The sequence below is a fragment of the Lonchura striata genome, chromosome 9 (genome assembly GCF_046129695.1).
Source record: "Lonchura striata isolate bLonStr1 chromosome 9, bLonStr1.mat, whole genome shotgun sequence".
Lineage (NCBI taxonomy): Eukaryota > Metazoa > Chordata > Aves > Passeriformes > Estrildidae > Lonchura > Lonchura striata.
This window is the reverse complement of record NC_134611.1, coordinates 23,215,362-23,359,540: the sequence shown is the minus strand read 5'-3', so window position 1 is coordinate 23,359,540 and position 144,179 is coordinate 23,215,362. Positions and strand designations below refer to the sequence as shown.

General features: G+C 36.6%; 1 protein-coding gene across 3 annotated transcripts; it reads left to right on the top strand.

The window, feature by feature from the left end:
• The first annotated feature begins 73,027 nt into the window (after positions 1-73,027).
• OLFM3 (olfactomedin 3) lies at positions 73,028-123,011 on the top strand. Of its 3 annotated transcripts, XM_021543293.3 has the most exons (7): positions 104,864-105,009; positions 106,398-106,404; positions 108,104-108,244; positions 110,650-110,805; positions 113,638-113,857; positions 120,271-120,377; positions 121,667-123,011. In XM_021543293.3, the coding sequence occupies exons 1-7, from the start codon at positions 104,864-104,866 to the stop codon at positions 122,342-122,344; spliced, it is 1,455 nt and encodes a 484-aa protein (XP_021398968.1). In that variant the 3' UTR covers positions 122,345-123,011. The 3 variants fall into 3 exon arrangements, with proteins under 3 accessions (XP_021398967.1, XP_021398968.1, XP_077641600.1); XM_021543292.3 differs by lacking the exons at positions 104,864-105,009; positions 106,398-106,404 and adding an exon at positions 73,028-73,264 and having other exon boundaries at positions 108,098-108,244; XM_077785474.1 differs by lacking the exon at positions 106,398-106,404 and having other exon boundaries at positions 104,864-104,999; positions 108,066-108,244.
• Positions 123,012-144,179: the final 21,168 nt, after the last annotated feature.

Genomic DNA, 144,179 nt, shown 5'->3' with positions numbered 1-144,179 from the left:
GAATGCTTATCACCACCATGGTGTTCTGTGTGTTATTTCATTTGGATTTCGACACACAGCATTAGAGTATAACTGGGTGAAAACGCATAAATATGTTACCACCTGCCTACCTTTATTTTACTTTTTGCAGATTCATGCACGTCTCTAACTTTACACAGGTGAATACACTTAAATCAAATGGACTATTCAGGTGGTAAAGGTTAAACAGATGATTTACAAAATTTGAGCCCTAAAACACAAATGGTTTCAAATAGGAAGGAGTAAACCCAGTCATCTCTGATTTCTATCTCCTCTGGTTTCTTTAAATTTTCTTTATTTTCACCATCTCCTTTTTGTGGCAGCACCCAGCTCTACAGCCTTTTGGCTTATTTTCTTTTTACAAATATATTGATTTTAAAAGGGGTTAACTTAATATTACATGTAGGGAATCACAGTTGAATGTGTTTAATTTCTATACCTGCCAAAACAGCTGCTATGTATGGTGCGTATGTCTGAGCAGTCATATCTTCACTTGACAAAGAATACACAGCTATACACTTGACAAAGAATAAGACAGCTATTCACCACCTTGAAGTGAAGCACCTTGTGGCCTCTCAGTGCCCACCACCCGTAACCTGCCTCATCAGCAGTCTGTAGTCAGTGCTATACCAGCAATCAAGCTGGGCAAGCTGGACATGTCATCCTTCCCCTGTACAAGTCTCCAGTCCCCAAGTGACCCCTCACCAGCAATATCAAGTCATTTTCAGGTAAACTTTTCTCCAACTCAATGACTCTGCTACCTGAATCTTAACAAAAACCCAGCTCTAATCAATTATCCACAGTCCAGTAATACTTCCCCATCTCAACCTAAAAGGCTGTTTGCACATGTCAAACTTCAGGTCTGAGTGTTAACAGCCTCTTTCTGAATTCACACCTTATTCTACCTCATTTGTATTTGTAGTTCATGTGTTATGATTTATATATATATATATGTAATGTTTATACATTAAATCTACTCCAGACACTATTTCTAGTAATAAAAATTAGCCTTTACCAGCACTTTTGGAACTGCAGAAATAGCCTGCATCTCCCTTTCCCTTTACTGTGTCTCCCTCAGCTACTGCCCTAAGTACTGGGGCTTTCTGACAGCATCAGTCCTTTGCTGAGCCTGGCAGCACCTTTGGAATCTATGGCTCACTCTGAATTACATCCCTATCCCATGCACTGCCCTGAACTGCTTTGCATCAGAATTTCCTTACTTCATCTGTCAGTACCATGAATTAAAAGATGCATCTCAGCATTTTAATCTCTGCTGATGCAGTTTCAACCTTTCAACTAGAGTTAGAACATTTTGACCCACCCCCTAAAAGCAGTGTAGAAAATTCAAAAACTAATCTAAATTATTTTCTAACTTAAGCAAACTGTGTTTTATTATGGAAGATGGGGAAAATTAAACTCTCTTTTACTTTCATTTTAGAGACAGCATCCTACAGAACACTGACATACTGCTTTGCCACTTCCAAAAAGAACACCATTTCAACCTGCTCTGTTCTGCTGCTTTTCTAGGCATCAAATAAAATTATTTCACTAAGAGAGGGAGCATATGCTGTCACAGTACATCTGAAAACAGTGTGTACATTGGCCAGCACTGAAAAGAGAGTTGAAATGCAGTAAAGGTGTTTTCACTGCAAAACTCCTTTGAAGGCATTTCCCAAGGGTAAATTATGAAAGCCTTTCCTTGACTTCCTGGAAGATTCTTACAATGGCATCAAGCAGGCATACTGCTCCTGAAGTTTGCAGTCACAGGCTGGCCTTGCTTTTGGAACTATTCAATACCTTATCACAGTTCTCAGTGCAAGTGCCTATTCTTAGTGGGAGTCAGCCCTGGAAACACAAAGGATGAATTTTCTTCCTCATAACGGCCCTCCCCAGTAGCCTTAGGGTACAGATGAGTACTCTGGTATGTACTGTCACCACTTTCTCAGTTTGAGGGTGATCTCTCCTGTTCCCAAACCAAACTCTAATTCTCTACACATCTGAAGAAGAGGGACAGGCTGAGCCTCTAGTAACAAACACATGACTAAAAATTATGTGGAGGTTTTATGGTTCAAGTCTAATATAAAAACATGCTAGATTTGGACTTACTTTACAGAATAGGCAAGAATCTTATAAATATCCATGACTACATGGACATTGGTCCATCCTACTATGTCATCTTAGCACCTGCCACTATGGATGACTATAAAATTCATTATTTTTTAAAATTATGTCTTTACACTTTCATTCAGTATATAATTTAATTATTATATCCGTATGAAAATATCTAGGTAGCTGCAGAATAAACAAAGCATAATATGAAACCTGAATTAAAGTAAAACTCTCTTGTGGAGTAATACATGTCTTTTTAATATGATGGAGAAAAAAATGGGGTTGATATGATGGTGTTTTAAAATCAGAAACATCAACACTGCATTATAAATTATTCTATCTCTTTCTGTACTTTATATTCATGTAGTCTTAAGCACTTGTGATTTCTCATCTCCAGGCATCACAACTATACTTGAGAAGCAGAATAAATGCAAACTCTGAAGCCTTCTTAACCTTAAGATGAAGGAAATTCCATTAAATTCCTCATGACATTCTCTATTGTCATTTCAGCACATTTATGATAAGAATATGGAACTGTCTGTTTTCAATGACTCTTCAACCTGCTATCTACTGGCTTGCCTATCTCTTTAATAGTGTTTTGGATTTCAGAGGATAATACTGATCGTCTCTGAAATGAAACTATCTCAGATTTAAAAAAATATCCTCAGACATTAATTTTAAATATGAAGTAGAACTATCTGTGATTAGATTAACATTGATTTATGGGATTGGATTTAATGTGCTAATTTATCACATTACAGTGATTTTATAAGCTGTGAATCTTCAGAACACCTTGTTTCTATTTCTTCATGAAAATATTCCCTTTCATTTATATGGATGTGAACATTGTGTGACAGTAAATCACACACCACAAGTTCCTACACACCATCGCACCCCTCACCTTCTGATACAGAAAGCTCTCTTACATTAAATTAACAGAAACACATATTAACAAATAAGGCAGGAAGTTGGTATTATGGGATTATGCTGAGCAGTATGACAAATCAGAGGATTCCAAGTATTTTGAGTATGCATTTCATACTCAACAGATAATCAAATACTTTTCAGAAAAGGAAGTCTACTTTTTATTATTTAGGGTAGATATCTTAAAGCACTTCCTTGATTTTGTGTCATAAAACCCTAATAAAAATCAGTATGATTTAACATTATTTAATTGGTTCGTTTCCAAGGTAATCATTAACTAAGGGATACAGACAAGCATCCAGCAGGATCTCCTAAATACCTAACTGTCCCTGTTTTCTACCTGTAAATATCTTCTCTCCATGCAGAATACAAAAGGAGGGAAAAGAATAGTAGGTCAGTTATATCTCAAAAATGTCACCCTATCTCAGCATAATTAAACTTGCTAAAATAAAGGAGTATAACATGAAAATAAAGCAATATGTGATATTAAAAGAGAAAAGTAAATTAACGCCTGCAATGACTTCTACATGATCTAGATTTGTGCATAGGATCAGGATATATGACATGATACTGAATCATGTCACATCACACAAAATGCGGTCCAAGAAGCCAGCACAGGTATTAGTCCTTTGAACTTATTCCTAACACATTTTTTTTAGGGCAAAACAAATATAACTCTTAAAGATACAGGTATATAAGGCTGAAAGTTATGCAACTAACACTCAAAGTGTACACTGAAGAATTCTAGTTTAAAATTTAAAATAACCCGGTCAACCCGATTAGACTATGCTCCACCATGTGCGTAAACCCAGAGCATCTAACATGTATTTTTGATTTAAAAATGCTGTCTCTAACCATTTCACACCAATATTTCATAAAGCTTCTTGGCTGGCAGCAATCACATCCATCTGTTATGCTGGCAGTGTGCTCAATCACAAGGTATGTTGAATCTCTTCATTTTAGGCACCATTGCCAGAGAAATAGAAAACCCTTTGAACTGAGTGCAAATGCATTCAGAACATACCAGCAAAAGGCTTTTTGGATGGGGCAACAAACTTTGTGCAGAAAATAAAGAACAAAAGAAGGAAAGTAATTGATCTAAAGAATGCAATAGCTCTAACAGCAGTCTTACCTTTGTTTGGAGAACTGAGCAAACACTGAAAAGAGTCATTACCAACCAACAATTATCATGCCAAGTGATACTTCCCATGAGAAACATCTTGAAGTATTATCACTATCTTCTATTTCTTCCACAGAGCTTAAAAACCACTTTCTGACTTCTTTTTCACATATGTGCATATATATGCTATACATACACATAAATACACATGCATTTACTAAACATATACATACATATAGCAAATATAAATATCATACACACACAACACCAAAGACATGCCTATTATATATACATATGTATATACACATACATAATTTTCACTGACAAGCTCTCGGTGGTTCATTACAACTACTAAGGAGCAAAATCTACTTTTCTGTAAAGTATTTTGTTTTTCCCTGGGGAAGGAGGTAGTCACTCAATGCTTCTACATAGCAAGTACATTTTCCTACACAGTTACAAGGGAGAAAAGCCACACAAGAGTGTGTGGCTAATCCATTAAGACAAGTTCTCTATATTCTAGAAAACCACTGCAGCTCCAGCCTTGTTCCTTCTGAAGGAGAATTAGGAAAATGTCTTCACTTCAGCAACAGTTTTTCCAGCCATCATTTTCTTGCTACTGACTAGTATATTGGTTCAGAAAGATTTAAGCATGGCAATCTCACTGGAATTTGTGGGGGTTTTTTTCTCTGCAAATGCCAAGAAACCCTTAAAATAACTTCTCAGCTATAAAATGTGGTCTCTGCATGTCAAATAATTTTCAGATTATTTCCATTTATTCCACTAAACAAACTCAACTGTGTCACTCCTTAAGGCCTCAGTAAAATAGTCTAAGAGACAATTTTGAAAAAAATGTCCTTAAATTTTAGTTTCCTCTTTATTTATACCTCTGAACAGTCAGCCCCCCAAAAAGAGTAAATTCACAGGAAGAAAGTTCAGTATTTTTACCATCACTTACAGATACTTGGACTTTGCTTTCAGAAAAGTGGTTACTGTGCATATCAAGACAGCAAAGGAGCAGTGCTAGAACCCCTACACTCAGCTCAGGAAGTGCTTTGCATTACCAGCTGTCATCAAGGGCTCAGCCCTGTGGGAAGAATCCTGTCCTGCCTGCTGCAATTCTCTCTCAGCTGTTTGGCCAAGGAGCATCCTCATGCCAGCAACATTACAGTCTCCAGTGAGAACTGATCCAATTTGGCAAAAATGGGCTCTATCTTTTAGCTGACTGTGACCAGAACAGATGAAAACCTCGAGGTCCCTACACAGTCAATGCCTAAAGTGCCACTCCACAGTACTTAACTGCAACCACAGCACCAATGGGATGTTCTGATACCAGCTTGTCAAAGATTAGGAGATACTTTAGCAAGGATAAGTGCTTCATGGTATCAGCTACAGGAATTATTGAAGGAAACTACAATATATAGTATTAGATGTCAAAAAATAACAGTAAAATGTGAGAATATTGATTAAACCAGAAGAAAAATAAAGGTCTGCAGTAGAACAGAATACTTCTGCTAAAGTAGTAAAACAGTAATAAATATTTCATTTTTAGTACTATTTTTGTAAGAGCAATTCCTTGAGGTTTCAATCAATTACTGATACTTCATCATTTGTACTTATTTGAGAGTATGTGCCACACAATCTTCACTCAAGAAGCCCAAAGTATGAAAGCTTCTGTTTACTCACCACAGAACAGTTCTTCATCTATAATTCTGCTGTTCTGTTGATTGCTTTGTGAACTTCAAATTACATGAGTCTCTTCTTAGGCTGGAGGAAGACAAAACAATTCACTTGTTGCAAATATATTCCTGATTTTTGAACACAAAAGTATGTATACAGCTTGCAATTGCTCTAAGAAATAATACAGCATATCAAAATTAAATTCAGAACATGACTCCATCACTTTGACTACTGAAGCAATGTTTTCCAGCAACGAGATTGTTTTACAAACATTGTACATTAATGCCAATGTGAAATGATGTCAGAATCAAATCAAATTTCAAATCAAATTATGTGAAATGTATGGCTGTACAGTAAGACTGTAACTCAGAAAAAAATAACAGCTTTTCTCCAGTGTGACAGTGAGCAATGAGGATTGATAGTAACTGAGTGATAACAAATTTTCTCAAATTTTAGACCTTCCACCTGTCACATGCAGGGACGCCAAGTTCTTTTTACTTTTTGTGTTTATCTTCTTAAATATTGCTTTTCTTCACTAATTATGAAAGACCAGTTTTCCACAAAAATTTATATAAATTTCAAGTTCAACTTCAATTCAGTTATCAGATTATTACAATACTGCAAAATTATAAATATTTGACAAATTCATAAAATAATATAATTGCTAAACTGAGATTGTTTTTTTTAAATTTTTTAAGCTGCTTTCACCTGTGGAGATGAATCTATATCTGAACCACAGATTGGCAGCTAAATATATAGAATTTGATGTGGAAAAACTGATTGAGTTGTCCCAGTTTCAATTTCATGCTTTTGGCTTCAGATCTTAAAACAGTAAATATAATAGTACAGGTTAAAAATATCATAACCTGAACTAGTATATTTTCAAGGCTTTCATCACAGAAATGGGAAGAAAATAGCCTTGTAAGTCAGTCAGACCATTACATCCCACAATTATTTGCCTTCTTTTTTATTACATGAACAGTTCATTGAGAACTAAAAATCTCTCTTCTTCCCAATTTCTATTTTTTCCAGTAGACCTTTCAAAAGTTACCTGTAGCATTATCAAGCAAAAGTTACCTGTAGCATTATCAAGCACATGAAGTTATGCCCATCTCTAGTGATATTTGTGGAGCTGATATAGCTCTGGTTCTGAGAGAACACCAACATTTCATATTGATAAAAAATCAACCAGAGAACTATTTCTCCCAGAGCTTTTCATACTATTCCTGCTACACCCCAGGCAAATTATATTCTTTGCAAAAGTCACTCACAGAATAATTTTCCAAAAAAGCAATCAATAAAAGCTCCTCTCTCTGCTTTCCTGAGAAATAAAATCACTAGGTGCACTGGCACCTTTGATAGAGGATTTAAGTGAATTTTTCTGAACATATTCCCTCTCTCTTAAGCATATAAGTTGCAAAACTGTTATTCTGTAGACCCTATATGTCACTGAAGTAGCTTCAACCTTTCAGTAATCCTGGAAATACAGCAACTGACTTCAATCCTGAATGAAAACAAACCAACCCAGCTGGAAACCTAAAAATGTATGACAAAGTCACACTGAATGTTCAAAAAGAGAAAATAACTTTCACCTAAGTTCAACAATATTTTCTCTAAATGAATAATAAGAATTGCATTATTGCTACACAGCAAATATAAATGCAACAAATCCCCTTCAAGCTTTAGGAGATTACATGCATTTTTCTTAATTAGTTTACTAACTGTAGTATGTATTTTTAAAATATTCTACATTCACATTAAATTATAAACCTATCAAACCTATTCAACTACAAGAAAAGCTAGTCTGGTTATGTAAGCCTTGGGATGAAACTTCACCTCAAATGAAACACTTGAAATGAAAATCAGCCCCTTATACTTGCCTTTTTACTGGGCCTAGAAGTAATACAGTTGGAGCTCATCCACTCAATCACTTCGGATTTCCAGAGCTTTTTTTCCAGAGGGATGTTTAAATGAGATACCTAAATGTATTTTATGCCAAACAGTCCAAGTATTAACAGAACTGACTTTGGGTCTTATACCTAAGAATAATTACAGAAATCATTTCATCTGTCATGTGAAGAACCCAGAATAAAATGAGCTGTCACAAAGCATTGTGTCATGTCACCATACACATGCACACACACATTTTATATATGAAATATTGCAGCTGTTCACTCTCCCTCCTACAGGGACACTGAGATGGCAGCTCTCCTTGAGGAATACGCTATCATTAGATTTCCCATTTGGGTCTTTTCCATGAAGAAAGATCTTTCCTGTACTAGATTAAATCGTGCTAATTTGAAACTGGAGCAGTCACATCACATTGATTTTTAGAAGCTGAAGAGAGGGAAGAGATGTTTGGTACATGGTGTGAGAGGAAGCAGGAATGTAATACACATTCTCAAAATTGTCCTTGCATGTTCTGTATTTCAAAAGCCCTTGAGATTTGCATTGCTCTATTTACCTCATTGAACATTTCAGCTCTAGTAATTCCCAGTCTCACATCCACTGTCAAAGCAGCACTGGCAGCACTGGATTTTTGTGTTGTAAGCAGGACTACGGCTCCTCTTTGAACTTATGCAGTAATTTCTTCAAACAGAACAAAGTCTGCTCCAGCAAAAAGCATAAATATTAATAAAATAATAATAAAATATTTCTGACAATAGCAAAAAATCATCTTAAGAGTTCCACTTCACTTATGGGAAAATGAAAAGGTCATCAGATGTCAGAAGACTGTGTCTGAATAAAGATTTGGGAATTTCACCCAGGAAAAGACAGAACTGTGTTTAGAAGTGTCGGATTCTGAGGTAAGAAACCATCGTGGATGCCGTCATTACTGGGAAGACACAGAGTGAGCTTCTCCTTGTCATGGATAGACAACTGTACATTCCTAGGAAAGGAAGTGATGGGGGAAGCAAGTCTCTGAGACTTTTAGATGTTGCTGTTTCAGATAGTATGGCTTTGCTCACATAAAACATGAAAAAGTCTGTCATTATTCTGAATAGTTTAAAATTACCATCTCTTAACTGAGCTTATACAAACATGTGAATCATGCATTTGTGTGTTGATATGCATAAAGATTATATATTAGGTCTCACCTTGTAGCTCGAAAAGCTACCATGTAAAATTTATTTTTCAGAAAATTTCAGACTAGTTGTTATTGCTATTATGCAACCTTCCATTGCTGTCTATCTACAGCAGTTTTAGGTGGGCTAAAAAGTTAAAAAAATAATTTTTTAATTCTTCAGGAGAAAATATATAGCAATTTAATTATTTTTTTTTCTTTCAATAACATTCAAAATTTAAACATGAAAAATGACAAATTAATTCAAAAAGCTAAAGCTCACAATGTACCACCTTCCACATTACATGGTATACAAGATGGATAAAGGCTATTTCTCAAGCCTACAAACATATTTAACTATTAACCTCTCCAAAACGATTCCCAACAAAATAATCTTTTTTTTTTTTTTTTTTTTCAATTTTTTGAAAAGCTATTCCTCCCTTAGGAGGGCTGGAAAACTCCTGTTATCTATTCCCACTGACAAAGAGGTCTTGCTTTAGAGATGGGATCATAAGACTTATAAACTTTTCCTGTTATTTGAGCATCTCTATAGCCATGAAAATGCTTCACAAATTCTACTAACTCCATTCCATTACACAGAGAAGCGGAAAGCTATGAGAATTATGTTGGTGGGAAGGGACAGTTAGGCATTGATATTTAGGACAACATGTTCCTACAAATACAACAGCAATACTGATTAACATGTCAGGATATATAATTGGTCCCAGCAAATAAATCTCTGATAAATTTCTGGAATTTCCGAGTACACCAGTAAAAGATAGCTAGCTAGCTAGCTAGCTAGATGGATAGATAGATAGATAGACAGATAGGTAGATAGATTCCTGAAGTGTCTACTTAAGTATATTTCATGCCTGAAAATCATTTTCAGGTATAAAGAGCACTTATAAACAACGGTGATTAAAGACTTCACTTTAACTCCTGAGATAAATTTAATCTCATCTAACATCAGGCATCAAGCAATCAGGTAGCTCTGAAGGTTCCCACCACAAGCAGTGCTGAGAGCTCCCTCCAGGCAGTGACACATTCTGCTTGTGACTGGCACCTCAGAGTGGCAGAGTAGCACCTAGAGCAACTTAAAGTCTCAGAGATTGTCCTAAGCACTTAGTTCTGACTAGATGCCCTGCTGGTAGTAAACTAGGTGATAAACTCTAAATTAATTTGAAGTCCTGGGTTAATGTACTAAAATCCTTTAAACCCCTCCTTTTGTATAGCTTGTTATTTCAGACTGAAAAAGGAGAACAAAAATATTTGAGATTTTTTTGTACTTTTATCTCACAGTTCCATAATGTTCTTTTCCATCATGGAAGTGATATTGATGCCCTAGGTTTTAGCTTTTATATTTTTCAGATTCTGTACTGTTTTCGTGTGTAGCTCTGAGCTTCATATTAAGGGATGCTAAGTTCTCTTCACAGAGTAGCTAGACAAAGCAATTACTTTTCTAGACTGGGACCAAGGACAACTGATCCAAATTTCAGGCCCAAGAGCATAAAAAATACAGACTGAAGAGAGGAAAACAAGGTGGGTGGGACTTCATAACCTAAAGCTATAACAGGACAATTAACTCCAATATGCTAAAGGACCAGAATTTACAAAAGTGAGAGACCCTGTGACCAGTCATCCATTTTTGTGGCTATTTTGGGTTCATCTTGTGCGTAGCCCTGGCTGGGCTCTTGTGCTGCCCAAGGTGTATCCATTGAGGCCTTTTTAAAAATACCTACTTTATTCTTTAACTCTGTCTAGCCTCTATTCTAGGTCAGCCTTGACAAGGCATCAGTTCTGGCTACCCAGGTGGTTTTAGTAAGTATATTTTACTAAAATATAAAAGTTATGGTAATTTATTCAAGTTGATATGGAAGCTGTGGCAATCACAGACATCTGAGCTTCATGAAAGTGTCAGCTAAGAATTTATCTCCTGATCTGCTAGGCTGAGCACAGGTTATTGCTTACTTTCAATATCTTAGTTTCATGATAAGAACTATTACACATACAGATATTCTTCCTGTTATCATTCATATTGTATTTAATACCACTTGTATTTACATTTTCATGCAACACACTGCATCTTTTGCAATACATGCACTTACTAAGTTGCAGTAAAACATTTGTCATTTTACCAACTCTAATATATTTGTATTCAGTACAAACAGCAAGTCCACATCACAGTGATGTTAATATAACTGGGCATTAATCAGGAAATTACATTTTGAAAACCACTGTATTTTTAAATTGCATTCATGCAAAGAAAAGTCAACTAACCTACCTCCCTGCTTTACTGGCTGGTTTAATCCACAGACCTGTCACAGAGAGAACTCAACTGCCAGAAACTCTCTGTGTTCACATCACTGCTAAGATTAAAATCAAAGAGAATGTCACCATTCTTCTGGAAACAGGAAGAAGCAAGGTAGATTTTTTTTGTTGTAACAAAATCCTGTAAAATACACATGCAATTTGTATTTATAGAAATAGAATATATTTATTTCTGCATTTTTTTCTTTCTCCTTGTGGTTTTCAAATAATTTTTCCTACAAAAATTATTTTTAAAAACCTTAAAAAATAAAGAGTGGTGATGGTTCATTACACATTTCTTGGCAGGACAACACACCTTCTTTCTTGAAGGCCAGTAAATTCCTATTGAATTTTAGGCCAAGATTTTCTCAATATGGGTGCTTTAGTTACAAATAACCAGCTTGCAAAATAAAACACTGAGAATATCTAATGTTGCTGCTGAGGCAGGATGGGAACGAAGAGACTTTGACTAGAAGGCTGCATGAGAATGAAACTCCGATTTATTCAAAATACACAGTTCTTTTATACAGAGCTTCATAAGGATCAAATCCATTGGTTCTGAAGTGAAAACAACCCACAGCATTGGTGCAAAGTGCTTGACAGTGATAGAACTTAACTATATACAATGTGAAAAACAAGAGAGATAAAGAATTATTTATATTCTCTCCAGCTCTTTTCCAGGCGTCTCCCTGGCTAGAAACTCTCAGTTTCTTTCTTTGACTGAGTGTGGGACCCACAATCTAAAATACTATTTTTTTTTAATTTTACATAGAGTTAGAAGTTAATAAAATAAAACCCATGAAATTCTTTATTAGGACCTTTTAGATCTCTAGTTGTTATGAGTTGGAATGAAATTTGGAACTCTGGACTGACAATTTTGGGCAAAATGATTTGGAGTGGTTTAAGTTCCTGCTGTTATTGAGTTTACAAAATATAGGTTATCTCAGAAATGCTTGATTATTTTTGCATTTAAATGGAAAATCACTTCTACACCACTGTTGGGAGCAGAAAGCCTACCATTTCTATATGTATGCTAAATTGCCATGCTTTTCAGTAAATTCCAATTGCAAAGGTGCAATTAACCAAAACAGCTTTTGTTTTTCCCCCAGGTAGGTCAGTACTTTAAAATCTCATTTCTACCAAGCTTCATTAATTACTGGTGCACAGCAGATATCAGATATTAAGTGCTGTAGGACTTGCATAAGAAACATGTTTGTAACAGTTGTTCATTAAATTTCAATCTTGTTTTTCCTAGTATAATTTCTTTGACTTTTCTCCATGAAAAGTTTTTTACACAAATGATAATAGTTTTACTTAAATTCTACCTGAACTAGGAAACAGAAAGCTATGGCACATCTAAGAAGTATGGGTTTTTTTAAAAAAATAGAAGTCTAAAAGCATAAAATAGTATGTCAGCTATACTGAGATAATTCCTAAGTAAATCCTAGGCTTCACTAGTCATGCCAGGTTTCTTCTTGTGTGAAGTTTTTTGTGAGTAACATTTTTCCCATATACCCATAGTCCTCAGGATAAAATGTTACTACTGCAAGCTTCATCAAAGCTTTCCCAGCTGAAAACATTCAGAAAGTGTCACAAACAAACCATTTGTGATGGATAAACTGCCTCTGTATGGCAAACAACCAGAAATAAGGTTTCCTTCTGTCCGAGGAGCTGAGTTCCCAGACGTAATACCATTTATTGCTCAAATGTTAAAGACATGAGTTAGCTAATGACTAAGTCCCCACATTATAACAGAAGTCACACAGGAAAAAGCTTGGTTTTTTCAGGAAGTCTCCTTAATTTAGTCCAGCTGGCAGAAATGACGCTATTTACTTTATACTCAAGCAAAACAGCAATTTAATGTTTTCTATACATTTTAATTTTCCAATATGTTTCAAAATTCTGAACACAAACCTCATTATTGCCTTACAAAATCAATTAAAAGAAAGCACACGTTTGTAACAGCTGATTAATAGACATTAGGATTCCTGGAAAAAGCACTAATTCTTACTGTGCAATGGCAACTAAGAGACACACCACTGAGTACCAGTCTGTAGAAGTGAACTAACAGGATACTGAAATGCATAAAAATTTATTTTTGCAAAAATTGGAGGCAACTGTGCTTTAGTCTAGTTGCAGTTTACTCCATATGGTCAAAAAAGGTACAGCTGACAAAACACATTTGTTCCTCAGAATTCTTTAACAGTAATTCTTCCTCTTCCATACTCCTTTGAATATTTTTTATTAGTCCTCTGAAAATTCAATTTAATTAAGGCAGAAGCATTTAGAATTCCTAGTTCAGATATTATGTGCTGCTTTCAAAAAGCTACTTGCATATGCTAAGTGGAATGCTAATAATAGACAAGTACAATGCAAAGTTTGTTTCAAACTTTCTGAGAAATTACTTTCTGACAGTCTTGAGGAGAGCTATTAAATGTCAATTCAGTATTGCTTTTGATTTCCTTAGACCAGATTTAGCAGCTGAACTGAATGAAACGAGGCACAAGGGAAGACATCCTCAACATAAGCTTCCCAGGCTTTTATGTTTAGATCAAAGGGTATTGATTTACAATTCTGAGGATGAAAACAGTGGTGAAGAAACCCAGGCAGCTTTAAGTAAGGCGCTGACATCAGTGACAGATCTGATTTTAGCTATGAGTGCCATCAAATAAAAACAAGGCCAATGGCCTTGTCAGAAACATGCTTTCCTTTCCCTACCCTACTTGTAACAGTAGTAACCATGTGAATGCAAAGAAAAGTAAAATGAAGTTATGCAGAGAAAAAAAAAAAAAAAAAAACACAAAAATCAAACCATTTATATGTCCCAGTTCAATCACAGAATGAATGCAGGTGAGATGCTGGAGAAAGCATCACAGGAGAAACAGCAATAGGAATGAGTGCAAGAAAAGTAAGATCACTGTTGTACTGTATGGTGGGCTCTTACTCAAATCTAATCATAAACCCTTTGCTGCCTCAGCAATGAGGGGAACAGACACCCTTCCTGTTAAAGTCCATTGCCAGGGGTCATCCAGTACTAAAAGCTCTGCAGATCACATCTATGCCTGCTTTTGCTTCAGTGTGAGTTATTTTTTTAATCTTCTAGCCATTTTCAGTGTTAGCATTCATAAGGGTCATTTCAACATAAGGGAGAGAAAAAGCTTTTTGAAGTAATGTGGATCTTTTTTAATGGTGACTATTACTTCTAACATTCATATAGGTGCAAAGTCCTTTTTGTTAGTCAGCTGATTTTTTGATTTTCCTTTTTAAACCACATTAAGGCAGTAAAAAATGCATAACCCTAAATAAATTAATACTAAACAAGAAGAAAACATAGGATATTATGAGTTTTAAAAAGAGCTTCCATATGCTCAACCAGAATTCTCAAAGGAATGAAACAAGCTTGAGTTCTAAGATTCCTGTGGAAAATACCAGGAGAAAATTAAGCACATCTTTCATGAGGTTAATTCACTTTTCTCTCTGAGAAAAAACAGAGGAAAGAACAGCTCAGAAGCTATCAGCTCCAAGTAGTAACATGATTCATGACATACCAGCTCCCTTGCTATGTTTTATAGTGCTGTCAGCACCATCAGTCCTGGTACTTAGACAATAAATAGAAATTCATTTCATTCGCTGCACTCAGCGCAACCCCTAAACCTGGGTGTCAAACTCTGCTCCATGGAAGCAAGAAGAACTTCACATTTCTTCACAAAAGTAATACCAAATGGATATGGGAGTATATATAACTAAACTCTGGAGTTCTTGGATGACAGTATTTCAGCTGGATGATCATATAGTAGTATAGTTTTTCCTATTCCTCCTAAAGACAAAAAGAAAAGCATATTTTTCCTTGTCATCACTGTGTCTGAAAAAAGCAGGTCTTTATTCAGGAAGTGGGAATGCTGATGTTGTTATACAAACAGCAAGGCATAAAAAAAGATTATTTTTCATCCACAGGAATATTGCTTTTAGAGGTCAGAGTAATAGTAAGAGTAATGACTGAGAGTAACAAATGCATTAATGTCTTTGTTTCTAATCAATTCATATAAGCACATTTTCACTCCTTGAACTTAGTAGTCATTTGTTTGTCAGTTAGCCTTTATGGAGAACCAACTCATTGAAAATTAAAAATTTAACCTGACCAAGCACAGCTGGCAACACAGACACCAACAGCTTTCTTACCTTTTTACAAAAGGTTGTCTTTTTCTCAGTGGCATGGCTTCTTCAGCTTAAAAGAAAGAAGCAGCAGCCATAGAGATACTCTCTGGAACAAACCTCTTATCAAGTATTTTGCTGAACCTATCCAAAATAATAATGCATAATTTCGCAAGCTACAAAGCTCCACAGCAGTTTAACCCTCAGAGTACATGAAAGCATCTCGATAGCTATCTAAGGCTGAAATACACTATTGTCATAGACCACAAAAGTATCTCTACACAGATAACACTGGCAGAGGCAAGATATCTGATTTCCCCCAGAAAATCCAGGGCAACAGAGCTCCTTTAGTCACCAAGATCAATGCCAGGGTCACTGTGTCACATCACAGGGCCCCGACAGTGCTCCCAGACAGCTCTGTTGGCACTACATTTTCTTCCTTCATATAAAAGCAGTCTTCCTCATCAAGCCATAGTGTCTCTTTTCCCCCTATATCCAGGGAGCATAAAGACTTGTGATCAACCTTCTGTCTCAAGGTAAAACCACTCTGCACCTGTCCTGGGATAGGAGACAAAGAAATACAAAGAGCAATCTTAAGGAAAAAAAAAAAAAAACTATCACTAAAAATACATTAAATATATCATGAAATCCAAGCTTTTAGAATTATATGGTTCCCTATTCTATCTGAAGCATTTTAAGAAATGAAAAAGAAAACATAACAGGTCATAGACAGGGCTCAGAAGCTTTCAATTCAATCCCTCTCCTGTCACTGAATTTCCCCCAGCTTCTTTTTTGGCCTCAGAATGAATGCATCAGTTTAAACCAGAACTGTTTACGCATACACTAGCGAAGAAGGAAGGCATATAAAGTAAGAGCAATGCACAGATGAAAGGGACATCAATAAACAAATCAATTTTCTCTCAAAATATTGCAGCATCAGCAACTGTCCAACAAGATTTAATGCATTGCTTTGTAAAAATTAATTACTACACTATGCATTGTTAAAATATTTCATGTAATTACTTAGACTTATCTGAACATCACTCTGCACAAAAGACTTCAGAGCAAAGTAGAGCCCAGTCTGATTCATGTGCAGACATGGGCAACAGAATTAACCCCTTTTGGCAGGCAACAGGGAATGGACAGAAAAAGGAAAAAGTGGAATCAATAAAAAAGAGGAACCTTTCTGTTACAAACACAGTATCTGAGGTAAATTTTAAGCTATTTTTTTTCATGTATATATTCTTTTTCCTAATATGGAAGAAAATGGCCCTGGATTATGAAAATTATGTTAATCAAAGAGATTGCTTTTCTCAGTACTTGTGTATTGGAAGTGATATAAGAAGAGCAAAAAATATATAGAAAAGGATCTTTTCTTGTCTTTATCCATTGATTCTAATAAATTTCAGAGTAATTTTTGTAAATATGATTACACTGAACGATTTTTTCATGGCACAGTTTCCCTCTAGAAAAATCAGAAATAAGAAACGTGAGGTGTTTCAGTAAATTCCCAGGATTGGCTACAGCAGGAAGTGAGAAATGGGATTGATCAATGTTTTTAATCAGACCCTGTCGTGGTGCATTGTTACACTTGTTACAACATATATTAGGTAACTATGATTTAAAGCAGGCTTTGTTGCAATTTTATCATGTCAACATTATAGATTACAGATTATTCTTTTTGACAACATCACATAAAATGACACTTGTAATATCAAGTACAATCTATTTTTCCTCAGAAAAAAACTACTGTCCAAAAAGGGACATCTGAAGAGAAACTTGCTTTGACTACTAAAGGATGACTGAAGCTCAGAGAGGTGTACAGCTGCTGAAAGTTAAATACTTTATATATCACACTTGTATTGCAAGAATAACCTACTTCTTAAATGTATGCATTTATTTCACCGACTTAGGTCAATAAATAGGAAGTTTAAGCTCAGCATGATTAACAAAAAATAAGCTTACAACAAAGTACAGTCACAATCTGCATTCTCTTACAAACAATAAATATATACCTATTCTCTAATTTATAAAAAAGAAACACCAATGACTGGAAGATGCTGCAGAAAAGTCTTTTTCAAAGGCATATAGACATATAAATACTAATCATTCCATGGCAGGATAATACTAGCACCCATAAAATATTGAAATACACTAGTGTCTATTGTAGAATAACATCCATAAATAGGATTGGCACTAAAATGACAAAAGAAAATGTAATACAAAATAATTCATGCAAAGAATTTGAAATACTGTATTTGCCTAAAACTGCTACACTATGCAGATTACATGAAATAACTTCTTGATTAAGCTACAAATCTAATGCTTAAATTACCTATAAACCATTAGCCTGAATAATCTCAGGGGAATGTAATTATGTATACAAAGTCCTTCATGTCAATTATACTGAATGTAAAAACAGTAAGTAGTAAATAACTTTCCATAAACTAATTTTCTACCATTAAAGAGATCAAGACTTGTTATTGTTACACACTGGGGCAAAGAAATTATTACAATGTGAAGATTCAGCAGCACTCAGACTTTGAATGTTTAACTCACAATGGGTCTGCAGGCAACCCCTGCAGTGATGGAATCAGCAATGGATCAGAATGTCTCCAGAAATCACAAGCTGGTCCAGATTTCACTGAAGCAAATGTAAGTAGCTAAGAAACCAGCATGTACTTGAGAAGTGGAACCAGCTGTGATCTGGCTTCAGGGCTGCACAGGCACACAGCCACTTTCTCATCACACAGCCCTTGTCCTTACTGATAAACCCACCCCTGAATTTAACCACGTTACACCCCACAAGAGCTGTAAAGGAATATTGAGCCACCTTCATTGCACAGATACGAAAGCAACTTGCTGCAAAGTGAGACTAAAATAAAAACCAGAAGATCATTCCCTTTTAAACAGCGAATCAATCTACTCTTCTGAATAAATATTTTAGTATAAGTAGTGCCTAGCTCCTTTATACATAGAAACACTGAGGTCCTCTACATGAACATGCAGGAGGAGGCTAGGAGGCTCTGTAAAACTTTGAATCAAGGAGTTAACATTGCCTTTTAAAAAATATTTAACATTTTATACTCTTCCTATTTTTACAATAAAAAAGGCAAGAATCTTCATCCGCAGATGCTGCAATGTTTTTATTTGTATTAATATGTCCCCAGTGAAGCAGAAAAAAATTCCTAATCAATAATAAAGAGGGGAATTGCTAATGTATGAATGATATTAAACACTATGAATGTACTGCAAGACCTAGTTGCAAGGTAAGATAGGAGTAATCAACATAGTTTCTCTCCATTTCTACTTTTCTTTTGGAAAATAACATCCCCATTTGCTAACCCACTCTATTATGTTATGGCTATGACACTTTCATCCCGCAGCTTTGTTGTGCCTAAAACAAAATTTAATAGAAGACAAAAAACAGTTATAATCACAAGTCTGCAATATGGATTTCCCTTAATTATAGTTACAGAATGACAAGAAGTTGAAATACAAAAAAAGATTATTAAGCACATTTAAAAAAAAATAAATTCTCTCCTTATCCCAAAATGATTTTCAGCCTTTCTATTACCTTACATGCAAGTCTGACTTGATGGAAACTAATGATTCATGATAAAGCAATGAAACCCACTTTCAAACTTTGGAAAACTTTAGTGCTGGGTTCTGTTCCCAGAATTATTTTAATCTTTAGTTATATGGTCCCAGTAAAGCTGCACAGTTAGGCCACAAGCTCACAAACTACTAAAGCATGTGTTAAATGCATTTTTCAATCAATGCTTTATACCATACTCAATCACCCTGACTTCAGAGTGACTCTCATCAGAATTTTACCAATTTTACTTACAATTAACTTTCTGAAAGCATGACTGAGCCTTAAATTTTTCCTTATTCGTCCAGCATCTTCTCAGGCTCTCCACACATCAAAGGGATTCTGAATGATAACTGAAGCTTTTGTTCACCATATATCCAGTATTAAATTCTGCTTCAAAGACAACCAAAAATACTGCATGCTCAGTGACAATAAAATAATAAAACATCTTTTTTTTCTTCTCTAGCTGTTCTCTTACGTGAGCATATAAACTGTGAATGCTTTCTAAATTTCCAGAAGCATTTGAATACACTTAATTGGTGTTCCCCCAAAGTGTTTTCCTGTTTCGGGAAATATCTCAGACCTTTGTCAGAAAATTCAGTGAAACTCTAGAATTGGACAAAACTTAATTCTATTCATATGTAGATTACCTTTTAGTAGTTCAACAGCATATTCTATAGCTTATATTTAATTAAATTATTAATTACCTTACTTTCCTTTTTATCGGAAATGTAGGATCTTCTTCTCCCCATAACTACAATTCCCAGCCCCAGCCTGCATTTAGTCAGGTAATGGTTCCTCTTTCACACTCTTTGGAAAATAAAAAAAGGTCAAAATCCACAAACCCTATTTCTAATGTCTGTGCATTCATTACAACCTCTAGGAAAGAGTATTATCAAGTTGACATATAAAATTTCTTTGACTGTTTTTCAAGATCTTTGAAAGGGTTTTCTGTTATTGTATCATTAGATCATGGCTATGTGGAAAGAAATGTTATTAACTCAAACAATTAATATCTCTGTATGATCATTTGCTTCTAGCAGTGATTTTTATTTGATTCACTAAATATAAGATTGAATTTTGATACTATACAGAAAGATGTAATGACCAAGAAAAATTGAGGGGAAAATCAATCTAAAAATTAAATAAAATGTTTCAGTAGAGAAAGAAGTAAATGTGAAGAAAAGCAGTAAAAAAAGGAGGATGGTTAGCACTTCACTGCTAAGAAAAAATTTGTATCAGTGAAAAAAGCCCCAACAGTATAGTTTACAAACTCTAGAAACTCACAAAGAACACTTATACTGTAAGAGAAAACTCTTCCTCTAAAAGTTATCAGTTACTTGACTGGCCCAAGAGGACACAGGTCTGAATTCTGCACTTATCTCAGAAAGACAGAATTCATATATCATTATACTTTCCTATTAACTTGGTTTCTACACCTTATCACATATTAATCACTACAATAATAAAGTCAATTATCACTACTGTGTCTGCTATAAATAACTAAACAATGAGAAGCCCATCATTTGAAATACAGGAAAATCCCTTTTGAGTTTACTATGGACTCCTGGTAGAACACTTGTATTGTCAGGATTTATTTTAATGAGAAGTTCTTTGAAATACTAATTTTAAAGCATTTTTTATTAATTAATATTGTACATTAAAATGAAGTTCTAAGAAACCGAAGACAGAAGCTATAAAAGGTTCAGACTTTAATGAAAAACTCATCCTTACATAATTCTGATGTCCTATATACAGCTCTATTTGAATTCATTTCATAACTAATTTGCAGGTCAGTCTACCTGTTTCCTGTCACTTTGAACATCCACAGCTTCACACCATACCATGGCATTAACCCTGGCCCTTTGTTGTCTGGTGAACTAATTAGCTGCAATTATTAAATTTCCACTGTCTACACTGCAAGTATTTAAAAATCAATCCTTGCAGTCCTTTTGTGTAACACAGTATCTTCCAAAGAACAGAGTAGAGGCACAGGAAGTATAATTTCAGTTTTGAATATACTTCTGAAATTATTGTGATTCTTAGTTAAGACCTACTGATACATGTGTTCACATATATGGAACACAAAATATATATATCACTAAAGCAGCATGGTTTGTGGTTTTTTTCTTAAGGGCTCATTCAGGTGACTTGCATTTCTTAAGACACTGTTTTTTAGGAAGAGGTGGTGACTGTACATTCTGAAAGGTAGATAACTGACCCAGGTACTGATGTTTCTGTCTCAGGTCTCCCTAAATACGCTTTCCATTTCTGGCACTGCCAGTGGAACCCTACCCCCACAACATTCCTGCTTGACTGTGTCCTGAGTCATTGCAAAGATGCTGTTCTGTCCTTGAATACCAGAAGCTATGGCCCCACATAAAGCAGAAACCTGGCCATCATTCTCATGAGCACATCAAAGCTGTCCTCTTGCTCCCTCACTACATCAGCACAGACCAGTAGGAAAGCCCTGAGAGGAACTCAGCAGTGGATACTGTTCCATTTGTCTAAGGTTCAGATGGCAGAAAGAGCCTTGGGCAGTGTAGAGAACTCAGTGAATTAGTGCTGACCATTCCACTTCAGTGCAGATATTTGAAAACTGCAGTAGCCTAAGATTTCTGATGTTTACGTCCATTAACTGTGTATGTGAAAAAACTCTCTGTAAAGCTAAGCAAAGTCTCCCTCACTCTCTGAAGGCATCTGGAAGACAAAAGCTCCTACAACCTATTAACCTACTCACCATGACACTGAGTTTAGGTTTCCATGATCTGTGAGTGTCTTTGGACTACAAGCCTCAAGCACAAGAAAGTATAAAGGCTTTAACTGTCACACCATTCAATGTATCTTATTAAGTATAAAAGCCATTTGTGTCCCATGCTTGAGTAAAGAAGGAAGCCTAGTAATTTTTTGGAGCAGATATTACTGATCCTTTTATTAGATGGTAAAAGAAATTACTTATAAAATCTTACATGCCTGGGAAAAAACCAAGAGGTGGACATTTAAAGGAACTTGGTAATACTGAAATAGACCTGTCTCTATCTAGACACTGTATTCCAACTTGTACCTATCTAAAACTTGTATTTGTTCATTGTTGTCTGAGATAATTAAAATAACTCTCCCACCAAAACTGTATTCAGCTGACTGACTTCAGTGATTTCAAGGACCACTGGCTAAAGTCTGGGTTGCTCCTGTGTACAGTAAGAGATCCCATCAAGGAGGCTGCATTGTATTTCTTGTGGAGTGGTCCCTATGTCTAGAAAGTTCTAAGTGTTGCATAAACATCCACAAATTCAGAAATTCAGTGTTTTCTCATTTGTAAACTGAGGTATTGTGAAGGCCTATTCCCTTGATGTCATTGAAATTTCTGCTCCAGAAAGAAAATCACAACCCTAATCCTGTCTCCTCAGCTACAAAAATGAATGGCTTTGATCCAGCAATTATTTCTAAAATGACAAAGGACATGTAAGAAAACTTGGGTGTGGAAAATTGTGCCTAGGTTTCAGCAGTGCAAGTAAATTGAAATGCCTGATGTGCACAGAGACAGCAGCTGAGCTGCAGGGCAGACACAAGGCACGGTAAGGTCGTGCTGGTTTAGGTTCAATTCAGTGAATACAAGTGAACTTTAGTGTCCCCTGTCATCTTACTCCTCCTGCATCCCTGGAGTATTGCTGTGTCCAAGTATTTGGGGAGCTGACCTTAACAGAAAGTATGAACTGAGGCTGTCACGTGGATTAGCCATAGGGACAGAAATCCTTTTCTGACACATCTCAAAAAAAGCTCTTGCTGCTCCTGCACAACATTTCGTAAAGAATGCAGGGCACAGCTCTCCTAGAAGATCTCCAGTCTATCTTCCTGCTAACTCTGACCTCTTTATCAAATCCCCTCTTGCACTTCAGCAGACTTTCTCTCCCACACATCCCCTCCATTGCAACACCAAGTTCAGTAACTCTCAGAGACTCTGCTTCCTCTTACCCCACATCCCTCTGATCCTAAAGTCATGCTTAAAATCAGTTGATGAGATTCTAATCACACAAATAGCAAGAAAAGAGAAAGTTACAAAGTCACGTTTCTTTTCATTAAAGGAGCAATAATTAACACTTTAGCAAATGCAAAGATTTTTCTGTTTATAAAGGAAAAACACAAAGCACAGTGATACATTTTCATTTGTACATTTCTGTACTACCAAGTCAGCCCATTTGAAGTCACTCAGCTTTCCATCACTTTCCACAGAAAAAAACAAATTCTGGCTACATTAGTAAATATTGCTAATGTAGAAAATAATTTATTCTCAGCTGGTAAATAATGAATTAAGATTCAGACTAAGGCACATTTCTCATAGCAGAAATGCAGCATCTGGAAAACAGGGTGTTTATAATATCCAGATTCTCAGGTACAATAGCAAAAATGATGATGTTACAGTAACTTCAGGAGTAATTCTATTAATTGGATCTCAAAATTTCAAACTCAAGTAAGATGTATGAGTCATATACACACACTCACAGTATTGAGATGGTTCACATCTGCCATCCTGCCATGCTTCTGAAAAATTGCAGAAAGAAAATTCTAACTATCTTTATTCAGATTGAAATTACATAGAAGTAACCCCATGTTACCTAGCTCTTACCTCCTATTACTATGGTTTATATTAACCTTCCACATTCTCAAGAGAACTGAACTTTTATGAAGATTAATGCTACACTCACTTCACTGCACATTAATGTAGAAGACATTATTACTTTGAGCCCCAGGAATTCCCACTGGCAAACGATATTAAATCCATGCGTTGTCTCTCCAGGTATCCTGACATGTCAGCCTTAGACCTGATGTAAATTCAACCATAGCTGATAGCAGGACTTCAGCCAGAACTTTGATTAAAGTATGAACCCACTTAAAAAAAAAAATATCTTGGAAATACATAGCAATGTAAAACTACAATTGTTTCTTCCTATGTCATCCCTCTGGTTTGTACAGAAACACTAGAGAAGCTTTCAAGTTTCACTTTGAAATATTAATATTTTTATAGAATTACAAGACCTTCATATATTGGCATATTAATGATATTGTTTAATGTAAGTTATTCATCTGCAAAGATATGTCTTTCAGAGAACTAATATCTGTAGAGATTTACCTCTACATTTTTAAGGAAAATATCCTTGAAACTGCTCTAAGGAAAAATGTATGGGATAAGAAAAAGATATTTCTTATATATTCCCTATGTCTTCTTCCCCAAATAAATAAGGAAACACTGAGAAATTTCAACATTCTATGGTGTCACTATTCTTCAGAATGAAATGAATACAGTCTGTGCAGAGACTTAACAGGTCCTCTCCAACTGCAGATTTACTTATCAAACTTAACTTCCTCTTCAAGCCCTACAAGATTTTGGGTTAGGAAAAGAAAATAAGCACAATTGCTCACATCTGAAAACTGTTACAGATGCTTTCCTTCTCGGATGCATCCCTAACTGGTATTGCAGTAATTACACACACAGCTTGAAATTATATGTACCAATTTTGGTGCAGAAATTAAGAGAACAATGGAGAAAGGACAGTGCTCATGAAGACTGCCCAAAAATCTTTAAAATTCTTGGAAAGCAGGATTTCATTCAGCAGCCCATCACCCAGCAAAATGCCTGGCATGAAAAATCACTCACTCTGGATCTGAAGGTGAACTGATGATATTAAATCCCACAGCTCTGCATATTCCCATCTTAACACCTGAAGCAGCAAAGATAGAAATTATGAAATAGGGCAAGGAGAATCTACAATCTAAAGGTCCTGTTCAACTATACATTTAATATGTGGAGCAAGAAGAAAGAATTGATATATTTACTATTTCTGTGTGGCTTTAATATTGGTAGCAACAATTTAATGGTATTAATCTTCTGGTCCCATATTATTGATTTCCACTCTTAGAGTGATGGTTCCTTTCCTGAGAATTCCCAAGGGAACAGAGCCAGGCAACATGCAAACACAGGAAAGGGGATGAGAGTGATCAGTGATGCAACTGAACACAGACACTTACCACATATATTAAGTGGAGCATCATTTTTTAATTTTTTTTTATTTTAAATAAAGACCATGAGGGCTTTACTTACCACAACCCTCTTCTTCAAAAATGTGCTTTTATCATATTTTTAATGCGGTGAAACTCTTTCTGTTACAGGAAAACAGAACCCTGCAGAGTTTTATGCAGGTAAAAAAGTTGCAGGTAAAGCAGCCCTTTGGGAAAAACATGTCCTGTTTATCATATGCTTGTCATAGTCATACCCTTCATACTGAGAAGATCTACTTCTACCAAGTCATGCCAGTTTCAAGCTGCCTGTTTGATGGATGCACTCAACATGGACTAAAGAAGTCTGATTTGTGAAATCTGGGTTTGGATCCCAAAGATTTCTCCTAAGATTTTAGGATTCTAAACTAAATGTCAAATGAGGATTCTAAACTAAATGTCAAATGAGAAGTGTCCGTTATCCTGATAATTTTCACATTTTAAGTCAATTCAAGTGTAATAAAAAATAGCACTATAGGGCAAGGAGCTACCTTTTTATTCTTGCATCTCATAACAGCTTAGATTTTGCACTCAAACTATAACAGAAGAATTCAAACTATTTCCCTTGAGATATTTTTTTTAATTCTGTTTGACTTTGGAAAGGATGAACTTGAACTTACTAACTTTGTGTCATAACTCTACACCATTAAATACCATGGTTTTAATTTATAGCCTTCTCCACTAGCTCAGAAGTCTAATACTGCTAGAGCATTCAGCAGCAAAACATGGCCAGATTCACAGATGTGTCTGTCTCTCTGAATGTGATTCAGATATAGAACCTAGTTAACATGCAAGGCTTAGACCCTGTGCACATCTTAGGTGTGCTAACAGTAATGTTAGCAAAAGTGGCATAGAGAGGCAGTTTTACATTTAGAAGTCAACAGTATCTGGCACTGAAATTGCACCTTGAGCTGAGAAATCATTTTTCCATCATTAGACCCCAATTCAGAAAGATACTGAAAGATAAAGGTAATTTTCCACGTTAAAAACTCACTTTCAAATAATTGGCTTTTCAAGTTACTAGAAAAGATTGCATTCTTTTAAATGAGGCAATTAAACTATTCCTTGTTAATTCCTGTCAATAGGACACTGATTTGGCTTTCTGTAACAATAACTGTTTCCATGCTACTTATCTTAACCTCGGTAGTACCAAACCAAAAAAGCAACGAATACACATTTTCAAAATTAGACCAACATCTTCTAAGTATTTTAAAGCTGCATATTTGATTTTAAATGTTAATACTGGATTGCTTGAAATACTTACTTGTATAATTTTTCACAGTTCATGTCTGTGGTGTATTCTTCAGAAATTGCTGGTACGTAAAAGACCACTGCTCCTTCTGTAATTTTTAAAGAAAATCTACTGTAAATCCACTTGGAGTTCCAGGTTCTACAGGTTCTAAAAGTAATCACACATTCTCTTCCTTGCTGATTTTTATGCAATTATTTTTGCTTTGATTTTTAAGTGGAAAGAAAAAATCAAATGTTTAAGGTCTAGGGAAATCTACTAACTTTGATGCCTTTATAAGTCGCTGGCAGTAATTGGTTCAACATAGCCATGAGGCTTTGGTGACTTCTTTCACCTAACAGAAGAAATCATGGAGCTTTCTTCCTTTCTCAAACTCACATGGGCCTTAGTGGTCACCATGTGAGAAGTAAAGGTCTAGATATGTTATGTTTCTTCTTTTTTTCATTCTTATCCAACTTATAAATACTTTTTATGCTGTCCTGATTGGGTTTTATCAAAGAACTGGACTCCGTATGAAAAAAAATACAATGAATAACATGCTTCAGGGATAGCACTGCTGTTTCCCTCCAAACTCTGCCATTTCCCAAAAAGCTAATTGTACCCTATGGCTAAAATATAGCTACTCCCTTGTCTTTCTTTAATAACTTGCATATCAGAAACAATATTTTGTTAAGTAATGGCTTACACGCCTGGACAAGTCGCAGTACTCAGCTAATGCTAATTGCATTTGCAGCTGACTGAGAGTGTGCCCTGTGGCAGTTCTTTCAGATCAGCTGCCAGCCCCAACCTGTCACTCCAAAGCAACATTTGTGTGACTGTGCTATAATTACTCATCTGCCTTGTTCGCATGACCATGGGACTTTATGACTTGCTAATCTATGGAAAACTTCCAGACACCAGATACTACATCTTCTATAGCATTTAAGACCAATTTACAGTATTTCCAAACAAATATTCTGCCAATTCCCATGTCACTACAAGTAGCTGCAACAGCTGGCCCCAAAAGATACATTCTTAATGTGCATCTTTCTAAGGAAGAGACTTAGACATGAATCTCCACAGAAGCTACCCGGTTAAAGGCTCTACCTGTTACAAGGAGGATTCCTGGAAAGAACAACTTGCAGAACAAGAGGCTAAATTAGTCTTGGAGAATTTCTACAAAAGAGGGACAAATCCCATTTTAATGAATCAACACTATCTCTATTCTCTGGATAAACAAAACCTACCTCTTCATGTCACTCACTATGAGAAGATCCTCCCTGGATTTTATTGCTGTTTGTCTGTTTCCTGTTGCACAGATGAACACTGAGTTTTCCTTAAAACCACCCCAGTGTGGCTATGGCTGTGATGAAGAGCTAATGGTCTATTGTTTCAGGACAAAAGGGAGTGGCCCTCCCGAACTGTTGTTTTGTACTTAAGGAGTACAAACAGACTTTTAGCTGTCTGATCAAAGCGTAGCTATTGATTAAATGACAATGGAAACAGAATGTCAGGTCTAGATTTTGTAACTACAGGAAAGCAAATGCCAGCTTATATGCATAGCCTCTTTATGTCTCAAAAATAGCTTTCTCCTTCATAAACAGTGCCATTGATTGATGCTATTCAGGCAAATGTCTAAGAACATTTTGTTCAGTAATTATTGTAGGCTTGAGCACACAGACTATAGAAGAAAAAATCTATTTTAAGCCCAAAACTCAGTGTGCCCTTCACTGCAGGCAGGGCTGTGACTAACAGAGATGTCATCCTTATTATCTTTACCAGATGTAGAAGCTCAAAACAAACCATTGAGCTCATTAAAGACAGAAGCATGGGATAGCATCCAACAGTCATAGCAACAAATTACTGGGCTCCAGGCAAACTAGCTAACTACAAATTGAAGTGGGAAAAAAGAGTGAGCGTAAGACACACAGTAATCATTCACAGCAAACACAGAAGTCAAACCAACAGCCAGATTCTTGATGGTCTTTGAGCTGTCAAGGAGGAATACACCAAATGCTATCATGTCCTGATTACTAACAGATAAAAAACTTGACTGTTACTAAAAATTAGACAAAAAAGCACGCAATAAGCAAGTACTGCAGCCCAGAATCTGATTAACACTTTTGCCAGGCCAAAACTTCCTATGCACTTCCATGTCAGTGATGCTATGTACCTCCCTTCCTCAAGCATGCCCACTGCACTTCTCTGACTATAGCAGAGTTCTAATTCTTCTGGCCAAAGAACAGTGTCCCTAAGGCCATATAATTTCCTAGAGTGCTATCGCTGTTAGGTAAAGAGAGAGATTTATTCCTCATTTTCAATTGCACAAAATTATCCTCTTACCATTTTGCTATCTGTATCTCAATATACTTTGTATTCTTTTATTCACTTGTAGATCAATTTTCACTGGAATTTCACATGGCAAATCAGAATAAGAAAATTAATCAGAAAATAAGAAAATGATCCTGAGGACTCAGGGTTTGGGCAAAGGGCTTTATAGGTTTTTTTTTCAGTTTTGTTTTACCTTTAAATCCATTTCTGTTTGTTTCTGCTATTTTTATTTCTCTTTTTGAGTGTTGTATCTAACAAAGGATTCTTTCACATTTACTGATATAATGCTTTACTAACAATCCTGTGGCATTCTGAAGAAGAAACAGACCTATGTTTTGAATGGGATTGGACTTCTGTCTCTACATTTTTCTCAAAATCCAAAAGTGATAGGTTAGAAGTGTTATTATCTACCAATCTCAGGCTTTTGGCTATACTGAAAAAACAAGTATTTTTTTAATAGCATAGTTTTTTATATTCTAATAAAAATTACCACCAAGAGGCTGATGGGTCAGTGAAACAGGCTCCCTCAGGAAGTGGTCACAGCCCCAAGCCTGTCAGAAACCAAACAGCATCTCAATGACACTCTAAGTCATATGGTTCATTTTGAGGTAGTAAGGAGTTGGATTCAATTATCCTTAGGAATCTCTTCCATCTCAAAATATTCTATGACTTTATTGTCTCCTGTGGAGATCTGTTGCTCACAAAGTTGGTATCACTGATACCAACAGTTTCATTCAAAAGTAAACTAGTGTTAGAGCTCACTGGATATTTTCCAGCACCTGCCTTGAAAAGTTTGGATAATCCTTGGAAAGGATCAGTGCAGAAGGTGGAGTTCAAAAGGGCTCTTACAGTGGTATCAAGCCCATGCCTAATTGCAACAAGGACAGGAAGCCCAGAGCATGGTCATGAAAAGGCAACATCTTCCATCCTGAGACAGCCAAAGACATAATGGGAGACTGTCAGGAGCATGAATATGTTTCAGCAAATCAATGGAAAAATGAAAATTATATTTCAACATCTTTATCAGACTATGAAGTTGCTACAAGTTCTGGCTGAAAACCAAAACCAACTTTGATAAAATGAACAAAAGTCTGCTTACATTTTATGTGCATTTTTTCTCCAGAAGAGCTCTATCTAAGCAGACTGGAAATCCTATCAGATTGTTGCTATTCCTAAACAAACACATTACTCCAGCAGTTAAACCTTGGTCCATTTCAGTCAAACAGAAATACTGCAGCCTCTCACTCTCACCTGCCATATTTTTCACTTCCCATTGTTACAAATGTGGAATCAAAGCAACACCTCTGAATCCAATTTAAAAATGGCATACAGTCAGCCTAAGTTTTAACTAATAAATATAGCTGAGTGGAACACACTGGTATTCCATAAGAGACTACTTTGTCCCTGGATACATTTTCAGTGCCCATTCATTATCTCTAAAAACATCAGCTTCTTTCATCCATAAAAATGAAATAACTGTGCTGGTCAAAGTGCTAAGTTTCATGTAGACTTCTTGTGAAACTTTAAACAACTAAAGGAATAGAATCTTCAGTATGAAAAAGTCTTTGTGTTAAGAGGTCTTCCAGCAGATACGACAGGTCACCTTCAAGGCACAATCCAGTATCTGCCTTTGCAGAGGGCATCAGAAAAAAAAGTAATGAAAGAGAAATAGCTAGGTCTAATACAAAGAATATGTTTCTTTCATCTGAGATTTTAAGCCTAAGTTAAGCGCTTCCGGAGCACATTAAGATTTAAAAAATAGCATTTCACAGGTAGATATTCAGAATCTCCAAAAGAAGAGGGTATAGACTAAAATCAATTCTCCATGGAATCATTTCATTTTACAGTATCCTAGAATACTACAAAAGAGTTCAGCAACGTACTGGGTATGACTCATTTTTCATGAAAGTGTCTTAAAAATAAAGCACAGAAGCTTTTTATGAATTATCTCCCTTTGAAAAGACTTGAAAGAGCAGACTGCAGATTGTTGACATGAAGATGTCAGATGAAAAGAAAAACTATCCAATCCATTTTATTGCACATTAGATATATTTTCATTAGACTAGACTATGCGCTCTCATGAATCACAATTCTAAGATGCCAGGAAAAAAACAGTTTTAAGACTTATTTAAGGGATAATACTGTTGACCACTATGCCACTTAGAAAATAGGGCATAATTTTAAAATTACTAAGTGAAAGTTATAAAAGATAGTCATTAGATATTCATTAAACTACAATAATTTACATTTTGATGGTCCATAATAGTTTAAAGATTGTTATGAAAACCTTTTGCATGCCTTTTTTACATTAAAGGCTAAATCCCTGTGGAATTATTAGGACTTGACAGCTCTACATAAAGTTGAAATAATGAGGTTTGGCATCTGAGAGCTCCTTAATCTTCTTCCATCAATACCACTGCAATCATTGCAAATGTCAGGCTAAAATGACTGTGAGCCTCAGACATCTGTCACTTACAATTACACAAAAAAATTGGTCTGATTATTACACCGTATGTTTTATCACAGAACCACAGTATTGAACAAATAATTACTACAGCTTGTGCAGTTTGTTTCAATAGAAAGAAAATATATTAATATTTTTTTTTAAAAAGAAAACCAAAGAAACAAACCCAGAAAGACCAGCACGCACACAAAAAGCCCACCCTCACTGGACTTTCAAGGAAGCCCTACTCAACTATCAGAAGAAAATTTTCCTCTTACATAGGATGAGACAAACTGTAATTTTAAACTTTGCTGAATCGGGATGATTTCAGTTTGTTCTTTTAATTCTGTTGCCTTATACAGCTTTCATAATATTATTTTCTCAGAGCTAAAAGCTTTTGCTGCTTTTGGTTACTTGGTAAATAAATGTGCTTAATTTTTTTTTTTTTTTTTGTTCAATCTACAGTACAAATGTGAGAGCTTGCACAAACTACCCATATATTCAAATTTCTGCTTGGAACAAATGCTGTTCTTAAATAATTACAGTTGCTGTAGAAACATTTAAAAAAATTATCTTACAAAAAAAAAATCCTTTCATTAATTGCCTCTCTATTCTTCCCATGCCTTTGGGTACAAAGGCTAAGGCACTGGCAGTCTACCAGATTTCTCAATGGATAATTTCCTCTAAATGATGTACTAAAACTATTTTTACTTCTGCATTTCAGATGCTCTGCCAGTTTGCTTTTTATTATTGGTATGAGGAAGTAATTTATTACATTGTTATGGGATACTCAGCATCTTCTCTTTATGTATGTTCCTCTCAAGATATACATACACATTTATATATATATGTGTGTTTACTCATTAATTACCCAAACTCATCTTGATATTAGAATTAGGAAATTCACAAGAGACCATTCTTTGTTCGTGCAATTTGAAGTGAAATATTTAAAGGGGAATCCAGAGTGTTTTAACACTGAGCCCTCAGGGTTGTCAGTCAAACAAGGAAGGTATAACAGTAAGTCTTTAGAATCTCCCTTAGCAATTCCAATCATACTTAACACCTCCACCTACTAACTCTTTTCCTACTTATAGCCTAAATCTAGAGGAAAATGCTAACAAAGCAAGCTGTGTCTCACCCTCAGTCAGAAGTGAAATGCTATGCCCTAAAATTGTATAACAAGCTCATTTGTCTATTTATCTTCCATACAAGCCAACTCCAGCTTTTCTTCCATATTCCCTCTTATCATTACAAGAATTTCCCTATAAATACTGTAAAGATACTCCCCTCTCCCTGCCTTTTAAATCTTTTATAAAAACCTGGCCTTTGTGGGAAGTCTACGAAACCTTTAATGCTGACATGCCAGGGAGTAATTTGTCTTCCTAACTGGCACTATGTATTGGGTTTCTTTACTCTTCTATTTGTCATACCTACACACCATCTTATGTCTTAGACTTAATTCATAAGCACCTGGGGCAAGGACCATTTATTAACTCTGTTTGTTCAATATCAAGTGCAACAGGGTTATGATTTATGCCAGACCTGACAAATTAAATAAATAGCTTGTCTTTCCCCTGAGAGTCTCAAACACTGGTTTTCAGAACATTTGTAAAACAAGTACTGGAGCTGAATAAAATTACTTGGATAGTGAGTTCAAACAATAAATACTATGGACATGCCTTTCAAACTTAGGAATGCTTTTCAACTTTGCTGATTCTCTTAAAATTTTTCTATTGCAAGAAATCTTTCAACATTTTTTACTCCTAAACATAAGTACCTGAATAAAGTGAATATGAAAGAAAGACATGAATGTCCTGGGACAGAAAAAGACTCAAGTCAAAAGTACTGACATGGCAATGGCTCACAGTTTTTAATCTTTGTTACCTGTGTTTCATACAACTTAGGAGACACAGATTCTTACAAAACAAAAATTCTGGGGATTTAAGAATAAATCTGTTATACTCTGCTTTTTTTAAAATTGCAGGCTCTAGTCATCTTATGCTTGTTTTTCTGGTTTTACTTCTGGAATAGCAACTAATAATATATCTTGACAGATACAAAAAATTGCCAAGGGGGAAGATCCTCCTGGCCTATAGCAAATGGAAATTATTACAGAGAGATCTAGGCTGAGGGATGTCACAGCAGCTGGAATACATACTGGCAGATATGAAGCCCACTGGCTGTGGGACACCAGACAGGGCATGCAGTAATTATACTGCTTGATCACAAGGACCATGATATAACCATATGTTGTGCTTCTCCAGCAAATTATCCATAATCATACCTCACAGATACCCATGCATTTAATTTATATGCTTGTAATTCAGCTGAACAGTGGCTCTCCTGTCTAGATATGGGAATCATTGTCATAGTCTTTAGTCAAATTACCACCATTGGGCATGAGTTATTTTACTGTGGGAACACAACTATCACATGATGAAGGAGCAATGGCATTTTGCAATCACTTCATGTTGATTTCTCACTTGCTGCTCATCTCTGTGCACCCAGATGACTGAAGTCATTTTGTAATCATAAGCTATCCAACCACTTTAAAATGCTATCCCAGTCTCAAGAAATTATAGGCAATGGATATTGATACAGCAAAGCCAGATATTTAATAGACCAGGCTTTTCTAAGTAAGGTCTTTGGAATTTTAACTTGCGCAGATTAATGCTAGAAAGCACATATGACCAGTTATTAGACCAAAGCAGGTTGATCAGGGTTTTATCTTGTCTGGTCTTGAATATCTGCAAGCATAGAGACTATAGAGCTTCTCTGAGCAAATCACTTCATTGCTTAACTGTCCTCATGGTGAAAATTATTTCCCTAAATCCATTCAAGCAAATGCCCACCCTGAAAAAGTAATGTATTAATAAGCTCCAGATACATTTTATAAACCCTAAAAGGTTCCATTAACAGTTTATATTTAATGGAGAGCTAAGCATGAAACCTAAATTATCAGAGTGACTCTCTAAAAGCAGAAGTGAAGCACTGTATAACATCTACAAAATTTGCATTCCAGTTTAATGAAATACACAAGAATTTATGTTTTAATCACTCCCATATCCCAGCAAAGAAGGTTATATATGAATATATGCTAAGATGCAGTAATATAAACAAGATCAGTTAGCAAAAATCAATACGTAGTGAACAGCAACAGAAGTGAAAATAGGTCAATGTATTCACATCACAAGTCTTATCATAGTGCTTGTTTTCTACTGAGTTAAATACTGCATGTGACACAGCTATACCCATTATACATTACAGATACTGCAGGTTTTAGTGCTAAGCTTGGTCTCTTCTATAATGATGAAATTACTTATTTGCTTTTGTTCTTTAGATTTATGTCATGCAGACTGAACTGTGCAAAATGACAGCCTTGCAGTGAATCAGTAACAAGCACTGCTTTGTTTCATTGTCCAAACACAAGAAACAGCATTTGTCTAAAGAACTGCATTTGCATTTAAATACTCCTTCTTTATAAAAGCACCTTCTGCAAGTATTAATTAGGCTACAGTATTGAAATGCTGTCAAGGATGTGCTTAGTTTAATAATAGAATATCATAAAAACTCATTTAATGTAAAAACAGTACAGTGCAAAATTATGACTGTATTACATTACTGAATACCATTCATTAAAAAACAACACATTTACCTATCTCTGAAATTTCTTTCACACAAGAGTATCACAACCATCTTCTGTGAAGAATTAATTGCTTCTATAGATGTCCTATGCTACACAGGTTATCAGTTTTATACCAATTCACTTGACTGCCAGGAGTTAAGCAAGGCTGCTATGGTGAAAATCAATAAAAAAGTGCACAATGGAAGAAATAAGATATTCATGCTGTTACAAAGTGGTAAAAAACAACATTGGCTTGAAGTGTCTAGCAGGTGAGACCTAGTGGTCTGGCCCCACCCAGTCTTCTGAATAGTTTATTCTTTTCTGGCTGATAGCCTGTAGCAGAAGAAAATCCCAAATCTTAATCTTTCCTTGTTGTCCAAAGAAAGCAGGAAAAGCACAATAATAATCAGAACCTTAAAGCTTAAAACCATGTATAAGAAACAGATGGACAGTTAGCGTGGTACCAAGTGTATAACAGAGAGGTAAAAGAAGCCTGGTTTGCATACTAAGTAGGTAGACTTGAAGTCATTAGTTTCCAAAGTTAACCATTCAGGCACTTTAAAATGCAGACATTCCTTGGAAAATACAATCCTGGGCTGTGAATTATCTGAAGGCATCTCATATTCCTGATTTTCCTCCCAGCTCTATTGCTACATGCTGCCTTTCCACTGCCAAAAGTTCTCATCCTCCTTTGATATGAGAAGTCTGATACACCCTTCTCTCTCTCTCTCTTTCTCTTGAAACTGAAACAGGGCTGGAAGACAATTCTGTCATGTTCATCTGTTAACATCTCTACACAATGTTATTCAAGAACCTACTACCAAACCTTCCATGATAAAGATTTGTTTTCTCTCACAATGTCAAGTACAGGTTCAGCATTTTAAGTTACTTCAGTATCCTCTTACACATCCATGCTCTATTTATTATTCTCAGTATCACCCAGTACCACTTCAATTTTCTTGAAGTAGAAACATCATATCCCAGATATTTTTTAATTCAACTGAAACAAAATTTCTTACACAGAAGGTGCATTTTCTCTAAAATACATAAATTCCATTGAGCTAAGAAGGATGGACTACATCATCTCGTTATCTAACCTGTAACAAACATTAATATGAAATTCAAAAGGCAAAATAAACATTCCAGCTTTAGAGAAAACAATATTCAAAAGGGGAATATTCAAAATATTACAGAGATGTAAATGGCCTCAGAAGGGTGAAGCCTCTGGGAATATGAGAAACAAGTGAAGGAAATACTTGAAAATTCTACAGGAATACACTGCAAAGTCTTTTAAGCAGACTAATTTATAGTTTCAAAAATAGCTTCTTCCTGTGAAATCAGCATAATGGATTCCACAGTTTGGAATCATAACACCAAATCTGCTTCTCTTACATCTCACCAAGGAAAGCACTGCACGCTTAGTAAAAAGAGGCATGGAACCATGGATGACCTGGCAGTGACAGCAGAGCACCATTTTACATTGTTCCTAACAGAAAAGACTGCTCAGACTGTAAAGTTTCCATCATGATGCTGAACACATGGAATACAAACAAGAATGAGTTTTAAAGCCTTCTTCCTAAAAAAGAAAAAGGAAAAAAAAGCCAACTGCTTCCTCTTTCCCACCATGCTGTTTTTCATGTATTGAAAAAAATATCTATTTTGTATACAAGTAAAAATATTTTACAGTATCTTCCATTCCATCATACCATGAAGATCTTTAATGTCTTTTTAATGACTGACTAGGCAGGGGGTGTGTATAACTGAGGGGTGAAAAGGTTTGCTTGTTGCAAACAAGCTGTATTATCCTTTCATGATTAAACTTAAAAGATTAGATAAAACAGTTAGTACTCAAAGCTCAACATATTATATCACTAATTTATTAATATAGTAGAAATTAAGAAAATCTTTATAAACTGCAATTACATGCTCTGAAACATACTATAGTATGGGCTTACCAAGGAGCCAGTCTCAGTCTGGAAAAAAAAAATTGAGTGCAGGAAAAATTACTAGACACTACATTGTTAATCTCTGGGCAGTCTCATGCCTGTCTAGTACATTTATAATGTTAAAGTATTCCTAATGATAGGTTCCCATTGCTAACAGATATGAAGTAGAGAAAGCACTAAATGGAGTACAGCTGATATTTCCCACTGAGTTGAGTAAATAATTACACTGTCCTTGTGATACCAGTGGAGCTAATGGAGCAGAAAAGAGGCCAATTCTGTACTCCTGAAAATTGGTACATCATCTGAGCAATGAAGGCTAACTCATCTGATATTCCTGTTACTTTTTGAAATACCCAGTGACTAATATTAAACAGGCAAAGAATGAGTTTATGCAGAACAAAAATTAAATTACTTCCCTTGACTTTCTAGCCAGCCGAGACAATGGTTCACAATATGCTGTGCATCTGCCACCTCTAACTCCTCCACAGGACAGTAGATCATCTCCTTTGCTACTCCTCTGCCTTTCAGAAGTAGGAAAGAAAGTGGGTAAACAATGACATAAAGATGATAAATTGCCTGTCCTCCTAGTTTGGTGTGGTGCCTGACTAGTAGTAGTTCTCTGTTTGTGCCAGAGTACACATGTGCTGCCCCTTTCCTGTCAAACTATACATATCTTTTACTGAGCTTTCACAATGGGTCAGTGTATTTTCCCCATCTCTCTGATGAACCATTTTACGATTCCCTTGTGTGAACTGCAACTTTTTCTCTGAAGTTAATAATGAATTTATACAAAATGTGAACAGTTCAAATAATGGCACATATTCTGATTGTTACCTGAGTATTATGATTATCGTCCTCATGCAAAATTTTCCATTGCCATGTGATGTACTCAAGAGGTTCACTACATCTTAGTAAAAATAAAATTACCACTGTGGCTGGTGCCCATGAAATTATTCAGTGGTATTTTAATTCCAGACTGTGGCAGTTAAAATGAGAGATAAATTGATTAAAGACTGTACATTGTTTTTCATGTTCTGCTATTTTCTGTTATTAAAATCACATCACATCACTTTTTGACATCTCATTTGGAGGCCCATCTGCCGTAGTTTTATCCATACTGTAACTGGTAGCACAAACACAGCAATATATTGTATCCCCAGAAAGCAATTCAAAGCTCTACTCTTAGGAACCAACTGGGCTAACCTTTGCTTCAGTACATTCACACAGAAAAAACAAAACAAAACAAAATAAACAAAAAAAACCAACCAAAAAAAAACCAGGAAGACAAGCTGAAGGCAGTAACATCTGATTGATCAGTAAAATCTGAGTGGTACTGGTAAAATGCAGAGTAAACTTCATCTGATTGATACTGGTAAAATGCAGAGTAAAATTCATCTGGTAACTTATCATTAATTCAGTTTTAGTATGAAAAATTTTGAGTAGCAAAAAGCCAAAAGGGGAAGGAAAATCCTTCCTTCACTTCAGGGACACTAGAAGCTCTTCCTATTGGGGAAGTAAAGGTAAAATTTTTGAAAATATTTGAAAATTTGAAAATTTTGAGAATAACAGGTGCAGAAACAGCCAACAACAGCAGCACACACTCAGAGAGTCTCTAGGATTATGCCTTGGGTCTGTCTCCCCATGTTTTGTAAGTGGCTGTTCTGAGCTCCTTTTCTCCTTTTGTCTCTTTTCCAGCAGTATATTCAATTCACTGCCACTCTACCACTTCATTCCATTCTCTTTTTGGTTTGTCATCAAAGCATTTCCTTCCTCCCAGCAGTGACTTTGCTTGCTGGAAAAATGCCTCACCCACATTGGGTCTGTCCCAGTAGTTTGGGCTGAAAGCTGAGACAAACCCTGCACACTTCTGTTTGCTCACCCCATGGTGTGGCAGTGCCTCCTCTCTGTTGGTCATGAGGTGCTACCAGCACCCACCCAGCAAGAGTGACTGCAACACCCTGGGCAATTCCACACTGGGAAGGGCTCCTGTGCACATGTTCCAATGTGAGCCATGGCAATTAACTTTGTCACCAGTGGTATTTAAAAACGGAGTAACTGGTGGTAGGAGGCTGCTGAGTGGTTAATTACATGCCTTGTGGATGCTGAGAGCTCTCAAGCCCTAATTTATACTGTTAGTCTAAATAGTATCGGCCAGCATTCACCATTTTGGCTAAGTTCTGTCAGCATTAATTTACAAGGGAACAAAAGTAATGCAGACTGCAGATACAAACAGAGCCATGGCCCATTTCCTTCTAAATAAAACTTTAAATTATTTCTGTTGGAAAGGATTTAAAAAGAGAAGTTCAGTTGATGGTGTTTTGTGTCAAATTCCAGAAATATACAGATCTATTTCTACTAAGCAATTGTGGGTTTTTAGTTGTTATGGACTACGTTCATCTGGAACAATACAGAGCAGGATCTTTAAGCTCTTGTGTGAACACATCTGTCTATTACATTTTTGTCAAAAGCTGATACAACCATTCATTCATCCACTGATAATGCCAGATGCTTTAGATCAGTGTAGAGAAACTATCATGTTTTCTACCAGAAAAAAATGTAACAAGTATAAAGACTTTAACTTTATTTGCAGTTATGAAAAGAGGCCAATTCTACACACTACTTTCAATTACTGTAATTTCTAATGGTCTTAAAGGTGTAGACAACAGAATTAATCATAATGCAGGAATTTAGTATTACTAGTGTCTTAAAATATCTTAAAAAGACCTTTCCAGAAGTAGATAACAAGGACATCTGTAATGTCTTTGCTGAGCCATATTCTCCAGTAATTTCAAATGAAATTCAAGTCATAGATGTGCAAAGCACAAAATAAAATAACACTAAATTGAACAATTCACTGTTTTGATTTGAACAGAATGCTGCTCAGGTCCAAACATTCTAAAACCATGAAGAGGATACACTTACATTTTTATATTATCTATCAGTTTAACTCTCCCAGAAAAATCTTAAAGATGCGAAAATATTTTCCATCAACTCTCATTAAATCTAATTATTTGCTCTTACATGGATCTAATAAAGGTTAACAATTTTGTTAAAATTACTTATTATAAGCCATTCTTTTCCTTCATGCAGCATGTGACCCACTAAGATTTATGTTACATTGGTAAAGATGCTGTCTTCAAATTGCCTCTGTCATAGTCCAGGTTGTCAGAAGCGTCAGACTTCATCCCATAGTGATAAATCTTACAAATGTCTCAGGCAACAACTCTGGGGCATGTCACATACATGGGACTAAGCTTAGACTAAAAAAAATTTTTATTTTAACATGATGAAACAAAAAATACCCACAAAACCTCAAGTTTTTTCCAGCTGTGATCTATGTTTTGTGCTGGCACTGATGCTTCCCTACTATTACCAAATTAATGCATCATATTAATTTTTCATTTAATATATTCAACTTCTAAATTTCAAGCACTGCTCAGATAGCAAGAGAAAAAATCGCTCATGTGAGGATTACCACTAAGGTAGTAAATAGCCAATACAGCCCAAAGGTAAAATAATTAATGTCCTAAAGTTGAATTTAGCTTTCTTACATGTATTGTAATCAAAGGATTATACATACACACAGGCTGTACTCTGGATCTATTCAATTCCTCCTTAATTTAGATGAGAAAGGTTATTTCTCCCCTTATGGGATCTCATTGTGAGAATGCTGCAGACATACTAAAATTTTCAATTTATAGTAGAGGCTATGGTGTGCTTTTATCTACTCCTACAGAAACACATCATTTAATACCTACACTAAGTTGCTGCAGAAGAAATAAATAAATGAGAATCCAAAATATTGTAAACAGCCAGACAAGAGTAAACAGTAGTAATTTAAAAAAATTTAAATTGCAGAGGCAAGTTTGAAGCACCCATGGCACTTATAAATTACTGCATGTACAATCCACAGGAAATGCATCAAAATTTTATAAATCCTTTATATTCTTGACTAAACTTAAACAACTCTAACGGCTTTAAAAGCTGTTGTGGCACTGAATGAGTGCTCAGTCAATATCACTTTTTTTCCATCAATTAAATAAAACACTGGAGATGTAATGACTCTCAGAAAACACAACATTCTGTAATTGTCCCGTGTATTAGAATAGGAAAGTTTGAATTTTAAGAATTTTCCAAATTATTTAGGAACTGAGGTCAGTTAAGGAAGAATATACACTGCAATTTTTTTAAAAAGTCCATCTTTGAATGCATCTTTGTCACTACAGCCTTTAGTATATAACCAATTGCAGCTCACTCTTCAGTGCAGCTGTACTGGGGTCTAACAAGCCTGAAGTGTAACTGATCACTTCCCTTATGGTCATGACACAACTGGGCCTACAATATTATTTAGGTTCAGACATATCTTTAATTTTGGCTATGTTCAGCAAAATCCTGAAAGACCTCAAGTACCTGCAAGCACCGTTTCAACCAACCAGTCTTGTTAGCCTCAGAATTGCTTCTTCCAATCTTACTGAAGGCTTGGTTTGGTTTTGTTTTTTTTTTTTGCCTTGCTGGATAAACCTTACACCAGGAGCTTCCCAGCAAATGTAATTATTCATCATTGTTCATTTACTATAAAATAACAGTTTGACTAGTATAAATTCTACTCTTAAAAGGTAGTCTTAAGGAACCAAATATTTTTCAGACTTTCAGCTTAATGATACAGTGTCTTTTTTTCTACTTTGACAATAATTCAGAGAAACACTGCAGTGAAAACGTTTTATACCAGAGTTGTTGAAGCCAAGTGTGAGGAAGTGCTAGAACTTTCCTTAAGTTAAAACATGACATCCCACAGAAGCTGAGAAACAGGAGAGGTAAAAACCCTCAACACAAGTTCCACAAAGCAAAGAAATTCAGAGAACAGAAAACCAGTAACTTCTTTAATTACAATTAATCATAACCCATCATCAAACCTACCCTTTGTATAATTTATTTTTTTAGATCAATAAAGGAATTCTGGAAATCATTAGCAACACAATATCACTACCACAAAATACTTCCATACATCTTGCTGGAACAAGACTAAGACTGCTATGTGTACCCTTTAATTCCCATAATAGGTTGTCATCATTTAAACACTGAAATTCAGTATTGTTCAAGTTCTAAATGAATGCTTAATATATGCATGGGAAATAGGGAATACCTATCAGATATATATTAGCATAATATGAATATTTTTTAATAAACTGTGTCTACAATTTTATTCAAAAGCACATTTAATTAAATGTACTTGTATTAAAGTCACTATTTACATACAAAAATACCAAACTGTAATACCTCTTCCATTTACCGGAAAAATGCTTTCTTAAATCAAAATTTCTCACCCACACTACAACCTTATGGCCCTTTCCTGTCTTAAGAGTCCAAATTTGAACTCTTTTTCCAGATCAATGGTTCTGCTTCCCCCTTCCAGCCATGTATGTTTGCATTTTCTGTATCAAATGCTCCGCTTGGATTTACTATTCTTAATATTTCTTCAAGATGTGACTTTTTACATACCTATTAAAACAACTTTCTGGAAAACCTAACACACATACGGTGTATTTATAATCTCCCCAAAACAGAGATTACAAGTGTTATATTAAAAAAAAAGCAATTAAATTAGAAAAATACAATTTTGAACAAAAGCAATCAGTACTTATTCCTGGCTTTATTTCTTTATCATTCAATAACTACTTGCCCATAAATTAACAACATTTCCATGCTGTCTTTCATCATCACATTAATATGCACACAGTAAATCATCTCAAAGTAACTTCAGTATGTAAACATTGCCCAACCTTCCAGTTAAAGCAAAACTTCTGCTGGCATAACCTGCCATCACCAGAGCCACCAAGCTGGACTTCAGCCCTGCTGGTGGAAAAGCGAGGTGGCATAAGATTAAAACTGTATTTCAAAAAGTGGGGAGTTTAACACGTAATAGCCACATAAACCCACAATTTCTGTTTATGCAACTATTCTGTTCTGTAATAATGATTTGTATTTAGCACAGTATTTTCAGTTGTACTCTGAAGATGTTTTTTTTAATCCAGCTCACTTTCTAAATATATTAGCATGAATCTGTTTGTCCCAGATGGATTTACTGAAATAAAAATGTAAATGATTTATGGATCTAGTATTTTTCTACTTATTTACCACATTTATTCCTTATAAAACTTTGAGACTGGAACATAAAATCTTGATAAATGTTTCTACAAGCAATTAACCTGAGTGTACACCATTTTGGATATTGCATTTGCTTCTCTGCTCTTCTTCCACTGCAAGGTTTTTTAAATTAATATTATGGTTTGGTCAGCTAGAAAAGCATACGTTTATATCCATAAGGAATATACCCAGTAGAAAGAGCAATATATAGAAATTCACTCTTTTTTTTTTTTAATTCTTTACTTTTTTAAAGAAAGAGATGACAAAACCGGGGTTACTTTGATAACATGCTTGTCATCCTGATCAGCCAAATGATTAAGAAAATAAATGGCTTAGAAACCGGATCACATCACTTGGTATTGCTTCAAACTGAAAGAAGGCAAATTTGCATTAGATGTTAGGAAGAAACCCCTCACTGTGGGGGTGGTGAGCCACTGTAATAGGTCACCCAGAGAAGTTGTGGATGCCCCATCCATGGCAGTGTTCAAGGCCAGGGCTGATTGAATTTGAGTGACGTGGTCTAGTGGGACACATCCCTGCCCATGGCAGGGGGTTGGAACTAGGTGATCTTTAAGGTCCCTTTAAACCCAAACTACCCCACAATTCTATTACATATTCAAGAAGTGAGATGTCTAAGATTCTTGTAATTCCTGAAATTTAGAATTCTGCTCTCATGCACACAAGCTATCAGAGAGAAAACCACCTAAGCAGATGCCTTAATATAAATTATGAAACAAATCATGGGTTTCATGGAAAACAAAATAAAGTTCAGATGTTTATTTTAAATTAATTCAGAGAGTCTGCCGCTTTCAAGTCCCTGGAAAGATTCCTGTGTATGAAGCTAGTACTGGCCAGTGGCTGCTTTAGAGCCTTGTAAACATCCATGACTATTACCAGGGACACTATAGATAATCTCTAGAGCTGGCAAGTCTTTCCTTCCTCTGTTTATAACTGTAGTGCACCTATCCATCACATTCCATAGCCAAGTGAGTGAAATATCAATGCAAACAATTCAAACATGCACCACAGCTTCTGTCTTAGAGAAAAGCAAATAGAATAATTCAACTGTAGTGGCTATTTTTGTCTATGTGCAGTAGTGACTGACCCAGCTAAAAGAGCATGTATCAATGATGTGATACTATTCATGGAACACTTACCACAGACATAACACTTGTCCTGCTACACAGATATTAACTAAAAAAGTCATTATAAAACTCCATCCAATGACTGAACCATGTGTGAGCAATCAACCTATGCTACAACAAAGAGCAAAAGGAGAACTGTCTACTTGCTAGAAAGAACTAAAAGGTCCATAGTAATTAGTTGCCCTCTGTAAGCAATCATTAACCACATTAGAACCTCAGATCAAAGATAATTTAGTACTGATGGCTAAGAGATTCCTTTAGTGGAAGTAATTTGAGAGCAAGGTACCCAAAAGCATGCTTCCATAGAATTTAGTACTATTTTATTCCAATTTCAATGGTAGCCTATTAATTTCTAGTCAACCTAGCTCCCAATTTCCAGTGACATGAGCAAAATCATAAGCACTCAAAAGATTGTCCTGTTTGTTCAGCACTAATATTAGGGTTAATAAGTAATTTTTCATTTTGTATTTCTCTGCATCAAACCTCTTCCTTATACATAGACTTCATAGCTAGACTTCATAGCTACTGCTCAATGACTGAAGACAGTAGAAGTCATAAGAGTATATAAGTGGAAATATTATTCCTAGTTCAGCATCACACTGCAGTAAACTGAGCAAGTGAAAATGCTGCTGACAGCTCTTGACTCCACTTCTTACCACACTGCACTGTGATCTGATACACGGAAGGAAGGAATGCAGCCATTCATAACTGACTCCGTTGCTCAAGGTAAAGTCCAGTTACACCTGCTAATGGAGAAAAACAGTTTACCCTTACACATTTAAAAGAAAAATAATGACACTACACACAATTCTGGCTGATCTTTTTTCAACCGATTTTGAAATCCGAGTGGTTTTGGTCAATTTGAGAGTTTCAAAATTTAACAAGTATATTTGATTTCAGTGTCAGTTTGGACTGTATGTAAATAATGTGGAGATGTATAGACTTATTTTTAATTTGGACACTATTTAATATTTTCCCCATAACTTATGTCAGCTCTTTTTCTAATCCCCTGGCAGTCCTGACCAAGTTAATTGGCTTGATTGCTGAAGAAGAACACGTATTATGTCTTTCACAGGCAGAGTATGGCTTGCCACAAAAATCCAAACTTCCAGCTCCAAGAAGCTTCTCTGTCCTGCTCAGAACATCAGTCAAATTCAGGAGTCTGGGTATGAGTCTGGGTATCATTCACTAATGGTCACTGTTCTCCCTTGACAACTATTTTTGGTCAATCTGAATTGCACTGTCACTTTCTGCAGCAGGAGGCGGTCACAGCCACCTGCAGATAACTCCCTGCTTTATGGCAAATGTTCATGTCTGTAATGGATATACATTGCCTCGTGTAACACCAGTGCTGCTGCTGACTTGTGCCAATGTCATCTGTTGCCTGCACCTTTCCTAACATTATTTTCTCACTTAAAATGTTAGCTAGAATGTGTTTATTATCTTTAAGCAAGTAGTATCTTAGCTACATACATGGATCTTAAACAGTTTTAAAGTGTGTGTGTGTGTGTGTATAAATATATATATACATGTAGTGCAACTTTACATATTTTTGCTTTCCCATTAATTATTTCCAATTAATCATGTTGCTGCTTCACTGCTGCCCAAAACAGAAGGTATTAGTCCAGGTTCAGTTTTCCCTGTGCTGTACATGAAGGAATTGTGACCTCACTGGTCTGGTAAGTTTTACTTCCACCCCTTATTTGTATACTTAGAGAAGTCAGTAAAGTATTTCTTTTGAAACTGCTATAACTTCTGCAAATGTGATTTATTGATTAGATGGCAAAATATCAGTCATTGACTTCCTTTTACACTGGCACTGAAGAACATCACAAGGAACTTACACTTACTTTCATTTATTAGCTTCCTAAGCTTATAGGATTTCTGGTTCATTGGTTGTTAATAGTAGTGCTGAATTCCAAACCAAGAAAAATATTACAAAAATCAGACTTCAATCCAACACATTAAATGGAAAAATGCACTTTGTATTCATTGCAGAAAGAAATCCAAGTGATAAGTATGAAGATAAATACAAACCACACCATTCTACAAATAAGTTTCCTTCCTCACACTGATGAGAAATGTGAGCTACATAGTAAAGACTAGCGTAGCCTAAAATAAGCACAACTGAGATCAGAAAATGTCTCCAGTAAATTTAACCTAAAGGTTAATTAATCAAAATTATGAACAGACAGTTTTTCTGGTCTAATTTTTGCCTGGTTTAAAGTAGACCCAATTACACTCAGACCATGGTTGTATTTATATGGCTGGATTTTCCACTGGAGTTTATACCACAGCCACCAACCCACATGAAGACTCTATGAAGCAAGAGAGAAACGTTTAAGATAGTGTTGAACTAGTTAAATGAATCATCTGCAAATCACAAAGCAGTTGACTTCATTTCCTACAGCATGGAATATGAGAGGAGATCATGAAGAGTGCTGAACCTTTACATCAAGCAATATAAAAGGTGTTTATGTGTTCTAGCAGCTGTTGTATAAGTGCTTCTGAAGGATAGCCTGCAGGTTTCTTCCTGAATATTAAAAATAATGTCATAATTGAATTGAATCATGTTAATAACCTAAAGAACTTAATTTAAAAGTGGTTTGTTGGATTGTGTACTAGAGGCAACCTAACATTATTATGGTTCTGTCTCCATTCTGCTGAGGAGTCACATAAAGAAAACCATAGTTTTCCTCACACAGAAGGTGAGAAAATTATAATACTTACCACCTTCTTTCTCACCTACTAATTGAGAACTAAAATATAAAAACTAAGCATAATTTTATTTGTAAAATGACACCTTAACAGAAAATAACTAAAGGTTATTTAAAAACACTGTAATTTTGGTTTTTTGTGTCTAAAGATCATTTAGCAACATTAAACCTTATCTAAATTATAATCCAGAATAGTATGATAAACTCTCACCCTACACTTTAAGTTCCTTCTTTATAATATCTTTGTTAAAATCATAGCAGCTACCTGAGCTACAAGCAGCATCATTAGACTTGCTGCCATAAATCCATCCCTTTCTTTTAAATTTATCACATTTGTGTTAGGAATATTTTCACTGCAGCATTCTGGTTGAGCCATCCTCTTGTTTAGCACCACATATTGGGAAAGCATGAAATTGCCTTCTGAGGAAGATAAAATATTGGTGAATTTTCCAGAAAATTAATAAATAAGTTGGAACACACTTTGACACCCTCCTACAATGATTATTAAATATGTATAAAGCATGATTTGTTCAGTTAAAATAGTTACACAGTCAGAAAGTTTGTGGGAAGCAAACACATTCTCAATATAAATCCAGCTGAATCCATGGCCTTGTACCGAGGATTAGGCTCTTGACCTACATTTCCTAAATACATGAAAATAAGAGTCAGACTTTTTTATTAATAAGGCATCTGTAGACATTAGAAACCTGGGTGACCCTTGCAGGCATGACTGTCAGTCTGACCCAGTAATTCCCTGCATTAGTATTACACCCATGCCACCTTGGAGGAGAAAACTCCTTTCAGAACAAACTGTCAGCTCCCTTTTAGGACACTGTGATGAATTATAGGTTCTGACATTGATTTGTAGATCTTTAAACTGGTCAGTGATTTGCTGCAGTCAATGGCTCTGGCTGCAGAGCACCTCTCACAACATGTAGCTGACTCAATATTTTCCCAGTGTAATTGCAATTCTTTTTATGGTGAGGAGATGGACTATGATTCATAATATCTCCCACAATCCCTTCTTCATAACACACCATTTGAACAAGAAAAATGATTTGGAAGTTGTCACTGGCAGTTCTCTAGGGAACAATCTATTTCTACTGCCTGACAGTAAACATGTGCCATAGACTTTTGAATTTTGAAAACATTAAATTTGAAATAGCCTTTCTAACGTCTATGGGAAACATATGGCCTTTACTAAAAGCTATTAAAATGCTTCTATTTTCACCTTCCTTGTGAATACTCCTGCTGGGGATACAATGGAGGTTAACAATATGTGCATATATATTATGCATATTTTAATGCAATTATTACAGAATTTTTCATTTACTGTAAACAGACAAGAATTTCAAGGTTTCAACAAGATCTCTTTTTGAGGGACTCTCAACTCTCTAAGCAAATTAAGAGGTGAAGGAAAGGAAATCATTGCAGGACAAGATCTGCTCACTTGATAGACAGGATAAAAAAGACAATTAGATTGATAGTATAGAAGTACAGAAAAAAGATGAGACAGAATATGACACAGTGGTTATATACACCTGTAAGTATCTAAACTATCTGCAATGAAAAAGAAATGCACAAAAGTAGACATTTGGAGCTTAACGAGAGTTTTGGCAAAATATGGTACTCCCCAAAATATACCTGACCTGCAGTGTGCTGTGTCAGCTCAGTTACGTTGGTGGAATACATGTTGGTATAGACCTTGTCCCTGACAGGCTCCTTCAAACCTCAAGCACTCTTACTATCCTATAAGTTTAGATTTATGCATATTCTTCTCTGAATCACCAGAGGATTTTCTATTAACTTCCCAAGTTCAAGAGCATTCTAATCTGCCTCTCCCAATTTCTTCCAAGACTCACTTCCTGCCACAAGTAACAAGGAATACAATTTTCTTTACTTGCCACCACATCTCAACTTGGACTTATAATGGAAAATTCTTAGGGGTTAGAGGATTACCTGATCTTGCTTGTTTCAGAGTGAGGGAATCCTACCAAATGAACCAATTGCCTAGAATTTCCAATTGTTAGGCAAATTTTTAGTTAGAATAACAAAATCAGCTTTGTTTTTCTAGGATTCAAACTTTAGTCCAACCAGAAGTCTAAATAAGCATTTAACTTAAATAAAATTCTTTATAAAAAGCAAGTAAATGCAGCACTGTTTACTACGATTGGCCTCCTCAATTCTATATAATTTCAATATTTGCAGCTACAGAAGCTCATTTACAAAAATTATTTTAAAATATATCAACTGCAGTGGCAGTGTTGCAATACTGTAAAATAAATGAGAAACAACATAACCATCTATAAACATGGTTAGATATAACACAAGTGGGAAATACATTTATCAGAAATATTGTAGCATAAGCCAACAAATTTGCCCTTGTAACTCTGTTGGCTATCACCCTAAATTACCTGCTGTTTTAGGGCATTTAGCACCTCATCTCCCTCACTAACCATCATTTCTCTAAAAGGCACAAAGCTGTGATCGTAAAAGCTTCTTAAATGAGCAGACCACTCTAGTAACAGGAGTGAGCCCTCAGAAATAAGAAAAAGTATTTATCATTCATGTTTTAACACATTTCACCTTTTGCTAAACCTCTTAAACCTCTTTTTTTCTTGAAGACTGCATAAACTTGAAGAAATATCAGATGAAAATATGGAAATTCACAATCAGAAAACAATGACAATGCCTGTTGTGTTTGCAACAAAATAAGCCAGTTCTACACCTTGACATATTAGCCTGGGGAAAGAAACAGCATTATTCAGCCAGATTTGCCTGCAATAAAGCTCACTGTCAGGTGAGCAATGAGCTCACAGGGATGTGCTCCCTTACTGTCTCACAGCAGCATTATCTGAGGTCATGCTAACTTGGACAAGCAGAAAATTCTAAACATCTACAAGGACATGCAGTGCTAGGACAAAGGCTTTAAACTGAGAGGCAGTAGGTTTAGATTAGACATTAGAAGGAAATTCTTCCCTGTGAGGATGGTGAGGAACGGGCACAGGTTGCCTAGACATGCTGTAGATGTCCCATTCCTGGAAGCATCCAAAGCCATGCTGGATGGGCCTTGGAGCAGCCTGGTCTAGTGGGAGGTGTTTCTGCCCACAGATCTTTAAGGTCCCTTCCAACTCACACCATTCTATGGTTCTAAGAATCCATAATCTACATGCACTCCCTCCATATGATTGTCACCAGGGGTGACTGAAAACTAACTAGTTTTAACTGGCAAGTGGCTACCAAGTGTTCTGGTGGGAGAACTTTACTCCCAAAAAATGAAACTGAAAGCACATGAAATAAAATTTTCCTTTGTAATTTCATGGTATTTGTAGTACTAAAGAATTTGTCAGCTAGCTAAAGCAATAGGGAATCTGTTGCACCTTTATAATTTTGTCTAGATTTGTCTATTTAAGTTTTTGGTTAGTTTCAGATTTGTGGTTGTTTTGGCTAAAATAAGTATAATTTTAAAAATCAAAACCACAATGACTAGGAAAAGTACCAAGATATTAGAGAAAGCCGCCATTCAATGCACAGTTTAAAAAAGCACAACGTGAGATAGACCAGCTGAGAAACAGCAAAATGACCAATAATTATGGGGGCAGGTAAGGAAACTAAAAATTGGAAAGAAAAGATAATGTTACAGGGATTAGTCATAGGAAGTGCTGAGGTGAAGAGCTAAAAATGTATCCGCTGTGCTTAGACATAAAATTTGTGTCTGAAGGTGAAATCAAAGCTGTGCTTGTTCCAGATCTCATTTAGAAATTGTCAAGCAAAAGGAATATGAAATGATCTCATTTTAAATTGTGACAGAGTTCAGGACACTCCATGTTTTAAAGAAGCTTTCAGCTGGATACATATGAAAAAAATCTAAGCTGAAATAAAAAATTGCTACTTGTTGGCCTTTTCAGAGTCTTTATCATATATTTCTATGTAAATATTTTTACATGTTTGTAAATGGAGATGTTGAAGGAGAAAAAGGAGATGCTGAAATTGGAAAAAAACCAAGAAGAGTCACAACAGTTACAATCTTGCCAACATACAACATAAGAAAAAACAAATGATGAGCATAAGGCTAGTATAACTTTCATTTATTAAATAAGAGCACTGCAAGAAAGATAAAATGAAACAAGCAGTAAGGAAATAACAGAATATTTTTTCAGGGTATTAAATTACTCAGAGGTAATCTTTTGAGACATCTGTATTACAAATACACAGAGATTAAATAATGGTTCTAAATTTTATCTTGGTATCCATAACATTTTTCATGGGAAGCCCTTTTTGTATTGATCCAGACAGGGCTTTTGCTTGCCATACTACACCAGTTTCTATCATTATTCATCTAGGATGCAAAGAAGATCTTTGTTCTGTAAATCATTAGGATACAGATGCCAAGAGACCAGCTCATGGTGAAATCAGTGTCTTAGATGCTCATAAAGCCACATACCACCAAGTTAGAGCCCTCACAGTCCAAAACTTCAGTAGTATAAGGCACTAAGTAGTACAGGCCCATAGAGTATAAAACAGAAACACTTCACACTTAAACAAGATCATGAACGCCAAAAAATATGGAAAAAGGCAAAAAAGCCATTCCATTCTTTTGACATAGTGAACAAGAAGGTCCAGAATTCAAAAAGTGAGAAGCTAGCAGCACCCATGATTCTCAAGGCCTCAATTTTATCTTTTGCCCTGCCCAATCAGCTCATCTGAACAGCCTCTTCTTGAAGCTAGAAAGGAGGAAAATATTTTTTCTTTCAGAAGTGAAGCTCTTTTTCTGCTTGAACACAGGCCAACCATGATGTGTTCCCCCCTGTACAAGAGAGGATCCTGTGGCAATCTCTGCTCTTCCCAGACACTAACAGAAACTCAGTGAGTACCATCTTTTCCAAAGCAAGTACCAAAAAAAAATTTACATTAGAAAAGTTTAGATTGCAGGAAAATCACAGACTACATATGCTACAACAATAAATGAAGAAAAAGATGCTACACTGCTGTAGCAAGAGCAGATCCCTGCTTAACACATAAAGTAGAAATATATTGTGCAGGTTATAACTAATATTTACTTCTCTTGAATTTAGGCACAGGTATTCTAATTTAGCACAAACATACACTGCCATCATGGATAACCACTTTGTAATGCAGAGAAGTATAAGACCTAATAACAAAATGAGCAAGGAATATAGAAACACATACAGTGGGAGAGGAAAAATAGGGAAGGCTGGCTTTACCCACTATGCCTCCATCTCCTCTCAGCAAAGAGCTCTACAGCCTGATATGTCAATCTCAGTGACCATGACCACATCCATCAGCACTAACTGTACAGCTCTGTGGCACCACCATTAATTTAGAATAAGCCTGTCAATAAGATTTGACTGCTCTGAAGTGGTGACAGTTATTAATATATTTTACAAATGAGGCACTGGCAATATACCTTGTTACTAGATGTCACTCTAGTACAGTTCTCTTTGAAGCTTCAAAGTGGCCTGATTTATCAGATTCTAAATACTCTCATTGCTGAAATCTTTCAATCTCTTATTCCCTAACTTGCCCATACTTACACTCATTTGCAGCTGAGCAGATAAGAAAAACACTGCTGTAAAATAAACTGTGAATATACTGAAGTTGAAGGTTTGCAAACTAATTCGCACCTCACCAAAGTTTACAAGTCTGCATTTCTAGAATTTAGAAGGACAATACTAACTTTTTTACCAGCAGTCTCAACCTGTCAGTAAGAGATTTTTTTGACTGAGTTCTGATCTTCTGCTGGCACTATAATCAACAGGCTCCCTAACAGAGTGAAGCAGTGTCTCTTCAGCTTTAGGACTCCACCACAGCAGCACACAATGCAAGCCCCAGGGCCCATTCCCAGAGGGGCTGTGGTGTACAGCACCCCTCTTTCCCATCACACAACCCTTTCTCCTTCCTCCAGCATTTCTGTAGCATGCTCCAGGGCACCTCTATCTCCCTTCACAACTCCCCCCAAAATGCAGAGTCTAAAGCACTGGATTCACAATGTTCAAGCATCTGTGCTGTTATTCCCCACAGCTATTGCCTTATGGCTTAGAATAGAGTGGAAATTTTACATAACTGTTTATATAATAGTTTCAGAAAAGCATCAATAATATTGTGGGACCAGGCAAGTACAAGGAATTTAAAGAGAGAAAAAATACTATTACTGGTAAAAGTGTGTTAATATAATCTCTAAATGTCAGGTTAAGCCTGCAGGATATAGGATATCTTCTGCCTTACTAACTGCCAGCTAACTCTCTTTCTAAACCTACAGAAAATTTAACACAAGGGAAAAGGAGAATGTATGTGCAACTAACATAGAAGGCTTTCTTTGGAGAATTAAGTCAGAGCCCAGACTTGGCCTGTGGTACACGACCAGTACATGCTGCAAATCTCTGGAAAAAACGAAGTGAGCCTGTTCCTTTTCCTAGCACTGTACCACATTGAGTGCTGTAGGAAGGAACATGTCTGTTGTGTAACAAAGGAATGTACCCATGAATTGAACAGAGATGATTGGAAGTCACAGTGGCACATTACTTGAAAAACTTCCTTTAAAATCCTTAGAAAGAATTCAAAAATAATTCCTGAACTGCTGGATAATAAAAATCAGCTGTATAAATGATAATGCTCAGTGTCAAATGGACTAACACATTTCCAGTACCTGCAAAACCACATAGAACTAGACAAGTCTTGCTCCTCTACTACAAGGAGTAGGAAGATTTATGTGCACCAAGTGAAGTATCTGTGAAAGAGAAGTATGAATACGAGAACATAGTCCATGGCTTCTGCCCCAGAAAAGGCCAATCCACAAGTGTGTTTCCCCATAATCTAATTTCTCCTCATTTTATAAATGGTAACAGGAGAGTATGTGGAAATATCTGTATTCAGGGTTGGTTCTAGTCCAATTAACAATAAATCGATATTGTAAAACAAAGTATAGGATTGATGTATATAAAACCCTTCCCCATGTTCTTCAAAAAGGCACACAAGGGAAGGAATAAAATTGCTTCATCAAGCAGAAGATTCAAAAGCCTAAGAACTAACTAATAGCAATCATCCCTGGATTTTTAAATACAAGATCAAATTCATACTTAGCCTTTCATCTTCTTCATAATTCTATGAATTCCAATCCTCCTTCAGTAAAACAAAAAACTTGAAAGGCTTGGATTAATATTAGTATCACAACACTCCAATTTCTAGAAAATGCATACATTATAACAAGGAGCCACAGAGGATTGGCACTAGCTCTCCAGAGAGGCAAAACCAGGGTGCCACATTGCTGCTTTCATGAATATCCCTCAGGACCTTCATTTGCATACTATTTGCCAACTTCAGAGTCAAAGGTGTTTGGGTTTCCTCTCCACATCAGATCAGCCATTTCTCCTCATCATCCTACACACAGTGAAGCATGAATTCCTCTCCCAGCTTTTTAATTAATTTACTGCATTTGAGATATCTACAAGGCTCATTTAGTATCCACATTTCCTTCAAGTATTACACTACGGTTACAACCTTTTATCTTTACTGCAGTACTGGAGATCTACCTGATAGACAGCTAGTTTATTTACTGCAGTGTTAGGTATCCTTTGAGTTTTTCAAACTGGTCCTCAAACTGTGCCTGTGTATAAAATAGTGAGCACTAGAACTCACACTTCCTTTGAAAAACCTTAGTTGTAGTCCTGGCTTCCTCTCAAGTACAAAGAAATGACTGAATACAGTAAAAACAGTGATGCATGATTTTATCCTATCCATCTTCTGTTCTTTTACCCATGTTATACCAATAACTTGATTTCTGCCTTACAAAATCCAAAAATTATTTTAGTAACTGCACATTATGATGGGAGAAAAGCAGGAGTTTGAAACAATTTTCTCCCCAGAAAGTTTTCCCAGTTGTGATGATCAGTAGTTGATATTTAAATTATAGATGAATATACAAACTAAGATATAATGTAGATATATATGTATAATGGTAAATGTAAATACAGATGTTGCATATACAAACTAATTACCAACACAGAATTAAGTTCACAATGAAAGCATAAGAAACATAGAACTAAAACATCAAAACTACAGGAAAAGGGAGGATTTAATAAAAAGAATATTTTTAGTTCTTTTCTTAGTATTTATCCAATGATTTTTCCAGTTCAGACACAAGTATGTATTCTATACCAGAAGTCTGGTATATCAGAGGCCAAATGAGAATGGAGACACTGAAGCATGGACAGCACAGTCAGGCACTGTGACTGGAAACTGCCAGACAGAGAAACTGGGAAATAGCTGGACAAAAAGCATAAGGCAAAGAGATACAGCAGAGGCATGAACTGAGAAACACAGGGATGATTGACAGGATTCACACACTGTAGTATAAATAGGAATAGCCGGCATTCAAAGATACACTGACAACAGAAATTATGACTCAGACCACTGAATAACAACACAAAACTTTCCTGGAAGAGAAAAATCAGGCACACTACCATACATGACACTATATTTCTGGAGGGACTGGGTCTCTTTTTAATCTATTAAACTGTAGGGATTTTTATTCCTTTTTCTCATTCATTATACTTTTCTGAATGGGTCATAATAGGCAATTAATCAAATCCCTTGCTGTTTTTATGTCTTTAACTGTTATGAATGAGTGGGGTTAGATATCCAGTTAGAAAGGCAGAACTTGTTTTACATAAATTAACTGCCTGTAGAGAAAAAATATGCAAAGGACTAGGTATTTCATACTAAAAGTCACCTTAAACAAAACAAACTGAAAAAAATAAAACCATATTTCTCACATAAAGATATTAAGACAATTTCAACAGGAGAAATTTTCTACCATCATCATCCTCTACAAGTAACTCTATGCAAGCATAGTTTATGAAGAAAGTGGTACAAGCCTGCACAAAGGCAGAATTGAGAAGGAAAAAAAGCTCAACAGGCATACATATATTGATATCACATTCACTTTTTCTATTAAAGACTAAATTAGCAAAGCATTAAAGAAGTCTTAAAGGCTCTACCACACATTGCATAAGAATGCCAATGACAGATGTAAATGGAAGCACGGTGAGTTCTGTTAGCAGGTGCAATTTTAGAAATGACTGCATGATCAGCAGTCAATAGCAGGAGGAACAGATTATAGTAGTATTAGTAGTAGCAGTAGTACCAGTGGCACAGTATTAATCTGGGTCAGATCAGCAGTTGTCATGAATGGTGGGTTTGAACTTGAATTACCCCATGGCAACCAAACTTAAGAACTCTACTGCACTCAGATCTTGCAATGTAGTATTTGTAGAGTACGTGGGTTGCAGCACTTGCTCATATCTACTGAAATCAATGTGCATGCTGCTCTTTGCTCCTCAGCAGCCTTCAGGTAGTCATTCTAATCAACAAACAAAAAAAGCACTTGCAACACCGTAATATGTATATGCAGACATTAGACAGAGAGTTTAGCTAGAGACCATCAGCATGGCTCTTCAGGATAAAAGCTTCAAGATTTAAACTAAAAAAACTAAATACAAAATGATAAAAACCTACACAAAACAACACACTTCATTAATTAAAAACCTTACTGCATTCAGTTTAGCAACCATTTATTAGGAACTGAATTTCCCTAGAAAGATCAATTCAAAACAACAGAATATTTGACCAGAGATCAAGCCTCTAAATAGGAATTACTTGGATTCTAAACCAGATGTATTTTCTCAAGAAAATTCATCAATGAAAAGTAAAAGTATACTTAACACTACTAGCAGAAATAGACATTAATTAATATGGTATCTAATCATGTAATGGTGTATTTGGTCAATGGATGGGAAGACAATTGCACTAATTTTACACACTTAAGGTACATGGTTTAGCAGTCCAGCCTCCAAAATTCACATATATTTCTATCCAATCTAAAAAGGCTCCCACAAAGGACTATACAAAAACAATCACATCAGCACAGACTGTTATTCCTCATGCTGATTTCCACAATACTTTTAAGTGCCTTTAATACTCATCAACTTCTGATTAATCACTATAGAGGCTCTAAATCATCCATGCAGATGATTTAAAGAATCCAGATTCCTTAAAGTGATGTTACATGAAATTCACTGAAGTCCTGTGCAGGTTTCTCTTTCTAGAAACGCCTTCTGTCTTCATTGCCTTAAGCATGGGTCATGAACAGAAAGCAGTGCTATGAGGTCTACTATGTGAGCTGCTGTTAGGTGAAAAATTAACAGAATTAATAATGACTGACCCTCAGCAGCAAGTACAGCTAAAAATCAATTGTAATGGCAGTGCAGGAATCTTCTATAGCTACATTGTTTAATCTGCTGCAACATATTGGAGGCTTAAATTTTGATTAAGGGAACATAATCTGAATATATATGTCAGATGATGTAAATATCTTTTTCACACCCTTGGTAAAAATAAGAATACTATTATGTGAAGGATTCTTACAAGAAATCATAAAATATAAAGTTTTCACTATAGATAGCAATATTTCTTCTTCCATCATGAATGTCAAGCATTTCTGAGTCATTATGAGAACAAAGAAGATGCTGTAGAAAAGGCAGCTACACCATCTTCCCCCTCAGTCCCTCTTGATCCTTTCAGACACCCTTCATATCCTTTTGGGTTTTTTAGGAGAGGCATTGTTGTGACTGCTGCTGGAATAATAAAGTATTTCAGGAAGAACACTTGAATGCAAAAAAACACTCTTCTGCTGAAAAGGAGGCAGCTGGCACCCTGTAACTATGCAGCAAAGAATGCATGAACATTAATTTCAATTATTCCATCATTTTGGGTAACATAAAACATAATTCTTTAAAGCAAACTGTCCCTGTAATCTCTTCTTTATTTCAACCTGAAAATACACTACCTGAATCACTTCTGCTTAGTCTTAATTTTTACATTCAAATGTATGTGTACTTATGAAGGCTTGAGATAGAACATTTCCTTGCAGACAAGCAGAACAACTGGTTTTTTATACATAAAAGTATACTCAAAGTGCCTCTCCAAATTTTTCTTAAAGCTGTCTTATAGCTGGACCTCAGATTCAGACTGGTCTTGTACTTTGGGGAATAATTTTAATGACAATAAGCTTCTTTTAATTTTTCCAGTATGTTCTTTCTTTGCTTGGGAACTTTTATTATTCTGCACAAGAGAGATATGGGGATGAAGGAAGCAACGTGACTACACTTAGATAATTGTTTGTATAAGATACTGTTAATGTTTACAGAATCATGACAAAGGGGATTTTTTGAATAATGAAGTTACTCAATTAAAAATAATTTAATGTGCTGGATTACCAGGGTGTTGGGAAAAGACTGAAACAGTTACCTAGCAATTGATCAAGGAGCCTTGTCTCACAGAACAATACTAGCATAAAAATAGCTCATAAATCTGAAAAGCTGATTACTAAAACTGTTGTGGGAGCTTTGTTTTTTTTTAGAAGAATATTGAATTAATAAGGAATAATACAAAGGAGGAGTTTAATTATTCTGAATAGAAAAAATTTCTACCCTGGCCTCTCAGGATGAGTGTGATTATGTAGGTCACAGATCTAAAATGACTTTTATGCATATTTCATTAAAAGCCACATCTTTTCATGAAGGATAGGAAACAATAAGCCCTGTTCAGATGGTACTTTCTCTACAGTGCCTTAAAAAAAAGCTAATTCCTTTGTGGTTATGGAGCTGTTAAGATGAGCCACCAATAAACACAAAATCTCATATCTCATATTCAGCTTATTGCTTTCACAGAACAATCATTTTCTTTCCCACTCTCTCCAAACCCTTGCAATAATTTTGAGTGCACAGTAATCAGACATTGACCAGGATTCTTAGTCTGCTTGTACTTCTGAAGGATTACTGTCAAACTGATGAGAATACTAGGTAAGCGCTTTCATGTTCATCCAAATAATGAAGTCATGATTCTGAATCAATTTGTAAGAATTTTCTATGAAATTTTACACATACAAATGAAATTAAACAATCAATAATGAAATTATTGAGAAAATATACTGATTGACAGCCACTTTGCTGTTTTCAGACAGGAAACATTTTTATATCCCATTTTAGTGTTTTTCTGCTTTAATTTTTAACTGGGTTTCAGAATTTTTTCCATGTAATAAAACATTTCTCACTAGATTTACACGTCAATGCTTTCAGTTTTTAAATCACTGTTGTCACTTTTTCTTAGCTGTAAGACTGAGATTTAGTGTACTGCACATACTTAGGAGAAATGGTGGAAATGTTTGATCCATTAAGCATCAGAAAGACTAATTACAACTTAGGTGACAATTTTTTGCATAGTCTTGAAAAGCTAATAAGCATAGTGGAGCACTAGAAGGTTGATAAGATACTGTCATATACAATGCCAAATCCTGGATGCCTCAGCTCAGTGACTGAATGTGGACAAAGTTCTAGTTTATCCAATACGTTCTACTTGTGAACTCAACCATGTGTCTTCAGCACATGTCTTCAGAATTGAAAGTCTATGAATTAACTTACACACTACCACGTCCACTTAGAGTGGACGTGGTAGTGTCTAAGTTAATAAAGGCTAAATAGTTGCTTGCAATTTTAAGGTTTAGGGGAAATAACTTCCCAAGTGTTCCTGAACTCCCATTTTCATATATATTCACACCCACATATAAGCAACAATAATGATAAAACTGTGCTTTTGTTAAATTATGAAGCCACAGTTTCTATCACCTCTTGGTAAATATCTTGGCTGTGGTACTTCTGCATCTGAAACGTTTGATGGAGCTTCAGATTTCTTCCTCCAAACTTCAAATATCAAAATGAATTCCATTATGATTTTCACAGCTCAACAATTTCAGTCTTCAATGAACACTACTGAAACTGTAGTTGGAGTTGTTAACCAGAAATCAGGAAAGAAAGACATCATGCAAGAGAGATGATTTATCCAAGCAAAAACACTAGTTCAGTACTGCTTCAAACAGCACAAATCACTGTATATTACGTGATTGTTTATCTTGATGAGGGAATTGTCATCAGTACCTCTACTGCTGTTGAAACTGCAAAGCCTTCTCTTGAAGCTTTTTACTCAATTCCTCCCTCAGTGTTCTAACCCTCCTCAGCATCTTCTTGATTGCCATTGTGTTCTAGTGGGTTAAAGTTCCAGCTCCCTTCTGACCAAACTGTGCCAGCAATCCATTGCCTGATGAACCCGTGGCATTCTGAACTATCTTCTCAATAGACAAGACACACAGAAGTGCTTTGGTTGCTGTGAAGTTTCCAACCCGCACTAAGATGAGAGGAAAAGCTTCCCATTCCCCAGAGAGACAAACGCCTCAGAGAGACTTGAAGCTGACAAAAAACTCAGACACATACTAAATCCAAAGGAGGAAGGGTGGAAGATGTACCCTTAGTGTGGGGACAGAGCTCAAGCCAGAAAGTGCATAGGATTTGTACACACTCCATTTCGTGTGCAGAAACTTACTGCACTCTCCAGTGCTATTCTGATGTCCCACACTACCAAATCATGTCCACTCACTGAAAACCTTCCTTTATCTCCTCCTCACATCAATGTCATTTATACAACCACACACATAACTCTTCATACAACCACACACTAAATGTCTGAAACTGTGGGAGCTCCTCAGACTGGCTCCCAAGCAAGAGGAGTCATCTTCCAAAGCACCCTCGGCTTCCTCCAACAAGAATGCACAGAGTCTAAACACTTGGGTCTAGTACAACCAAATGACATTAAATTCTGTCACTACTTCTCCTCACCCATTTTCCCCCACAGGAATTCACAGGCCTTAGCAGATCCCATATTAGCCCATTCCTTTAGTGATTCATACACAAAGCAGTTGCAACAGGTAAGAAATATGAACTTCTTCAGAGTTGCAAGTGATTAATGAGCTAATGCCCTGGGGCTACTACATTTTTATAAGAGTGAAAAATTGTATGGTTTTGACATGTTTGTTAACATAAAAACCCTAATGCTATATGCTTACACTTATGGATACCTTTAGTGCTTTCCATTTTTTCTTGTGATGCTTCTACTTGCTTAGTTTTCATGTGCTGTTGACATTTCAAGTATTTAATCTGGCATGAAATTAACTCCTAGTCTGTACAAGACCATATGCCACACTTAAAGAGTAGAGCAAACACAAACAAGGAGCTTTTATGTAATCTCTCATTTAATTTGCAATGATCTAGACCACTGTAATATGAAGGAGTACCATACCACCAACAACATATAAAATCAGAAAAATACTCCATAGAGCACACCTGCTACATCAACTAAATTTTGCCTGATCTCACCCACATATAAATTGTGACTGGGCACAACATGGATAACTTATCATGGGGCTTATAGAAAATTAACATTCTTCCACCAATTACACCTCTGAAACTTACAGAAGAAATAAAATTACACCGGGATCTGCACACTCCACTGTTTTTAACTTGCAGCAACAGTTAGACTTAGTCTCAGTGTTTCCAGTATTTGCTTGATTGCTCCTGGTCTGAGCTAGAGAAACCAGAAGACAACACTGCACTAGTTTTTATAAACATGATTAAAAATAGAATATAAAATCACTGAGTTCAGCACCACAGGAAAAAAGAACTGAGTAAACTTTGCATTGTCCAAGTAGACGTGTAAATTCCAGCTAGCTGTACTCATTCTTGCTACACCTAACTGAGGTTTAGCTCACACATATTTCCTGACACTACTTTGTGATAGCAAGGCAGCAGGTGTGCATTCTTCAAGAGCTTTTCTCAAACAGCTTTTGAGAGAGGACAGTTTTCCTTCAATTCTGACTGTGACTCAGATGTTGAGATATAAAAGGGACCACAAAAACATCAACACAAATATTTTCCAGTATAAGGAACACTTCATCATCTCAGCAACTAAACTACATTTTAAGGTCACTGTACCTTATACAAGGGGGAAGGAAAAGAAACCAAAACACTGTAACAACCATATCCTAAGGGGCTGCTTTCTTCTGCCTGAAAGTTAAGTGACATTAAAACATTTCCAAGGCTCTCTGCTACCCAACAGAAACAGCTTTCTTAGCAATGTATGCATGTTACATATGTCATTTACACTGACTGACAGTGACTTAAAGGTCATCATCCAAGGAAATCTAGAATCTTGGGAATGGCATATTGCAAATTAATGATGAATAAATTTCAAAAGGTTCCACAATTTCAATTCAACTCCCCCCTCTAAGTATGGAATGCCATATCTATAAAAAGAAGTACATCTATGACACAGGGTTGTATCACAAATCTTTGCTGAGAGTTGATTACAAACATTACAAATATGATTACCTGGGAATTTTTTTGCATTTTCAATTTTAATTAGATACTCAAACTTTGTAACATAACTCAAAATAAGACAAATTCAGTTAAATGTGTTTTTATATGTGCTTAAGTTTGGGGCTTTTTAACCTAAGTAGGTAGTCAGACATTAAGAAAAAATTAGATAATTTTTTTTATTTGTTTCAGTTTCTGCTTTGTCACTGATTATTTTTTGTTTCAGTCCTTTCCCTTTTTCTTTACCTCTGTTCACAGCCCTTCCCCTTCTGTTACCTTCATTTCCCTTCTACTGCTATGTATATAATAAATATCTGCACTACATAAACATTGTCTAGGATATGACTCCAAACTTTTTTTTAAAAATTTGTAACTAATGAGGCCAGAAAATATCAAGACTAATCAAAAAGATTTCCTTCTACTTCGTACCCTCTCAGTTACCAAAACCCACCATTTTTCCTCACAAATAATGAAAACTGTTTACAAAACCCTGGACTACTATTTCAGTTACTCTTCCCTCTGTGAACATAAGTTCTATACATATAAAAATTAATTAATATAAACAGCTTCATATGCAACTTTTCAACCAACACACCTGAAGACTAGGTGAAGTTCTGAAATACAAATAGCAGAATTTTATGCAAGTACTTCTAGTATCTTCCTCTACTAGCCTGGAGAGCTGTGCCATCTTTACAAATCTGTGTTATGCAAAGCTTCTTGAGAAAGCACCTACTGTTTGTATCTGGTTTTGTTTTTTATAAATTCCTTTGATCCTCCTTTGATCTAGTTTCAGTCAGTCCCACAGCTGCTTTAAAATCCTTAGCATGTTTCTAAAAGCCATCATTTAATACTTAGGAAAAAGTGAGACCACTAAAACCTTTTAGCCAGATTTCTATAGAGCTTTGATTGAAAAAGGTAGGTTTTAATACTTAGATTGATATCAATATAATTCATAAAATTAATATGCTAAATCTAGTTAGGCAAGACATTTTCTCAATTTGAAATTAATAATAAAATCAAAATCCTCTAGTTCTGTGGTTTTGAACAATCAAAATATGCAGAATGCTTTTAATTTCATTTAGGTGAAGGCAACTAAGTGGGAAATTACATTTTAGAACATGGCTAACCACATTCCTACAAAATCTAACAAGTAAGGAAATGTCAGTAACAATGGCCTCATGCCAGCCAAGAGAGCCTGCTCTTAGAAAGGTAATAGTACTCCTCTAAAACATAATTCAAAAATGTTTGAATAGGAGTGGCAGTTACAGGTCTAGAAGATAATACCATTTAATTTTGTCACAAACCCATATAATTTACAGACAGGTACTGATCATTCTGAAAACTGATACAATCCAGATATTATTTTTCTAAGCATTTGTACATAGAAACTGGATTATTTAACAAGAAATTACCAAACCAATGTCATTGACTCCAACAGGAGATTCATAATAAATTATTAGGAATACTTCTCAATCAAAATGTGCTTGTTTTGTTCAAGGACTTCTCAATATCAAATGCATAAGAGATTCCTTTGGCCCATGACTGGTTCAGAAGTAAGGATATGCTGATAACCTTGCTAGCAAATAGAACAGTAAAATGTAAGTGCTCTCTGCAAGCAGTGCTCGTATAGGTCTCTTCTCTGAACCACCACTAATACTTTTACCCCAAATTCTAATATTAAACTAATTTCCTTGACACATCTACCCCTCTTTTAAATTTGAATTAAATTAGCCAACATTTCATTTCAAAAATATAAAGGGAAGATGAAGAATGGAGGAAACAAAGAGTTTGGTTTTTTTTTCTCCTGTAGGAAACAGGATCAAAAATACTCTGAGCTAGTCAACCCAAACACTTTCTAACATAGTTCATGCCTTGCCAGCCTGTTACTGTTTAAACAGTCCTCCAAAAAGCATCACATTATTTTCCTCTTCCGGGCAATTACCTTCATTTATTTAATGTGCCTTTGAACTTAAGCCTCATACCTTAGCAAAGAAATCCTGCACCTTGGCAGAAGGAAAAAGTATCTTCTCAACTAAAAGATGAAGGGATTTGATGGTGAGGTCTCAGCCTCTGTCAGAAGTTTGTCTGCAGCCACTGTGTGCCTTCTTTGTGATTTCTAGTATCCTGTTATTTAATTAAACCAACAGATGCCCATACAAAATATTTTATTAAGGCAGTAAGGGCTTCAGCAACTTTCCAAATAACTAATTCAAACAGAAATTTAGAAGTCATTAAAATTTACAAGCTGTTACCTCCTCTTCCTGGTTCACCTTGCAGATCTGCCCACTCAGAAATTTTCCTTCTTTTTCATACTATGCTTAACTGCATTAAAGTATGAAAGTCTACATACCAACTACAGTAATTTGGGCAGTTTTGACCATTTCTACAAGGCAAACAGAATTTTCACTGCAATGGATATACATGTATTCACTAGTGGCCTAGACAGTGCCAATAACCTCTAACTTGATTGCAGGCATCTCAGCACAGCAGAGTGACAGCTATAAAGGAATCAAACTGAAAGCTTACAGTGGTCAAAACTGTTGGCTTTCTTGGCTGAATGAATTAATCAAAACTAATGTTCATAGCCCGTTTGTAAAAAAATTTTAAAGACCTCCTAGACTAGAGGTAATTATTTTTCTTTCTTCATCTCATTCTTTCAATGCTACATTAATGTTCTGAGCTGTGGTTTTATATAGGCATTTATTTTGGAACAAGATGAAACAAGAAAGCAAATATTTGCCTTTAAAAGCAAACCAAAGAAAAATAGATGTTATTATGTGAATAAAGGTTTTCTTTCTTTCCAGTCCTCTTTAATCAGTTGAGAAATTAATACACTTGAACAAAGACAGGAACACTGATTTATGTATTGTGTTCCCTAAATCCTGCTAAATATATTATAATAGCTTGTTTTAGACTTCTACAGAAGATCCAGCTGACTCACACTCCATATTAAGTACAAAAATCAATTAGTTGAGAAATGAACCCATTATGTCCTATATTACAGGACTTAAATTTTTTAAGGCTGGGTGTAGAAGGGGAGCCTCTGTAATATGAAACACAGGATGGAAACACAATGTGATTTCTTTACGGTTTGACTGGAAACCTATCTGAAGGTTATGTACAACCCTGTATCTCCATATAAAATTTTATTAAAGCATCAAAAAAGCTTCAGAATTCTGCATCCAAAATTAACATAAAAATCTGCAACCAAAAATGGTTAGTTTAGAACTTAGTTCTAAGAGTTGGGGAGGGAAAAAAAAAAACAAACAACCAACCCTAGTTAAATGAAGATCCTATTTGTACAAAGATCTACAAACATATTTCATCTGAACTGTAATAAATGCAACCACTTCACAGTAACAGAAATACAGACAGGCAACATTCTTATTAACTTCAATAACTGATGTTCTTACCAGCTTTATCTATGATCATAACTATGCATATAAATCTCTTCAGGATCAGGAGCTTACTCTGCTTCAGAGAGAACTTAAATTGCAATGAATGATTTTTTCATTACATCAGTGAGCAAAAAAAGCATGTTCCCCTTATACAAATTATCTGTAACTAGATAAAAAAATACATACTCATAGGGAAATTTTCACAGTTTTCTGAAAAAATTTTAGTTGTAAGTTGTTTTGTTGTAAGATATGCAAGACTTGGTACAAACCAGCAATATGCACTCATAAATTAATAGTAGTCTGTGTGACTGATTTTTTTGCGTCAAAATACAATGATCTCTTTATGTTAGATGATTTCATTATTTCACTAACCTTTCTTAAGTAGATGGAAAATAGTGAGATACTGATTTCTCATCATAGCTACACAAATACCATCAGCAGGCCTTAAAATTCAATTTATACAAACACCCAAACAGAATAAATGTTTCTTGAACAGCTAAAAAGGAGTATTTGCAACATTCAGCAATAGTCAAAGTCTGTAGCATTTTTCACATGGAAGAGTTCCCCTTAAGAGCCCTAGACAAAATTCAGCAGCATTTTACATTTTTGTCTTCAGTATCCCATTATTCCTGTTTCTGCAAGTCTGATAAGACCACAATTAAAAACACCATGCAGATTGGAAAAGCCAAGGGTTTTTTTCCTACCTAATATGGCAATTTGTTTTACATAGTTATCATACACCTTCATTATTTATATTCAGAGTTTGATAAGATGTCATTTACACCACACCTGATCTGCTATTATAAAACAGAATCAGCCAAATTTAAATAACGTGAGTATTGCCATTAAATAAGCACAGAAAAACATTTGCTTGGTCATGCCCCTTTTTTTAATATTTTTTTTCCTTCCTTTTTGCATGACATTTCATGGCCTTATCCCAGGCCCCAGTCCAGTGCCACTCAGATATGTACTTGTGGAAATGTCATATTTGTGTTTTAATGTCTGAAACACTGGGCTTCTGAATTGTACTCTACTAGTTTTATACATTTTCTTTTTTTCAACATGGTTGTATTCTGGGAAGAAAATTATCTAATCCCACAATTAATTTCTACCTGCTGTGACAGTGCACCCTTAGGGTAAATATCATATTTCATATTAACACACTGAAAGCTTCCACTGTGATTGACCTTAAAGACAATCACAAATTAATTACCTTGCTCATCAATATGGTATGGCAGCTAAAAGATTTGAGCAGATACCCAGCCAGTTAACATGCATGCTGCCATCTGCTGAATTTGACAACACGGGATTTGTACTACTCTCTCTGAAAGAAAAGCTGTGCTGCTTTCCAAGAAGTATGTTACCAAACTCCTCATTCCCAAGTCAAATAATGACTGCTCATGTTCTGTAAAAGAATTGGTAATGTCTTATGGGCTTTTTTTCACCCATAGGTTTAAAACTAAAAAGGAGACTATCTCAGCAAATGCATTTAAACTTTGGGGTTGAGTCCGCTGCTTAACAGCTAAATCTAGGTTATTTTCAAGAATATCATTAGATTTAAATGAACCCTCAAGCAGTGCAGATGTGAGAAAGGAATTTCACAATTTACATACCTTATTGTCCACCTTCAGTAGTACTCTGATTTAAAATGCTGTTCTCTAGCTTGGGACAAAAAAATTGGTATTAATGTGTAAACTGAAGTTCCTATATAGCAATGGTCAGGGGCCAGCACAGAGAAACAATTTTTAAAAACAGTTAATTACGAGAGAGTTTGACACCATTCATACAAAGACTACAGCTACCTTCTTAAAAAAAGCAGAAGTGTTCCAAAAAACACACACATTTTCAACTTGTACAGTACTGCTCCTGGAATTAAAGTCAAACTGATCTACATAGCAATATAAAAATAGATATACATATATTATATATAATATAATATACATCATACCGGTCAAAGAATCCATACTGGTGGGAAATGCAGCACCTACAATTTCTCAGATATACTGAGGAGTAAGCTAAAGTGGCTGGCTCCAAGTCCTGCTCCCAGCAGAAGAGACAAGCCAGTTGTGCAGATCACCACCATTCACATTGTTACAGGATCATTCAGGCTGAAGGAGACCTCAGGAGGTCTCCAGCTCAAACTGCTGCTCAAAGTAGGGTCAGCTGTTAAGTCAGACTTCAAAGTTACCCAAAGTTTTATTCAATCTGGTATAGGAAACCTCCAAGGATGCAGATGGTATGGCCTTGCTGGGCAACCTGTTCCGCTGCTTGCCTTAATAGTGAAAAATAGTTTCTTTGTGCCTTAAAATGCAAGGTATTTATAGCTTTTATGCTTTCTGAATATTAAATATTGTAGATATTATTTGCTTCTTAGACACAGTAGTTATAAATTAGGGGTAGTTTTATAAAAGATAACAAAATTACTGGAATGGTAAACACAGTTTGAGGGAGAAACATGATATTTTGCCCCAAAGCACAGCTTTATTATAATTATTTTTTATAGATTATTTAATCCAGTTATTCCCTCTACGATTTACAAATGAGCTGACATCTTACAGAAAATTTAATAAAATCTTTATAAACTTCTTTTCTCTAAAGAAGAGATCCTATTTAATTTGACCAAGTACCATAGCCAGGGTTATGAGTGGAACTGGAATGAATGGAATCATTCTACCTGTCATTCTATCTGCTGAGCAGCAGGGTAGGAGGAAAATCAAAACTATGTCAGAGCCAACTCTCAAGCACTGAGCTTGAGAATGCAGCTGAACATTGTGGAATGCAGAAGTAGCTGAGCTGTTCAGCCCAGCCAGCACAACTCTTCATCACTGCACTGCTTTGAGACCTGGATGGAGCCACCTTTCTAATTTCTCTTCCTAATGTTTACCTCCTGAAAAGCTGTCTATCTACTTAAACTGATCTCAGAGAGCACACTGACAGGCTCCTTCCACTGCGCCCACACCAGTATTCAAAATCTAAGCCGAAAGAAGCACCTGGGAGATTCCAGTAAGCATCACCTTGAAAAATTACCATCTTTTTTCAAATTAATTATATTCTAACATCTACTTGGAACTAAAATATCAAATATGTTACAGCTTACAAAAAATATACCCTAACAGTGCCTGAGTTTATGTCATCAGCTATAACAAGCCCTTGGCTATATGGGACAGAATAATGAGTATTGTAATATTGTAGCCTAACACACTGGTAGGTTCTTTTAAAACTGAAACTTACTAAAAAATCAAAGCAATAAACTACTGTATTACAGAAAACACCCACCTCTTAAGCCATTTGTCTTTGTGACAGGTTCTTACACAAACGTTTCTTTCTCCATTCCAGCAGAAATTTCTGCACCCAAGAAAGAGACACTAGAGGTATGATGGTCAATTCAAAACCTTAAAATAAAACAGAACACAAAGTTCATCAGAATGTTTGCACCATAATTTTTAATCCTGACTTAACCCTTTCCTTAATACTTAATGCACCCTTAAGTGATTATAACAAAGACTGGTATTGCAACTGAACTTTTAGTAGTGAATCTTTATTATTTTATTACTTTGAGACTCAGTCCTGCAAGATTAAGAGTCCCAAGAACTCCACAATGATCAATAGTTGTGGATACTCTGGTCTTTCATTTCCCACAAATTTCATGTTGCTACACCAGAATATTGCAAGCAGCCTCTCTACTATGACACTTTGGTCAATAAACATCCCTATAAATGCTATGAGACACGAACTAGTTTTGCCTGCATATAAATATTTAGAATACTAAAATTAATTCATACATGTGCCATCATACAGGATTCTTCTCTTTGTTACTTCTGCAGTTGCATTTACAAAGTACATTAAAAATACATATATTAGAAGAGGTATTTAATATTAAACATTCTACAGATTCCTGAGACTGAGAGGGAGACATAATCAGCTACTTAGCCCAACTTTAACTGTGACTTGACAGGCTAAAATGTATGTATTTTTAGAGATAATAGTTAATTTTAAATATTGCCAAGTGAGTATTATAGCATATAAAAATCATATTATTCCTACTCATATTGAGTCGGACAAACCAAATTCTATCAAACAACTTCTAGATTTTTCTATCTGCACTGTATTCTAAAATAAAAAGTATTTTAATCTTAATTCTCCAAGTTTCACTTATTCATGGGATAATACTTCTTTGTGATCTTGTAGAAGAGAATCTTAATCCTTCAATTTTACAATATTGAAAATTATAGAAGTCGTGTATAACCAACAATCCAATAAAGGCTACTCTGATGGGATTTGTAGTAAAGTCCTTGTCCATGCTGGAAGGGGAAAATGCCAGAACACTCGTGAGCAGAGATCTGTAACCTTCTAGGAAAAGCTTTTTTGGTAGAGATGCATTCTTTATAGATGCTGTGACTTTTACAAAGAATGCCCTTCCTACATTTCACACTGATGAAATCTTTAATTACATTTTTTCATTTCTATTCATGGTGATTCAAATATAACTGAACTTTAAATCTGAATATCCTATACCTATATTGCACTCTAAAGATTACGTTAACTCCCTCAAAGGCCAGAAAGATGATTTATTTTTGATGCATTAATGAAGTAAGTGTGGTATCTGAAAGAAAAATAAAGCAAGCTAAATCACAGAAATGTTTAAAAGTATTGATCTTAGTTATATACACAATTAAAACTTCCACAGAGTTAAGTCTTTCTTGTATTTCACAGGAACTGTTAATACGTAGGAATATTTTACTAAGGTCATTTCTTCTCCAACAAAATTTAAGGTCAAACTTAAACTTTAACAAAAGTAAATTCTAGATGCAGATTAGCTTTAAACAAAGAGTTAAAGAGGTGCCTGACTCACTGGTTCTCTGTTAAACCTGTCCACAGCACCCAGTACCTAAATATTTCTGTCCATCTGTCAGGTGTTTCATGTTTGTTGAGGGAGGCAGAACATTGAAGCTGACTCACATCACAGCACACCTCACCCTGGCATCAGCACGAGCTCAGCGGGAAATAACAGCACTACACTTCTGCAGAAACTTGGATTTTTACTACTTTCAGTGCATTCTTACAGAGGTATGCAAAGAAAGGTAATGTTCACAGAAAAGTTCCTAAAACAACTCTGAGTAATAAAGATTATTTTGATCAGGTATTGCTGCTTCAGGGCATAGGGCAGAAATAAAAACTTCTCATGAGAACTTGAATTTTGTTTAGTTTTTCAGGTAAACTTTAACAAATAGAATTATTTCAGGTACTGATTGCTAATGATTCTCACCAGTCTTCAGATACTCTTTTCTATCAAAAAAAATTACTTGTCAGGTTGTTAGAGGGTGGAACAATAATATTGCATATTTTTACTTTCTTCTGAATGGATTATTAAAATCAAGCAGAAAATAATTGGGTCATTTTATGCCATCTTTTTAAAACATGTTTTGGTACCCTTTCATACATCAAACAATTTATTAGTTTGTAACACATAAAAGTATCTGAGAAGTTCAGGAGTTGTGAAGGCTTATGTTTTTAGGAAAACCACTGATTTTATTTTTTAACTTAACTCTTCAATATTTTACTGAATTTCAAAGACAGATATTCCAAGCAGCATCAGAAAGTGGAAAAACATACTGCATCACTTAAGCTCCTTAATAAATTTGCATTCTAAGATTAATTTAATGGTTCATATGCTTTGCCAACTTTATGATAAACTGAGAAACAAAGAAGGGAAGAAAAGCATGGGGAAAGTAAAGCTAGGGAAAATTAGAGAACTAGTCACTGAGGTGCCCTAGAAAAGATTTAAATACCTTCAATCTTGCCTTTGTGGCTTTGAATCTATGTTCTTTTTTCGTATTAAATTGTTTCTGCTGAAAGCACCATTCATTTTGTCCTTTGGCCAACCGGAGGTTTTCAGTGCATTGGTACCATTACTTTATATTGAATTCATAGGAATATATGTGGCTGTCCCCTTTTGTATTTTTTAATGCCCTTTAAAAAAAATAGGGATTTTACATACTTTCTACAAGAGAGTTAAGAAAAAATACCTAATCTCCTTTCCATACCTTTTGTATTTTCCTTGTAGAAGGTAATTCAAAGGCAGCTGTATCAGAGGGGTGTCTCTTTCCATTGTTGACCCCGAAATGCCAATGAAAGCTCATTCATAATCTCCTTTCCACACCATAAGGAAACGTAATTTGTAGACCTACCTTCCAAGGAAATGAAAGACTGTATCTCTGTAAAAGATACTGCTGATGAAAAGGGGATGTGTAAGATATCTTAGCATAAAACATAAATTTAAATTCACTCACAAAACAAAATCTAGTTATTATAAGCCTAGAAGGAATTAAAAAATGTAATAATACACTGGAAATCACAGGAAAAGTCAGCACTTTTGATCTGGGAACACTATGCCAAGGATATGCAATCTTTTCAGATAGCTTGTAAACACAAAGCTCTGCTTGTCTTTCAGCAGTGGTCTTAGCTCCTCAAGGCAAACAACACCAAATCTTGTACATCTGAAGACAGTTAGAAAATCATGTTCTGTTCACACTTACCCTAACACCCTCCCAAACCTGGGGTTTTGTTTTGTCTGAAGTTTGGTATTTTAACACTCAAGTTCTGCTTTTTTAAGGATATTTTTAGCCCACTTTTCCCTTAGTTAAGATTATACAGCACCTAAAAAAAGAGGCACAACAGTGCTGGCCTTTCTGTATTAGATAATAAAAAGCACACAATGAAACCCCCAGACAATCTAGTCAAGACCAAAAAACTGCCAACTGTAAAGCTAAAATAGATTTTTACCACACAAAGCTGAAAACCACATTTATAATAATCTTGACTGTGTCATAAATAAGATTACCCTGACTATAGGTCTTGAGACTGAGTATTATAAGGTAAAATAATTGAACCATTAGGATGCTTCGCCCATGTTAAGGGATAGTGCTGTTGTTTACACTAGGGCCAGGCTCAGCTGTGCTGAACGCACAGGCCTGAGGAAGCCAAATCCCATGGCTGCCTGTGCTGTAAAACTGACCGGCACAGGCGGACAGCAGCCAAGGCAGAGCCCTGGTGGCAAATAGGGCTGTCCTGACTGCAAAGATGCTGGCTGATGTGGGGAAAAGGAAGTTCCCATTGCCCTTGGGCAAGCTTTCGAGGTTTCCTCTCAGCAAGTGACCTCCACCTGCCAGGCTTTCCACCTCAGCTCACAGGCCGAGCCAAGGAGACGCGATGGTCCTTTGCTGCCCCTGGACCAGCTGGAAAGCACAGATGGCTTTACCCTCACCACAGCTCAGTCAAGCCCTAACTTAACTTTCTAGATGGAGATGTGAAGGGGACTCCCCTGAGGAAAAGCCTGTTCCCGCAGCTCCCCACATCAACCCACCCTCGCCATGGTGCCAGGCGCTCTTTTCGGGACAGCGGCTCCTCGCCGCCTACAGCCGCGCCCCAAAGAGGAGCGGGCTTCTGCCGGCCACGGCCGGGGCCGATACAGCGAGGCGGGTGCGGGCCCGGCGGGGCCGCCCTCACGGGGGCACGGCGCCCGCCGCGGCCCGGCCACGCCTCCCCTCAGCGCGGCCGCTGCCCGGAGCCCCCGCGCCCTCCCGCCAGCGCTGATGTCACATCCGCCGCCCGCGCCCGTCCAGCCGCGCTGGCTCCGCCGCCTCCCGGGCCCGAACTTTTGTGGTGGGCTGGCCGGGGGGAGGGGAGGGGCGGGGTGGGACGGGGCCGTGGAGCCGCTCCGCCGGCTCGGGCAGCGCCGTCCTCGCCCGCCCTCCCCGCGCCGAGGCTGCCCACGGAATGAGCGTCCCCCGGGCGGCTGCCGCTGCCGCCTCCACTCGGGCTGCGGCGGGCGGGCAGAGAGCGCGGCTGCCGGCGCGGTCGCTGCGGCGGGAGCGGAGTGAATGACCGAGAGGAGCGGCGCGGAGAGGCAGCCCCGGCATCAGGATGCGGGCGCCCGCCAGCATCCTCAACCTCCTGCTGCTGTCCTTGCTGGCCGGCCTCGATCCCTCCAAGGTAGGAGCCGGCCGGGCGGCAAGTTCGCAGCGGCGGAGCCCGCCCGCACACGGCGTATGCGGTAGCGGGCGATGCTTCGGATGGCTCCGGGGAGAGGCGGGTGCGTGTCCTTGGCTGCCCGAGCGGCCAGGAGGGAGAGGAGAGCTGGCGTCGGGAGCGGCTGGCCCCGGTTCCCGGCCGGGCGGGGGTGCGGTGCCCGCCGTCAGCGGGGTGCGGGCGCCATGCGGCGGGGCCCGCGGCAGGGCAGGGCAGGGCAGGGCGGGCAGCCCCGGCCGCAGCCCCCGGCGGCGGGAGCGGAGCCGCGTCCGCCGCGCAGGGACGGGGCTGCCGTGCCCGGTAGCTGTCCAAGGCCGGTCGCTGTCCAGCGCAAACCAGCGGCAATCCATCGCGCTCCGGGCAAGGAGGCGTTTACAGCGCTGCACCAGTTCTGGGGAAGCAGCGAGGCGCTGGAAGCAGGGATCGGCAGCCTCCGACTGAAATACATTTGTTTCGAGTGAAACTGGAGGCGTCACGTGAAGACACTGAATTTAGCACTATAGCCACGCTCCGGGCTGCTGCAGTTCTGTTATTTACAAACGTGTTCAAGTCACCAAGAGATCGCAGCTGAAATTGAAATAACGATGAAAGTAAACAATAGGCTTTAGTCGTGAAGCCTGGCTGGTGAAGGAGATTTCAGATTAAGTCGTTTAGAAAACCAGAATTGCGCGCTACCACTTACAAGCAGTAATGACTGAAAGCCACCAGGTCTGCAGATGTCTGTAGTGCTGTATTTTATAGATGTAGAACTTATCTCATTTGTCGGGTTTTTTTGTGGCATACAGTCTTGTAACTGTGAGCATTATAAAAACGTGACAAGAGAAAACATTGCTATAGTATTGCAGTCCATTGCCAGCAGCACTCTGTGCCATGTTGCCAAAATTTACATTGCATGGCAGTGAATGTCATATTAAAGATACCAGTTAGGTACCAGCCAACAGTGTGAGGCAGTGCTCAGCTCTTCTGGCAGGCTTTCCATTTAAAATAAAGATATCAATCTGTACATATACAAATACGTACTGAATGTTCAACAGTATGGATGGGATGCTCTCTTTAAAAACAAAAAACAGAACCTAAAAAGCAATTCAGTGGAAATCTGATTTACAGCTGCAGTATTCTGACTGCTTTTCAATCAGTAAGATACAGTGACAACTGAAAAAAGCAGGAGGTCATGGAGGATTAATAATATTAACTAAGAAATTAGTTACATCAGTTCTATTAAAAAAGAGCTATTTGGAAATCAGGTATTGCTGTGCCTGTAAGGAGACTCATCAGGCAATGCACACATGGGAGTTTCATATCTGTGTGAACAGCCAGCACATGGTCTCATTATAACTAGAGGTTTCCACACACTCATTTTCTTTATTTTTCTGTCTTCTGTTACACTTAGCAAGATCTACTAAAGACACTGCATAGAAGCAGGAAAAGGCAAATTTATATCCTTCTATGTCCACAGAACAGTAAAACCACTAATGAAGCAAACAGACCTGGCAGAATAATTCTTTTTAGTTCAGACCCCAAAATAACACTGGGAAAAAATGTTCCATTTTCTGTCGCTGTCACCACCCAGCACTGAAAAACAGGATGAGGCACTGGAATGAAATGTCACAAATGAACTTTGGAAACTGTGCTTCTAGCCCTTTTTGCTATGCCATGCTGTGCAAAGGGCATGAAAATGGCCTTTTATTCATCACTCTGTGTGACATTTTCAGAGATTCAGATGTTCTTTCCAGGCTCTTTTGACTTTGTCAAGGGTCAGGAATAAAAAAGCTCAAAAGTCCTTAAAATTGGAAGTCTGTTTTTTATCAGAGCTAATTGGGTTTTCTTAAATTAAAAAAGTGAGATCAAGTGGATCCTACACCACATCAAACATAAAAAGGTGTCACATGCGGACACTAATTTTTGTTGACTATGAACAATATATTTCATATTTCTGTGGAAAATTATGTATGAAAAAATTTTAAACATATTTTGCTAGCAGAAAAGTACAAGTTCTGAGAACACTCCAGGAATTAAACTAGTGCTCAATTATTTATCTTGCTTTATGCTAAATTGAAGTAGAATAATAATTTTCTGCCCTGCAGTTTGGGAAGCAAATCTACGGTATAAACCTAATTGTAGGAAACAAGGGAATGGTAAATTCTTTCTTTTCCAGGAAGAATTGTACAGTATGCTCATGCCTGGAAAGGCAACTTTCTACATGCCCTTGACACTCACAACCGACTTAACTTACTGAGATGAATGACAATAGATATTTCTGGTACACACAATACATTTCTAGTTACGTCCTACATAATTTTCAGTTAATAATTTATTTTATTGAACAACTGTTTCAAGATAATGCCTTGGGGAGTAAAATAATCTTTCATTTAGTACCAGGCTATCACTGAGCCAACACTGCTGTCTTCAGAAACTCTTGTTATGACAGAGATGTTGTGCTCAACTTACTCAGTTATTTACTGATAGTAAAGTGTTTAAGTATCGCCATCTTATGGTAACATATGTAACAAAAATTTATATATCATTTATTTCCCAGTCTCTGAAACATTAAGATTTTATTTCAACCATAGTAATTATTGTCCATGCTCTTGAATTCTTTCTCCTAAATTTGATATAAAATATTGATCACCTTTAGAAATTCTTCTTTAACAACTGAAAGGCAGATCACTAATGATAAATTTTAACACAGTGCTAATTACTGAATTTCAGTTTAAGATACTAAATGTTATATTTGTTGCTTTATTTTTTCCCTCTATTTACATAGGAATTTTTTTTTTAATTATCCATCATAATATATTTCATTAAAGATTTAATCCCAACAGGGTGGCTAGACATTCAGCAGAAAGCCAGCTATAGGGAAAGGATTTGGATAGAAAAATCTTCCTTTCTCCTACTCATAAATGCAGTGTCTTGAAAGAAGGAAGTATCCATAGGACACTAGAAAATTTCTAAGAGTTACTGCTAGATGGCATCTCTGTGCTGCTTTTCACCACCTGGAGTTTTCTGTATGACCTTCATAGTATGTAAAGTGGACTTCTTCTATAAGGGTTGCTTTGCTTACCATCATTTGATAATCACAGTGGTATAACCAAGTAAGCATTTTGTAGTGTGATAAAGCTGCTCCACATAGAAATCAAGCTCAGCATTTTTGAAGTCTAGATGGCATTTTGTAAGTTTAATTTTATAAATCTAAATATATCTGATAAATATCTTCATGTTTCAGTGCAGTTAATGACCTTTAAGTCTTTAAATTTTATATTGGCTTTATATCCTACATCTATTTATTTTCCATTGTTTGAATTTTGCGAAAAAATATTTCAGAAAATGACTGCCAAGTACAATCCCAGACAGAAATAGTATTATTAAAGACAATTACAGAAAGGAACTGTGATTCATATTCATTGCATGGGGTAATAGGATGGTTGGGAATATTAACATTTAAAAAAAAGCTAGTTTGAAATCAGTTATTTGTTTTAGAATGCTTAAACTTTGCATCTTTGGAATGGCTGTTTCTAGATTTTAAAAACCTATGTTTTCACACATAATCAGACTATACAAACAGCCACTAAAATCTTTATTTTTTTCCTGGATTTCAAGTAGGAAGAATGAACTGCTTTTTTGCTGGTTAGCAATACAAATTAATTTATCCCTATTGCAAGAATTTATGAAAATACTATGTACAGCGAAGTGTTACCACAATGAACTATTTTACTGAAAATATGACTCATAGGAGTACAATACACTCTAAATTAAATCTTCTTACCTATGTGAAATTGATTTACTTTTTATCCTACAGTATTAGTAGTTAGTCAGTATGAAAATCATTCATATTTATTTAACCTCCAAGGTTTAAGAATGCTCTAAATCATTAATTGCTGACGGTGGTCAAGTCTCACTTGGTGGCAGCTCTCCCATTTCTGAGGAACCTGGCTAGATAGCCATTGAAGAACATCCTACTGCTATCAATATGCCCTGGGCTCTCTCCCAGGTGTCATTCCAGACAGGTATTCACTTCATCATTTTAAGTAACATATATTAAGATATTGGAAAAGAATGTGCAAAAACACACAAGAGTGACATCTGACATCTGCATAAGTGCTAACTCCTCTGTTGCTATCAGATATCATGTGGTCTTTAAGGGCTTTTTAAAACTGTTGATGGGAAAAGGTCTTTCCTTTTCCCCTCTGGTTAAAAACCTATTCCTCTGTTGCTCATGGCTATAATGACTTTTATTCATTTGAATGCACTCAAAACCAATTATATATGTTTTACAAAATCTCAAAAATAGTTGTATATGTATACAAAAACACAGACAAATATATCCTCACAGGAAACAATTATTTTTCCAGTAGAGGCATATTGCCTTCAGGTAACCAGGCTTCCACCTTTCTTCTATGTTTAGCCAAGTCATGAGCCAGTGAAACAGAATCAATTCACTAAGTCTACAAAGAGGAAAAAGCTGAAGCAGAGAAGGCAACCATCAGGAACAAGAAATGCAGTATTGAAGCTATTAAAACAACATCAGCTCTAAAAATGGTGTTTCTAGTTGGCTGCAGATTTAACACAGTTGTGTTAAAATTGCAAGTTCAAATATGTGAAATTCATAAGGGACCTATTAAGAAATGAACAGGGAGTCTTCAGAGAGGCCCCAGTCTATTTTAGGCACTGAAATCCCCTTTTTCAAAACTGCAGTTTGACAGAAAGGGTTCAGGGCATCACTTAGGCATTTTTAGTAAATCTCAACTGAAAGCCAGGGAAAATTCAAAAGCATTCCGTAAGTCATTGCAGCAGGAATGTAGGACAAGTCCTCTCAAGGACCATCTTCAACAAGAACAGCAATCTGTCCTACTGCTTCACTCCACAAGGCAGTAGATTTCTTGTCTAGGACCAAACCTAGAGGAAGCAAGGACTGTGTGCCTGAGTTTGAGTACAGAATTCTTTTCATGAGTGAGAATTCAGAAAGAGTGAAAAAGTAACCTTACTTTCAGAATTTCAGGACTTCTTGGATTTACTCATAATTCCAAAACAGATGTATTAGTCGCATGTTTTTAAACCAAGATATGTGGTTCAAGTACATGTACAAAACCAGAAATACAGTAGCAATACATATTATTCTTCAAAGTACTTTGAAATTTATCTGAGACATGACCTCTTATGTCACAGCATTACTTCCAAGATTCAGTGACACTTTACTATAAGCATGGACTGCAGCTTCCATTTTTTTCCTTAGTGACTCCAAGAAAATTAACCTACTGTCAAGCAGCATTATTTGGTGGAGCACTTGAAACTATTTCAAAAACATTACTATTTTTATTGTCTTTGTTTTAATTCCTGACTTTAAGGGGCTTTAAAGTCTAGACTTGGTTTTATTTGGAATTGAAAGATTCATATTTCTGTCTTAAAGAGACACCAAAATGCAAAATGACAAGGCCCCCTGTATAGACTAGTTTATCTCCATTCCATTCTGTTTGGAATAGGACTAACACATTTTTTAAGAAATAGGGAAATAAATTTAAATAAATAGATTTAAAATGTTAGTACTGTTTGTGTAGTTAGACACATGTTTTAAACTAGATGATCTCTAGTCTTCATCTTTACTGGCCAGCTTCTAAAGATGATTTCCTAATAACTACTTTTTCTGACAATAGGACTGATTCATACCAATTAACTGAATATACCACAAAAGGTGTGCCTGCTTGGGGAAGGAAACAGAGCATGAAATTTCGGTGATACAAGCAGTTGGCATTGAGAAGTAACTGTACCAATGGATACAGGAGTGTACACAGTAATTTACATACTGAAAGGTTCATGGTGGAATACTTTTCTTTTATACTATGCTATACTGCCTTCAGCTTCATGACAGAGATTTGCATATCTGAAAAGCTAAAGAAGCAACCAGGTATATTTTTCATAAGCCAGCAAACAATTTTAAATTTGAATTTGAGTTATAGCCAAAAGAAGGTTGAATACCAGGCCTATGGATATGGCATTTTGTAAAGTGCTACCCAGCTGCTTCTGCAGCTGTGTCTTTTCAGAAGAAAGAAAAACATTTTATGTAATTACTCATAAAATATGCAGTCCTCTTTATTTAAAACATTTTTTTTCCTCAGGAGGAATTAAAGAAACTTTAATATTCTGACCTCTTCTGAGCCTTTTTCAGACTTTTAAATAACTTAAGTAACTAACCTAAAGCAGCCCCAGATAACATAAATGCAATGTTTTTCATCCTGCATTTCCCTGAAGAACAGTCATCTGTCTGCTGCACTGCCTTCTAACCAAACAAATCCTTGTGACTGTGATTTAATGATTCTGTTTACTTGTTTCACTAAAAAGCATATATCAGTCAGCATAGCAACAGCCTAAGCAAATTCTGAGAACAAGTAGCCCTCTTCACTGCTGTGGTTTTGGGAACTAGTGTTTGCACCCTCCTCAAGCTGTAAAGTAACCCATAAGGGGGCAACCAGAACAACTGGAAAAAGTAACTCCATTCTGAGTGAGAAATGAATTAATTCTTTATTAAGTGCCACTCATAATATGGTGAATATTATTCTTAAATTATTGGGGCACATTATTAAAAGATAGTTTATAGAGATTTTTGTGGATTTCCTTTCTTTGAACCTCAGCTAGAGGAGTATACTTCAAAATGTGTTTGTGTGTCCCTTTCAAGGAGACAACTGTGCATGTTAGTAGTTTTTCATGTATGAAATTGTAAATGCTATTTGAGTTTGGACTTCAGATTTAAAATCAGATTTAAATAAATATGAACTTCATTTAGAAGCATTTGGAATACATTAATACTTGTGATGACAGCAAATATTACTAACCTGAGATCTCATAAACACAAACCTATCACGTTCTTCCTTACTCATGTTAAATGTGGTTGTTCAGTCTTAGCCTCCCTACTACAATTACTGTTTTCGTATTCTTTTTGTATAACCTCCTACATATTATTCTACCTTCTTATAATAAGACTGTTTCTTTTCAATATATGGTATTGGGATGTTTTCCCCAAGAAAATCTATTGAAGGCAGTGTAGTTGTAACAAACTATTGTACTGAGTAATCAACAGGCACAGAGTAGATGATGGTACAAAAAACGTAGATCCAATCCTGAAACCATGTGTGACAGGTTTGTATTTATAATGAGATCTCAGATCAGTATTGTTTGCTGTCATCACAGGTGTTTCTGGGCATAAAGAATATAGAGGTGGATGTCAGGCAGAGTAGCCTAAATAAAAAGATTGCCACTGACTGTTTTCCATCCTGTCTCTGAATACATACCCAATTATCAAAACACTAAAAACATACATGTTAACAATCTCCCATGAGAATCAGCTTTAGCCACAAGCAAAGTGGATGGTCTCCTGCATTTCTGACTTCTTAAAGCCTCAAGTTCACTTCTGACTCTTCAACCTGGAGGCTACTCCTACTGCCTCCTCTGCCTGCAACATAACATGCAGGAATTTATTGACTTCTGGATACCTCCCCAGTCTCCAACAAAAATGTTGAGAGTGCTTTTGCTTTTCTTCATGATTAATATGTTGATCAAATAATATGGACTTTACCATTCAACAACTCAACAGTATGCACGTACAGTAATGTGCAGTTAGACTAGATGTGCAAAAATGTAGCTGGAAAGGCAAATGAGTAAACTGGAAGCTATATTCCATACTATGTCATACAAAACTTAGAGTTTTCAGTCTTACAGAAGTCTCCTGGCCCTGAAAAATACGCTGAAACCAGTGTATGCAAAGAATAAAACAAGTTCCTCTAAGGTAGCAGGACGAGTAAATAGTAGAAGTGGCTATGTCTTTACCCTTCTACTGAACTTTCATTTAAAACCCTTGAAGTTACATATGCACTGCATAATCCTATATTCTCTGGTGTAACAGGTTCACTTATGACCTCAAAAAATCTGTTAGCTGTGGCTCATACAAGGTTAAATAGCTGATTTGCATTCTAATCCTTTCCAAGAGAAAGTTTATAAAAATAATATTTAATGACCTGCTGCTATACTAATTTTGCAGACACTGCTAAAATAAATACTTCCATATTAGCAGATGGTACAGATATATATTTCTACCTTGTTTCCTTTCCATACATCTTGCTGTGATCAGCAGTCTGTCCAGCACAATTCAAGAAGCTCAGAGTTCTGTGCTGTGGTGGTTTTTTTTGCTGATCTTTGCCCTCTGGACTTGATTTCTCATAAATCCACATACATCTGCTGTGAATATCCTCACTGTGGTGATAGAGTAAAATAAGTGTACCCAAAGTTCTGGGTACTGGCCTTGCATGTACATATGGTGCCCTGCTTTAAATGTTTGCTGTTATCCTTATCTGGAGTGGCTGTTGCTGTTACCATTCTGTGAAATCTCACAACACCAGCAATGTTCTGTCCTTTCTTTAAAACAGCAAAATACAACTTTAGCCTACAGACACACACACATACATATACATATATATATAGTTCCCCTCTTATCTGTGACTGAAAAAGAGCATGCATCTGAAGAAAACTTTGAAGCGTATTATTTACTGAATCAGTGTTCTCAGAATGCCCAATTTAGGTAGACTATGGTGCTTTATCTTTTTTAGAGCAAAGTTCTCCCTCTCTAAGGTGGTCTTTCTTATCTCAAGTACTCAGAAGAAAAACTGTATTAGCTAAAACACTCAGTCATCATTAAAAGTATTTCATAAAGCAATAACTTTGTGAGCACCACCAGGGACTCAATTGTGGAATTTTAGGACAGGCAGAGAAGTAGTTTCTTGTCCCCAAAACACCTTTATTTATACTTCAGTCAATGCTAGCTTTTCCCCTCTTCCTCCTCCCGCTCTGTGCTTCACACAGCAGCACATGAGGATAACCACAAATTCTACTCATCTGTTCTTCCAACTCCTTCAACATCATCTGTGTGTGGAGATCTGTTCCTCTACTTGTCAGACTGGACAATGAAATTATCCTGGTGGATATGATGCACAAGGAGAAGGACTGTGTTGGCTCGGTTTAAGTTTCTTCCAGCCTGAATGAGAAGTGGAGAAACATTCTTCTTTGGACATTTCAAAACCAAAAGAAGACAGAATGACACCAGGCTTCCCTGATGTCTCTGACAAGATTTTTGTACAAGAAGCCACCAGGTAATACAGAGAGACTGGGATTTTAATTTTTTGAGAAAATGAAGGAAAAGGGATTTTCACAGATACTGCAATACTGGCAGTAGTTGAAGTATTCCCATTTGTCCAGCTCTAGATTTGTCAAATGTGCAAGCTACGCTAATGGTTATGGTCACCACTGTTGTTTATACAGAAGAAAAATTTCCCCTGATGCTATTGGGCATTCATATTACATTAACCAGTGGTTTCAGGAATAAAACTTAATTGCTGTTACTATCCCATTTAAAGATAGCACAGAAATTAAATAAGGTTATGAGTAGGCCAGTGGGTCCATGTCTGGACAAGGGACACGACCCTTGTTCATACCCTGACAACAGTTCATGTTTTCTCACGTGATTCCCCAAAGCACTTCCTAAATGGATGGTAATAGTGATACTGATTACTGAAAAATATTCCTGATAAGCCCTAACTGCCCAGTTCTTCTGTTAAATAGACATAAGGTTACATCTTTTCTCCTTCAGAATTTTCCCAAACCACATACAATTAGATATCATCCAACACTCACATTCCCATTCTCATTAGCATTCTTGGATATATGCTATTTGTATTTTGTGATTTTCTGGTTTTAGTAGCCTCTAATACTTAAGAATGACCAATGCTACCTTTTCACTTTCTAGGCCCTCTGGGCCCCTACCTTCAGAAACTATTCTTTTAGGCAAATATTTTTGTATTGAATTAACTCTTTGTTTATCCATTGTCATAATTTTCTTACAGTTCTAATGACTTACTGTATCATGTCATCATTAGTTTCCCAAACTGAGGCAGATGTTATGAAACTAATAAATGGGATATTTTTCTTTTCTAGTATTTCTGCTTCCTCTGCAAAAAAATCTGCTATCATTAGCTAATTTAATACCAAGACCCTCAGGCTTCTCCTTTCTTGTCTTTCCAAAATGCTGATTGTTATTCTGTACCCACACACTTCTTGTTTGCAATCTTGGAATGCTTTCTGACCAGACACGTCCCTTAGAGATCCCCCTAACAGGGATTTGTGTTTTCCATTCAGTTTTCTTTAGAGGGTGGATTCTTTTTCTAGGAATTTTGTTATACTTTTTGGCTTTGAGAGATTAAGAGTTTGCTAAGTTTTGACAGATTCCTTCTATATTATTTCATATGCTGAATTTTGCTTTTTTTTATTTTCTTTAATAATAATTGAAATTAATTCCTCTGAGCTACAAATAAGAGCATGTCAACTCAAATGCACTGTTTACCTAGGAAAAAATAACCCAGACTTACAACAATTCACATGATTGTGGTTCATGCCTCATATATGTTTGATTTTACATAAAAGTACATAACAGACAGATCTAGTAACTTGTTTATTGGACTGGAAAGACTTTCAGCTGTCCTTTCAGGGGCACATATTCCAAATTGGTGTTACTCCAATTAGCATCTGCTTAATTACAATGCTTCATGTCAGGCATTGGGCACGGTGGGAAGTGGAGGCAGGGAGGGTAAAGAACCTACCACAGCCTAAAGGAGCAATTTTTTATATATTTATTGTTTTGGGAAGGCCTTTTATAATACAAGTCTGCTTGAACAAAGTGTAACAAACTCTAACGTGAGGAACTAATAATCAGCCCACCTACCACTTTCAACTTAAACATCAGGTAAAGAAACATTTTTAATAATCTTCTTGGTTATTTTAATTTTTTTTTTAAATAATATCTAGTCAGACAAGTCACATTTGGAGATCAGTCATACTACTTCAGAGTCTGCATTTTCCACTGAACTCTTTGAATTCAGGACATTTTTTAATTGACACGTCCTCTTAGAGACATCTTCACACCACACAGAGTATGTCCTCCCCATTTCCAGTCAGTAGGGCGCTGCACTGCTGGTTTCACTGGGACCAGTGTGCTCAGACCCACAGACCCTGAGGCTTGGGGAATTCTTGCCTGACCAAGTGACAAGGCTGATTCCACAGTATAAGTGAGTGCCATGGTTTCTGTTCATTACAAGACTCTACTTGGAAATCAACTTCCTTGAAGAGTAACTGGCTGAAGGACCAAAGATAGCACTGGAGGTAATGGGGAATTCAGAATAAACCCTTAAATGCCTCACTGTGGATGAGGGCTATGCCAGTGCTGACTCTGAAAAAAAGCTCTAAATGCAACTCAAAGCAATATGAAAGACCACCTGCACTGTGTTGTCTCTGTTGTCCCTTGAGATAACAACTTCTATTGTCACACAGCACCAAAATGGTTTGGTTTGAATTGTGTAATTTGGAACATACATACATTATAAAAATGCATGAGATGTGAGCCTTACAGGATAAAATGTAAAATCTATCTGAAATGAACAGGCTGTGAAACTGAGAGTTTGTGATGAAAAGAAGGATGAAAGTAGTAAGCCAGCTAGTGAACACATTGTGAAAAATGTACTAGGTACTCTGAATAATGGAAAGAAAGGGAAGATAACAAGAAACCCAAATGATACAATGTGAGGTTAAAAGAAATAATTCTACTGGGAACAGCCTGGAAACACTGAAAATGGGAATATCTGAAAAAACTTGCTAATACCTGAAGACTGTTTTGTCTTTCATAAAGGCACCGACCTGTTAAAATAAAAATAAGCCTAACAGTACCCAAATAGATTGGGACTGGGATGTGTTTCATTAAAGAATACACTGCTGAGTGCCTGTAGAAAGCCCTGTGGCTATATCTCCCGCTGCCCATCCATCAGTTGTGATTTAGTGCTCCCATACCTTTTGGCTGCATCAGCAGGCCTGTGCCCATCAATGACCATGTGGACAGAAGATTATTGTGAACAAGCACGTTAGTGCAAGACACCTATGAAGAAAATGAGGATGAAAAAGCAAATTATTCAATATTTATATTTCGTTACACACTGTCCTCAGTAGATAGGAAAGAAAACAGAAGTGAAATCTTCCACAAATAACAATTCCAATTTTTAAACAAGTGTAGGTTAAAAATTGTTTGTACTACTTTCCTATCAAACAAAGTCAATGATTACGCAGAATGTTAGGTGAATACTATAATTTTGAATACACATTTATAATTTGTACTTGCATTTGTGTAAGATAACAAATTTTGTGTACTCACTTAAGAAATACCAATATATTTTTGGCTTATTAATCCAAGTTGCTCAAATTTTAGCATTCAGATTTGTGAATTATTCATAACATAGCTGTGCAGTAGGAATTATTTATAGAAATGTTGCTGAAAATAGCATTCTTTGTAGACTGATTCTAGTAAAAGATAAAGCTAATTTTGTTAAATTGTTTAGATCAAATTATCTGCTTAGCCTTATTATTGAGAATACAGTGCAGACTATTTTTAACTACACAGTTGGGCCCTCAGCATTTCTGAGAAGAGTGATATAGAGTCTAACACATTCCACTGCTGCTGTTCTGGAGGCCTGCTGTGAATATGCAATTATGAATGGATTCAGTGTATGAATTTGCTTTGAACTGTACTATCTTGTATTGTGTTTCTGGGAACTGTTAAGCCATCCTGTTCTGTTTCTGTCCAGAATTCTGTCTTTTGAGGATATCATACATTACTGAAGAAGAAATAAAAGAAATCTTTCATAAGAGAAAGAGTAGGCAGAGCAAACAACATGACTGTTTTTATGGGATTCACAAGGGATTTGTATAGTACAATCTCAAGACAACAGATTTTCTTATTTTCTAGCCAAAAAGAGAATGTGTTGGAGTCTGAGGTACAATTAAAATGTGTTAGGAGCCCTAGGCCAGTGTTTCTGTACAAGTTACAAATGCTACCTGCACTGCAGCAGGGAAACAGTGGCAAAAGGCTGAAGATTGACTTATGGCCTTATCTCTGGTCTCTGTTTCTAATTGAGAGATGAGAGATGCTGCAGCCCCTGAGCACTGTCAGAAGTCAAACAAGTTATACCAGTTGAAGATCCAACCCTAACGAAATTCCCAGTTGTAATTTTGTGGTGTTACTGAGTCTAGAGTGATCCGGCCATCCCCAAGTCAGTAATTACTGGCTAAGCCTGGGCCTGACATCAGCTTGCCCCTATTTTCTTCCTTCCCTCCTCTTCACTAAAGGAATCCTAAGCTCAAATAACAAGAGACATTTTTTGCATCACTTCTGTCACCAGAGGTTCTCAGAGAAGTCTGGCTGAGGACCCCTTCTAATGCTGAAAAGAAGTCTGTCTTCTGCATAGAGAAATTTTCTATGTAGAGAAATTCTTAATTGCCTTTTCTCCTCTCCTTGAAACCTTTTTAACAAAGGAAGTCATGCTGCTATTTACACCCTGTTCATCATTAGCTAAATAAAACTCCATACATATTTCATTCTGGTAAAACCTTAATATTCAAATAAACCAGCATACTCCAGCAAACACATCAATTATTGCAGATTAGTCTGAGTTGATCAGGCATGTATAAAGATTTTTTTTTCTGCCCTAAACAATAGTTATTTGTTTTTTATGTTTGGAAAGATAAAATAATCCTGAGGGTCTTCATTCTATTTGTGTGGTGAATCAATATGCAAAAGCAATTTCCAGACAAAAAGACTGTGACATCCTTGGTGGTGTAAACTAGGTACCATACTGAAGACAGTCACTTCAGAGTTAGTCCTACATATCAGAAGACATAATAATTTTTGAGAAGACAGATACACTTGCATAATACAGTGACATCTAATGCTTAGAGTCATCACTAGCAACCACCTTAAAGTACATTCAGAGTTGCATTTCATACACAAAAATGTTTATGGAACTAAACATCATTTATATTCAGTAAGGATTTGCTAATCATTTTTCCATTAGTTATCATGCAGACACTGTTTCATTTTTTGCTAACACCAGGAAAATACAGATATGGTATTTTGAACTCACACTTTTGGGTTTTTTTTTTTAGTTCAGTTTCCAGGGACTAAATGAGAACAGTTCAATAGTGGAGTTTGAAAAAGAGAATGATTCCATTCTTTCTGGGCACAGTGACAGACAATGTCTTTTACCATGCACACTTGTAACCAAGTAATTAGGTTTGGTAAACAGTCACTATGGAACAAAAATTCTTAATCTTTATCCTGTTTAACTGAGTAAGAATTTAGGGATTTAGCTCTGCGTAACAGTTGCTTCACATTATGAATATATGATTACCTTTACCCTGTGTAATGGTGAGAGAATACGTTGTTAGCTGGAGTTTGGTATTTATTGTACTCAGTCTAGAAATAAAGTGCATTTATATTCTCCTTACATTGTAAGGAGATATAAATGTGCTACTTCCTTGTACACAAGTTATAATTTAATTATACCAAATCTGCACTTCACAGGTTAGATTTCACCACCAGTGCATTCAATTACAATCAACAGAGGTCACTTCCAGTTCTACCTCCCTTGCTGTCACTCCAGGGTTTTAGCAATTTAACTGTAGGTTCATATTGGTGACAAGAACATGAATTCATATCACATGGAAAGCAACAGGATTTTAGAATTCCTCTTTGTTGCTAGGCTGGACTGACCACATTAAAATATTATGACATCCTTAGGTTAAATTCTCTGTCTCAATTAAAATCAGTATTACTATCAAAGAGAAATTAAGGAGAAATTTGATATACAAATGAAATAAAAAATAATTCAGACTTGTTCCAGACTTAAATACTTTCTGTGAATTCAAATTTGGTTGTTCAAAGAACCCAAGCTTGGATAATCTAAGATTAACCCTTATGAAGCAGTTTTGTGATGTCCCTCTGAGAAGTTCCTGTGGCCCTTAGGAGATGGGTGATTAACTGTACTGCTGGGGCAGCTTCCCCCTCCATGGAGTTTCCACAGTGTGCCTATCAGGAAACCCTCACTGTACTATTAGTCCACTCTTTACTGAGGGAACTGAAAAGATGAAAGTGCCAAGCGACACAAGTTGATCCCTTGTCCTTAATGAAAATTGTGCTCCAAAACCTTCAAGCTTTTCTAGCATGTAGAGGTACAACTCATTTCCAGATGAAGTGAGACATTCGTTTTCTGTTTATAAAATTGTCAAGAAAGCCTTTGGAAACTATATAGGTCATCTACTTCCAAATTATGCCCTGGGATACAATTCTCAATGATCATTAGATTGGTTTACTATTATATGAACAGCACAGAAAAAGAATTGTTTCCCCCTTTAATCCCAAAGATGTTAATTATTGCTATTAATAAAAGAAAGTATTTACTATTCTTGTCACACTGCCTCATTTGCAATGGCACATTATCTTGGGAAGAGAATTGTTTTTGTATTCCTCCCTATTCTGAAATTCTCTATAACTCCCTGTGGGAAGAACAAAAGAACAGGTCTCGTTCTTCCTCAGCAGTCACACAGCTGATCTCACAATATGATGCTGAGTTCATAATGCTTCCAAGTGTTTACCAAAATAAGAGAGAGAATGATATTTGTTGTCTTTGACTTCAGATTATGAGATTTTAGGAGTATATACTTCCGTACCAATGAGAGGAGGTAAAGACTAGTCCAGAGCTCATTTTGGTTTTTAATGTTCCTTGTTCTTTCCATTCTTATTCCTTCCCCATTTACAAAAGGAATAATGTGGAAGAAAAAGTATTTGTAAAGGGACACAGGAGGGACCCTTCCTTTGTTCACTCTGACACTTACTTGGCATTTATTTTATCTCAGTTTGGCAAAATTACATTGCAGCTGTCTGGAAGTGATATTTAGTCTGTTATGAACTCTGCATGAAGTATTTTTAGATTTGATTTTGGTGAGCATCCTCTTAGTAAATTATTTCTAATTCATGTGAGTTGCATGAACCTGAGAGCTCCATTAACCTTCATTATGCCTTTTCCTCACTCCGTAGTCTGAGCTCACATAAAAATACAAAGAAAATATTTAAATTAAACAGTATCTTTTAAAATACCCCAAACTTAAACTACTGATTTAAGGAGGCACAGCTACCTTATCTACGCCAAGATCTCACTGTTGTTTTATTTGACTGCTTTTCATGGAACAGAGCCCAAACTGACATAGCCTCAGTTTCTTGTCAGCTCATTTTCTGTCACTCTGCTGCCCTCTAAAAATACTGCTCATTTTAATGTACTTTGGGGTATCCTATCCCCCCACTTTAATCTCAAATGAAGAGCAAAAAAGTCTCTTAGGTACTTCAGAAATTTTTCCCCTTCCCAGTTCACTCCCTCCACCCAGAAACAAATCTTGTGCTCCCTGCCTTCATCAGAACTCTCACAGAATCATAGAAGATAAACGAGGAACAGAAGCTTCAAAATGCCTTTAATCTATTCCTCCAAAACAGAACAATTCAGCATACTTGCATCATAAACTCTTAGCTCTGCATCGTCCTAGAAATACAGCCAAACTTTGAGTGCTTTAAGCTGACAGATGATGTCATAAGAGCATTTTCGCAAAAGTAAAATGAACACATTTGTCTCAAACTAAGACTTCAGGCCATTTGCTCTAAAGTTTTCAAAATCAGTGAATTAATTGACTGAGCATTACAGAGTTTGCACTCCTCCTAACTTGTAACTATGCATGGAGCTGGCTGATGGAATGTGCAGGTGTGATTGAGGAGATCTAAATACTGTGCTATGGAAAAGAAAGGAAAACAGTTGATCAAGTTAATGCTTGATCACATGTCACAAATTATATGCAGCCTGTAGTTCAATAATGTTATTCTAAATATATCTGGCATTCCTTATGTTCCCCTTTAGGCTTTATATAATTTCCAGTTCATTAACTCCTTTGTTAGCATTGTCTCCGTTGCAAAAGATGGTAACTTAAATTGTGACTTGTAAAAATGTGTTCCAAAGAAAGGGCTTGACCCTGGTCTCCTAGGAAAGTTTCTTAGAGCACTTCTATTTCAACCAACAGGATGCTACTTGTACTAAAACAACTTAAGCCTCCCTCCTTCAGCACTGTGCAAGGTCTGGGTTCGGAAAGTGGGGGTGTTGCTGTTCTCTGGAAGTACAGCACAGGACAGACTTGCCTGGAAAGGTTTACCTCAGTCTCCTGTTTCAGAAACCCACTGAAACACAGATATCTGTGAAGTCAATGATACTTGGTCACGTAGCATTGCAAGGAGAAATATACTAATTGATGGGAAATATGACACAAGTTTCATGAATTCATATTATATTTTATAAAACTCCTTAAAAAGCTGCAGCACAGGTTCCTCAAATCTAAGTGTTCTTTTCAAAGAGTAACTAGGAATTTGCATATTACTTAAAGAGTGAGGCAGAACCCATGTTCAGAGACTTGCTTGTATTCCTTTAGCTATAGAATATCCATTAATCTGAGTAATAAGTAGGCAAAAAAAAGTGCTGAAATAACAATCAGTAAGGTCCCATAAGGTGAAATAGGAGTTTTTTTTCTCCTAATTTCATGGATTAAATAATCAATTCATATTGAAAATTCTCTCCGGTTGTTGATTAGAACAATAAATGTTTCACTGAGCCACAAAAATTTTTATTCATATTTAATTCCTTTGTGAGTCAGTAAAATTAAATCAGTCTGGGGTCGTGTGATTCTTCCATGCATGGAATAAAAACCACCCAAAAGCATCACTGTACACAAGATTTTTAGTGATATGTGCACTCTCCTTTACTATTGATAAGGAACTCATGAGAGACAATAATACACCAGTCCTTTTCCCTTAAATTTTTATCTCAGTACTAGAGGCTGGCGTTTCTGCTGCATTTTCCTAAAGATTACTGGTTTGCCTTTCAGGACCCTCTGACATGTATCCAGAAAAAGCAGCAGAGAAGGACTGACATGGTCATAAATCACTTGCTACCGCAGCCTTGGCGTTGCCAGGAGTCCCTGCTTATTGCAGCATAACCCGGAGCTGAGTGCAGCCTGTGATGCCAACAAATGCCTCCAGGAAGAGAGTGAGGAAGAGAGACTCATGTAATCCAGAAAGCTCTTCATGCTCAGACATCCCTTCTCATCTGCTGCAGGACAGCTAGAGAGTCCCAAAGCATCCTAACACACAGCAGAAAGCTCCTGATTCTTGATTTTTGTCAGCCTTCACTCTTACACTTCATCCTGCTCTCTCTTTGAAAGAGCTCCTTTTTCAGCTGCACTAGTTTTTCTGGCAGAATGTGAGTGTATTACCCAGAAGGAGCATCATACTAGACTGAGGAAAAGTCTTAGGAAAGGGTCACGTAGAATAAGGAATAAAAAATATTATCTCATTCAGTTTAATCTGTTATTTTTATTTGTATTCTTCTTCACTGCTTTCTTCTTTAATCTTATGTTAGCATGTGAAGTATTTTTTTTCCTCTCTTACAATAGATTGCAGACAACTGTTTGCCAACCCAGAAGGCTTAAATTACAATATGAATACAGACTGTGAGTTGCCTTAGATTCTTCACAATTACCGAAGACTGACTTTGTGCAGCAATGTAACTGTCTCTATAGAACACTGAAAGGCTTTCATCCTGATGGTTACATTCAGAATGCATAAAACAGTGTTACAGCTACATCGCAGTTATTGTGCCTTTGGCATAAGTAACAGTGTTAAGTAATTTGGAAATATAATCAGTCCCTCAACATCTGATAAAGCACATTCTTGTTTAGGGGTGCTTTTCCAAGATATTGATATTCCCAACTGTCAGCCCTTTCCATTTCCATTGTATTTTTAAAGGGTATGTATTGTCATACCAGCCACACTATTTTCTTCAGATTGTCTTAGAGATAAATAATATTTGATTATCATCTCTAGAGGCATCTAATATTTAAATTTTGTAATTTTACACATGCAGACTGTAAGGGTCAGTTTTCTCTTTTTTATTATTTATAAAGTTCCTTGAGGATTCTTTTATCTAATGAAGCAGCACTTGCACGTTGTACTCTGAAACAATGTTGTTTCCAATTCATTACATAAGGAGAAATGAGGCATCTTGTGAAGTAAGCATTAGAATATGAAGTCAGAAAGTCTGCACTGCTAAGCCAGATTGGTCTTTGGGGAAATTGGATATTTCCACTCCACTAAAAAGCTATTATAATAACATTCTTTTGACTGCCAAGGAAGCTGCACTAGAGATTTCATTCGCTCCCTGCTTCATGTATCTGACTTCTGATACCTCACTTTTGAGTTAAAGCAAGAGATTTTACCTTTTTTTTCTGTGAATGTCTTGCACCTGCTTATTCCCAACCTTCATTCCTCTACTGGTTTGATTAGATTCTAGTATTATTGCCAAGTCCAGGACAACATAAGCTTGCAGCAATGCAGGAACAATATCTTCTGAATTAAAACACTAATTCCTCTGAGACCCGAAGTGCAAAGAGAAAGAGTAAAAACAATAAATTACATTTGTATCTAGATGGAATTTGCATTATACATTATACAACCCTGACTTTCCTGCTTTATCTCTAGAGCACAGTGCTACTGAGGTAAAAGCTGAAGTCTCATCTGCCTTATAAACCAGGGTTTTTATCTCCTCCATTCTTCCTTCTTGTTCTGGTGTGTTACCTGATCTTGTTACATTTTGACAGAAATATTTCCAAATCCAATATATTCTGTCTCTGAGACTGCTGATTAGCTCAAGGGATTTACAGCGGTGACATTTCCTGTACATCTGGGAACTTGTAGCATAGCATAACTCATAACACAAACTCATGAGTTTGTGTTTTCCTAGCTGGCCTACATGTAGTGCACAGTCCAATATTTATTCATAGGTCATTCATTATACCCTCAAGGAACAGTGAGGGAAGTCCAAACTAGGAAAGCTCATCACACTAGAAGGATTTTGCAAAGCTAAGTCTATAGTCTGATACCTTGGTTACTTAATACAGGTACCCTCAAGCTTCAAGCTCCAGCTCCTAGGAGAGTCTTTGACCCTGCAAGGGAGGATGGAAAATCTGGAGTTCTTCTGCAAAGAGATCCATATCTGTGAATCTCATCTGAACTCAATTGTTCAAACTGTAGCACAGAAAACTAATACACATTAAGGGAGAATTCCAGGTTCATGTATGTATATGAGCCAGGTAAAATTTTTAGGAAGTTGTATCATTTATTGAACCAACAGATAGAGAAAATGGTTTGCTAAGGGAAAAAAATGAGCAATTTATATCGCTTAAGAAACCATAACCAAGATTCTGAAGAATCAAAAATACACAAGAGCTGCAAACTACTGGGTATAGCTCAGACATATAACTTAACAATAAGAAAACATGAAAGACTGCCAGCAGCAAAACATGAGGATTGAATTCAGAATAAAACAAGATTGCTTGAATGTCTCCATTTAGGTGTGTTCTTGTAGCCTGCTTTCCAGACACTGGAGGATTCCCATAGACTGTGGGTATAAGTAACTTGTCAAGAAACAAAATAAATGTATTTCAGGTCTCTCAATTTTCTAGAAAAAATAAAGTGCCTAAACTGATACTTATTCTAAATGCTTTGGAAAATAAGTTGTTGCTTAGCCAAAAATATCCATTCTTCTTACTAATAAGCCATTGAATTTATGTGAAATTACTTGATTGACAAGTTTCCGAGGATCAAAAAGTCATTTACAACCTAAGGACTTGTCTTTCACCTATTAATAACTAATTAAAAGGAAACATTTTTTATATCAATCATTTAATAAAATCTCCAATAATAAATTTAATATTTTAATTTCAGAATATTTTAAATTCATACTATGAATGAAAAATGGGCATGTCACAAACTTTATCTACTGAGTTTCTCTTTAACTCATTAACTTCTTTGTATCCTGAAATAAGTGAACAGTGCATCAAAAATCTCACAGTCTGGAGCAGAGCTTAACAATGTGAGCAAAGGTAATCTATCCAAACCAAGAGGATTGTGATGGAGCTCTGGTTTAAATCATGCAAGTCATGCTCAGCCTTTAGAAACTGGTTTTGACTATAATGAGCACAAACTGTCTGCAGAGTGACTGTCATGTAATTAAGTTACTCCAGAGCTAAAACTTAGCACTTCATTTTAAAACTCCCCTTGAATCCCTCCAGGAAAATGTGGTATAAAATGAGGTTGGGTTTTGTTGAAGTGCCCTTCAGGAAATGATTTGTATTGTCCGTAAAATGTGTGTGTGGTAGTAAAACAAAAAGATCTTCCAACAGGGCTAATTTAGGAAATTATTATTAACAGTCTTCAGGCTACACTTGTCATCCCTTGCATCAGATATAAGACCTGCAGAACTCTGTTTCCTAAACAGTCTAAAGCAGATGAGAAGCTGCAACAAACTAATGCTTGGTTTCTTGGGATTTATTTCTTCTGAAAAAGCCAGTGTCTTTTAAATTGTCTGTTACTGTCTGTTCATTAGGAAGCTTTCCTGTTATTCCTGATGGTCCCCTGCTAAAATCCTGCATTAATGTGCCTGCCTTCCACTTGACCACAAGAGAGAAGTAGGAACACAGACAGGAGGTGTTTCCCTGCAGCAGCCATATTTTCATACTAGAGAATGTATTCTCACCACCTTTTTTCTTCATTACATGCTACATTAAAAAAAAAAAAAAAAAAAAAAAGAAGAAAAAGAAAAAATAAAACGAATAAAACTAATTCTTTCAAATAGCCCTATGGCATTCCATCTGGCCCCAAAGATAAATATTTTCCCAAAGCACTGGCTGAAGTAGATTCCATCTGGAATCACTTTTCTCCTTATTTGTGACAGATTGACTCTGCTGTATTCATAAAAAAAAAAAAAAAAAAAAAAAGCAATAATTTGTTCCATCAAAAAGCAAAAAGTCAATTAAAAAATTATGTGTGAAATACAGTTTCTTCAGTTTCCCACTTTTGAGCTCCACAGTATTATCTTCAGCATCTTCCTATTTTTGTCAAACCATCTCTTTTTATATAGATTTTAAATCATTTTATTCTAGTTATAAATCAAAAATGAATTTTCAAAGCTAACAATTATAAGCTTTAGTGCTTTTTTTATTGCTATTTATTGCCTTAACACCACAAGCACTTTGACAAATTGGCTAAGGCTTCTTTTTCAGTGCCATGTTAGTATCTTTTACTGTTATTGTTTAATGTTTTGGTGCTTTTTTAGAAGCAGGAAATGGGAATCTTGGTTAGGAATACACTAATGCAAGACAAAAACCCAGAAGAGAATTTTTGCTTGGCCAGGACAGAGGGCTATAAAATACAGATAAGAACTTCATAGTCTGAACTGTACAGTGGCTTTGATTGAAATTTCCTGTTCTTCTTTTGTGGTCCTTGATATGAGTTTGTGCATGTCTTTAAAATTGTAATTTTGGACTAAAAACACTTTCAGGAGCTCCAGCACAAGTTTTGGGTCCAAAGTTATTTTTGCCCTTGTACAAAGAGCTCTACTTTCTGTAGCACTGCTAGCCAAGCTGCAGAAGCTAATTACAAGATTTAGTAGAAATGTTTTATTAAATTTCTCTGTCATTTGCTAATAAGTTAGTTAAATCTCCCTGTAAAATTAATATCAAATCTTGAAGGTTATGTAAATGCCTTCATTAATCAAAATCTTGGCCTTTTCTTATTAATTAGATCTAAAAGCTTATGTAAAACTTCACCAGCATTGCCCATGAATTTTATTCTCATAGGCACATTGCTAAGCCATCCTTTAAAGACTCCTGACTTTGTGATTCTCAATTGGTGAATTTCCCCCATTAAAGCTAGAAAGAATGCCTGCATTGAACTTCTTGTGGACAGAAACATTTTCCTCTGCAAATGAAATCTTTGCTATTGAGTGTTCACTGATGCTCACTCCTCACATGTTTCATATTTTTCTCCTGTGGGATAATAGTGGTGTTTTAATTTTGATATTGTAAACAGAGGATTATGACTGCATATGGGGATTAAGTACTGGAAATGATAAAAGAATAGCCCAAAGTGCTGAAGAGACATTAAAAAAATATAGGTTGTGGAGAGTGTCAGTAAACAGAAGGCTTCTGATGGGGTATCACTTGAGTACTCATCATTTATACTACACTGCTGACAGCTCACTAAATCCCACAAAACTGCAAAATTCCAGTCATGTCCTAAATTGGGAATGGTCTTGTTTCCTTTGGTCATAAACTACAACTGTAAAAGAATGACTGTGATGTGACTTGATGTGTATTATTAAGGAGCCTGAGATCCTGGAATATCATGAGCTGTATGAATGACAGTAGCCTTATTTGTCTCTAAGAAGAGGCAACTAAGAATATTAAGCTGTTCAGGATTTTGTTAAGTCTCAAGGAAGAGTCTCAACCTTCCCACAGCAGGCAGTGTGCCCGAGGTGACAGAATGACCAGACTGAGGATGGGCACACTACCATGGCTGCCACTGTGCCCATGCATAAATACTAAATTTGGTTTAGAAGGTGCTTTGAATTGTCTTTTTGGCATCTTTCTTTTGGTATATTCAAGTGACAAGGTAGAAGCAAAGAGGCAACAAACCCTAATAGATCACCACTAAATATGTTTCAGTTTTTTCAGATTTCCCCATCTCTTCCTTCCTGCAGTGCTTTTTCTCTCCTGAGAGTTTTAAAGTTGTTGTGAACTTTTCATGTCCAGAGTAGCTTTTACAATCTTGTTTCTCACTCATATGCAGAAATCTCAATCATCCAAATCAAAATTTAGAAAATTGGCATTTTATCATTTCAGGGAAATGGTAGCCAAGATTAACCTACACATTATTTTGTCTTTATTTATACAAGCCACTGTTACTGTCTGAGAGATAGGAACACTGATCTTCAGAAGATCTGGGACATTTTTGGGGTTTTTTTAATATTTCTATTTGGCGTTCATTGCTGTGCATTACAGAAGTGCATTTCCCACAGTATTACCTTCAGACAACAGCATTAATTTAATAAATTTCTCTTTTTGCTCACAGGGGGCTGGGAACAGAGCTTTGGACCTTCAAATTTGACACTCAAATTCCTCATCCCTGAGAGGCTGAAGTTGCTAATAGCATTCTTGTCCTCAGCAGTCCTATGGAGGGGAGCACCCATTCCTTACAAGGATGGATTTAACTCAACCCCTCAGGGTTACACACCAATTTAAATGATTCTAGTAAAAAAAGAGAAAAAAATAGGGTAAAGGGGAAGACTAATAGAAATTAACAATTGAATCCCTTAAAGTGAAATATTATTTAAAACTTCCATTTCTGTTCTGTAAAACATAAATAGGAAATTAAAAAGACAGCAAGAAAAACAGTATGTCATAACTTCTGTAATGTTTGTGGTATATTCTCTATTATTTTTCTTCAACTAATACAATTTTGATTACCAAATAAACAGCTTCAATTTTTCTCAGAATTACTCAGTTCAGAAACTTCCAGGATTGTTACAACCTTAGAAAATAGCAAGTGCTTGCATTCTATACCCTTATTTAAACATAGAAGTATTTTACAGCATCTGGGATCATGTTTGTGGCATATCCATACATTGCTTTATCCACTACTGCAAAGCAGCATGTTTAACTGAGCTGAAACAGCACCTGGCTCATTGTGTTCAAAGCACTACACAGCATTTAGAACAGGTTAAGTATCCAGCTGAAACTGCAAGAAGCATTTGTTTGACAGAACATAGCTAACTACTGGAATTTGGCCATGGTGTTAACACCTCTGTCTTGCAAGCAAGATTGCCCATGGAATTTTCTCAATATTCACTTACAATACTTGTAAGCTTTCATCCTTGTTTAAAATAAACTAGGCCTTCTGGGATGGTGTCAAGAAGCAGAACACATTAAGAATGGATTTGCTTGCAACGAGACACATTCACAAAATCTTTTTATTTTAAGATGTTGCAGGAAATGTGTGGTGCTTTCTGAACATGATGTAATTTTCATTCTTGGAATTTCTCCCTACAGAAAAAGATCTTTATATGTCAGGAAGGAAATGTTGTTAATGCCACCATTGTTAGAAAATCCAAACAGGAAGATGCTACAGCCTTTAAATGCCATTATCAGTGCCATGCTGGTTACACCTATAAACTCTTGGTTATTACTGTAGCCTGTGGGTTGCCAGACCACTGGGAGTAAGCTCAGCTTTAAATTTCTGAAGAATTTTTCCCTATTTCATCTCTACAGAGTAGATGAGAGAGATATGTTAGAAAAGGGTGATGTGACAGTTTAAGAGACTTGCCAGCAGAATGTGTGGAAACGTGGGATGAAGAGCAAGTCAGCAGGATAACCCTCCCTACCTTACTTTTATTAGTCAGTCTTGACAATGATCTGCATTGGGAAATATAGGAGAATACAGCCAAGTGTTTCTGTAATGCAAAGTTGTACATTTACAAAGAACAAAGAATTGCTTATGAGAATGCAGCAGAAATCAAACAGTAGATGGTTCCTTTGCTCTCAGTTCCAAAGACAGCACATGGCCAATGCAAATACAGCCATACAGCACACAGCTGCTAAATAAAAAGGAGATGAGCTGATTTCTGGGCTCTGAGGGACAGCTTCTTTCCACACAGCAAAACTAGTCTTTCCCTCTTAAAATGCTGCATCCATGTCCAAACCATCTAACTGAATCATGCCCAGGCATAAAAGGAAAAGGCAATTAGGCTGTGTGGCATTAGCAAACACCATGGTTTGCTGTGGGCCAGCATTCAACCCCATACCCCAACCCTTTTATATTTGTAAGTGCAGACATACCCCACTAAGTCTTTTCCCAAAGACAAAATTCCCCTTTGACAGGGAATTTTATTTTGCAGACCCTTCCCACTTTCTTGATTTTTGTCTTCTCACTTGCAAAGATTCAAGGAGAATTTAAAAAGGCACAAATTTACCTGTATCTATTAAATGTGACATTCCACAGGCAAGCTCCAGTTCAGGGGTAAGTACTGACTGCAGAGCTGTAAGCTTGCCTTAATTAGAGGAAGGGCCAGTTATACTGCCCATTCTTCACAGTCTGAATGCACTTTGGCTCTAAGTAGCTTAGGTTTCTGTTTCCAAACATCTAGTTACAGTCAGAGCCAGCTGAAACCAGTTATTTTATTAAATTATTATAGATTTTACTGATTTTCATGGCTCAAGCTCTCTCCAGGATTATATATGATCTCACTTCATGGGGAAATATCAGTTTCAGCTCCTGTAATTTCTTAAAATTTACTCTCTATGAAAGCCAGCTCACCTACCTCATCCAGCCTCAATAGAAAAATATATATTTTCAAGATGGAAAACCAAAACTGTACATTAAGCATGAAAACTACTTCCGGAGGAATTCTGTGTAAATTCTCATATCCAATCCATATAGTTCTGGAAGGAAAGCAAAACTGCAACAAATTCTAGTCCCAAAACCATCTAACATTGCATCCTGCCATTCTGTGCATCCTCAGAGCAAGACAAGGTATCCCAGAATCCTCTGAAAATATACAGATTTCCAGCCCCTGTGAAAGGAAAAAGGACTGGCTGCACAATCTTTAGTCATTATCTACTAAATAGATGTCTCCATATATTTTAGAAAATATGCTCTGTCTCCCATTAGATCCATCATCATATCACACATTTGAGAGAAAAGCTTATGAGGTTTTATTGAGTACTTGATATAAATGTTATTAAAAATTAAAATGGCAGGAAATCAACAGAAGAAGATTTTCTTTTTATTTCACTTAGTCCTTCCCCACCCATTTGTTTTTCCAGGCTGTTTCAATTAACTGCAATTAACTGCAGACTTTCCTAAAGCAGACTGCCCATCGTGCTTCCTGTTTCAGTCAATTCTCATAATGAACTAATTCTTCTGTAGAGTCACTACCTTGTTATTCTGTACACTTGGGATTTGCTAACAGCAGAACACAAGAGAATAGGTGTGAAAAAAACATGAAAATGTTCTTTAATGTCTTCATTCAAAAGAAGTTCCCTGAAGCCTGAAAAATTAACAAGCAGATAGCTAAGACCACTTCAGAAAGGTCACTTCAAGAGCATTGGTACAGAAGCATGTAATGGACATTAGACTAAAAATCCCTTGCTCAATGCTTCTCTAAATGGAGACACCTGATTGCAGAATGCCACTGTATATGCACTGATGAGCTGTGAAAAGAGATTTTCTAGAAAGTGCATGTACCTCTCAAACTGCCCTTAAAAAAACCTGGATATTGCTTCTCACCAGTAGCACTGCAAAGCCACGGGGTTGAACAAAAACAGAATAAGATGAAAAAGGCACAGTTCTCTAAATTCAGACCTGCAATTGAACTGACAGCACAGGTTTGTCTTTTCTCAGTCCATCTGCAGCTCTATGAATGCTAATTGCCATTCCAGTGCTGAGAGCTTTGCTTTGTGCATGCATTAACCTAATGTGAATAAATAATCATGCTCAGGAACATAACTAATGAACTGCCATTTTTTGAACCAATGTACTACTTACACAATACATCACATGAAGATAAAGAACTAAATACACTATAGAACAGTGCAATGAGGGAAGCTTTGGCCTTTCTTCTTGAGCTTACTTTCTAAACCTAACCTGTCAAAGTCCAAACTTACTGAGATTTAGGATTCCTGATTTTGCTCTGCTTCAAAGGAATGTAGTTAAGCTGGGTGAGCCATGAGTGTGCAATCACTTCAACATCAAACTTCAGGTTTCAAGTGTTTACACAATAGCATTTACCCATGAACACAATTTTGAATTGTAACAAATTTTTAAGGTAGCACTGTTTTTTATATATATTAAATACACTAACATGAGGGTTAAGTGGTTGCGAGGGAACTTCACAATTTCCTCTTTCTTACAATCAATGCTTTCCTCTGGCCAGGAGGTAATTAGTTTTTGGGTGGGTGGCTGGGTATATTTTCACCTGTTGCTGACTCAGGACATTTGCTCTGTTGCCGTTCCTAATACTGACGTTAATTACTTTTTACAGCACACAGGTCCTACTGCCTCGGTTGTAATAAGATAATGTTGGGATGTATTATCATTTTCAGTAGACTTAATCCCTATCAAAATGTAACAGGATCTCAAAGTGAAAGTAAATATCAAAGACTAGAAGAGCCTTTAGACTATTTATTAAATAAGGGTCTTAAATAATACCTTTAATGACCCTAGTAATTTGTAATACAGTAATTGAATATTACAGGACTAGCATACAATAATGTTAACAACATTGAAATTGCTACAGACTGATAGACTTTTATGTAAGATCAAAATATGGCATCTGAAGTTATTCTGTATGGATGCTTCAGCTTCTACTGACTTTAGACAAAGTTAACTAAAACAGGAAGTTATACTAGCAAGTATTTAGGGAAATAAAGAATATTGTTCAAATTTTAGAATTGCTGTTGCATTCTAGCTTTATTCAGAGCAGTTAATCATAAACTAGAAATGTGAAATTGCAGCTTTAAAATAAAAACCAACAAAACAAAAAATACAGAGCTGAAATGAAACAGATCATAAAGTTTTTTTTCTACTTCCTAACAATATGAGAATAACTCTTCAGTTATTCTGTGTCTTCAGGTACGATCTTTGTATATTTGACCTCAGATGTAGAAAAATGTTCTACTCTTTGCTTGCCATTTTTTAATTTACACAATTATTTATTGTAAAATACAGCTAAAAATTTTTTAACACAATTTCTTTAACAAAAAGGGGGTTAAAACACTTATACAGTTTGGCAAAAACAGAAACAAAATATAATTTCATTGAGAATGTCCACTGTTCAGGAAGGAAGCCTTTTTAAGACTGTGTTCCCATGCACATCATCTATAGCAATAGTGCTCTGAAGCAATACTTGACAAATGGGTACATAAAAATATCGAATACACAGAATAATGACAGTCCCAGGGAGCAGGTGCTTACCCTGTCTGTGTAAGCACCCCTGGGCTGGCATTACCTTTGCAGCTGCCAGGTATTTGCAGCCCTGCCAGAAAAGGTTTCCAGCTCAGGTGAGCTCACTCCTGCAGCCCCCAGGCTCCCAAACACTTGTAGAAGCTGCCCCCATCCCTGCACTGCAGCACAGAGGGGCTTTAAAGCCCCTGTGCAGCTACAGCAGATCTGGCTTCAGCACCAAAGGGATGCCAGAGCTCTGGTAATGTTAAATTATATAACCAGCAAGGGAACTAGAGGATCACCTCCTGCTGAGCTCTGTAAAGATGTGTCCAGCAGCAGTACTGGGATTCACATGGCAGCAAGCTTTCTCTTCTGCAGTTAAACCAGTTGGAAGAAAATAAAGTGCTAAACTGCATAACTGCATTAATGAATATTCTGTCACAAGAACAAAGGAGCATATCATCTGTTAGGAATAATCAAAATAACAAACAGCATTCTTTCCAGGAGGTGACAATACCTACATAAAAGATGACCAGCAGTAGTTTTTAATCTGGGCATCAGAAAACTCTTTTATTGCCTTTTGAATGTATTTTGTCCGATGTTAAAATTCAGGAGGAGACCAATTACATTCTTCTGTGAAACAGCACATGTAGAAGAGAAGAAAACCAAAAATGCCAAAAGCTGCAATTCAGTGTGGTAAAACAAAATTCTGTCATTACATTCAGGTAATGTCTTGGAACCAAGGGAATTAGTGTGCTTATTAAACTTCTAAAAGAGGACAGGAATAGAAAAAGGTGATAAAACAGATGAATTAGAATCTTTTTTTGTATTAGGTCTAGATAGGATGCTGAGACACTTCAGAAGAATCTAATAAAACTGGAAAATTATCCAACATTATCAAATGACAGTTCAGCAAAAAGGCTCACTTCTGATGTCAGGACAGTTCAGTTTGCACACATGTTCAGGGAACAGCTTTGAGACCCTTTCCACAGAAACACTGGCTCAGGGAAAGGCTCAAATGCCTCCACCCACTAAGCCCTTCATCAGGCTGAGGCAAGGCCTGACTCAGCTTTCAGTCTCAAAATCACCATATCAAGAATGGACCACAGGGACTCTCTACAGAGAAATGTACATAATGACCATGATCAGGTAATCCAAGCTTATATGAACTTTATCTCCTGAAATACAGAAAATACTCTGAGTAAAACAGCTGTGATCACATAGCCTTTCTCAAATTTGCCATCTATGCACAACTTCTAGCAACAATGTATTTCAGTGTGTTTCATTGTATTCAGATCTCTTCAGTGAATTAATTTTTTGAGTATATAAAACATTTCACAGATCACATTACTATGTAACTACCACAAAATATTTAATACCTGGATACACAGATTTTCTATATTCTGTTGCTAGGTGATTCCTTAAGTTTATATAATAGCTCTCAATGGGTTTTTCTATTTCTTTTTTAAGAAATAAGTTGACATGTGTCTTCCTTAAACTGCAGATATTTACAGAAATCATTCTGAATGGATATTGAAAGAGAAATGTCTAGCCTGAATTGGTGCACAGGCCCTGACAATCTGAAAAACTGTTTGCAGAGTTACAGTGGCTTTAATAAATACTTCCATGTTGACAAACACCCATAAATATACATCCCTTCAGTTTCACTGCGCACAGGGTTCCTTCGTAGCACTGCCAGAAGTCCTTAAGAAAAAGTAATTTGCTTTGCCAAGGCAACTCCAGAAACTAAGTCCATAACTGCCCTGGGGAAAATGCAGTAGCCTGTCTCTCAGCAAACTTTATGCAAGTTTTCTCTTAAATAACTGCCATTAGAAATCCTCGCTCAGCACTTCTTTTACAAATAATTCTTAAAAAGTAAAGCTGCCCCTATGGCACAATGATTTCTAGACTGTTTTTTCTGCTTCTCTCCCCCCTACACTCAATATATGAGCAAGATAAATCGCTACAGAACCTGCAGCTCATTCTACTAGGGAGCAGTAGATTTAACAGCAAAGCCAAAAGAAGTCCCAAAATGTTCAATCCCCAATTTATCTTCTGTTCTCATCCAAGTAGCAATGAAGACATAGTGAGTCTGCCAACCCTGGGAGTGATGCGATAATTCTTGGTACAAAAACTTGTAAACTAACAAGAACACTGAGAAATGTGACTCTTCACCACCTCAATGGTTTTTTATGAACAATAAAGATCTTAATAACAAGCTGTGCAAATAAAAAAGTCTCTGATGTTGTAATTTATGAGAGATCAGCAAATCCAGGAGGTCCAGAAAGGTGTCTGGCCCTTTGGTGAGCAGGCTGACAGTTCTGCTTCCCCATGGACAAGTACAGAACCATATTTACTAACAGGCTTGAGCATATTTCTGCCGAAGCACTGATGGAAAGTGGGGGGGTTATTTGTGCTCAGGCTTTTGCATTTCAGACAGGAAGACACTGCTCTGCCTGGACTGAACTAATTAAGGGCTAATTGACTGTCTAGCACCTATAAAGGGATAACTCACCCATGCCATCTCCCACTGGAAACTGCAATGACTATTAGCATAGAAAGGATTGTTTATTTCGTGGTCAGCATAAGACAGTCATAAGTATTTGTTAGTAAGAGCAGAAAGAGGGCAGATGAGGATATGGATGTTTTTAATGGATGACTAAATCTGGGTAGCTTGATCTCCTTTCATGCTGTGGATGTTGTGTGCTGCAGTCACGCCTCTCGCTGCCAGCCTGCACTGGGATGATAATCACTCACTATGAAAACTCATTAGCTCCACAGCAATGAGCCCTCCACTGCTGAAGCTTGGTGCTGTTCTTAGTACCATGGCAATGATCTCTAACTGGATGTCCCAAACTCTCCCTTCTCTGGTAGGACTAAATACCACCAGAATAACCACTTCAGATACTCTAGTAAGTAGCTGTTATATGTCGCAAGCTATCTTAATGCTGAATTAGTATTTAAGTGCCAGCAAAAGCATTAGTTTGTTGTCTCTTTGTAAATCTCTTTTTTAGCTACTAATCTTCCTATCATCTCTTAATGCATGCTTCTTTTTGGGCATCATAAAACTGCAGGTGAGCATGTTGTGGTCTTACAATGAAAGGGAAGGTTTTGAAATAGTATCCTTAAATATGTAAGAACAAATGCCTTCATCTTGAACATGAAATGCTAAAAAGAGTAAAGCAATGTCTTTTCATTTGTCTAGACTGTTCTTCCTATCTTTAATGCTCCAGAAAAATGCATTGTGTTGTTTAGAAAATTATATCTGGCAGTACCTTTATTTTTGAAAATTTGATAATGTTACCTAGTAACTATTCACTACAATATGCAAAGTGTCTGATTCTTTCCTATTTTTCTTTATTGGAATACAGTTAAACAAATAAATAGCTGTTAGAAACAAAATAAAATTGGTACTAGGGGGCTAGATACCAGAATTTTTGAAAGGGTGATAATGGGAATAACACAAATTACAGAAATATCACTTTGTAACATTAACATTCATATACAGCAGCCTCAGTTAATAAAAACCTACAGGAAAGCTGTGAATAGCTATGAACTCATGAGAAGCCGAAACAGTCAAGTAACTTTTTACTTTAGAGGGAACACTATCCTGGTATCCATAAGTTATATTAGAACATAATTTTCCTAAATGCTTAGTAAAACACTCTTGTCAATGTAACTTTTTGTGTGACTGCAATCAGATGTTTACATAATAGTAGGTTATGTAAAATATAAATGTAACTGTAGTAGCTCACAATTCTCAAAACTCAGAATTTTGTAACTAAAAATTATGCATTTACTAATCAAGATGGAATAATTTAATATATGCGTGCAGGAAAAGTACTATTGTAGAAAATCACTGTATTTAGTATATAAATATTACTACTTTAAAATTAATTATGTTGTAAGAAAAATTCAGTTATCTTTTAGAGCAGCAAGATGAGAATACAAAGAAAAGCTCTATTTTATTTTCCTTACTGAGTCACAGTATATATTGCTAGTTCTTGTAGCTGTATATTGTAAGTAGAAGTTCCCTATCACATTTACATCCAAGTTTAAAGTGGCAACTGAGTAACTACAAGATGCACACTAGTTTTTATGATATTGATATATATATATATATATTTATACACAAACACAAATACATGTGTTTGTACTGATATGTTCAGATTCCAAGTAGTACAAAGTGTCATGGAGCCCTTGGCTACAACAGGGCACTGCTGATGGAAATGCCTTCTAAATATTATTTCAAGAATGCTCTTTTCACTCATCGAGTTGAGCTATATGCATATTTTTTGTTTTGATAAGGGTAGCAAGAGTTCCAGTAGAGCTGGGAAAGTGATCATAAAATCTTGATTATCTGAGCTTGGCAACATCTGCCAAATAAAGAAAACATGAATTTTAGTCATGTAGAATTCTTTTTACACAAAACTGAGCACCACGAATCTGGTACCTTTCTTAAAACTGTAGATGTTGGTTAAAAGACTTTATGCCCCAAGTGCTCAGTAATAGCAGGGTCATTGCTGACTGATTTTTGGCTGCCATCCAGAGTTCCCCACTTGCAGCTTCTCTAGTGAACTTTGCAGCAGGAGCACTTCTCTAGAATTTCTCTCTTAGCACATACACAGCTCACAAATTGTGTATATTGTGCAATGTAAAAGAAAGAAAAAAACCTCCCAATTTCCTCCCTTCAGCTGGAAGAATTGTAGAAGCATGTGGAGTCAGATAAAGGGTCTCCTCTTTTGAGCTCTGTTTCAGTACCAGGGTTGAAACTGCAAGACAAACCATCTTCAATTACTTCTTCAGAGGAGTCACTGTTGTGAAAAGCCTGTGTTCTTTTCTTACCTGAGTCCACAAAGATACTGGCACCACTTTAGAGATGAGGAACTCTGCAACTCCTCCACTAAGCTGCCAGGAAGGCATCAATATCAAAGCTTCCCAGTTTAAATAATCACTTTCTCTGCTGGCACTGAGTACAATTTTATAATATAAATAGCAACAGATTCCAACTGTGTCCAGACCAAAATTACTTCAGTTATATCCATTAGCATCTGTACCATGAAATTCATCACTCAATGCAATATTAGAAAAGAATAAAGCACAATATTAACTTTAAATTACAGTTTAGTTTAAAAGGGAAGTTCAAAAACTGTTTCTTTTACCTATTAAGTTCCATCACTTGAATGCTTTCAGTCATGTCATTATATTGTTTTCTGTCATTCCTACACTATTTTTGTACATCCCATTAAAGGGATACCAAAAAAGTGTTACCCTGCTCTGCAAACAAATGTGATTTTTTTTTTTTTTTGCCTTTCTTTCTCAGTTGTGGTTGCTGTAAAAAAGAACAGATTATGAATTTCCAGTTTTTTGCTATCCCAGTGAAGGACATGCAGTGTCTTAATGGCCCTGTGGCTTGCTTGCCATGAGCCCCATTCCCCTGGCCTAAGCAGACACTTTTCCATCCCACCCTGAGCAAGCCCCTGGTTCCCTTGGCTACTGCAGTGGAAGCCCAGGGAGAACAGTTCCTGAGAGCTGCAGCTTCAAGAGCACACCAGTCCCCCACATCCAAACTGCTGCTGAGCCACTTGCCACCCGTGAGTCACACACTGTGCTCTCCCCAGGCTCTATGTTTGTTCTTTCCTGTCTTTGTTGTTTCCATTAGTCTAAAGTAAAAGTCATCCAGGCTGAAAGGACACGTTTGTTCTCTGCTGCTGAAAAACTGTAACTTCCCTTTGCAAAGAATTAAATCAGCTGTTTTGTGCTGAATCACAAGCAGAATACCATTCTCATCCACCCTGGAAACAGTGTGTGCTAAACTCCTCTAGAGAACTATTGCAAAGCTGTGAGAGATGGCAAAACTGGGAAACTGCCAAACTAATTAATTAAGAGTAATAATTGTTGACTAGTAGGAACCTCATTGCGGACATGTACTGCAAAAATAAAAATATTCTGCTGCAGTGTTGTTTTCAAACAACAAAAAATCAGTTCCTTTGATTGTTATTATTTTGTTGTTCCAGACTCAGATTAGCCCCAAGGAAGGGTGGCAAGTTTATAGTTCAGCCCAGGATCCTGATGGCCGTTGCATTTGCACTGTTGTTGCACCTGAACAAAACTTATGTTCGAGAGATGCCAAAAGCAGGCAACTCAGACAACTACTAGAGAAGGTAAGTCTTCCCAAAAAATTCCTCCTCTTGGTCATTAAATTTCCCATGGAAATCTACTGCTTTCCTTCTCAGTTAATGCATCATGAACTAATGAAGAGTTACCTGATACAAATTGTTATTCAGGGTATATCCCCTATCTGTTTTCTCACCTCTGATTGTTATTTATCCATTTTCCTTACATCACACCTTTCCCATGCCAAGTTCCATCTTCTCTTAGTCACTCTTCCCAAATTCTTTCTTACATACAACAGGACAGATTTTTCTGTGTAAAATCAGTTTCAAATCTCACTTCAAAATAGCTCAGGCATTTAAACTACAGCTTCTGCTTCGATCATATGAGACTGCTGAAGGTCATTTCTCATCTCTTATTAAAAAATAATGAGAGAGACACAAAAGCATCTTGAAAGCAAACTGTGTAGAGTATAATTTTTTTGTTTCTTTTTCTCAAGTTTATTTATTCATTTTCTGATGGTGCAAATTTTCCCCAACAGCCCAATTCTTATCCAGTATTATCCACTATTGCATATATGGTGAAACCAATGAAGTCTTGTTTTGCATCAACAGAAAAATGCTGCAGCTATGAAAACACAAACATTCTGCATTCTCTGTATAAGTAAGCATGGTTATAGTTTCTGTATCACAGCCAGTGGTACAGAACCTAAGGCCTGAGAGAGTGCTTGAACAGCAGCAAAAATCAACATAAAATGTAGACTTGAAAACACATTTTTAGCGCACAATTTTTAGTATTTTTCTAGCTATAGAAAAATCATTCCAGTGTTAATATAGTGCCAGATCCCCAAAGATTTTTGCTGTCTGTGCTTTTATGAAATTCAGAGGGACTGGGTTTAAGTTGACAGAGCCCATAAACATGAGATGCATGGAGAGGACATTGATGGAACAGCAGAGAGGAAAGGAGCTGCCTCCTCTCATGGAGTCTGTTTACTTGAGAAAGGAACACTCCAGTCTTTGCTCCAGCATATTCCTCAAATACTCAAATATTACTAAAAAAAACCTTGATATTTTGAGGTGGGGGCTGGAGGGGTGTGATAAGATCACAGCATCATTTTAGAGCTGTCACAGAAATGAACCTCAATCACAGCCTCTCAAAGCTATTTTCTTATGATTAGGACTGTGGCAATCCTGGATATGTAATGTTGTAGTACTAGTTCCTGAGTCCATACAGTCCTTTAATTAGAGCCTCTATATGAATGTGTCTTCTGCCAAATGGAAATTCTCAACGTTCTTCCAGCACCCAAAAGACTTTATTTGCCTGCTTTCAACAATTAGATAGCAAAAAGAAAAAAAAAGCCCACTTTTCATTAAAAATCCTTTCTCAGAACTATTAGTGGCAACTGTACAACAACTAATGTGTACTATTTTTAAGAGTAGTTTCTAAATCCATACATTCTGTAGATCATAATGAGTTAGCTCCAAGCATGAATATTTCTTGAAATATTGCATATTCTTGCAAACCAGAGGAGTACTGCTGGGTTTGTCTTTTCTTAGGAAGGCACAGTATGTTTTGTTTGAGCCAAAACTTCAATAAGGTACCTAATACATTTACAGCAGTCTAGTTTTCTCATGTTTAGGAAAACAAAACACTTGTTGAAATAAAATAACTGCACTTTGAAAATGTGTCATTTTTATGGCCAGCAAAAGCATTACTTTTCTAACAGAAACTTTCAAAAGTATTTGTAATTTATTCTGGATGACAGTTACTGTTTCATCATTGTGGTAGAAGCCCTCACTCTAGCTAAAAAGTCGCTCAACAAAAGGTACCTAAACATTCATGATTTTCTATCTGAAAAGAAAAAAATGTGGTTTTCTACCACTGAGACAATTGGTTAAAATTTCTAATTTTACATTTACTTATGGAATTATGGGGAAACATCTCTGTGGTGACTGACACAGCCCAGCTTATCTATGGGTAGTCTTATAAATGCCTTATATGGAATGATTCTATAAATGCCTATTAACAAGGGAAGTCATGGTCCTCATACCAACCAAAATCTCCACATTTCAGTCCTGTCCCTTCCAAAGTGCCTGGAAGGAATTATATGCTATATGAGCACCTTCTGAACCACAGTCACATCTACTACAGGTCTCAAAGTAGACTATTGCCTGATAGCCTTTCCTGACCCCAGTGAAAATGATGTTTAAAGGATCTCTTTCTCTCTCTCTCTCTCTCTCTCTCTTTTAGCTCTAAGTAGTCCAAACAATCTTTGGCTTCAACCTCTCCCTGTTCCCCAATATTTGTACCGTCATCAGTTAGGGAATGTAGAACTGTACTGTGGTAGAAATGGCTCACAGCTAATTGACAGAAGTGCATTTCATTGCCTGACATTTAACCGGGAATAAAAACAAAGCAACAAAAAGTACATTTAGAGAATGTTCTTCTTTAACAGGTTCAGAATATGTCCCAATCTATTGAAGTTTTAAATCTACGGACTCAGAGGGATTTCCAGTACGTTTTAAAAATGGAAACGCAAATGAAAGGGCTGAAGGCCAAGTTTCGGCAGATTGAAGATGATCGGAAGACATTAATGACAAAGCACTTTCAAGTAGGTCCAACTTTTACAGTAACTTCCAAGCCTGCTGGAAACAATGTACTGAATAACAATGCATGGACAGCTAAGGTCTCGACTCAAAATGTTCCTACAAGAACACCATTTAAAAGAAAAGCATAATAAATCTTCCTTTCTGATGATAATCTCTTGCTTTGTTCAATTTAATTGTAATAGGGAGGAATTATTAATTATTAAGTCATTAGAGAAATGTCACTATGAACAGATTCCTGTTCTTTCTGTATCAATGTGCATGTCATACTGAGAAATCTATATTCATTCAAGCTCCAGTGCTAAAGGGGGAGATCCAGTGGAATTAATAGCAAACAAGTAAGAGTTCTGTGCTCATACTGTTGCATGACATTTACTGCAGTTGAAGGGAAGAAAGGCTATAATAAATCAGTTTATTGTAATTTTTATCCAGTACAATTAAGATCTAATTTCATGTCTGAAGATCTGCTGTTTTGAATTTGGGATGGGGAGGAGAGCAATCATTCCCAGTCACATTTGTCTGATTAAAAAAAAGACTTGCACTGAATTTTAATGGCAACAAAAACCACAAGCCAATCCTTTTGTGAGGAAGAAGGGTTGCAGATATTTACAAGTAACATTGTATATTCTGAAAATGCTACCTGATGTACTCTTCAGGAGAAAAATATTTCAAGAGCATATTTAAATTCTTTAAATATAGTCTGATAAACTGATCTTTCAAGACTGTGAGACCACAAAATAGGTGCTAGAAAATACATTCCAAGGATTACATTATGTTAAACAAATATGTATTTTTGAAGTGTTTCTGAAAGTTCACATAAAATAAATCTAATTTTCCAATTGGTACTAAAGACCTAAGTAATTACATAGTCAAGAGGTCTAGGGTTTTTTTCAGAGCTACTGAATATCAAGTGGGTCTTAATAACATCAGGAATTAAGTACCCTGATGATCGGACTACCAAGCTTTATAAATTATATCATTGTTCTTAGTTTAGAGCTGTTTGAGCACATTCTGTGAGGTTTTTAGTTAATAGAAAATATCTATCATAATTTTTTTTTTCCCTTTTATCCCTTATTGCTACAATAACACGCATTTGCATAATTCCATTGTATATCCTTTATTCTTATTTTAGTTTTCCTTGGGAATAAAATACCAAAATTTGAATGTCTGATACACAATATCAGAGGTGTACTCCAGTACACCTGGAGTACCAGAGGAATACTCCAGTGCTCTAACCTTTTAAATATCCAATATTTCTATTGGCCAGTCATTTACCTTCAGTTTGACAGTTTGCCAGGAGTATAAAAACAGAGTTCCAGCCCATTCAGTTACAAAATAATTTAAAAGGTCAAAATAATGCAATATGCTGCTCTGAAATTTAGGCTACTCAAATTCCACTGCTTTATCTTTTCTGAGACAACAAATCATGTTGGATATAATATAACCCTTCATATCAACTGCCACAAAGTGCCAGAACACATCTACCAACTATCTGTGTAGCAACAGGAATTAGCTCTTGTACCACCCATTGCAGCCACAAGCTCTGGAGCGTCAGCAGAAGTCAATTGGTTTTTTTATCATGAAAACACTAGAATCAACTTTATATGATATACTAAAGTGAGATGTTCTAAATCTGTGTTTTCATGCTGACCAGAACCAAGGAGTACAAGTTTGGTCCAGATCACACATGAGCATATACTAGTCTATACTTCACTTTATGCCAGGCAGGAGGTACCTGATTGCCACAAAAAGTTACAGCACGTTTGCTCAAATATGATACAACATCTGGTATAAATCCAACCAGGAATATATTACTTTCACTAATTCAAACAGATTTTATCTTCCTGAGTTGGCCATTCACTGTCTCACAGAACAGAAGCCTAAGTTCATAATTTCAAAATGAAGTAAGAAAAACTATGGTTTCTGGAGCTATGCTTTCTCTGTCACAAAGCCTACTTCCCTTGTCATCAAGGAAAAAAATTACTATTCATTTTAACAGGCATAAAGTAGGTTTAGGTTATTTTATTAAAGATTTTATTAAAAACAGTAAATAAAAATAGATTAATTGTAAACAAAAGGACTTCATTTCTTTCTGCCCATTTTGGTAACTGCTGCCATAATGTAATTGGAAGACACCTTGAGAACAGAATCATCAAAATACTATGAAATCTATATATAATGACATATCTGCTACATTTCAGTAAAGCAAAATCTTTTCACTACAAGGATTCTTTGAGGTTTTTTACAGAATAATAACAAAAGACAACTTCATACAATTGGTTTAAATTAAATTTAGTAAAGCCCCTATTATTAGTGCTTTTGAAAGAATAATTAAGAAATGAAAGATGGGAAACCAATATAATATAACCAATATTACAGATTAATACAAATTTTCAAAGTATGAGTCTCAAAAAAAATCTGAGAAAAGAGCAGTTTGAGATTTCAAGATGGAGCCTTACTTTCTTCAGTCAATGTTTAAGAATAGGATTGGCAATGCAACAACAACTGCACATGGCAAAATGTTCATCTTCTTATTAAAGACACACTTGGGGTGGTTTATATCCCCTGGATGGAAAGTCAGTGGGTTTGGTTCAGATCATTTGAAGATAGCTCTTTATTTTCAATAGAAAGACTGTTGTCTCTTGCATTTCATCTACTGCTTACTACTATTAAGTCTGAGGTGTCTGAGACTTTCACAGTAGACTAATACTAGATCTGTAACTAAAATAATAATTTTCAAACTGTTTTAATGATCAGGCATCAATATTGCATTAAAGGAAATTAGGGGATTGAACTCCTTTAAACATCTCTAATGTACATATGATTGTGTTTAACAGGAGTTGAAAGAAAAGATGGATGAGCTTCTGCCACTGATCCCAGTTCTGGAGCAATACAAAACTGATGCCAAGTTGATCACACAGTTCAAGGAGGAAATTAGGAATCTGTCTACTGTGCTCACTGGGATTCAGGAAGAAATTGGTGCTTATGACTATGAGGAACTACACCAGCGTGTAATCAATTTAGAAACCAGGCTTCGTGACTGCATGAAGAAGCTCAGTAAGTTAACAGGAAGTTTGGTCCCTTGGTTGTGCATTTTTAGTTGTCTCTCTTTAGAAAGATTAAGGTTTGGGGGGAGGGGGTACTTGTTGGTTTCTTTGATGAAAGACTGCATTATATTCACATCTGTGCTACCCTAATAAAAGACAAGAGTAACTCAACCTAAGGTCAGTTATATCATTCTAAGTACATGACATAATGTAATGCCTTACTGTATACAGAAGGAATTTGATTAAAAATTATAACAGCAAATTCAAAATCTGCAGTTTAAATCACTTGGAGAGTTACAAATATTCTTTCAAAAAAGCTCAGACAGACACTGCTACTAGAGTCATCTTTGGGCTGTCAATGTGAAAAAAGAAAAGTACTGAAAAGTAGGAATCAGTTTTGAGATGTCCACATCATAACCCTGGCATCTTGCTGTATCACCTGAGAGGCCACTCTGACTGTAATGTCTTTAGCCTGTAATATTAGTGCTAAGGAGATCTCCCATTCTCCAATTAGCATTGCAATCTAACCAAACTCCATATCTAACTGAAAAAGACCAAAGCATAATTTCTGCAGGATGCACAGCAGCAATCCATTGCTACTGCTGCACCAGGTCAGGCCACCTCCACCTCAGCTGCTCCCATGCTGCCTTTAGAAGTCAAACGTTGAGCATTTTTGAAAATCAGTATTAGCTCAGTATCAGCTACTAAAACTAAGGGCCTGAAGGATCAATATCAAGTGTCAGCCTCAACTTCCATCAGGGATAGGCAACCTGCTTTACAAACACAATGCAGTCCTCTCTCTTCCCAGTCTATCCATGCATTTGGAGATTTCTGAATGGATCACTATTGCAACTGGATAACTACAGGAAACAATCCAGCCCCTTCATGAAAAATAAACATGAATAAACTTGAAATTCCAAGATTTAGTCATGAGAACTAAACTACCCAGGATATTAAATATCTTCTTAACTGGATAAGCAGAGCCTCCTTATTTTTGTGATGCAGCAGAATGAAAAAAAATCTAGGTTAAGTTAGCCTCTTAAATAATTTATTTCTTTATTTTATTCTGGAAATAGCACAGTGGTGATGTGCTAAAATACATGAAAGACTTCTTCAAACAGAAATTCCTTATGATCCTATTTTCCCCTCAGTACACACACAAAATAGCACATTACTGCATTGACAGAAGGCAGTCAGGAGAAAACAGCTGTGTTGCAATACTGCAGCAAACAAGAAAATTCCTGTGAATAAACAGTATTTTCTGATAGTGAGTGTTCCAGTAAGTTATTATATATAAAAAATCATCAGGTTAACAAGTATCTTGTTTTTCTTTGCTTTTACAGCATCTTGTAACAAGAGTTAGTGAAGCAATGAGTGCGAGATATATTTTGTACAACAGAATTACTAGATGCATTGACATCCTATCTACCCTGAATTCCTGCAACACATTCTAATCTCTTGATGTACCTAATGAAAAAAAAAAAAACTATTAAAATTATATACATTATCAGTAGAGAGAAAGTTTTTGTATAAAATAAATTATTAAGCATACCCATTAACAAAAGGGAGTGGACCTTGTCAAGATGTAACACAGATTCATTCATCCTTATTGGCATTATTCCCTGGTCTTAGATGCTTAAATTATTTTTATGGCCCCCTACTAATGGACTGGCTGTTTTTCTGGCCTATCTCTATGTACCTTTTGAAGTACAAACAGCCTCTGTTTGGCTTCCTGTAACTGCTGAGAGCTGGGGCTGCATGCTCAGATCAGAGAGCACAAGGGGAAAGCAGCTTTCCTGCCAGCACCTCTTTGTGGCCACATTGGCCACGCTGGAGATGACCCAGCTCTGCCTGTCCATGCCAGCCTGATAAACAGAAGCCAATGGCCCCAGTGTGCCACAGGATCTGGCTTAAATCTTCACAGATTTTGTTGCACTTCACAATAAAATTTTGTAATCAGTGTATGGAATAACTACACTCTATTCTTCTCCCTAGCAGGTGTTTTTCAGCAGTATAATGCATTATTTATATTGTCCTGGCCACTTAAAAGGGTTCTTCCATCTGCACAGGCAACACTTTCAACGCTCATTACAGTACACTAAGCATTATCTTACTCTCACTGAGGTTTAATAATTACCACAACAGTTGTGATGACTGAATTTTGCTCCTTCTCTTTGGAATAAGAGAAAATTCAAGATGAAGCTGCTGGGAAATTAGATGACAAAACTTTTAAAGGGTGCATGCAGTTAAACACATAGGAATAGAGTGCATTTGATTACACAGACCCCAAATTCACATGGAACTAGGCATGTGTGGGTCCTTTGCTGATAGTCCTGTAAGTCATGGGTATTTACAAGAGAATGCAGGTTGCAAAGTACTGCTTGGAACCCTCCTATTCTTGTCATGGCATGTTTATGAAGTTGGGTTAAAACTTACATGGGTAGCATTCATAGAATACTCTGACATATAATTAGATATATATCGGATTAAGGTTTACCTGCATCTGATTATAATGTAGACTCTGAACAATATTTTACAGTAACATTTTTTGTTAAAAATTCAAATGTAGAATATTCTATGTATCCAAAGAAGTTCTGTTACATCGGTGGCAGAGGAGCTATTAGTGCAGGCATGAGACTACTGATTGCAGTGGTACTTCTACTTCCAAAGCATCCTTCCCTTTGGGATTTGAAGAACTTTACAAATATCATTTAGTATAAAACTGGGCAATAGAAATATAGATTCTTATCCCTATTTTATAGATGAAGGAACAAGGAGCCCAAAAGTATAAATGAATTTTCTAAATATTACATGGCAAGTCATGGCACTTATGCAGAAAAATCCAGGGACTTCCTCTCAGCAAACCCTAATAACTATATTATAGTGCATCCTGGATTTCATATTTTGCAGGGAATTAGACATACATTCATTAAGAACTAACTCTTCATTCACTCATTTTAGTCCATTGTGACAAATTTTACCGTAAGCAGAAAAGTGCAAGCAGTAAACCACTTGGAATGCATTTGTGCAAGTGCCAAAAAAACCTCACTTCATTTTCCCTTATTTACTACCTACCAAAAAAGAAAAGCCATAATAATGATGCTTACGAGCACATCAAGAGAATGTTGTGGTTTTATTTCCCTTGCCAGTCCTTCTACAAATGATACACTCAGTTGCTCTGTATGGCAGCCACCAATATTCAGTCACATCATAGAGAATGGGACTTTCTCCCCATTTCTAGCTTTTCCAAAAGAGCTCCTCTCCAGCTGCACTATCACAGCCTTCTCCTGGTACTTGCTCACTTTGGAGCTTTCCAGACACATTTTGCCTCATACTTTCATATCCCACAGGCTGTACAGAAGTACATCTATTTTCTCTTCTAATGGTCACTTCATGCTCAACTTCTTCCTTAATATAAATACTGGAAATCATGAACAGACTTGGAAGAGTCCACTGCACAGAATTGTTACAGGAGAGGAATCAAGCCAGAAATATCTTGATTCGACATGTGATGTTTCTTGTACAGGGCAGTTTAGGATCTAAAGACTCTATGATTGGGATTTTCCAGCTACTACAATCAGTTATGGCTAGGACTTGCTAATGTAGAGCAGCTGCTTCTTCCAAATACAAGGAAAAGAGACTGAGAGCTTCTAAAAATCCCACTGCTTTTCTGTGTAACCCCATCTGAACCTCTTAGGGAAGGAAAAAAAAAAAGCCTAAAGTATCACATTTTCTTAGAGCAACTGAACTTCTTCACAGGTGCTAGTATAGAGATATATTTGACCTAACTTTTTACTAGCATCTGGTCCTTCTATCAGGGAATCAAACTGCTATAAACCAAAACTTTTAATATGTTCTCTTCTGCCAGGAAAAAAAAAAAATAAAAAGGAAAAAAGCAAGCAGATCTATGGGTTTCTGTTTAATGAGGGCAGGAGGGACAAAAAGTCCTCATGCTTCTTCCGAAGTGCTCTGTTCTGTTATGCCAAAAAGGGAAGCTTTGTCACTTTTTGAGTCAGCCCCCCAGCTATACAGCAGCTCTCCTAGGAATCTTCCATTCTTGATCACTGCATGCTGTCTAGGAATAAAAATTTGATCAGAAACACACCCTGATTCAAACTCCTGATCATTTAGTGGCTGACATACATCATCTCTTTTCACATTAAACAGCATCTCAATACATTTTGAGATTATTCTCTAAAAGCATCTAACTCCTGTGACAGGGATACACAGCTCTTTCACATAGTTTAAATTAAATGAATGCTGAAGAGGTTCATTAATTATTAGCAATGTGTAACTATTAATCAGCAAGCTATACATTCAGGATAAATACAATACAACAGAGAAACCACAGTACTGAGACTTCAGCATACAAATCTCTGAATTGCTCTCTAACCTCCAAAAGCTCCTCACACACAGAGCAGCACCCCAACAGCCCCAGAGCTGTGTGCACAGCCCACAGGGACTCAGACACTGCCTGCTTTTCCCCTGTCCCACTGCAGCTCTGGGCCCTGGAGCTGCTGTGTGCCCATGCTGCTGCCACCATGCCCTGGCACTGCCCAGCGTAGCTGGAGTGTTCATGCACCTGCCCTGCCTCAGGGAGCCCTCACATCTCTGCCAGGGGCTCTTCCATAGGTTTTGCTCATTCAGAAACAAAATTTCACAATTCATTATGAGTCCACTTTTAACTTTTGGATTTCTTTTTTTCATAGAAGAAACAGTGCTTCAGATTCCAAATTCTTTTTATGCTTCCCCACTAATTGCAATACCGTGTTGTAAAGGTACCAGTTAGTAGTAGCATACCTTATAACTCATGCATTCACTGTGTTTTAATTATCCTAGAAACTAAAAGTTCAGGAGTAATTGTTATTCTGATTCCTTTCTGCTTATTAGTTTTCTGATAACTCATTCCAAATCAAGTATTCCAAATTAAAATTCAAATCTTCAGAAGGGTTATCTCATGCCCATTTCTGAAACTATTTACTAACAGACCACCTAAAAATAAAAGCGTTCACCTTGATAGGTTGTAGTCCTCTATCTTTCAAGCTAATAGCAGTTCATGCTGTAGAAAAAGAGCACTCACTACACAATGCTAGCAGCCTACATAAAAAAAAAAAAAAACCAGAATAAAAAATTGTGTCCTATCATAAACAAGTATTAAAAAACCTATAAGATTCTTTAAAATGGGAAATTCCAAAAATATCTTCAAAACACTGCAGCCTAAATGGATTGAGATATGTCTCTTAATAATGTCTCTTAATTGTTCCAGAAAATAGACAGCCTACCCTGCTCATTGAGGTCACAGCATGCATTCAGTTATTTTCATTTCCGATACATCCGATTCCCCTGGCTGTGAACAGCAACTACCCAAGCAGCTTCTGAGTTTTCACCACAGCATTAACTCCATTCTAAGTGACCCAAATAGGCTGGCATGATACATTCCAGTTACAGAGTATAAAATTCAGACTTGATGTGCCTCTCTATTTTGAGCTGAATAAATTCAATCTCAACACGAGATACTGTTTGTTTTCTACTTCTCAGTATAGCACAACCATGTAGCACAGAGAAGCACATACTTTTAAATTTAAAAAATTGTTTCACTTCTTTTTACATTCTTTTCCTTAAAAACATGCTATTCAACCTAATTCCGTGCACACCACTGTGTGATATTAAATCTTGGTAAACACATGAATTCCACCAGGTGGTTGATGCTAATAGATATCTTATTAATGTCCCCTAAAATATAGATTTTTGAGTAGTTAGGAAGGTCAGCATCTGAGATGGTATCGACTTTCATTATTTCCTCCCAGGCAGCCAAATAGATTAGAAGCCAACCAATACAGCCAAGCCTACTAAATAATTCTCATACTCATTTCTTCAGGCAGCCTCCAGTACAGAAAGAGCCATGTGTGTGCCAGGGGCAGCTGGGCACAAGCTTACAGTACAGCAATGTTGTATGTCCAAGCTCATTTGTGTGTCTGCCCTTCACCACCTTGTTACCCTGGCCAATGGAAAATTGAAACATCCATCAATCCCAGCTTTGTGCTGAACTTTCTGATGGCAAAAGAGGCAGAGTTGAGGAATTATGTCTTCATTTCAATTATTATTAAATGTTCTCCACTCCAGCTCAGAAGACATTTTACCAGTTGTATTTTAGCTTATGCCCAAAGACTATAACTGCTTCAAAATATGCAAATTAAAAAAATATACACCAATAAAATTTCACATGTATATTTTTGCATATTTATATTACTCTACAATATGGACAAGTTCTTCCTGTGAAGGTGACAATCAATCTTCAACATAAGCCTGAATCCCCTGGAGCCACTATGTAATTTGGAGCATTTGGTCTTGTGCTCTAACTGACATCAAGGAGAGCTATGCATTAATTCATTTGGGTTTTGGTTTTTTTTTTCTTTATTTCAGCATGTGGCAAATTGATGAAAATTACAGGCCCCATTACAGTGAAGATATCTGGAACCCGATTTGGAGCCTGGATGACGGATCCATTGGCATCAGAGAAAAATAACCGAGTATGTTAAGGCACTATCTTTGTGTCCTGGAGTCTTACTTGCTTTATTTTAATCTTTTAAAATATAGTTTCCTCTAGGAAGTTACATTCCTGAGCATGTTTTTCTACTTCAGTCATTTTCACACTCAAACATCTCCAGAGAAAAAGCAACAGTAGTTTTGGAAAAATATCCAAAAACAAAAGTTATCTAAGCACTTTTTGTGACATTTATTTCAACTTTTTCAGGGTTGACAAATATCTACCAGAACTAACAACCCAATTTTTTTTTTTTATTTATTTCCTAATATGTTTAATTGTGCTTTAAGAACCAGAGTAATCTAAAACATCAACCTTTTTACCCAAGAACAGGACCCATAATGCAGCACAGAATTGGCAGGATTAGGGCCCCATATAGGCTCTAGTCAGATCATTTGCTCTATCATATCCAAGTTATGTTATTGTTTTGTTATTTGAATCTCCAATAGGATCTCAATTTGGCTACAGTTTTGAGAGCATGCTCTCTCCATCAAAGAGCTCTGGAAGTCAAAACACTAGGTTTCATTTGTATGAAACCCACAACATCAATTATTTGTCTCTAGAAATTCCTTTAAGCAAGCACAATATAGCAGAGGTCCAAGCACTGAATGACTATTAACTGTAGCTAGTAACAGTTCCATTGAGAGTTCACCTGTACAAGTAAGTTGGATTCAGAAATTCAAGAATTCCTCCTGCTTTTGTAACAGGAATGTGGGGAATTTTGCACTTTGATAGCCTACTGCACAGCTAAAACTTGTTTTTCATTTTCTGCAAGGTGTTCGTGTAGTGGTTTTGGTTGGCCAATTTAAGATTTCTCCAGTTTTAAGATTTCCCAGCCAACGCACCAAAGAGTGTGGCAGGTTTCAGTGCTGGCCAAGCACCAATACACTCACTTCCTGCTGTGAGATAGAATTAGGAGAAATGCAAAGCAGGCTCAAAACTTTAAAAGCGTATAAAGATTTTATTAACAGTAACTAAAAGGAAAAAAAAGTAGTAGGAATCAAACCAAACCCTTCAGAACACTTCTCCTCACCCCACAACCTTTTCTTTCCCACTGACAAGGTAAAGAAATAAAACCTAAAATTTCCAATCAATTTACCTCCTCTAAAATAGTCTTTCTTCAGTTCACTGATGGAGAGAATGTTATGGAGACTTCTCCACAAGAGGAAAAAAACACTGACACCAAACCATGACACTCCCTCATGCCCTATATCATGGTCACGTAGCATACGCTGTGTTCAAGATGGTCACTCCCAATCTTTGTTTCCTTTCCAGGTCTGGTACATGGATAGTTACACTAACAATAAAATCGTTCGTGAGTACAAATCAATCGCAGACTTCGTCAGTGGGGCCGAATCAAGGACATACAACCTTCCATTCAAATGGGCAGGAACCAACCACGTTGTCTACAATGGCTCCCTCTATTTCAACAAGTACCAGAGCAACATCATCATCAAGTACAGCTTCGACACGGGGCGGGTGCTGGCGCAGCGTAGCCTGGAGTACGCCGGCTTCCACAATGTCTACCCTTACACCTGGGGTGGCTTCTCCGATATCGACCTGATGGCAGATGAAATCGGGCTGTGGGCTGTGTATGCCACCAACCAGAATGCAGGCAACATTGTCATCAGCCAGCTGAACCAGGATACGCTGGAGGTGCTGAAGAGCTGGAGCACGGGCTACCCAAAGAGAAGTGCTGGAGAATCCTTCATGATCTGTGGCACCTTGTATGTCACTAACTCGCACTTAACAGGAGCCAAGGTCTACTATTCCTACTCCACAAAAACCTCCACTTATGAGTACACAGACATTCCTTTCCATAATCAGTATTTTCATATATCCATGCTTGACTACAATGCGAGAGATAGAGCTCTCTATGCCTGGAATAATGGACATCAAGTCCTGTTTAATGTCACCCTTTTCCACATCATTAAAACTGAGGATGACACATAATTTTATTTCCCTTACCTCCCTCAAAGCAGTCTCATTTGTGATTAACTCTTAAAGCATCCATCTCTCTCAGTTCCTTTTAATTTACATTTCTTTCTTCATTAAACAAAAGCAACATTTTCTACTATGTAATGCATCTCAAATATGGCTGAACCTGTCAAAAATGACCTGTCAGAAATAAAAAGCATCTTAACTCATGATTCTGCAAGGTCTGTCAAGACCTTGTCTTGAAAAGCACTAAGGAGTATTTAAATGGCTAAAGACAGTTTTTAAAAGATTATGATCTGCCTTATTTTAGAGTCAGAGACTAATGGTGGCTTAAATGCATGAATGTCTTTTTTTACCTCATTTTTTTGTTTTAATATATTGCTTAACTTCAGGAAACATTTCAGTAGTGTCAGACACATATCGCACATTGTATTTTTTTATTTATTCCAAAATAAAGATTTAGTAGGAATTTAATTTTCTTAGACAAGGCGTATGATTCATTTTGCCATCATCCAATTTCAGATGTGGTGCTGTACAGTATGTTTTTAAATCTCTTGCAAACATTTTATCAACAGTATGTATTTCTACCATTGTAACCACCATTGTGCAATTGTATCTCTTCACTTATGTGAAAGTAAACTAAGTACTATTTTTTATAAAATATATTGAAGCTTAATTGCAATTCTGGCTATGAGTCAATTGAAAGTGGTAAAAATCTGATAAAAGGTTGTTATTTCTGAGAAAGACCAGTAGCTTCTCAGATGCATGATTTCTATTCTCAGCTTTGCTTCCTAGATCCCCTCTTCAACAGCACTGCTTACTAGCACATTTGCAACTTTGAAGCTTCATACCAGCTTTACAATTGTTTGCTCTGCCCGGTTTTTATCTCCTGCTGCTGGCTTCTCTCTGTCTTTTTCTCCTACTTTCTTCCCTTCCACCATTTGACTGCCCTTGTTTATGCTTATCCCTGCTGTGAATTTTACAAGCCAGAAGCTGGAAGGGGCTGGTGCCCACCAGCTGAGAGTGGGAGTGCATCCCGTGCTTGTGCTGCTCTGGGGCACTGCAGAGCAGTGGTAAAAGCCAAGCTGCTCTCCATCTGCCCATCTTCTTATTCATTATAGGAGAACATTGATCTGTTGACAAAACTCTTCTCTGGGATAACAATAATCACAGAAATACACCAGGGAAGCTGCAAAGCCCAGATGATCAGTGTGGCCCCTGCTATTCACCATAATTCTTGTTAGGGAACAACATCAAGGCCAAGCTCTTGCAAAGAGGTTTGGGGCTTGCTGGCAGTAGAATTGCTACACACAAATTGATGCCTTCGAGAAACCAATATTTCTGAAAGCTGTGTGGGTTGCTGTACTGTCTCATTAGAAACTGGGGGGCAGGGAGAGGTGTGCATAATTGAGAAAAATTGAATGAGGTGCCATGTGTCTCTTTTGGCAAAAATAGAAAGAAAGTAACATTAAGCACTAGTAATCAGACTTTTCTAATAGCTGGGCTCTAATATAATGGTAAAAGACAGGTATCTGAAAAATTCTATGAAAGCTGTGTTCCTCACACTATATGAGCTTCTATTTTTATATCCATTGAAATTGAAAAGCCAGATACTTTTTTTGCTGGTTCTTCTAATGTACCAGCTGAGACCACCTAAAAGTCTCATTAATGTTTTCGTTATTATAAAGATATGCGTCTATATATGTTTACAAGTATGCTTTATAATACAAGCCCATGTGAAGCGCAACAAATTGCCTTATTTTTCATACCAGTTTCAAAACAAAAAAATGCTAATAAGTTTTTAAAAATTGACAAAGGAGGCAATAAACCAAAAACAAACAACAAATTACATAACAACATGACCAGAGAAAAGTTACTTTCTTGCTCCCCACTCCTGCTCTCCTGTCTAGATGAAATGGTAGCTGTTATCCCATACAATCAGTTACACAGAATTTAGACAGACTCGTTCAGCTAAATAGCCAAATTAAATCACTTCCCTCCTGTAACTGACTTTCCTGTATTGACAATGAAACCTCCTCTGTGACATGTGAAAATGTATATAACTACTCATTAAAAAGGTATTTTATGTCATACAGGGATGTTTTATGAAAATGGAGTATGTTCAGATTTTTATCAAAACCCCTAAAACAAACCTCAACCTTTCCCCTGTACAGAGTAACTTCAACAAGATAGTTTTTTCAACTAGTATAGCATTTTTAAAAACATTAATTTCTCAATCTAATGACTAAACTTTTTTCTTCTGTATCATCATAAACTCGAAGAATAGTCACGATCACTTTATCTGAAAACAATGATTACTACCATGGTTACTTATAAGAATTTCATACTGTGTTATTAGCATACATACAGTAGTACAGGTTGATAACAGTTCTTACAGTAAGATTACTCTCACCTGATTTCAATACCATTTACAGGGTAACACACTCCCAACAGTCAAAGGAAAGAAAGAAACACTACTACAGCATCTAGAGATGGATGGAAAAGAGGGGTAGGAAAATCACCTTTGTAAGGTGGTTTGTTGAACCAAGATAAATCCTGCCCTTCTAAATTAGTAACAAGGTAAATATTGGATTCCAATATTTAAACAAGAAATAACAGCTTCCATACAATCAATGCAAAACATGGGAAGGCATTATCAAGTAACACAGAACAGGATTCCTAAATTTCACCAAGCTGTACTAGCAGCAGAGAGGGATACAGACAACCCCTAATCTACTCCAGGAATACAAATTGCCAATCCTCCAGGCATCCTGGCCTGAGGGAGCCTAAGGAAGGTGAACAATGCACACCACAAAGCCCACAGCACTCCCTGGAATGGACTAACTACTCCCCAGGACAAAATGGGCAGAACAAACCTTCCCAGAGAAAGCTTCCTGCACAGTAATGATCTTCTATAGTCCCTTCTGGCCATTTGTGCCAGCGAGTAGCTACCAAGCCACCTGCTACAAAGGCTGTGCAGCCTGCCCTGGTTGTCACAGTGTGCCCAGCAGACCCCTGGAAGGGTGATGTGGAACATCCCCAGCACTGTAATCACTGCTAACAAAAGATGGGATGCAATTCAAAAAATTAAAAGAAAATAGCTGAGTAAGGTGGATTGATACAAGGCTTTAATCACAGATTGCTTATATCTAAGAACCCTCTTTTTCAGACAAGCCCAGGGACACTAGCTGTCACTCAGCCCAGCAGGCTGGATCCACAGCAAAGGCTGTTTGTTTCAAAGCACAGCCTAAACAAACCTGTTACCTGGTAATTTGTCATAATTAATTGCTTAGAAAATGCTGGAGTAGAGATGAACAGACCATTCACAGCAAATTACTCATCCAGTAAATTGTATCCTGTTCCAGTTCAAGAATTGCCAGGGAGCAATCTTGATACATACTGATGTTTGTGCCAGTGAAAACAATTTTTGGAAATCATTTGAATAAGCACCTCTTCCTGTAAATCACCTTAACATTCCCTGCTGTGAATCTTGTATCCTTGACAGGAAGAAGGCAATGCTAGGCATTTGGGTATCTTTTCCTCAAAAGGCAAATGAGGGCTGCAGATCTTTGGGGCAGAGCTGCATCACAGGCTGCTGTGCTGACAAGCTCCCCACACCACTGATTCCCAGGAGAGCAACTCCTGCACCAACAACAGTGTCACAACTGCACCCCCCTCCAGAAGCTCACACTCAAATGGACTCAAGCATGCAAACTACCTCCCACAGATCATAAAAAGCCAAATCCTGAAACTCACTTCCCCTACCAGAAATAGAAAATTCACTGAGAAGAAAAATCACATTTTCTTAGAATCAGAAGTTCCTACTCAACTCACATGCTTCTTTGCCAGCTGAGCATCAGCAGAAGAGCCTCTGGACTTTTTCTGTATCTCTACTGCTTCAGAACATTCAATTAAAGTAATTACATTGCAGAAACATTTCAGCAGTCCAAGTGAAACAAAGCTTCCTCAGGATTTTGTTTCAAAAAATGGCAGAGTTTTCAACACAGCTCACTATAAATGAATACAATACTTAGATCAGCTGCATTCTGACACCACCTCTGCATCCACTGTACAGGAGTACCATTTTCCCTAAAAACTGTGTGACTGATACACCATGGCAGCACAGGAAAGTGTATGAAGACCCATACAAAGGGCAGTTTACAACTCAGATTTGACATCTCAAAGCTATTTTACCGTGACTTTTGTACACAAGTTTGAATTCTTATTTACACAGTTCTTATAGTGAACATGAACAGGAAGAGCCCACTGGGTCAGACATACCAATATTTCCCTCACATATTATCAGCCACATACCCAAACCACTCCAGCTTATTTTTCTTTGCATTTTCTCTTCTTTTGTTGGTTCTAATCATCTTGATCTTCACTTAAAACTGCCCCAAACCCTCTCATCTTGTAGTATGTTTAATAATGTTCAGATAGAACTCAAACTGCATAGAAGATTGATAGTACAGCAAGTTTCATCTGGAGAAAGTATAAATTTATTTTTCCAGTTATGTAAAATTTAGCTCTAGCATGCCCATAAAACTGCCTACAAGCAATACTGATTGTATATCATGGATTGCTCCACAGAAATAATTTAAAACAGATTCAAGATAACTTTCTTCCCTTTTATTAATTTTAAAGGAAATATTTTGTTTCATATCTGCCATGGCAAGAAATTCCTTGTAATTAAATTCATCATTGGCCCCAGCAGGTTTAGACATCCGTTTCTCCTTTCTGGAGGGCAGCAGCACTTCCAAGTCCAGGAAATCAGACCTCACGGGAACCGAGCGTGCACACTGTCAAAGGCCCTCACGCCTTTCGAGTCAAGCTCCAAGTCTGTCACAGAATGCAAACAGGCCATTTATTTAGGCTTCCCTCAGCTCAGTAAATTTGGCTTGCTGTCACCTCGAAGGACATCCCGGCTTGCTGGTGGCCCAGGACTGTCACGTCAGTGCAGCAGTGGGACAGACAGGTGCCCTGGGGAGGTGAGGGGCGCAGGAGAGCTGTGGATGCTCACTGCCTCCCCGGCAGCCGCCCGCTCCCGGGGAAGAGCCCACAGCAGCCACCCCTCGGGACTGCAGCTTATCTACAGACACTCACTCAGACATCTCCCACCCCAGGAAAGAAAGGACATTTGTACAAAGCCCATTGCCGAGGCTGAGCACGTTGGACACAGAAGTGCTCAGCTTAAGCTCAGCAGAGTTTCTTGGCTCACCAGCAGTTGATGTTAGATTTTTCAGTTCTCATTATCTCACTTGTGCTGAAACAAATATGTGTGTCCAAAAGTTCAGTTCCCACATTCTTACAGTGACTGTTAAAACTTTGCCTGTTTTGGTTTTGGCCTAGCAAGGAGGCCTGTGTTCATTGGCAAAGTGGCTGGTTAATTCACAGTCATGGTATGCCTGCCATGGGTGACTCCTTCCAGTAATTTCTGAGGAAGAAAATGTCACTTTGTATGGAGTTACTTTGGTCCCTGCATGGAAGAGTCTAAAGGCTGCTCCCATACCAGGCAGTGTCAGGGATGGGCATTTCCTTAGGCACAGAAGGAGCAGTGGGTCCCTTCCTAAACACATTTTAGGCTCCTATATCTCTAGCCTAGATCTCCTCACAGCACAAACCTCATCAAAGTATTTACAAAAGCAGTCCTGCTCACCAGACCAAATGAGGGAGGAAAACATGACAATTTTTATATGCTTTGACACTTATTTGGGAGATTCACAGGCTTTATCCTGGCCCTGTGCCCAGGAATGAATTACACTCTAAAATACTAGACTGCACTCTTACGGCAAATGCTAAAATGCTGTTATTCTAATAGCAACTCAATATCGTGATAGAGAGCAGGAAAATGGCACACAGCAGAGCTCCTAATCTGAAAGACAATAACACTGTAAAATATAACATATTAAAAAAATTATCCCAATTAGTGTTTCCCAATATATGCTCTAGCTTAATAACACTCATAGCTTTTCAACAGAATATACCAGATACCAGTTCAGTTGCTTTTACTGGTATACTGAATAATAATATGCATTACATGACTAGGCAATTATGGAATTGAATATGTATGTACCATCTAAAAATTAATACTTGTGTCATTCAACAGACTCACAAAAAATTTTAAAATCCTATAATTATGAGCATTGAACACTGCTTATTTGCCAATTAAATTAGAACAAGAAAACACATTTAAATAGAAATGTTTTATGCCACATTGTAGGATGATATTCCTATTAAAGATAAAAATTAGAAATCAGTGTATATAGTGCATCAAATACATATGGATGAAAGAGCTATGTAAATTTCAGTTTTGTGTTTTCCTTTCCAAACTGCACTTAAAAAAGCACAAAAACTATTTTGCAAATAATACAGACAAATGCAGATGTAAATACAGACACGTGACTATACCTGGGTTGTGCATTATATTTACAGCCATGCCTGGAGAGAATATAGCATGTCTGGGCAAGAGAACACCCTGACTGAAGCAATAACAGCCAAAAAACAATCCAGTATGCAACGTAAGAAAACTACTCCCCTGTTAGCCAGACTTGCCAAGATGAAGATATTTCTTCTACCTGGAACAAAATTAGTCATGCCCTGCAGAGGCTGCAGCCAGCCAGAGAGACTGGGACAGCCACAGCCCCCAGTGTCCAGGCAGCTGCCACACCATGCAGCGAAAACAGCAACATATTCACCCTGTGGAAACTGTAAAGCTGTCAGTAGATAGTCCTGAGAAACCCTAATGTTCCACATAATGGTCACCTGAATAATCAAAGGAACCTTTGTAACAAAGTTAAGCAGACTGTATAATGTGACAGGATTGGTAAGAAAACAATCTTCCTCTGAACAGCTTCTAAGTTGTTTGCCAAAGCTTTGTGCCACTGTCTAGCTAGTACACTTGGTGGCACAGCCTCAAGAACATTTTGTCCATGATTGCCATCTGACCACCCAGGAATTAGGGAAGAAAGACTAAGGTGACTTATTAGATTTATTACAGAAATTCTGATAAATAAGCAGACAGCTACAGCAAGTCTAGAAATGCTAATTAGGGTTTTTTACAACTTTTTTTCTGATTTGTATTTTTTTTTAATACCTTAGTCATCTGCTATTAAATAGGGATTCCTCTGGCCTGCCAAATAACCCATTTTAAATAGTATATACTTATATATATTGAAATAGAAATTGGCCCCATTGTCATGCCTAGATATGTCTCCTGTGTGAATGCACCTATCAATATTAACAGCTAAATTATCTTTCACTGACACCACTGGGCCCAGTCCTGTAAAATTTCAGAGCCCTTTTATAAAGTGTTTCATTGAGTTACGGAAAAGGGTCTTTGGTATTTCAGGTAATTAATCAGATATCTCTTCAGCAAATACTCTTCTGTTTCCCTTCTACATAAACAATGCTGTCTATGAACTTTAAAAGAGGCATTAAGAAACCATATCTGAAAATATTTTTTATATCAATAAGAGTTGTAAGAGAACTGACTGAATTATCTGTGTACCCAGTGATGCTGAGGATGTGTGAACAGTGGGAAGTTTCACCTCCATTCTTCTTCAATCAATCTCAAACTATTGGACTCAACAAAGAACCAATACTGGAGTCAATTTTGGAGAAGTGTAATGGCCTGTGAAATATGAAAGGTCAGATTAGATATTGCATTATTCAGTATAGATTTACACTTTGACTGTATGAATCTCTGGCAGATTTAGATCTAAATCGTTTATCAGCACTTTTGGGTGCATTCTTCCATTCAGATTTATTAGGAGTGAATAAACACACAGCAGTGCTTCAAGAAACATAAAAAGGTCAACATTTAAAGATTGTCTCATTGACTGGGACTTTCCTGCCCTTATGGAAATTACTGATCTAGAAAGTCACATGGAAGTTGTTATGAGTAACCCTTTGTGAGTTTTTGCTTCAAAAAGTTAGATAATGCTAAACAATGGTTACTTTGGGCTGTCTTTTGGCAATATACATGAGATAACCAGTATTTAACCAATTTTAACAACTGTCATTAACATAAAAATTAGACTGGGAGCCTATTGGATAAGTGATTTACTTGTGAATATTGTGGAATGATTTCTGGTTTTCTCAATGACTCTTACAGATTTGCCAAGAATCAGGACTAATCACAAATTTTTCAAGAGTATAGTTCTACACTTCATTTCAGACTAGTAAATCCAGTTAAAGAGCTTCCCTCTTTTCACCTCCTGTCTGTTTCCAACTTGCTGCTACTACTCACAGCCTGTTTGAGCTGATACAACTGTGTGGGGTGCTATGTAATTGACAAATTGAATAATCTAGCATTCAATATGACAAAAAAAACCAAAAATGGCAGGGGGGAACATAGAATATAGACAGCTAGATAGATATTGCCATATAGACACAAAAACAGCCATAAGTGTCTCATGCCCTATAAACCTGTCACTCAGTGATTTGGTTTACAAATTCAATTAAGTCAAAAAGAAAAGAAAGATTTTGGGACACGATTACAATATTGGATTATAGGTTCTTCCAGGCCTCTATCTTGACTATAGTAAAGTTAACATGGCATGTGGAATATAAATGTTAAAGCAAGAATGCCAACAGTGGGATGCAATAAATGGACTTTCTTTTTTCAGAGAAATTTAAGAAAACTGCCTTTAAAATAATTTTTTAAAAGGATGTTACAATAGCTAGATGATACTTGCTAATAAAAGCTATCTTTCCTAACCACCACCTTTTATTTTAGAACTATATAGGAGTGAGTTAGACACCTCCATATTCCCATTTAATTTTATCATCAAAGACAGAAACCAAATAATTTTGTTTGGTTTTTTTATCCTTGAAGATGCAATAGTCCAATGACAATATTTCCATTGTCTACTCAGCTTCCAAGGCACTACATTAAAATGCTATGGGTAGAAATATTTCTAAGATAATGTATCAAGACACTAGCATCACCTTTCTGCTTTTGTGTTTTTTTGGGGTTTGTTTTGTTTTGTTGTGATATCTGAGCCTTCTTCTTTCTAAAATAGCTATCACTTCTTCAGGAAGTATTTTATTGAATAAATGATCCAGGCCTATCCATCTAATTTCAGCAGAAAAGGCTGAAATAAATAACTTTCACACTATATTACAAAATTACATGGGCTGTAATTTAGCAAATAACCATGAATTTATACAAAACATCTATATGAAAAAGTCACTTTATTAGACAATTTTCTGGCTCAGTAAACCATCTTCAAGACTCTCCAAACCTGTGCTAAGTTACCAATTGTTGCTGTGTCACTGACTCATGACAGGCAGCTTTTACTGCATTAATATGCTAAAGATTCTTCCATTATTTCCATTTTACAGAACCCATTCATCAGTATCACTTACAAGAATACTGAGATGCTATGCTAGCATTCAGCTACAATTTCCAGAGGTACTAAATAGCTTTTCTCTCGTTAATAATTCATTACAGAAGCTGAGGTTGCCAGACCATATCAGTCATGTGTTCACAACCATTGAGGCCAAGGCCTCAATGTTCTACCAGCTTCACAACTACCTTGTGGAAACAAAAACCTGTATAAATAGTCAGTTTTCCAACTAAATTTCTATCTGTGCTGTCACACCAGGTTTGAGAGCTGTGTCAAACCTGTCACTCCTGGAGAGGGGAAGACATTCTCAGGATAACAACTACACATCTTATGGAGGGGGCTCAGACTGTAAGAGGAGGAGTGCCCAGCTGGTGCTAGTTACTTCATCCCTCTTTATCATCAACCACTTGTGGGAAATTTCATTCTTTTTTTACTATTTTGGGATATATCAAGCATAAACTAAAAGACTGTATTAAATGTAGACAATAACAAGAACAGGCAATTCAAATTCTTAAAAGAAATTGTCCCATGATTTAATTTCACGAGTTTAGTATCAGCTTCTATAAAGGTCTACATTTAAATACAATAATACTTTGATGGGTCTTACTTTTTCTGCTTGAGAGCTGGATCTCTAGTTTATATAATTTAAAGTAGCTAAATGCTTATAAAACATATTTGGAAAGAAAATTCCCACTAGAGCTTGCATATTAAGTTAAGCTTTTCTACTGAGAATATTATTAAATCCCACTAAACCCTATTTCCATTCAGTCATCAGCAGCTCTGGGCATAAATACATAGAAAGAATGCTATAAGGGATTATGTTTATGAAAGAGTATCAGCCAGCATTCTTGACTTGTTCCTTAGCAACAAAATAATGATAATTCCCAAAAAAAATTGTTTTAATTTCCCTAAATCAAGAAGTTAGTGATAATACCATTTTAAATCACTTAAGTAGTTTTAAGAACCTTAGAAAGACTCCTGGAGATGAGCACTTTTCTTGCTTTTACTTGCATAATGGCCAGGAATATCAAATAAGGGATTATATCAGATCTGCCCCCACATATTCTGAAAATTAAAGATGTCATTAAACATATAGAATGATGTATGAAAAAAAACTTTTGTATTTGTTTAATAGAGTGTGAACTTCTCCAACAGGGAGAGAAATTTCTTCTGAAACACTTTAGACAGGTGGAGAAAGAAGATGTAAATTGTAAAACACTCCAATAATTTGTTCTAGAGAGAAAATATTTGGTTTGGTGCTAGTTTTTCTTCCATCTAAGTATACTTCAGCATCCTTAGAAAGTGTTCAATTCATTACCAATAGCAAAACAGAATTTTCTTTTGAATAATGCCCTGGTGATGGCTACACAAGCACCTTTGCTGCATGAGTAAAGACAAGCACATAGAGCCAAATGTATTTCCTGTTTCCAGAGACTGCAGGTTAAGAAAACCTCTGCGGATGCACATTTAACCAGTCTAGTGTAAGTCTTCAGCTTTCTGAATAATTTCTTTATGGCATTTTCTACACTGATTTTCCCATTATTAAGTTTTATATTTTACATTTTCAATGTACCATTGGAGCTTCATTTTGATAGCTGATACTACATCTTTTCCTACATTCTATAGCAGTTCCAAATACTCTTTGTGTATGGCCATATTTAGATTCAAACAAACTGTCCCAGTGTCTTCACACTGGCTAGCAGCAAGTATTTCAATTCATGTTTGGGGACCCTTTAGGAGGCTTTAATTGCTGTATTGATAAGACAGAAATAATGGATTTTTGCTTTTGTGGAATTCATGTGACACATGACTGAAAGTTACAATGCAAAAGAGTACAGGAACACCATGTAAAATAATAAATCAGATCATTTAAGCAGCATAAAAGCATCAAACCTGAATTGAAGCCAATGTTATTTGTTTAGCCCAGATAACAAGTCAATGTGTCATTGGAGTTAAGACCCTGAAGGAAAGGGAGGTTTTGGCTCTAAAACACTAAATGAGAAAGAGATGTGTCTGTGTGTGTGACTTCAAGAGCAGCCCTCACCATCTTTTGTTTGTCTTGTAATGTTCTAGGGGCACCTGGATTTAAAACAATTCCTTCAGCAGTTTCCAACTTCACACTACTAAAAACCAGAAGTCTACAGACTACTTCAGAGTTCCATACCTTGGCTATCACTGATCATGAGAATAAATCAGACAAGTAGATTAAACATGCACTCTAATATCAATTATATTCATAAAATAAAAGTGCAGTGAATGTTAACTAACACTGAAGCCCATTCATTCACTTCAATGCATCGCAAAATCATCAGTTTTTATTACTTTAATAAATCTCATTTACCCTACAAGGTGTCTGGTTAATGAAATAACTTCATCAAAATATATAGTTAAACTGTAGTTGCCTGAATCTAGATTTAATTTTCCAGTGCTTTAGCTCAGACAAATGTTTTTAATCCTGCACTCCTAAAGCTGTGGCATTTTTCTATTCTGACCTTTATCTGGCATGCATGATGGATAGACACTGCATTGGCAGTACAACCATACATAAATTTCAACTGCCACAGCAGGAAGAAAAAACAGTGTGTTAAGAGTAGTCAGAAAAGACTGCCAAGTACTGTATTCTTTTCCCTTCTTTGAACTAGAAGACCCTGTAGCTGAATGCACTTAAAATACCTGTCTTTCTCTAAGAGATGACATAGAAAATACTTTGAAAATCAAAGGATCACAATTTTTTTATCTTCGGAAAAACAACAGGTAAATTTACAGTATCAATATGAGTAGAGACACAAACTATTCTTTTTCCTTTTTTCCTCCAAGAAATACTAAATATGATTGAAAAATGTGTTATTTTGCTACATAATATGTGGCATAAGACAACATCTATTGTTCAAATTGCAAGGAGAAATATTTAGCAGCATTTCTATTAATTCATTTTTATTTATCCACAACAAGTAAAAACAAAGTAAAAAAAAAACAATATAATAAATCCAGAATCAGTGTTTCCTGTAACAAAATCCATTTCTAATTAAGGAGACTTTCCTGCATTCCAAACTGCAAGAACTAATTTGGCTTTTTGCACCTGCATAGTGTCTTTCCTGCATTTCTGTGCTTTGATACAGAGTGGCAACAGAATCTCAGGCAGTTTCAAATTCACTTCTGGAAAACAGCAAGGGAAGAATGGGTATCTAGTTTAGCTGTGGATCAAGGAGTGCTTTGCAATCATGTCCTTGTACAGCAAAGGACACTAGGCAAGTCACCCTCTGTCCTTTCTTCCCTCATGACCCCAGGCTACTCCAAGTGCTGTTGTTTTTCCCAGACCTGTGGTTAACCTCCCCAGGACAGGACTCCTCACACACTATGAGCAGCAGAGTACACGTGTGGTGAACATTACACCCTGGAACTCCCATGCCATTGCAGAGAGAAAAGGGATAAGAGGATGAAAAAAGACAAAATAAATGCTGCCTTCAATTGCCATTTATAGAAGCTGAAGGGTACAAAAGGCAAACCAGATTAGCTAAAGGAATGAAAAACAGACAGCACATGCATGTGCCACACCATCCCTCCCCCCCAGAGACACAGCCTCTCGCTCCTCCTGTCCCATCAACACAGCGGGCCATACTCAGCTTTGTCTCACTCTCTCCACTTATTTCAGGAGATCAATAAAGCCATTAAAGACTCTTTGTTCCATACTTCCCTGCAGCTAAACATTGGTTTACAGTCACCAGAGAAGCTCTGTCAGCTTCTGTGCACGTCTCTGGTTCTACATGATAAGAGCACTTTTTATAGATAGTGAAAGGTTTAGTTATGCCTCATCAAACACTGTGGAGTTGTTGGCAGTCTCTGTGAAACACAGCACATTGTTAAGCATAGATTAAAAAAAACAAGTGGCAAAATTGGGAAATGCCTACCTGTTTTCCAGGGATTTTAACTGTATTTACATTTCACAGCTGTGGCTGTAGAGAATGTACGTACTTACTAACTTTTGGGATATACTGAACAGATTATCTTTTGTCCACAGAAACTCATCTGTGGAAATAGTCACAGCTTATTGTAATTATATACCACTTACCTAAGTTTTCTTGCAGTAAATAGAAATTATTAAAGTTATATCTCATAAGTCAATGCAAATGCTGCCCCTGAGCAGACAGTGGCAAGAAAATTGCTTTGTTATTTTTCTAATAAAATAAAAAAAAACAAACACATAATTTTCTGATTTCCTTACTGAGAAAGGAGAATAGATTTCATTCTTACTCTCAATTTTCCTGCTACATTTTATATAATATTTCAAATTCACAGCATCTCAAATGTGTAGACATATGCTTATTGAGGCATAGACTGAAATGAATATCTAGGTTTAAAAAAAAAAGTAATTAAGCATTACAAAAGCTTAATATTCATCCACTCAATGTCTGAAAGATAACAGAAAAGCAGTTCATGCCAAATTAACAAAAAATTCAATTCTGTCCCATCCCCATCAGCATTTAGTTAAAAAGGGAGAGTTCAAAATACTCTTTGGATATTCTTGGCTGATATCTATTGCCTGCTTCCCCAGGCATTTGAAATGTTTTGAAAATTCAAAGCCATTAACCATATCTGCAAGCCTGTCAGCAGCCTCAAGCTGGATTTTGATAAAAGACCTGCACCACAGCAACTCCCTGAGAGCTCCTGCTTTGCCCTTTCAGTAGCACTGCACTTGTATGTTGTAATAGCTGCATTTCAGTTCAAGCACAGTTCCAAGGGAAACAAGCCTTTTACTATGCATCTGCAAGTGACCATGGGGTGCTCTAATTTGACCATAAACTTCATCCTCAGGTGTGTCTGCTCAAGCTACAGCCTTTAAGCACCACTAACAGATCCACTGGTCAAACATTGCCCACTCTTGGAAGAGCAGAGATGCCTGAAGAGAAGTATTCTGTCAAATCCATTAAACCCCTCACTTAAGAATCAGAGGGTTTTTTCCAGCTGGCAAACCTGATTTCTGAAAATCAAATGTTGTCTAGCAGAAGTCAGAGTTAATTATGACCCTATCAAAGAATGTTCAGATATGTATAGAAACAGTACAGAACTGACTCCCTAAGGTGGGATGGTTACCCTGCAAAGAAATCAGAGCCATGAAAAACAGAGACATAAAAAAACACTGCTTTGGTATCTGTGGAAAAGACCCTCTGCTGCTGCACATGCTCACCCTATTCTTCATATTGTTGAAATCTAAAAGTATGTGAAGCAATAACAGTAATATTCCTACAAGAGACATAAGAATTTTTGTAGATAGAAAAATACCATACATGGATACTTCCAAATAACACTAAGAAGTACCATTTTAACAAATAGTTTACAATCCTTCAAGAATATCTTACAAATAATAATTCAACAGAGTAAATACAAGGGTCTAAGGCAAGTGCCAAAATGTTTTATAACAATAACATAGCTATTTAAAGAAACAAAACAGCCCAATAGTTTATTAACTTAAATAGTTCATTAGCTTTTCCATAGGGGGGAAAAAATCTATTAACATTAGGAATGTAAAGAATACTTAAGGGTGAGGGATGCCTGCCATCACACTGTTAGCAAACAGCTGAAACCTCTATTTAGGCTTTCTCAATTTTTCCCATTTGTGCCTCAGCTATGCGTATAAGCCAACAGTAATTATTTCAGCAACATGCAGTGTCTCCTGTGTGCCTGATATAATACAAAATACCCATTCTCATTCTTAATCAATGTTTGTTCACTTCCTCTCCATTTGCATAGGTGAATGAAATGTTAGTTCTAAGCATAACAAGAACTGCTCCAAACCTCCAGACAAAAATCTTGCTATAAGTACAAAGTAAAGGGGAATCTTTAATAAGGCATTTCAGAAACATCTCATCTCCAGTGAATTGGCCAGAAAACTACTGCTTCTCAGATCTGCTCATTTACCACATACACAGGCACCTGTATTTCACCGTTCCTGTTCTTTGTTCATCACACAGGTACTGAGCTTTAAAGAGGCCAAACTGATTCTGAGCTTATAAGGACATTTCCACTGATTAGACCACAAGTATAGGAGCATAGGCTCCCTCAGGGTACAGGAGAAGCACAGATGTGCTTCTCAAATATTCCATTCAGTTTTCCAAGTCAGTAAAATCACAGGCTGAAAATGAATAAGAAAATAATTAGAACAATACAACCAAGATCAAATCAAAGACAGGGATATAATCCATCTTTCAACATACATTGTTTCTTAGATTAGTGACATATATTTAGAAAATGTGTCTAGAGCAAATAAAAACTCTAAATTTTGGTATGTTCATGATAGTGATCATGTGTGGCACAATCAAAATCTGTCCAACTACTAACATTTCACAGAGTCAATGAGAATGACTTAAAAGTAAAATTTTCAAATGTTTTCAATGTTTTCAAATATCTACTTAAGCCAGTTTCCATCAACATTTCCTTGTAGACAAATTTTAAATAATTAAAACTAGTAATATCAGCCAGCTTTACTACCAAGACAATTAGCTCTGTCTGAAGTGAATTGGACATGTTATCACTAGCTGGAAGGCACTGTGCTGAAATCAGCCTTTGGTATAGCACTTCTCATTTATAGCAAACATGACTTCCAGAAAGCCTTACTACACATATAAGGCACCTCTGCAAGACTTTGTCCCTTTAGGACAAGCAGAACAAGTAAAGTAAATGTATTCCTGGCCCTAGACTCCATGCATACAGGTTAACTCAAAGAGGGCAAACACTGCCAAATCTGAATGCAGCCGGATAGAACTTCATTAAAGTGAGACAATTTTAGTCAGTTCTGCCTGGAGCCACTGCCTCTTTTAAGTACCTAACCAAAATGATTAACCTAGAGATGTGGCAGCTCTGAACTCTGCAGCTAAATGAACTCATCTAATCCCTCAGGGAGCTCTAATCTTAACTTTGGTGCTCCAGTTCCCTGCCTAGGGATAGCTGAGCTTAACTGATCCCCATCTGCACCAGTACAAGGTTCAGGGCACACACGTATGTCAAGGTGTCTGCTCGTGGCTATGTTTTGGGGACAGGCCCCTTGAAAGGTATTGTGGAACTATTTAAAACATCAAGAAACTGAAAATGAGAACTGTTCACACTTAGGACAGTATGCATTTTACTGCTCATAAAAGGAATACAATTTTCAGAGAAAAAAAGGAAAATAAACATACTGGCACAGTTCAAAATTTACCTGAGCTGTCAGTTATTAAGAGCCACCAAACTGTCTTACACTGCTTTCCATTCACCCAAGCCCAGAAATAGTTTAGGCACACAGTACCCATGCCTATTGTGCCCAAGGAACAAAATCTCCCTAATGAAGATAAGGCCATCTAGAGGCCTCAGCTCTAATTTTATCTGCATTATAAAATGCTTCTTCTATTCTTGTGGGAGGAAAGGGGAAGCATGAGATATAAGCAATATAGTGCAATAAATGTGAGGCTTAAGTATTTTCAGCTACTATAAAAATACAGCATAGTGATGGCAATTCTGAAAGAAGAAAATTTATAGTGTTATTCTACAGCTGAAAAAAATATAAAAACTCCCCTGCTGTGAAAAAAAAATTAATCAACTGTACAAATGTGCATGTTGATACAAGTCACATAGAAGTAGAGGTGTTAGACAAATACATGAACCAGATCTTACAAGCTCTGGGAACTCAGCACATGGGCTGTAATGCTGTATCTAATTTGCAGCACCCTGTTCAAGAAAGATGAGAAATAACAGGGCAAAGTCCAGATCATCACATCATCTGAAATCTGGAAAATCTAATCTCTTCTTGAAAGCATTTGGTTTCTTTACTGTATGGGAGAGTAAAAACTTGAGGAGCCAGATGGTGATAGGTGATTATGAGACCACAGTGAAGACAAAAGTAAACTCTGCTCCATGTTCCTTGTGGGAAGGACAAGTAATGACCTTAAACTGCAAAAGAAGAGCCAGGCTATGGAAACTATTTTCACTAAGCAGACCAGCTTCTTTAATTCTCAATCCTCATCCATCCTCATGTTATTTGAATACATTAAATATGTGTTCAACTCTTACATGCTTTGAAGTGAATGAGTTAATTTAAAAAAAAAATTACTAGGCATGAAAAAGGTTCATAGTTCACTAAAGACAGCAGCAAAAACTCCATCAACTTCTATAGTTTTAGGATCTTTCCCCTTAAGAAGATTCAATGCTGATACAGCTGTTTCCCAGTTGATAATGTACAAAAAGAGAGTAAAAAAAATTTTGGGGAGTTCATAATCTCCACATCAGAAATAAATGTTACTAGAACTACTTGCACAATATACATTTACTTTTTTTGCCAATAGTACATCAAAAGTGATTCTGTAGTGCTTGGAAAAAATATATTCTTTTTCTTCTAAAATTAGAACCACATGTATGTTTCAAAACATAAAAAGCAATTACTATACTTTTCATGAATTATGCTATTTTTTCATACACCTCCTTTTCCCGATACAAAAAAAATTTAAAATAGCAGAACCTTCATGAGACAGCAAGTGTTAAGCTGACAATTTATGGTTTTGAACGCCAATAACCCTGGAGTGGTTTTTCCCTTTATGGTTCATCTTACATAAAATCCAATTTTATTCAGTTTTCTTAAGTGCTCAAAAAGCAATATCCTGGTAAAAATATTGTTGAAAGCAGTAATTGAGTGAAACAGCTATGAATCCTAGCCCTGTACTCATCTAGAAAATACAGTGCATTACAGTATAATTGTCTTCGCTTTGCAGTTACTCCAACAGCAATATTTTACAGATAAATGCAAAAAAAGGTGGGGAAAAAAACCACTTTTATTTTTCAGCATTACTTGGACAAGGGCTCAAACAATGCTTTGTAAACTTTTAACAATTTTGCCCCCAGTTTCGTACATTTGCTATGAGGCAGTTTCAAATCAAATCAGGCTGAAGGTTTATACCTTGGCTATCAGCTCAAAAGCAATGGGATTTTTGTTACAAAAGGTTTTCAATTACCTGTCTTTCTGAATTTATAAGGAGAAAAGCTCCTCCATCCTCACAGCAGATTTAGATGTGCATTGCCAACAGTACTTCAATTTGATTTTTTTTAAAGACATTTTATTTTGAAAATATAAAGACTTTTCAGATAATAAATTGACTAACACTAAGATGGGAGGCTCTCAAAATGCCAGTAGCAAATGACAGTTAAATATGAACATTAACAATTTATTATAGAATATGTCACAGCTAAATATTTAATAAAGCACTCAAAAAGATCAGCAACATGCTGAAACATTGTGACTGTGTAATGTAAGTTGATAAGTGAAGCAATGGTTTCCATTTACACCTATTATATTTGGGTTGAATTAAAATAAACTGAACTGATTGTATTTCTGTATTTAATCTGCTGTTGCTATTCATAAAGCAGACATGTTGGTAAAATCCAGGCAAAGTTGGATTCTGACCCATCCTTTCTCCTAAAAGTTCCCGAGGCCACAGTGCTGAGGCAGCAGCTGGTTCTGAAGGGGGTGAGTGGAGACAACATCCAACATTTTAAGTTTGCCCTTCCACCAGTTATGGTGTTCTTGTACCACCCTCAGGTTACTCTGCCCTGTTCCGGTGTACTGGTAAGTGCTGATTCTGTGTTATGCACAGGGATTGCAAAGAGCACATTCAAATGCTAAAAAAGCACAAGAGAATGATGCTTGCAGATGTTCTAAAAGCATAAACACCTCTTAGGTTCACTTTTAGATCTTCTGGATATCTTGATAATTACTGCTGAGAACTAGGCCTAATCAAATTTCAGATTAACATATGCTTCTGTCTGCTTCTATATAACAAAGCCTCCCAGATAACAAATGTTCTTAATTGAAAAGTTAGATACTAAAATTCTTGTGAGGATTTTGTTCCCTCTGCCACCACTCTCCCTGTAAAATAGGACACTCATCATTACCACTTCCACTCTTTTGTAAAGCTTATACTCTGCCTGAAATTATCTGAGTTTGCAGAGTTTTACTGGACAAGCTTCTTAATTTTGAGAATGTAAACACTACATCATCAACACTTCTTCAGGAAACATCATCTCTCGTTAATTTTAATATATTATGCTGTACACTGATTATACTTGTTTATATATTTTGGCAAAGACAGGGCCAAAGTTTTACATTTAGAAGAGATATCCTGTAAAAAATATTTTAATGAATGTTGCTAAAATATGTCTAACAATTCCCTTGAATTCAGGAAATAAAAATTGTTTACTATACTAAATATTTCATTAGGTCTTCAGTGTAGATTGCTTGCTTCTTTAATCAATAAATTGAGGACACATGGGGCCAATCTATTAAACTTATTTAAACTAAAGATCCTTTTGATTCAAAGTTATTTAAATTTCTATAGTTATATAAACTGGACAAATGATATATATATATAGTCTGTAGACTATCTCCTTACTGAGGTGCAATTTTATTACTGTGTGTTAGAAATAATTAGTGCTGCAATGATGTTATAGCAACACGTACTTGACACCAATGGATTTGTTTTCACTGCCTTTGGGTGTCTCTCTACATGATGACAGCTTTATTCTTCAACTGAATCCAGACTAAGAGTCAGTTCCAGTACCAAGTACACAATTCATTTATTTCTAATGTTTAATCAAAATATATTTGATATCTTAGCTGTGGAAAGTAGTAGTGAATATAATGCAAGCACAGAATCTATGAGCCAGAAGCCTTGCTCTTCCCTCCTGAAATGTTTAGGAAGCAATAATTTCAGACCATGAAAAGACATCTCTAACTTGCAATCCCAACCCTAGAACTTTAACATTTAAATAAATAGCAAATTAAATTATACCACAAATAAACTGAAGTACCAGTCAGGTTGTATTACACACACAAACAATTTTGAGTCCAAAAATCAGAGGATGTTCTAAGAACTTCAGAACTGCAGAAGCAACACAAAGTCCAAGAGGTTAGAGCTGTGTTTGTTGTTTTAGGAATATATTTTCTGAGTTCGCATTATTCTGCATACTTATGTCCAGGGTCAAAAAGGTATCCATAAACAGAGGAAGGTTATGTGTTTCTAAGGCAACAGTGCCTCCCTTTGCAATGAAGTGGCCTGACAGGAGAGCACGAGGCTGTACCAGACCTTTGTGTACACCAGCTGTGAGGAGGAGGTTGGCAGGAGCTGCTCCAGGATGAGAAGCCTTAGAGTCTCATCTGGGCTCCCATTTACATATTCCCTTGCAGGCAGGATGAGAATTGGCAGATAACTAATGGAAGGGCACAATGCTGTTCTATTTTGATTTTGGCTCCTCTCTATTTTAATTTTGGTCAAGCTGAAGGGAAGAAAGTATGAGGAAGAAAACTTCCACTGCAGTGTACAGAGTATATTACAGCTCACCCTTAAAGCACAAGCATGAAAGGAAAGGAGCAGATTACTATGGGATTTTTACAAAGGCACATCTCAGACAAACTGAAAATAAGAAGGATGAGAAGCTCCTAATTCTGCACTCAGTTAAGTGGACAACACCATATCTACACATTTGTAAAAGTTACAGATCTACACTGGTAGGGGCTCTTTGAGCTAGAGATATGAGCAGGTGTTAGTCAGGTTCTGTGTGCTCTCTAGACCCTGGCTGCTGCAGCTGCCTTTAACTTCAGCAACATTTGGCTGCTAACAACACTCTCAATCAAAGATTGCTAAATGGCACTAAAGTGTGATTTTAAATGCTTTACAATATGACCCCAGATTTGTTAACTTATGGTCCTTTATAATTTGTATGGCTGATAAAATAATGTTAATAAGTTTACTTAAGTGATGTAAAAATATTATAAAAATAGATGTTACATTAGACCTTGTTATAGCATATATCAAAGAAAAGTTGATTCAGTTATTCAGCATAACATACTGTGAATATTTTTTCCATTATACCATTATTGTTTCCATTATAAAAAGCTGCCTGAGACTGGTCAGACCAAAGGAAGATGAGAGGATATCCCATCTCTTCAACACACAAGTTGTTTCAAGCTCTGTAGCTTTTTCTTTCTCTGGATGCCCTGCACAAGTGGAGGCAATGAAGACACCCAAGACTAATTGCTTGTTCAATAGTTAATTTTCCATGAGTACTGCAGGCAGAGGCAACTCAACATGACTGACTAACAGCAGCCTAATGTTGATAAAAATACTTGCTTACAAGCAAATTAAAGAAGTTGAAAAACACTTTCACACAACATCATCAGAAACATGTAAACAGGTTTCTAATGTGGTGTTTAACATTCTTCAGAATGATACAAAGATTACAAAATTTTAAAATGTGCTAAAAATATGATACTGGGAAAAGGAAACCATTTGGCATAAAAATTTTGTAGATGTTTCAAAAAACAAAATAGGGATAGCAGATTTGATCAGATATGCTATCCATTGGCTTTTTCTCCTTTCACTACTTTTTGCTGACACACAAAATCACCCAGCAGTCCATGTACTTTATGGCATAATCTATCCAAAATTATTAGGGCTATAACCGTGCCTCAGACAGCTCTCCTC

Bases quoted from the DNA above. Each gene is read 5' to 3' on its own strand.
- OLFM3 (XM_077785474.1), top strand. From the start codon at position 104,864: ATGAGCCCTCCACTGCTGAAGCTTGGTGCTGTTCTTAGTACCATGGCA. The intron at 108,245-110,649 runs GTAAGTCTTCCC...CTTCTTTAACAG, and splicing joins TCAGACAACTACTAGAGAAG to GTTCAGAATATGTCCCAATC. The intron at 110,806-113,637 runs GTAGGTCCAACT...TGTGTTTAACAG, and splicing joins TAATGACAAAGCACTTTCAA to GAGTTGAAAGAAAAGATGGA.